At 42.4% G+C, this 114,845-nt stretch overlaps 1 protein-coding gene and 1 long non-coding RNA gene across 6 annotated transcripts; one reads left to right on the forward strand and one right to left on the reverse strand.

The window, feature by feature from the left end:
- Positions 1-335: 335 nt before the first annotated feature.
- PALS2 (protein associated with LIN7 2, MAGUK p55 family member) lies at positions 336-52,032 on the reverse strand. Of its 5 annotated transcripts, none has more exons than XM_072153764.1 (12): positions 51,978-52,032; positions 30,855-30,973; positions 20,875-21,027; positions 19,389-19,538; positions 17,190-17,417; positions 16,816-16,947; positions 13,182-13,281; positions 11,236-11,304; positions 8,555-8,716; positions 6,354-6,556; positions 3,387-3,515; positions 336-892 (listed from the first exon to the last, which is right to left on the reverse strand). In XM_072153764.1, the coding sequence occupies exons 2-12, from the start codon at positions 30,969-30,971 to the stop codon at positions 716-718; spliced, it is 1,620 nt and encodes a 539-aa protein (XP_072009865.1). In that variant the 5' UTR covers positions 30,972-30,973; positions 51,978-52,032; the 3' UTR covers positions 336-715. The 5 variants fall into 5 exon arrangements, with proteins under 5 accessions (XP_072009865.1, XP_072009867.1, XP_072009866.1 ...); XM_072153766.1 differs by having other exon boundaries at positions 30,873-30,973; positions 51,978-52,015; XM_072153765.1 differs by lacking the exon at positions 51,978-52,032 and adding an exon at positions 51,731-51,969 and having other exon boundaries at positions 30,873-30,973.
- LOC140133505 (uncharacterized) lies at positions 51,993-107,502 on the forward strand. The gene is made up of 4 exons (XR_011855915.1): positions 51,993-52,152; positions 68,132-68,212; positions 106,905-107,044; positions 107,191-107,502. It is a non-coding gene; the product is annotated as an uncharacterized lncRNA (long non-coding RNA).
- The last annotated feature ends 7,343 nt before the right edge of the window (positions 107,503-114,845 follow it).

Here is a 114,845-nt window from a genome sequence, read left to right on the forward strand (position 1 = left end):
CAGGGTTACTTCTGTATATAGGATAAGGTGGCAGGATATACAAATAACAACCACACTACATTCACCTCCCTCCGATTTTTCTTTGTGTACAGAGGGTCAGCATAACATTTCATGAAAACGAGGGGTCACACTTTTTTTGGGCCTATATACAAAAAACCCATAATTCCAGACAATCCCTTTAATAAACAAGTGATCGGTATTGCAGTCTACAGCACATGGCAGATGTTCACACTTCCAGCCACAATGACATATAGTGCCCTTAAGTTTCTCCTTGGAGAAGTGATCTCCTAACAGATCTCAAGTTCAGTTTTATCAAACAACGTAGACTTACAAAATTATTTCAAGTATCCTTTATATCACAGTGAAAAATGTAAGACCAAATGTTAATGACAAACTTTTTTTTTTGGATGAAAAAGGCAAAATGTACCACATGGGAAACAAAACAAAAAAAAACACAAAATGCTTGAACGCATTTCCTTCATGTATAGTGAATAGAAAGATTATCTTTAAAAAGTTATAAAAATTAAAATAAATTACATATTTAAGTACACTTTCCCTTGAAGGGTTATATAAAAATTCAGAACAGTGTACGATCCTTTAAATCCTTCTTAGGGAACATACGGCGCACGTGTGGAAGTCGCCATCTCCGTTTCCAAGTTCGATCTGTTTGAGTGTCTTTAATATTAGTTAATAAAATATTAACTTAAGAAAACAGTCAGTAAACCCAACTAATGGGGACCCACTGCGGCTCCGACCTCAACTTCTCCACAGCCGCCTGGAGCTTCTCAAAGGCTTTGTCCAAGTTATCATTTACAATAGTCAGGTCAAAGTAATGGTTGTAGGCCCTCATAATCCGAGCGCTCTCATCAACCGTCTTCTTCAGATCCGTGTCCTACAAGCAGGAATGAAAAGAAAGTTCAGTCTTTCTTGTGGCTCTAAAATGGGAAATTCTAAGTCACTGAGCTTTGTATTCATTAAAACAGGAGAAAAATATAAAAGGTGATTTCTTTTCAGGTTACAATCAATTTTACATCATAACATAATGCAAGTCTCTAAACTTTATCCAATCATTCTGTTCTATAGAAGGGCTAGGGGGCATTTGGGTGGCGCTGGAATAAAATGGACTCCCACTCCACAAACATAATAAATTATTTTAAAAAAATTATGAAATTTCCTAGAAATGTCTGTTTAATTTCTGATCTAATGTTTTAGGTCAGGGGTGAACAAAATAGGGCAAACAAATAACACACTTGTGCTCTAAATGATAGGTGAACATCGGTCTGCTTTTTACAAGGCTCTCAATCCTTGCAACATTGTAACATTTTTCAATAGATCCAAGAGACCGACAGTGTATATCAATCCATTTTTATATAGTTTCATAATTTAAACAAGACATAAAAGGCATCAGTACCATCACCAAACTTCGGAGTGCGTTGCCAAAGTCCATAGAAAACCGACCGAGACAACGAACGTCCGGTGTGTCGTGACGTTTCGGAGGGGGAACCTCCTTCAGACCATATATAAAAATGGATATATATATATAAAAATGGATTGATATACACTGTTGGTCTCTTGGATCTATTGAAAAGTGAACAAAATAGGTTCAAGACACATAATGTCATACTGCTCAACTTTAAGGGGATAACGCTGGCGGAGGCCCCCCAGAGCAGCCCAAAACGCTGGCGGAGGCCCCCCAGAGCAGCCCATAATTGGGAGACACCAGAGTATAAACCTCCTAATACTGGAGACTACTATTACTGGCTGGCTAACATGAAATAACAGGTTATTCATTGGCTAAATACTTCACAGAGGCGATAGGTAAATAAAGCCTAGAGAAAACCAAAGGTAAGGGAAGATTCAGAGCAGCAATTATTTGGTTAAAACAAATTGGAGATCCAAGAGCAAATAAGAACACTGCCAGTAGTCATGGCTGTAGCCCCAGTGACTACACAGATAACATCTCTCATAGTACAATATTCTCTGAACACATCCTCCATCAAGATTAGGTTTTACACAGAGAGTGGAGAAGAAAGCCGCAGCGGCCGTGCGCTTCACTGGCTCCGTTTAAAAAGACCCAACTGTGAAAATAAATCTGCAAGAAACAGGAAACATGTTCCAATTTTCTATGCTCCAAAAGAGAGAACCGACAAAAGATCCGGCGGAACAAAACCTTCAAGCCTGCAACTGCCTCGCTGCACATATCAATCAATGAAGAACGCACATAATGGCAAAAATACAAACTGATCGGCACAGGTAAGTATTTAGGAAAACCATTGACCTACAGTAGATCCAACTTGTAACAGAACAGAAAGGAGCACGGCCGCCTGCTCCATTAATCTCGGGGAGCCACAAGGGATCACATCGGACCCCTAGTTCTGGTCACTGATACCCCTGCTGATCGTCAAGTTAGGCCCTACCCACAGGATAAGAGCTAACTCCTTTTGTGGGAAAACCCCTTTAATGTCATGTGCCTTTTTTGGGTGCAAAATACCAGAGAAAAATAAGCCAGTCTGGTGGGGACTTAAGAAAAGTTATCAAATATGTACGTGCACAACTGGTATTACCGTGGCACAGCTTTGTGGCCCTAGTGTTAAATGGTCACACGGGTAGATATATATATCATATGAACATTTCCAAAACCAAATGATAATATGAAATGATGTGAAGCTGTAAAACCATCAATCAGTGGGTAACGTCCAGATTGGCAGAGCAGCGCTCAAGGCTCCTAATCTGTGTTCAATTAGAAACCTTAATTAAGTGTCTACTTGTTAATAGGCAGCAAATGAACAATTACAGCAGCCGGCTTATTTAGACGGTGTGCGCTTTATGGCATTTGCGTTCAATTACATTTCTTAACCACTTGCCACCAGACAGCAAAATGCCCAGCAATGGGGAGGAGAAGCCGGATATGAAGAAGCACTCATGGGCACTGTGGGCATCGGCACTTACTGAAGTGTGTAGCACATCATCTGTAGTCAGGAGCAAACACTGGATTTATATGCTGGAAAATAAACTAACTTGTGCTCAATCAGTGTGCATTTATCTTGCTCTTGCTAAGGCTAGAAGTATGTAGTAGGGGGGGGGGGGGCAGGGGCAGCCCTGTAACTGAATGGACAGCCCTCCATGTAAAAGTATGCTAAAGTAAACCCGTCACCAGGAATGTCATTTTTAGCTCATGACAGGTTCAAATAGCCTATGCTATACCGATTTGAAAGGCTATTGGATGCTGTCATATTCCTGGTGACAGGTTCTTTTTAAGATATTAAGATTTTTAAATGGCAACTCGAAAACCACAGCAAGGGCAAACATGGACCCATAATACAGGAGATTTTTATTTTTTACATTAATACATAAGAAGGCACAAACCCATCCTCCCCTGTACTTACAGTGAGCAGTTTTGTAGTAATCCCAGCATCTACAACAGCTTTATGCATGGCACGCAACGTATCTAGCTCTGGAGCAGCGATGAATACTACATATGGCATGAACTCGGAGGTCCTTAGCACTTTTAAAGCCTGTGAAGAAAACACAAGTGATGAGGATTAAAGATTACACAACTACGGTAAGTAAAGTATTACTATAATGATGACAGATAAAGCTACCTATATTAAATGGATGCAGAATATCTAAAACCATCAGTGAGTTAGTGCGGTGACAGGTTTGCTTTAAGTTGGAATAGTTAAAGTCCTATTACAGCAACACTGGAACAAATTTAAAGGGGGTCCGAAGTACCTCCAACTGACCCCTCTGCTGACTGGGATGAGCGGACCAGCCGGTCGTGCATGTCCGGGCTGCCCCGTTCATCTCTCTGCTCCTGACGTAGATTGCAGAGTATGCTGCTCGGCAATATTCGTAAGTTTCATAGAGATAAATGGGGCAGCCTGGCCGTGTGCAACCAGCTGGTCCGCTTATCTCATGGAGCAAAGTGGGGTCCGAGGGAGGTGCATCGGACCCCCTGTTCTTACGTTTTGTAGAAAAACCCCTTTAGGATGCAGACAAAATTATATAGAATTAATTTGGCTGGGGTTTTGTTTACAGAACATTCCAAGAAAAAACAAAAAACCTTTTTGTAATCCAAATTGCCTACATCCCCTCCTGCATCACTTTACAACAAAATTCTGTAGCAAATTTGCACCAAAAATGCTTTGTGCCACATTTATCAAGAGTATAAGATTTTTGCTGTTTTCCAACGGGAGGTGCAAAGTAAAACCATCTTATACTGCAGACTGATCACCAGATAAATGCGGTGCAGCAGAAGACTGTCTGGTGCATAGTGCAGAAGACTACACAGTCTATAAGACACTATAATTCTGCCCCTGTGAGTACAACCTTCCTAAAAGGAGGATGATACTTATGACATTCATACAGAAATTTCCTCATATTGTAGTTCACTGACATCTACCTAGGACACGTCTGTGTCCCGATACATAAATAAGTCCTTGCTTTTAATTGTTTTTCTGTAGAACAAGTTGAACTGTCAGGATGGTAAATGAGGTCCATTGGCAGAGAAAATTCAATTAACTTCTAGACAATTTCCTAATAATAAGTAAAACCATAAAGTTTAAAGGGATTTTTCCCTAGGCACAACTATTAACGACCTGAAAGTCTGGATGGAGGCAGAAGACATCAGCGCGGTCTTATCGCAGGCTCATCTTTCATTCAAATCTTGGGGATGGGGCCACCATGCGATTGATATCACATCCGCACTCATCACCTATTTTCGACCATTAGGTTATTAATTACTCCCTGGAGCAGCTTCAGCCATTACGAATAAGGCTGGCAGTACACACTAGATGACTGACATGACTCTCTCAGATACATGAACAATCGGCTTGACCAGTCTCCTCCCCACTGGTTCAGCAGCCAAATCACAGCTATACCTGCCCGCCCTTACAGCCTTTAGCGCTGTAATAGGTTTATATGGACACTTGCATGTTGTAGCCATGTGGACACATTCATGCGGCAGCCAGACACTGGACTAGGATATGCACATCACAAGACTACAGTGATGTCAGATGCAGGGGTGAACAACTATGCAGAGAGTTGAGACTCTCGCCTCAGGCAGCACCACCTGCAGCAAGATGGGGGGGGGGGGGCAGCATCAGAGGTGCGGTAACTTACTACAAAGCAAAACTTTTTGTCAGCATGGGTGTGAGACACTGTATGCAGAACCAACGGACTAAAAAAAAAAAACCCAAACCAAATCTATTACTAGAGGATGAGGTGGAGGGGGCGGCCATCTATTGCTAGTCTAAGGGAGCAGCAAGTTTAGGTACACCCCTGGCCCGATGTAGTTAGAAAACTCACTGCTTCTACCATGTAAACCAATCCTGGTGCTGGACCAGTATGTGTGACTTTATGTGTTATATTACAATGCTGCCTGCAACACTAGTGAGGATAACTGTTAATTCTTTTGTTTCTGAAAATGTTTGGAGAGGCATTTACCACTTATCGAGTGATGGCACATGTCTAGAACTTTTTTGGGGACTTTACGATCTGGAGAATGAAGAAACTGCAGCAGCAGCAGAACTGTACGGAGTAGTGATTTGTAGTGTCAAGGGTCAGGTATAGGAGGTCAGAAAGTCACTGCATAAGAGAGGAACCATAATGCCTTCATTCCCACTCACCATAATCTGAATTCATATCCTAGCGATGAGAATAATAGCTTTCAATAAATCCAGTGTGAGTGTACGAGAAATAACAATGTTGAAATATTTATTTTCTAGCAGTTTCCCTGTAATTTGCAGATGTCAGAGCTGTTGGATAGAGGCCTAGCTGCTGCGACTTACTCACCGCCCCCTCTGCATGGGGCTTCTGTGTAATCTGTCAATTTAGAGTAAAAGGCACATAATAAAAATTATTAAAAGCTAAAGTAATGCTGCATTCACACACACATGTATGGGGGATGTATATACGGCCGACGTATATACAGCAGATATACGTCCCCCATACACTTCTATGGGCTCACGGCATCGTATGGGAGTGGTACGGCACAGCACCCGTGCGGCACTTTACCGCTCCGTAGCCCGGGAAAATATAGGACATGTATTACGGCGCCGTGGCCCGTATGTTCCTATAGAGGGGCGGGGGTGAGCTGCGATCACCTCCTCCTCTCCCCGCGCGCCTCCATGTGCCCGGCGTGCTACTGTGCGGGGGGCCACAGCAGTGTGCATGTAGCCTTAGTGTTGAAGAAAAACACTTCGCTGCAAAATGATATATTACATTGTTTCTTAATTTTCTTGTACGTGCGAGTTATGAAAATTTGTAGAAAAGTTAGTGACTATTGAAGCTAAAAATAGGTTAAGCTTCCAGCCAAGAACCAATAGGGAACCTGCAAGCAAATGACATATTACCTGAGGATTTACATCTAATATACAAGTCCGTCCTGCCATAACTACTTCATGAATAGAGTCTATTTTGGTGCCATACAGATTTCCTTCATACTCTCCATGTTCCAGGTATCGGCCACCTTTCACATCACCCTCCATTTCAGACCGGGATACGAATCTGTACGCATGTCCATCTTTTTCATCTTCTCTTGGCTTGCGAGAAGTGACTGTAGAAGATCCAAAAAAAAAAAAAAAAAAAAAAAAAAAAAAAGGGATTTACATTTGAGATGTTTTTCAAAAAGAGAATGATTCACTGGTTCTATTTTATGATTAAAAATAAAGCAGGGAAACCTCATGTCTCTTAGGAGCTCCATCCCCTTCACTGTATTCTAACAGGCTGTAAGACAAGTGGCTAGATCAATACCCTCCTACTTATGTGTTGTGCCTGCAATATCTCATAATGTAGTTAAAGTGAACCTGTCTGCAGGTTGTGGGATACTGTGGACCCCAAACCAGCTACAGCATGGAAGGGCTCCAATAACAACCCACCAGAGCCCTTCTAACTCCTGAGACTAATTTTAAAACTTGAATTTAGAAAAGGCCATGGATAACAAATAAAAGAAGATTACCACAGTCACGGTGCCTGGATCTATGAGTAAGTGTCCCTGGTTTATCATGATGGATTTCCATTAAAGGAAAAGTAGTAATTTAAAGGAAACCTACCATTTCAAATGGTAGGTGTAAGCTGTAAACACCGAGGACCAGCTCAGGGTGAGCTGGTGCCGGTGCTTAGTTTCGTTAGTGTTATAAACCGCGGTATCGCGGTTTTAACACTTTTTAAACTTTATAGCAGAAACTGCTTCGGCGCTGCGCACGCCCACATAGGAAATGCCGCAGGTGTTGCGCGCACACGGTCGCGCGCAGCGCCAAAGCAGCTTCTGCTATAAAGTTTAAAAAGTGTTAAAACCGCGATACCGCGGTTTATAACACTAACAAAACTAAGCACCGGCACCAGCTCACCCTGAGCTGGTGCTCGGTGTTTACAGCTTACACCGACCATTTGAAATGGTAGGTTTCCTTTAAGGTTTATCAGTAAAAAAGGCTAAAACAAGAATCTGGTAGGGTTCTACCTATTGTGGCCAATAAGTGAGCGGAAATCACAAGTCTAAGAAACGAAAAGTATAAAACACTAGTAGAAAGATTGGTCACTACAGTTTTGAAGAGGTTACAAGTTACTACTGGGAGGAGAGTGTATATAGAGAAACAATCCCAATCTCTGATATAACAACCGCATTGTGATGGGAGAGAAGCAATGAGAAATTAAGATATACAGGACAACTTTTACCCCTACTAGAAATTTTTGACCACATTTACAGCTGAGCACTTCCGATTCCTTTATTAAAAGGAATACAGTCACCAGATTTTACCCCACTAAAGTTTCAGCCCCCTCCGGTATTAGGGTTTGAAATGTTCTTTTAAGAATACCCTCTTGTGTTAAATCTCACCCTTTTAACTGTAAAAAAACAAAGTTATGTGAATTTTGCTTGAGATGAGTCAAGTTTAGAGGCTACAGGGGGAGTATCACTTCAGATGCCACTATCTTTTGCATATAGAAACATGTTATTTTAAAGACAAGAATGTCATCTTTTAGATTACATCAGGCTTGTGGTTCTGTTGTTTACAGAACTGGAGTTACGGTCAGACATAGGAAGGTTATGTCTATAACACTGTCTCCAATTTAGTAGCTCTCTGAACCACAAGCCTAATATGCATCTTAAAAACAAGTTTTTTTTTCTTTTTAAAATTACAGCAAAAAGCATGTTTCTAGATACTATAAATACTAATCAGGCATGTGGTTCAGAGTGCTACAGAACTGGAGACACAGACAGTTAAAGATATAATGGGGGAGATTTATCAGAATTAACAGAGCAGAACTGTTCTAGTTGCCAATAGCAAACAATCATAGCTCGGCTTTCATTTTCTGATCTCCCCTGAACTGCCTATGTCAGACTATACCGCCAGTTCTGTGGCCACAGAACCAAAAGCCCAATGTAATCTAAACGGGGAGATTCTTGTCTTTAAAATAACATGTTTCTAGGTGCTACTGGCCTGAGGATGGGGGCATCTGAAGTTAAACTTACCCTGCAGCCTTTAAAAATATCTCATCCGAGATAAAATATGTGATAGACGATAAAGCACTAGCATGAGAAAACACTAGGTCTTACAAGGAACGGTGGTCCCAAAGTGGGTGGGATTCAGGACAATCAAACGGTTCTTCAAACTTCTTCTGCCAACTCCCTGTGCTCCAATTAAAACAAGGGTCTTCCTTTGAAAAGGGGGCATACGTGCTACCTCTTCATAGATTTGAATCTCATGCCGGTCAAATTCTAAAAATAATAATAATAATAATAATAATAATTAAAAAATTACAAAATAAATCCTTTTCATCCAACCAGTATTACAGGAAAACTTTTTTCCCCCCAGGCTATGAGATTTCCAAGTGTTAAGAAAAGCTGAAGAGTATAAATATATCTTTATATACATAATATTAAACCATAAAGTATTTTCATATTTAGCAATTGTTGTGTATTAATGTAGAAGCTGGCCCTGCATTAAAGGAAACCTGTCACCCCTGAAATGGCACATGAGCCATATATACTACCTTATACATGACTGTACATTGCTTCTAGTGCAATTACCCAAGTGGGACTTGTTATTTCATTCACCTGGTGTAGCAGCTATCCAGTCATGAGGCGGGAAGCACAGTTAGGCCCCTTCTACAATTGCGTTTTCTGCGCGTGCTTTTGACGTGCAGAACTTGCATTGCACTCTGACCCATTGTAATCAATGGGCTTTTTCGGACTTGCATTTTTTTTCATGCACACACGCACTTTTTTTTAACGTGCGTTTAAATCTCGGCATGCTTTACTTTTGCAAGTCACGCGCGTGAAAAACGCACCATACAAGTCTATGGAGATGCATCAAAAATGCATTGCACACTGAGACACATGCAAGTACAATGCAAGTGCAATGCGTTTTTCACACATCAATTGCCATAGAAAAGATAGAGCTCAGTCCTGAGTCCTTTTCATGCACGTTAAAAACGCATTGAAATTGCACTGAAAATGCGCGTGAAAAACTGAGACACTGAACAAACTCTGACTGAAAACTGATTGCACTCTGATGAGAAATGTGCGTTTTTCACTGACCAAACCCTGATCGCACCCTGATCAAACTCTGACGTGATCTGCAACGCAAGTGTGAAAGAGGCCTCACCCAGTCAAGCTCCTCCCCTCCTCCCAAAGTTTTCAGAGGATACCATTATGTTGGGGTGAGGGGAAGAGTGGCAGCCTCAAGCTGAGCAGAGGAGGCAGCGGAGTTTGACTGGGTAACACCAGGTGAATGAAATAAGTCCCACACAGGGTAATCAACCTAGAAGGGATGTACAGTCATGTATAAGGTAGTATGTATGGCTTATGTGCCTTTTCAGAAGTGCCAGGTTTCCTTTAGTTTGACTGGGTAACTGAGCTCCCTCACCTCCTTGCCTGGACAGCTGCTACACCAGGGGATGAATAAAAGTTTTTTCATCAAACATCCCACACAGGGTAACCACACTAGAAATTATGGGACACATGCACAGCCATGCATTAGGTACTATATTTGGCTTGTGTGCCTCATCATAGGTGACAGGTTCCCTTGAAGCTTCGGCATTCTGGTTACACTTCCCTTGCAACCATTTATAAATAGACATTTGGAACAAATTTAGTTTAATTTTTTCCCAAGCATCTTGGAAACAGTTTATAAGACAAGTGAAACTATATTTTCAGAAACTGCAAACACCTGCATGATTATGGAACGATGGGGAATTTGTTACTCCTATTTTCTTGTACGGGTTCAAATTTTTTTGATTTTTTTTTCAGAATTGTGAAAAAAGACCTGAGACACCAGAAGGACATTGGAGCTGCCCCAGGGGGAGTGGCCAACATCAGCAACAGGAGCGGATGGACAAAGCTCCCGGCACAAGTGTAGCTGCCATTGAAAATTGGCAGGGGCAACATAGATAATGGTGAGCTATAAAGCTATGGGCCAAAAGGAGGGGAACAAGATAACAGAGTGTATGAAATACAAAGGATAGGGCATGAGCTAAGAGGGGAGACAGAGAGATGTCAAGTCCAGATTTAATCTTTAGGCATAATTGCCAAGCTCTAGTATACGGCATAAGTAAAAAGAGAACATAAGGGAGGATCACAGTGAGGGAGTGACACAAGAGTGTAGGGGACACACATTGTTTCCATGCCTCCATCTATAAGAGAACCTTAAAAAAAAAAAAAAAAAGTGGTTCACATATTCTGTGCCGGACATTTCACAGAAAACTTGTTGTTCGCACATTTCCTTGTGAGACGCAGAGATTCCTTCTGCTCCCACACTACTCCCTCTGAGCGCTGTATAAAAACACCTCTGCTCTTCCTGATGCCCAGAAGATTGTGGGCATTTTCCTAACAAACTAAAATTATAAGATTAGAAAGGTCATTCTGACATCCATGCAGCACTTGGCATGTAGGATTTTTGGGTTGCATAGTCTTCATCACAGACAATCACAAGCAAATACAGCAGAGCTCAGGGGTCCATTCACCCGGCTGTCGGGTAAGTGGAACATTGGTCCTGGATTCCTAAAGGCAGTTACTACATTTCTATTTTCTCCCTGGAGATTTTTGTATAGTCCTACAGATATTCTGAAGTATAAGAACAACAATGTACAAGAAGATATTACAATAGAATAATAATGTACACATAGCACAATACAAACACCTCACCTACATATACTTATAAAGAAGGAAGTCTGACTGATCCTTTATGTATTTGCCATAACCACGACAGTTGTGAGACTATTCAGCAAGAATATTACCTGCGTTTTTTGTAGTCAGATACATCATCTTTTTCTTTTTTTTGCTTGTGATTGTACCACAGAATGGACCTGTAGTGGAGTAGACAAAGAAAACCGTTATCTTAAAGGGCTGGTCCTGTTAAGAAAGCCCTTTTGGGACATCAATGGTATAGGCATAAATGATTGCCTCAATCTAGCGGGTGGAGGTCCCCTGTTCCCCATCTTATTCCTGTAGTGAAAGGATCAGCGTCTGCACATCCAGAGCTTCACATTTAATGGTTCAGAGGTTTTGCAAAGTCTCCTCTTCCCTTAATGTGGGCATAAGACGGGAATCAGGGTTCCCCTATGCCAGTGATGGTCATGACCCCATGGTCAGTAAAGATCATTGCTTGCTTTTGGGGAACGGTCCTGCCATGTATTATCCAAGCAACGTACTGTTTTTAAAGGGCAACATATCATTTTTGTACCCCCCGTTATGGTATTCTACAAAACCTTTTAATTGAACATATTCAGTACTTTAAAGTCTTTATGTGACACATTAATAGAGGCAACAAGTCATACAGCAAGGATCCCACATACTGAATAACAAAAGAGGCACTTTCTGAAGCTTTTCACAGCATGCAGCAGGAAAACTAAAAGATTTGGATGCTTGATCTAAACAGCGGAGCACATTATAATCACACAGATGTTATTCTCAGATGTGAGCTCTATGTTTAACCAAACAAGAATGCTAAAATATTAACCTGGTGTATTCCAATACAGGCGTCACCCGAGAGAGCAAGGACAGCTATGACATTACAATACCTTTATGGAGACAAGACCTGAGACTTGCCCCACAGGCCGTACAAAGCCCTGTGTTACCTTGTGCATGGAAATTAATTTTAAGCAGCCGTTTTAGCTGAGGAACTACTGTGGATCTTAGACAATTGACTTGGATACAGCCATGTATTGACCGCAGAAGTTATCCAATGCTCACCCTACTGTTTCCAAACCGATTTTTACCAACTGGAAATTTTATTAGACCCCCTGCACTCCAACGTCGTTTTTGTCCAAGTGCTACCCATTTATTCAACAGAGATGCATTTCTGTGGGCTCACACTCTCTACTTGTCCCTGTGCAGGGTCTACTCCAGGTTTCAGTAGGCCCCTTGGCGACAGTGCCTCAGTGGGCCCTTATGCTTGGCATTAAAAATTCTGAAACTAAAAAACAGTCTCCTGTTCCCTAAAATATTCCCTAGTTTATCATCCCAAACAGCCCCCTCACCACTATGGATTCCTTATGTACAGCCTTATTCGGCTCCCCAGCTGCTCTGGGCCGTGGCCATGTGTGTGAACAGACCGCTGAGCTGCAAAATTCAGAGCAGGTCCTATTCCTGGTAATCCAGTCTTTTCTATACCGTCATCAGCAAACCAAACACCGATAACCCAAGGCTCCCATTAAGCATTGCAAGTATGAAATTAACTTGGCTTTAAACTACGGATTTATTTAGGTGTTCTCCGATCAGTAACTATACAGGATAATAAGAGAGGCTGTCTCTATTAATAATAGCACTATACCAATGAGGCACCTACATGTCCTTGCTGGTTGCATTATACATACAATACTGAACCAGGGAGAGCAAGGTTACATCACCTAATAAGACAAAAGAGAATATCCCAGAAGGACAAGTTTCATTGTGTGGTTCATTTTGTAATAATTACCTAAAAAGATTAAAAAAGGGAAGACGCTACAAGTTTTCCTTTTAAACGGAGTGACATTTAATATTTAGATGTGCAAAATGTGAGTTTCCCCCTTGGCAGCCGCCGGCTACCAATTCTACACGTCTGACAGGGGCTGGCATTTACATAATAGATGACATATAAAGCCCTTAACACTATTATTTTTCATGTATAACGGCATTGCCTGCAATCTATGCGGAGTATGTGACCTATACATACTAAATCCCATCTCTTTTAGTGCTGCGATACCTGTTCCATCCCAGTCTCTCCTCACAAACGCTTTCCGCTTTTCCTCCAGAAACTGGCTGGGAATGAGTCCTGCGCTTCCACCTTCTTTCACATGACTCGCCTGTAATAAAAAGTGAATAAAACATGAAGTACCCGGCACGTACAATATATTGCCAATCAATACACTGGGCGTCAGGAAACAAAGGCAAGGCCTTATCTAGCGGATACAAGAGGTTTATTCTCACATCCAAAACACACAGATCTGCAGACGCACCCTTCATTCATGTATATAACATGAAGCATAGCCAACACAAGGGAAGGCCAGACTTTCTGCTCTAATAGTGATGGGATGTTTCTCAAATTAACTAAAGGCCATAAAAAAATCTGTTTGGAGAAAAGTAAAGACCCCCCCTACCCGACAAAAAGTGCATCCAGAACCAATTGTTGAGAATGTGGCTTAAATCTTTCCCCCTACATATGATATTGGTGAAAGGGGGAATTGTGTAGGGAATTCTTTCACTTTTGTTCCTCTAGGTCAGGGGTGCACAATCTTTCGGGCCAAGGGCCATATTGTCATGCCACTATCCTTTATGGGGACGCACTATTAACAAAAACCCTAGATGCGCCAAAAAAACATAGTACAGAGTAAATACCGCCTGGAAATCACCTGCATAATACTACATTTATATAATAAGTAACTTAGACCTGATATTTATGATGGTGGAAATTGTCTGAACCCATGCAGCAGGTAACTGAGACCCCAGTACTGTGTCCTGCCTGAAGCCGTCCAGGTATTCATACTTACATAATTTTCACTTCAGGCAGCAAAAAGGCAAGAAAAAAAAAAAAACAGCTCTGCCCCCCCCACGGGCACCTAGCCCCCCCCCAGGTCATATCTCTCCCCTACCCCCTGCTGCACCCCCAGTTGTAGTTCACCCCCCCCCCCCAGTTGTAGTTCCTCACTGTGAGCAGCCTTATTCCTCTGTACAGCAGGGAAAATCCCGCAGCACTGTGCTTCCTGCACACTTTTTTTTTAATTTATTTTCCGTGAATCACAGCATAAAAGGGAATAACATTGAGGCCCTGCTTCTGCACAAGAAGCTGCAGGCAGCAGAACGGGGGCTGCAACCTGAGGGTGGGCGGGCCGCATGCTGGTCTAGGGGAGCCAGAACGAAGCAGGGAGTCGGGAGGAAAAGTTGTGAAGCAAGAGTTCAACTGCCATTGAAGGTAAAGAGCCAGATCGCGGGTGTGGCCAATTACGGTTTTTTCATTGAATTTGAAAACGCTACAGAACGGCCTGAGTCACGGCTCGGCCCAATCACATAGAGAGTTGTCAATGAAACACATGCTATTGGTAACCAGCACCCGGTGCTTTGAATGCTCCTGTTCCCATGTTGCAATAGGGCAAATTTGAAACACAATGTGTTAACGCCGACATACAGACATGTAGAATAAAACACATTATTGTTCTCTCATACGTTGCCATTTCCATTTCCAGGTAAAAATAGAAGTTGATTGGGGAAAAGGCTCAGTGCACAATAACCATCCACAAGCTACATATGATGTTACTGAGCTTCTTACGTGAGGTCTGTTTCTTGGGCATAGCGGGAGACTTAATAAGGGACATGGTGTTTTTTGACGAGGACAAAGAACATTGGAACAAGGTATAAAAAAAAGCAAGAAAACAAAAAAAACAAGGAATTGACAAGAGGCAGGGAGGTGGGGGAATTGCTGATAAGTGAAAACACATCTGCCACTAGAATAGCTACAGTAACATCTTTCTTGCAAAGAGCTGTAATTGTTGTATTGATCAAGGAGGGGGAAAAAAAAAATCAAGGATTTCTCTGCAGAAAACATGAAAGGAAACAAAAACATATAGCTAAACTTCCACTCTAATGTGTGGGGATTCATTAACCCGCTAAACACACCGCTGGCTAATCTAGATTTATACATCCGATAATATGTCCAGTACTGACTAATATCCGGCCTACAGATCAGACCTGGTGATGGGAGGAGAGGATTCCCTGCACAACTACTGTCATTTATACAGCCGCCTGTGCGACCTACACGTATACAACCTGCGCCTACAGATTATTACCAATCTTACCCAATGTATATAGGCACATTTCACCATCTTGTGAATCAGAAGGCTTGAGATTATTGTAAATCATTACTTAAAACTATGGGCCTTAAAGAGGACCTGTCACCCAATTTATCGGCACTAGGAGCTGCTTACTAAAGTAAGCAGCTCCTAGTGCTTGATCAAACGCCTGCGGCGGGGTATAATGTAATTGTCGGACAGCTCGCAAAGCTGTCCGACATATTCATTAGGGGGCGGGGTTGGAGTGTGGCTAGGCGCTGCTTCTTCCCCAGACCGCCCCCTCATGAATACATCGGACAGCTTTGCGAGCTGTCCGATGATTACATTGTACTCCGCCACAGTGTTTGATAGCGTTACCGGAAGTTTCCGGTAACGCTATCACTCACACTGCGGCGTTTGTTCAAGCACTAGGAGCTGCTTACTTTAGTAAGCAGCTCCTGGTGCCGAAAATTTAGCTGACAAGTCCTCTTTAAAGAGTTAGCCACTGGAGGGTCATGTGATCCTAGCTGTCCATGACCAACCTACCTTCCAGGACCTTTTAATTTAGATTTCAAGAAAGCAGTACAGAACATTTAACCAGAAAAATATATAAAAAGAAAAATCAAAGTGATGAAAAGGTCGTACAGTCCTAAAAATAATATCATTGAAAACTTCATCAAAAGTCTCAAAAAAATGACACCACCCACAGCTCCTTCACCAAAGTATGAAAAAGTTATTAGCGACAGAATTTTAAAATTTTTGTAAATGTATGAAAACAAAACCTATACAAATTTGCTATCCCTGTAATCGTACCAAACCAAAGTATAAAGTAGACATGTCATTTGGGGTGCACAGTAAAAGCTGTAAAATCCAAGCCGAAAAGAAAAACAGCGCAAATGCTGTTTTTCACCATTTTCACTGGAATTTTATTCCCACTTCCCAGTACACAGCATGGAATATTCAATACCATCAGTATGAAGTGTAATTTGTTATGCAGAAAACAAGCCATCACAGAGCTCTTTACGTGTAAAAATTAAAAAGTTATAGATTTTTGAAGGTGGGGAGTGAAAAATGGAAATGAAAAAAACCAACAAGGGCCTGGTCCTTAACCGGTTAATAGATTTATATTGGTACATGACCCAATAACCCTCCATTTACATATTACAAAAAAAACCATGAAGTAAAGCCAATCCCTTTAAGTGTCCAGAATTTGGCAATCAAAACAATACCAGGTTTCCAGGTCTCTGTAGGGCAGCGATGCTGAACCTTTTGTAGACCAAGTCCCCATACTGCCACCCACAAGGCACTAATTCATCGCAGAGAGCCAACACCACAATTCAAGAAGTAACTTATTGTAGTCTTCTTGCTCTGTGATGTACCACTGCTTTCACCAGTCCAAGGACAACAATATAAATTTGGATTGCCATTGAAGCTTCCTTGAGCAGGAAGAAATCATAGGGCCCTGAGCAGGAGCTCCATTGGCTACAATGATAACCCGACTCTCTCCAAACCTTCTTTCTCTGGAAATATAAAAAAATTCAAGCTGCAAGTCACAAGATAATATTAGCCACCTACCTGCCACCAGTTTGGGTCCTCCCGGTTAACAATATGTAGAATTTCTCCTTTGGAAAATTTTAATCCAGCTTCTTTGCAGGGAATCAAATTATCATTAAATGGGTTGTAATCAAAATGACACTTCACATAAACCTATGAAGAAAACACGGTGTTAAAATAACGGAATACTGAACCACCAAAATAAATATTCTTTCATTATATGAAAGAAACAAACTGGCTACATAAGTATCCAGCTGATCCAGGCAGAAGAAGAAAGTTTTGTACAATACGAGTGACCCCATTAGGAAATTGCACTTTCCCTGGTAAACTTTCTAATTTGTGGCCAACCCCATTAAGTGGGATCTGTCACAGCATCAGCAGCAGGCAACACATACCTGCTGAGGGGTTACTGCATCTTTATAACTCGGAAGTATCTTCAGCGTAACACTACCGCTAATACTCTTCAGCAACTCTTGCAGTTCCTTTGGATTGTTTCCCACGTCATGTCCATTCACTTCCTTAATGATGTCGCCCACATGGAGCAGACCTTGGCGATCGATCATGCCACCATGGAGAATTCGGGCAATAACTAAATTACTATTTTCTACTTTAAACGTCACGCCCTGTAGAAACATTAAAAAAAAAAAGAAGCTCATACTTTATTATTATAACCAATATTCATAGTGACACCTCAAAATGGTACTGGCTGCTCAATGGGAAGCCATGTTCCCATTAATACAGCAGCAGAATTCTGTTCCAAGGAACCGTAATACACTAATAAATGAGCATCTACATCCCGCATACTGCATCATGATCCCATAGCAAAAGGAAGGTCAGGCACAGATTTTGCAGCAGATTTCTATGGGAAAGATTTCTTCATGCGCCCATTTCTTTGAAATTGTATAAGTATAATATAACTATAAAGCTCCTACAAAAAAACAAATATGCAAAAAAGACATGTGTGTCATTAAATGGGTTTTCGGAGAGCAGTTTTCCCTCCCATAGTTGTATAGGTTTGCAGCTCGGTTCCCATTAGTGAATAATATCCGATCGGTGAAGGTCTGCCTCTTGACATCCATTGCCAGCCAGGGCTGCTGTTATGAGAAGACTGATGTAACCAAAGTATTGCTGTAATCTGTAGCATGTTCACCTTACCATTGAAGCTTTGTCATATTTGGTTGCTTCAACCAGCAGATTGATTGGGTCATGGAGAGTAAGACTAGCACCAATCAGATATAGTCTATCCCAACAGGGTCATCAATGTTTTCATCCAAGAAAATCTGCTAAATGTTACCACCGTTAACGTATAATACAAGCCCAAAGTGCGCCAAATATCAACACAAATGAATTAAGGGTATTTGAAGGTCTTTTAGAGGTCTTTAAACTACAAAGGTGAGCAGAAGGGCCCCCTACTTGGTGGTGGTACAGTATCTAAAGCAAGCCATGTCAAATCATTAAAAGAAATTAGACTGAATACAGTAAAGAAAAAAAGAAATTAGACTGCTTCTCACCTCACATATTTTAAAACATCAGTCTGCTCTCACAATTGCGCTGAATGACAAAATTAGAATCATGTGGCACCCCCCCCCCAAAAAAAAAGGCTGAAGGGGGACCAACATTTCAGTGGTCCCCATAGAATTCAGAAAAATGAATTTGGTATCATAGAAAGGTTATATTATCTATTAGATCTCATAAGGGTTGTGGTTCAGCAAGAACAGATCCAAAGATACACACATTTAACCCCTTATTGCCGTGTGACGTAAGAGTACATCACACAATGACTGTCGCTGTATGGAGAGGGCTCACGGGCCATACAAGGTGGGCATGTACTAGCACAGATCGCGGGCATTAACCCCTCGATCGCCGCCAGCAAAGCTGTCAGCATCGCCATATTGGCATGGATTGTCGCTCTCCGAAATTCAACACAAAGTGATCAAAAAGGCCCTGCAGTCCTTAAAATGAGAGCATTGGGGAAAAAAAAATAAAAATGACACCACACACCGCTCCATACCAAAGAATAAAGTAGACATGTCATTTGGGGCACACAGTGAAATCCGTAAAATCTAAGCCGACAAGAAAATGGCAGAAATGCATTTTTTCACCAATTTCACAGCTTTTGGAATTTTTCTTCCTGCTTCCCAGTACACAGCATGGAATATTAAATATAATCACTATGAAGTGCAATTTGTTACACAGAAAACAAGCCATCACAGAGCTCTTTACAAATGTAAAACTTTTTTATTTTTCCAAGTAAAGGTGGGGAGTGAAAAAATGGAAATGCAAAAACGAAAAAAAGAGCCTGGTCGTTAAGGGGTTAAATAGCTTGCGTTTCTGACATTGTAAAAAAAAAAAAAAAAAAAAAAAATCATAGGTAAAAGAAAGTTCACATAAAAAAGGGAATTCTTGAAAGGATATTTCATGCCCAACCGGAGGATGCTGGTAGCATAGTGAGGTAAAAGCTGGTGATAGGGTCCCTTTAACTGTACATGCCCCCCATTTACTGAACTACACACAGTTCACTTTAGTAACGGTAGCACCAATGTTGTGCGGTCCAACTTCTATCTTACGGTCTTCATATATAACAGGTGACTTACCAAAGGTTCTCCTGCTCTTTTGTGAATGCCAACCATGCGAATGGCATCGACTGGCGCAATTTGATTATTCAAAGCATTATTGATTTCTGGACTTGAAGGGGGAGAGTCATAGCATTTTGATGCAACTATGTCATGGGCTTCTAAAAGACTCTGAAAGAAAAAACAAAAAAAATCTCATCAGCAATGGTATGTGTTTAAAATATTCTGCTTAAATTCACACTGCACCCATATGTCTTGTTTAAACAGGACCTAAGACTTTGAAGGGAATACGTTTCTACAGCCTATACTGGCTAGAAGGTTGACAATTTATAGGTGTCTACGGATTATCTCTGTTCCCTGTGAATTCCCAATGCCCTCAGCCTCAGAAACCAAATAAAATCTGTGAGGACACTACTCATTAAATGTTTAATTTCCCTGCAGTGCTACAGCGGGGAAAATGACGGATTTCATAGCTTCTTATCGAAATCAATGTACTGTCTGTGTGCCGGCTCCTCCGGGGATAGAGAAGGACTGCAACTGAGCAAAACGGAATAGTAAGGATAGCTCTATAATATCTATAGAGTGTGCTCAATTAAAATAATATATATATATATATATATATATATATATATATATATATATTTTATTTATACATATTGTACATCACCTAAAGTTGCTGCAATACTGAAACACTTTCTTTTGTATTGTAATTAGGTGTCACTGCACCAAGTCCGAATTTAATTCATGAGTGTTAATTATTGGTTAAGTGAAAGCTTTCTCTAAGCATTTGCGTTACAATATAATTGTGTGTTATAACTTACCTTGCATTACGACAGAATCCTCTGTGTAGTCCCAGGGGTTGGGCTTTGGTTTGGATGCATTTCAAAAAACACATGACTTGTCTGTGCTGCAGACTCCTCAGCTCTCAGCCCCCACCTTTGTTCTCCTGTACAGCTCCTCCCTCCCCCACTGATGTCAGCTCACCAGGCTGTGAGCTCTGTGAAGGATCAGGAATGAGGATATTTACAGGAGCACAAAGGTGGGGGCTGAGAGCTGAGGAGTCTGCAGCACAGACAAGTCACATGTTTTTTTAAATGCATCCAAACCAAAGCCTAACCCTTGGGACTGCACAGAGGATTATGTCAGGGTGCAAGGCAAGTGGTCTTTAGTGAAAATGAGGTCCCTCGTGAAAGGTTCCCTTTAATGCATCCTGCTACTTGCTCTATGCAGCGGGAAGGGTGATGAGTAAATGACTATATACCCGACCCCGTACAGCTATTGTGACCAAAAAAAAAATCAATAAAAAAATTAATGACCATTAAAGTGGAAAACTGGTGCGGAGATAAGGGGTGTAAAGATCCTTTTATTTACTGATATTATCGATGTTCGAAACATTAGTTGAAAAAGTTAGTAACCACTTAAGATAGTTGCAAGCATTTTCCACCAAAAACTCAGCATCATATATAGTGCAAGATATTGTGTGTCCAATAAATCTGATAACACTTACCTGGAAATGGGGCTCCTTAAGAATGCCAACAAGCTCTTCGACATTTTTATCTTGATTTGCTAATGGACCAATGTCTTCGAGAATTTCGTGCAAGAGTTCAAGATTATTGTCGCTAACCGCTTCGAGCTTTGTGTCTTCTAGACGTTCGTGCGCCTGCAACGTAACGGCAGAATAAATTACAGTGACAAGTTGATTAAAGACTAAACAGAGAACACAGCGAGGTAATAAAGCATTAGCATACATATCGTAGGATGGAATGTATCAGGATGTACCAACCGTACAAGACCAGAATGAGCAGCCCTAATCACTGGCCTGGGAGAGCAGATATTCTACTGGGAAGTCTGATTGATGAAGAGGGAAAGGAAACACAACAAACCACTTTAATACATTACTGATCCAGTGTAGATCATCCAGCATACAAGCACTTACACCCTACTGTACAGTAGCCCTGGTGTAGCAGATATGTAGACATACGTATCGCCTGGCTTTAGCAGTCACAGCACCACAGGTCTGCCATCTTTATACACTTAATAGGCCACCTTTTAGACCTATATTCTCTAAAATTCCCAAAGGTACCAATGAAAACATCATCAATACAAAGCCCTCACCAAGTAGTAAAACACCAAAACTAAATATATTTGGTATTGCTGTAATTTCATCTTCCCAAAGAAAAACTTTGCTTTCCAAAGACACCCGACTTACAGACAACCCCTAGTTACAGACAGACCCCTCTGACCTCTGGTGAAGCTCTCTGAATGCTTTACTATAGTCCCAGGCTGCAATGATCAGCTGTAAGGAGTCTGTGATGAAGCTTTACTGATAACTCTTGTTCCCATAACAGCATAAAATGTTGAAAAAAAAAAAAATTTGTCCGGAGCTAAAACTAACTTGCATACAAATTTTACTTGCATACAAACCTAAAGAACCTATCCCGTATGTAACCTCGGAACTGAATGTACTTTGCCCTAATACAAGACAGCTGGGTATTCAAGGTCTAAGATCAAATAAGTCTATTAGGGACATTTTTTATTTTTTGAATTAAAGAAAATCTAGCATCAGAGTCAAGCAAGATAAACCAGGGACACTTACTCATAGATCCAGGCACTGTGACTGGGGTAATCTTCTTTTATGTGTTATACATGGCCTCCTACCTCCTACCTCCTAAGATAGTGGTGGCGAACCTATGGCACGGGTGCCAGAGGTGGCACTCTGAGCCATTTCTGTGGGCACTCAGACCATAGCCCAGGACAGTTCATCAAATAGGACCAAATCTACCAAGTCCCAGGCAACTTAAGAGATGCTGCTCTCAGTGCTATTTTAAAGCTGAGGAGCGCTATTTAAGGCTGTTAGGAACTGCGGGAAAAGTGAGAAGGTGATGACAGAACTGCAGTATCTTTGGAGGTCATCCTGCTGGACCAACCATTTTTCCTCTACAGAGACCCTGGAGAGAAGCTACAACGACAGTCTGAATTTGCCCTCCTCCTTTCAACTGCATTGGTTGCCTTGGGGGGGGGGGGGGGGGATGCAATTGAAAGATGTGGATTAACAGGTAGCAATAAGTTACTGCTTAAACTGTCATGTTGGCACTTCACGGGAAATAAGTGGATTTTGGTTGTAGTTTGGGCACTCGGTCTCCAAAAGGTTCGCCATCACTGTTCTAAGATAAACTTTTACAATTCTACTAATGAACCAGAAGGTTCCATATGCAGCTTCACAGCGTGCAAGAGCACTCCACCACCTCCCACTATAGGAGATTACAGCAGACAGGGGCACACGTAATCGTCTGTGAAGATGCAGCAGGGAGGGGCTTTGGAAACATCCCCCAGAGCCCTCCTGACTCATTAGCATAATTATAAATTTGATTTTAGAAGGGAGGCGGCCATGGATATCAAATTAAAAAGATTAGAATAGTTACAGTGCCTGAATCTGAGTAATTGTACCTGGCTCATCAGGCAGATTTCTGTAAAAAAAAATTATCATACTGGGTGTTACTACATCTTCTGTATGTGTAGGACAATATTCAGTGTCTATGGTAAAAAAAATAAAAAATAAAAAACAACCAACCTTAAAATGTAGTTTTCACCCAAAAGTAAACACTTTTTTAAATGATCAAAAAACGTAAAATTTGAGACATTCTTTACGCATTTCTTTAGCAAATATATTACAATGTCACTTTCTCATGTGCTCTTCCACATTTGCAAGGAGTGTGCACTTCTTTGCCAATGAAAATCTAAATCACACCCTTGGTATAACAACTTCATAAAACCACAAAATGTGCAGCAACCATACTGTAAAATTACAATGTCTGACTACCATTTCTCTAATTTACTTTCTTTGGTAAAAAAAAAAAAAGGTACCATATATATACTCGAGTATAAGCTGACCCGAGTATAAGCCAATACCCCTAATTTCAACACAAAAAAACAGGAAAACCTATTGACTAAAGTATAAGCCGAGGGTGGGAAATGCATTGGTCACTGCCCCCAGTAGTATACAGCCTGCCCAGCCCCCAGTAGTATACAGCCTGCCCAGCCCCCAGTAGTATACAGCCTGCCCAGCCCCCAGTAGTATACAGCCTGCCCAGCCCCCAGTAGTATACAGCCTGCCCAGCCCCCAGTAGTATACAGCCTGCCCAGCCCCCAGTAGTATACAGCCTGCCCAGCCCCCAGTAGTATACAGCCTGCCCAGCCCCCAGTAGTAGGAAAAAAAAATAACACTGCACTCACCTTTCCAATGTCCCCCGTAGGTTCTCTTCCATCTCCGATGCCGCCTCAGGTTCTTTGGTCCTCTTCGGGTCTTCGCGCTCGGCCAGCACACAGAATGATGTCAGCAGTTGCCGACGTCATTGTTTGTGAGCCGCCGGCATCCCGAGGGGACCCGAAGAGGAGCGGAAATTCCCGAAGAGGAGCCGAAGGACCCGAGCCGGCACCGGAGCATCAAAATAAGCGTAGGACCTATGGGATGACATCGGAAAGGCGAGTTTTTACTTTATTTTTTTTTTTTGACATCGAGTATAAGCCGAGTTAGGGCTTTTGAGCACAAATTTTGTGCTGAAAAACTCGGCTTATACTCAAGTATATACTCAAGTATAATCTGCAGCCCCCCAATTTAGGGTTCATAAAACATTATCAAATTCTATACAATGGTGTCTTTAAAAATAATTAAACTCAACCAATACAAATAAGACCCTACAAAAAACCAAACAGCTACAATGATTGAAGATGTAAAAAAGGTTATAGCTTATGACCTCAAGGATTTTGATTGGCCGTCTGAGCAGCCCTCTTCTATTACCATCAGCACGTGAATGGCCCTTACAGGGGCGAGAAAAAAAAAAAAAAAAAAAAAAAAAAAAGGAGCACGGGTCCATTTTTTTTCCCAAAATTATGGACTAATGGACCAAATAAGTGATTTTTACAGTAGACTAGAAATCAGTCTTTACATCTTTTCAAGCAGTTGCCATAGAGTAATACAGCAGAGGTCTATATAGTATATGGCTACAAAAACTGTACATAGTTTTGTAGGAAAAGGTATCAGTAAACCTTCTACACTATGAAGTCAGGAGGGCTCTATTGCTCTCCATAAATCGTATGAATGAAGTGTTATCATTGATGGAACTGCTCACATGTCATATCAGCCAGAAATAAAAATATATACGAAGATATCTAATGAATGTTTTCACACAAAAATAAATTATTCAGCTTAGCTCCGTCTGCTCTATCACAGGCTGCATGCAGAAAGGGCACTATATACAATCTGCTGATCTCCTCTTACTCCATCACATGCTGCCTGTAGGTAGTACACTATGTACAATCTGCTCAGTCCCTCCTGCTCTATAACATAATGCCTGTAGGATAGGACACTTTATACAATCGACTCAGCACCTCCTGCTCTATAACAGGCTGCATTGTTATGATGACAGGTTCCCTTCTAAATGTACTATAAAATGGTGCTATTGAAAGCTGCAATGAGAGGTTAAAGGACACCTGTCATCAGGTCTCAGTCATTATTTCTGTCACCACTACCTGTTGGAGCAGCTCACAAGGATCCCATCCCAGCCTTTACCTAGTCAATTCATACATTAATTATAAAATCATCTTTTCTTTATTATGTAAATGAGGCTGGTCACATGGTCAGTGATGTCACTCCAGTTCCCCCTCCCCTCTCCCTGTTAATGTCTGTGTGTAATGTATAGTAAATCATTGCTTGCGTCTGTGCTTTATCTGCTGACATGCTCTCCCTCTCCCCAAGACCCATGTTTGAGACACAGACATCAGCTACACAAGTACCTGACATGTTCTGCTATAACATGGCTGCCTGGAGCTGTTGTATCTCTCCTATACACACACAGTCTGCAGGGGGTTCCAGCACCAGGAAGCACATCATTATACAGCCTCACACCATTATACAGGCCGTCAGTCATGTGTATAGGAGTATCTCATACACACAGGCTGCAGGGGGCGCCTGCACCAGGAAGCACATGGAGGAGCCATTACATCATTATACCTCACACCATTATACAGGCTGTTAGTCATGCACTGGGGGTGTAGCTGTGCCTCCCACTCATGAATAAGCTTGAATATGATAATGACTCATTGGACATCTCACAGGTCATTTGCATACAGCTTCAGGACCTCATTGCTTAAGTTTACAGGCATGTAGAGGGACAATGACCGGAGGCAATGCTTTCTAATGGCAGTTTATGAAAATATATTGAGTTTAGGGGGTTAATTTGCCTGCCAGGTTCTCTTTAACCTTTTCAAGACATCTCTTATGCCTCAATGCACAGTGCAGAGTTATAGCTCATAGATTGCCAAAATTTGACGCCAAAAATATCTTCCACAACATAGCCTAAAAGATGCACTAAAGAAAAACAAGCCAGTGTATGCTTCGCTCCCATACATGGCACACTACCTTGCCTCACTTGCTTTACTTGTGATGTGCAAAGCAGAGCAAAGAAAGGAATATAAAAATAGATTAGCCCTATGAATTATTCCATGATTACTTTAGTTCAGGAAATAGAGACTGAAGGGGTCTCTATAACCGCACAGGAAGTAGGTACTCAAGTTATAGAGAAGAAGGGCAAAAACACGGGAACGAGTACAGAACACTTGGATAATTGTATGGTCACGTACAATGTAAAGAGGAGCCGCAGGTCACTTTACAAGCCTGTAAACTACTATTTCACACTCCAGTCCTGCTTCCTCTGCCAATAGAAATCAGAACATGAATAAAACTCAATTATCCTTGATGGAAAATTGTCTCTCTGTAAAATGAAATCAAACGCTATTGTATGTCCTTAGTATCATAGTGTCAAATTAACTGTGGGTCACATGCATGATGTTCTCAAAAATGGGCTGCTGATAGAATATCTGCTCAAAGAAAAGAAAACATAAGCAGCCGAAAGGAACAGTGTTTGAATGAGGCGCAGTTCACACTTGCATTCGGCAGGTTCCGTTACGCTTTCTGTTATTAAAAGGTGGCAGAACTAGCAGAAGCCACGGACAGAGGTGCAATGGACAGTATATTTAAGTCTATGCGAAATGAGAGGTGATCAGTAGACCTTCAATAGCGTAGACCTTCTCAAAACGCAGACGCAGGTGTGAACAGGGTCTTACCTGGATTTCTGAGCGGAATGTGAATAAAACACAGTCTTGTTATTCAAAACGCATTTATAGGCTTATTCCCCTGTAACTTTTTCTTGCCTGGTATCCGACGTCCTTCCTGCCTGAAAGTTTGTTTTTGAGTCCAGTGGCAAAAGGTTCTGCAGCCAATCACTGGCCTCAGCAGTCACAGGAGCAGAATACTTTTAAGGCCAGTGAGTGACTGTACTGGGCCATAGGGACACTCCAGGACTGCAGGAATGGAGAGCAATGCGGCACATTTCTAAAAAAGTCTAGTGGCCAGGCCTGAAATACATGAACCCCCTCACAAATGCCATATGGTTACATATGTTGTACTGGCACATGCCCCGCGCAGGTAGCAAGTATATACACGTCAAGACAGTGTCCCATTTTAACCAGTTCTATCTCTTGTGGCACCTAGAAACACAAATCACCCCTTTAATATAATTTTAGGATTGTGCTTCTAGGTGAAAAAGAACCAAAGATATCAACTGTTCGAGTTGCTGTAAAAAAATTTTTTAACACAACTTTCAATTCCCCACTGTAAATTTATCAGAAGATATATCCGGATCTTTATCAGTTACCTAGAAACACAATCCTAACACAATATTCAAAAGGAGATTCTCCTCTGTTTCTATATATATATATACACACACACACACACAGACACACGCAAATACATGTAAATTGGATTAGATTTATTGAGAAGTGGCCACCCCCTTTAAAGTTTCACAAGTCTGAAAAAAAAATTGTTATGATCTGTAAAGTGGTTCTAAAGATCACCATTTAACCCCTTAACGCTGAAGCCACTTTTCACCTTCCTGACACGGCCCATTTTTCCAAATCTGCCCTGTGTCACTATAAGTGGTTATAACTTCGGAACGCTTTAACATATACAAGTGATTTTAAAATAGTTTTCTCGTGACACATCGTACTTCAGGTTATTTGAAAAAATTTGGTGGTGTGTTTTGCATTTATTTATGAGAAAATCAGATGTTTGGTGAAAATTTGGAAAAATTTTTGATTTTGGAACTTCAAAATGTTCTACTTTTTCCATACAGTCATAACCGCAAAAAAACGTAATAACTAACATTCACTAAATGTCTAATTTATGTGGACATGGTTTTTTAGGCATACTCTTATTTTTGTAGGATGTTATGGGCCTTTGAACGGTGCGATTTTTCACATTTTCATAAAAAACGCAAAATCCTGCTATTGAGGGACCTGCAGGTTTCAAATCACTTTGAGAGACCTAAAAAAAAAAAAAACCCCCATTAATTACTCCATTATAGAAACTACACCCCTCAACGTACGTGAAACAACTTTTATGAAGTTTGTTAACCCTTTAATTGTTTTACAGGGGTGAAAACAAAATCGGATGCAATTTTGAAAGTAAAATTTTTTTGGCTAAATTAATATGTTTTTCAAAAAATGTACAAATTCTCAGTGGATAAAATACCAAAACGCTCCACAAAATTTGATACCCAATCTCTTCCGTGTATAACAATACCCCATATGTGGTGGTAACCTGCTGTATGGGCACACGCCAGGGCATCGAAGGGAAGCTGCACCATTCAGAGCAGATTATGCATTGTCACTTTTTATTGGCTATACAATCTTTATTTTTTTGGCAATTTGGACATATAAGGGCTTATTTTCTGCGACATGAGATGCACTTTACAAACTTCATTTTAGTTGGTCATTAGCTTATTGATCAGATTTTATTAACTCTTGAATGTATGGGTGAAAAGAAAATTGTCAATTTTGGTTTACTTTCTTTTCGTATTTTTTGGGGGTCGTACACCGTACACTAAAAATATTATATTATCTTCATTCTATAGGTGATCACGATTAGGGTGATACCTCATTTATTTTTACAATTTTACTGGATAAAAACTAATATAGAGGAAATCTCATTTGTTTTTGCATCGCCATCTTTTCGGAGACGTAACTTTAATATTTTTTGGTTGACAGAGCTAGTTTAGGGCTTATTTTTTACGTGTTGAGTTGTTCTTTTCAGTGGTACCATTTTTGCGCACATAACTTTTTTTGATCACTTTTTAGAACATTTTTGTGTAGAGATTTTATGAAAAATTTACATTTTTGCTGTGTTTTTCGGGTTTTGTTTTTACGGCGTTCACCGAGCGGGCCCAATAATGTTTGAGTTATTGTACGGATTGTTACGGACGCGGCGATACCAAATATGTGGGGGGGTTTTGGCGATTGTGTTTTTTTCACTTTATTGCATGTATATAGGGAATATTTGTGTTTAGGGGACTCTAACTTTATTTAATTAATTATTTTTATTAAAAAAATTATTTTATGTAATGTTTTTAACATTTTTATTAACTTTTACAGGTTAGCTTGAGCAAGTGATCCACTGATCACTTGTTCAAGCTCTTCTTCACATTACACAGTGTAATACAGATGTATTACACTGTGTAATGTAACACACTGAGCATGCTGCAGCCAGGTCCTGTCAGAAGGCAGGGACCCGGCTACAGGAAGGAGGATCGCGCAGCCCCGGGCACCGGCAGTCCCGGGGCTGCGATCGGAGCAGCGGACCCCCCCCCAGTAAGCGCCGCCGGGGGGGTCTGATTCTTCTGAAATGCCCCTTGCACGCCGCGGGCAGCGCGACCGCGGCGTGTCAGGGGTTAACACCCGCGATCGGAGAAATCTCCGATCGCGGGTGTTAGAGGCAGGTGTCGGTTATAATATATAGCTGACACCTGTAGCTTCTGGCGCCGGCTCCGTTCAGGAGCCGGTGCCAGAAGCATGACGTAATAGTACTGCATTTTGCGGGAACGCAGCTCCCGCGATGCAGTACTATTACGTCAAATGTCGGGAAGGGGTTAAAGAAGAGCAAAACCAAACTACAAAACTTGGCACCAGTGACCCTCGATTAAAAAATAAACATGTGGGCTGCTTTGATATTTAATAACGGCAATGGGGATGGAACCTGTTGAACGGAGGTGTGAATTTAGTGGCAGACTATTCAACTGCGGCTAATTCACTCTCGTCTGTACCTGTCCTCAGAGGTGTTAGTTTTACATGAAATAAAGGCATGTAGAGCCTGGTTACGAAGAAATCTATTCTTCAAAAAGAAAGCTCATCATGAACCAAGACAACAAGTCATATATGGAACACTGTAAGAACAGTTTTGAAAAAACAAATCAATTTAAAATTCCCTGCTGGCCAAACACACCTCTGCTACATCCTTTCCCTCTCATTACACAGAACTTCCACATCCCAAGTGCCAGTTTGCAGAAACTTCTTCCAGGCCCTGGTCCAAACCTAGACCTATGACCTATCAGTGGCAGCATGAATGGGTTTAAGGACCTTACAGTAATGCAAGAAGCATGTGATCAGTCACGCGTTTCTTGAACAATTGAAAGGTCCTTATCCTCCTTCATGCTGCAGATAATACGGATGTCAGCACAAGCAGTGAGAGGGAGTGGTGCAGAGGCTCTGCTCTCTAAGAGAGCATGTGAAATTCTTTATCAGAGACAGCCCCGATCCCCAGAACAGTGTTTAGAAAGTGCTCTATCCCTCCTGAATTCTGGCTATGAGATGCAGGCAGGATTTTTTTTTTTTTAGGTCATCATCAGGGGCGTAACTACAGGGGTAACAGCCATGGCAGCGGCTATGGGGCCTGCAGTGTCAGGGGGCCCCAGCCTCTGGGGTTTTGTCTGCGTTATACTGTATATATTATTGTATGTATGTGTGTGAGCTCATTTGCTGTATGTGTGTGCATATGTGATGTGTATATGATGCATAGCTTTATAAGAGAGATTATATATCTGGTGTGTATATATTGTGTTTGATTGTACATTACATGCATGAGTAAACAATTATGTATATTTTTAAAGGGGTAAGTGAAGCCCCATTCAGCAGTCTGCCATAGGGCCCAGCCTCTCCCTAGTTACGCCCCTGGTCATCATTGCTACCAGTGTAGAATGTATCAATCTCCAAACAATTTCCTTCCATCACCACTTAGGGATGTGGTTAATTCTCTAGAAAAACACTCCACCACACACATTACCTGCAGTATAGTAAGGATAGGAAACAAAAAACCTTGATAAATTGGTGACCAGCACCATGGTCTCCTGCAGATCAGAACAATGGGGGGGACTCAATGCTCCAGCAAGTATCACAGCCCCTTTGGGACTCCCATAGTCTTGGGGATACTCCCCTACTGACCACAAACAATCTATCCATATAATCTGATCACAGAAAGAAGGTGAACAACTTTTCCACATTCTATTACAACACAATCAATTTCGGTAAACGTCTCTACTGCTAAATGACACGTGACGGCATCTCCGGTACCTTGATAACATTCCAAACCATAAAAAATACCTTAGCCAGAGATCTTACAATAGGGTTTTCCATAATTCCCTTTAAGAAAATAATATCGATTTCTTCGGCCCCTGTTGAGGAGGGAAGGTCCGTTAACTTCTCCAGGACTTGCTGCATCGCTGGAAGGAAAAAACAAGGGTTTTATTAGATAGAGTTTTATTAGAATTTGTACAACAGCAGCTGCTAAATGTATTTACAAGGCCATAAAACTGCACGTGCCATCTGATGTCTCTTAAAATTATTAAAATTATCAGCAAATTGTCCCTAAGTAAGCAAACAGGACAAGCACAATTTACGCAAACGTTGCTTTATGCAGTATCATTCAAAGCAGCAGACATCCCTTGTGCGGCACTGCAGCAGGTTTTTAGTGGAACAACTTACTTCAACGTTACCTCATGTACTACACCATCCGGTATTTAGACGCAGATGGAGCCATCAAGAAACCGCACAAACATGTCCCTTATCAAGCGGACATACAATCCACTGCTATGGCAGCAGCTTGGAGACCCAAAGATGTCCTCAACCGTACATGTGCTGGGCAAAAAGCATGCGTTCTGACACATCCGAAACGCCACATGTGAACGCACCCATACAGATGTAAGTACAAGACAATTTCACAATAATTTGGACATGACTTTTTAATGCGGTGTATCACAATGTACAGAAAACATGAGACAATGGAATGAATGTAAGTGAAAGAGATGAGCTAATAGTTGCATCTGGCTGCTACATGTGGAAAGTAATAGAGAGTTCAAAGTCAATGATCACCAAATCTAAAATACGAAAGTACATCGTCCAAATGCATAGCATTAAAAATACATTATCCTCATAAGTCCGGCATTCAAAATCCGCTCAAAAGCTTAACCATGTCAATCACCTGCTGCTTCCATACCGCCCTCCAGATATGGTTTATCCCTCATTAAAACGTTACTACATTCACATGACACCAGAACAAATCAGAAATGTTCACATCTCCTATATAGAATATGTGGCACATTACAAATCCTTGAGGGCTACAAAGAAGTAGGAGCAGATTAAATATAACATGGCTGCAGACAGGCTGACTGTAATAGGTTAAAAAGGAGACACATCGGTTTGCATGGGAACTGTATGCGAAACAGTGTTAATGCCTTTAAAGAGAACCCGTCAGGCAAATTAAACCCTAAAACTAAATATATTTTTATAAACTGCCATTAGAAAGCATGGCCCATATCCCTTAGTTGTCCCTCTACATGCCTGTAAACTCAACCAAAGGTAATAAAGTTGTATGCAAATACCAATGAAATGATGAGAGAGACCAATGAATCATTATCATATTCTGCTGTCCAGCTAATTCATGAGTGGGAGGCACAGCCACACCCCCAGTGCTTGACTGACAGCCTGTGTAATGGTGTGACACTCCGGGTGCTAGCTCTCTGCAGCCTGTGTGCATTCAACTGCTCCAGGATGCAGCCATGTCTATAGCAGAACATGTCAGGTACTTGTGTAGCTGATGTCTGAGTCTCTGTGTATTAGAAGGATGCAGCAGGTCAGCAGATAAAGCACAGACACTAGCAATGCTTTACTATACATTACACAGAGACATGAGCAGGGGGAGGAGAGGGGAGGGGGAACAGGGGTGACATCACTTCTCCATGTGACCGGCCTCATTTACACAAGAAAAGATGATTTTAGAATGATTAATGTACGAGTTGACTAGATAAAGGCTGGGATGGGATCCTTGTGAGCTGCTTCAAAAGGCAGTTGTGGCAGAATTAGTTACAGAGACCTGATTACGGGAGTCCTTTAATTCTTCAAACATTAGCATATCAGGGCTTCAGCTTCTTCACGGCTACCACACAGCTGTATATGCCCTGTATGCACATGCCCCGTTCAGATAGCACGCATAATCAAGTCAAGACAATGTCCAGTAAGGGTAATGTCACACACTGCCTTTTTAAGCCGTTTTTAAATAGTGTGTTTTCAGATCTTAAAAAACGCACGTTTTTTACAATCTGAAAACGTACTATTTAAAAACGGCCGAAAAACGCCATGTGTGACATCACCCTAAATAAAAAATATAACTTTTAAAAGGGCACATCTAAACCCCCACACCGAAGGTCCTACCCGATATTCTGTAATGAGTTTCTCATGTGAATTATAAAAGTGACAACCTCCCACTCACCCCCCCCCCCCCCACCACTGGCGGGTGTTCCTGAGCCGTCCTGGGTCAGGCTGCAGCACCCCCTTCCTCCTCAGAGCTCTTAAAAACACACAAGGTGTGCATGGGGCGTATTTTACCCCTTAAAAACCAGGCCCATTTTCGTCTTTGGTTTCCATTGTTCAATCCTCACCTTCAAAAATCCATAACTTTTTATTTCTTCATGTAATGAGCTGTGTTAGGGCTTATTTTGTGCTTAACAAATAGCAGTTCATAGTGACAGTATTAAATGTTCCATGCCTTGTACTGGGAAGCAGTAAAAAAAAAAAAAAAAATTCCATGCAATGAAATTGGTGAAAAAAATGCATTTACACTGTGCGCCCCAAATGACACGTCTCCTTTATTCTTTGGGTCCGGAGGTCGCACTAACATTTTTCCAGAAGGGTAATAATACTCCTCTCACAATTTTTGAGGAGTATTTTTAACCCAGGAGTACGAAATTTTCACTAATAAATGTACAACTCCTAGCGTATATATATTAGTGTTATAAGACGTCTATTAATACAAGGAAAAAGTTACAGCTCCTGTTTTCTGTGCTCAAAAGGGTTTTCCCTTTTTCCCTAATTCAAGTTAGGCCCTATACACAGGATAGGGTCTAATTTGAATTCTTGGGAAAACCCCTTGCGTTTTAGCAAATGCAATGGAAACAGAATGTTATATCAACATGTGATCAAGGTTGAAGCCTTTGGAAAGCGTCAAAAACTAATCAAAAAACGCAATGCATCGTGTGAACGCACCAAAACGCATCAAATAGCAATTACATTGCTGTCAACATTGTGTTAACAAAACACATGCATCAATACAATGTATGCGTTTTGTAAACAAAATGTTGACAATGTAATTAGGCAAATCTCGTCTCAGCTGTTGTGATGCGTTTGAAAACGTAGGTAATAACCTCACCCTTAGGCTGCATTCACATTACTGTATGGGGGACGTATATACGGCCGACATACGTCCCCCATACACTTCTATGGGCTTGCGGCGCCCTACGGGAGCGGTACCGTGCGGCACCATACCGCTCCGTAGCCCGGGAAAAGATAGGACATTTATTGAAATATTAATATTTTTCAAAATTACAAAAAAGTGGCATTTTCGACTTTGTGGGCTATTTTCTGTTGCAGGGTTAAACGCCGAGAATAATCATATTTTGATAGATCGGACATTTTGGGACGCGTCAATACCTAACCCGTTTATGATTTTTACTGTTATATTTATATCAGTTCTAGGGAAAGGGGGCGCTTTGAATTTTTATGCTTTTATTTACTTTTTCCTTGTTTTATTTTTACACATTTTTCAGACTCCCTAGGGTGCTTTAACCCTAGGTTGTCTGATTGATCCTACCATGTACTTCCATACTACAGTATATACTACCAGTGCAGGAACAGCCCACAAAGGTAGAGTTACAGAAGGTTGTATATAGATAATGGAGGGGATTTCACACAATGGAGGGGGATTTATTAGGGCGTGGACACAAGTTTCTGGCACACAAGCCTTGAAATAATCGCAATTCCTTGTGCACCGACAGGAATTGTGGTTATTTTTCCCTTACACCTTCACAGTGATCGGAAGTGGAGTGCAGTGTGTGAATGCGGCCTGAGGGTATATGGACATCAGCGCAGGGATGTTCTCCACTCAGGTCCACCTGAAGGCCAGAACCGCTAACAAATACCAGCTGTTCCCGTATTGCATGGACGCTCATTCATCTGAATGGTCAATATACAATGTTTACCATAACCCGTCACTGCAGTGGCAGGTATATGGACAATGTCGAATATGTTTAGGAAAAATCAGCAACTTGCCAGAGGAGGCCACCAAGATGGCTTCCAAAAAATGTATCCACCATTCAGACACCATATAACATCCAAGCGAGTCATACATCAGTTTTATTGTCATGATTTTTGGGGGGAAAACTGACCAGAACGGTTTATATGGGGTCTGCACAGGCAGGGGGAACGTACTCATCCACTCATGTGGCTCCTGCAGGCATTTTCTACTCACATTCGACACCAATGTTAAAACACCATAAAGTAAAGTCCTCTAGGCCTTCATTTATTTCAGTTCAGTGAATGTTTAAATCCTGAGCCTAGCAGAACAAGTCCAGTCTTATCAACTCTAATGCTGAGGACTGATCCAGTCCATATTTGAGCCCAGATTGCAGAAACCTTTGCAGAGGCCCCACAGCCCAATGGTATGATAGTGCCACTGCAGCAGAACCAGATACAAGGTACTTTTGGATGGCTTTGGTTTATTGTCAAAAGTTCACTGTGGAGGACATTGTGCAGTAACTCACTCCCATTTGTCCCCAGCGCAAGAGAGAATAACTGTTCTGTAATTGCTCCATTAATTGATATTAGGGTCCTCTCCAGTCTCCAATATATACTGAATGTTATATTCCAGGTGTAGTCTGACACGAGGGAGGCATTTCGAGTAAATCACGGGTTCGCATCTCTTTTTATACACCACGACTCCTTGCTTGCCTTTGTAGCGGCTACGTGACCGACTTGTTACCATGAAGTGCTTCTTGCGTTCAGTTATTCCTACTCTTATTCCATTTAGCGTATGTGCAGTAATAGTTATGTTGTGTCTAAGTGCTTACTTGACATTTATTATTATAAAAGGAAACTTTTAGCGCTTATAAATACTAGACTGGAGGGGACCCGACAACCAGCAATTGCCAGAATAGAAGACTCGGGTCCTCTCATCCTTCAGCTAGGAGATCATAGTTAAGAGGCACAACTGAGAAATCCAGCATAAAACCAGCAGAGCACAGGACACACACATCAGGGACTTTCTGTAATATCTCACTGAAAGATAAACAGGGAGCCTTCTACAGCCAGTATAAACTGTCCAGGACTGCCGGCCACACGACTAAACAGGGGCTTTACCTGCCAGCACGGTACTGACAGGAGAAAACAGAATCAAGGCTACAGGTTATGTACAAGATAGGTTCTGTAGGTTTGTTCTCAAGTTGAATTTGTATGCAAGTTGGAACTGTATATTTTATAACCCCAGATAGAATTCTTTTGGTCTTCTGACAATTGGATTTTTAAAAAATGTTGGATTGCCATGGATTGACAAATCTTAAAAGAGGACCTTTCACCACCCCAGACTTTCCAAACTGAACAAACCATAAAGCAGGCTCTAGCATCCCGATTCTGGGGCACTTGGAATTTTCCTTCTAGCCCCCTCCGTTCTAGAGATTTGACCCCCGGGATCTGACGATTCCGAGGTCTGTATGGTCAGAAAGGAAGAGCTGCAGCACGGGTGTAGGGGGGGGGGGGGGGAGTATGCTAAAATCTTCTGACACCATCCAATCAGCGTCGGATGGTGTTAGATAAGAGACTCCTTTGTACTGGGGTGAGCGAGCGCCAAGCAGCGGCATCATGTGTCTGCAGTGCCAGGTGCGCTTTAGATTGGAACACAGCGTGATCCGACGCTGATTGGATGGTGTCAGAAGATTTTAGCATAATCACACCCCCCCCCCCTCCCACCCATGCTGCAGCCCCTCCTTTCCCGCCATAAGTAAATTTGTATAACCCCTTTAACACAAAGAACATGACAGCAATGAATGAAAAACTATTTGATAGAACTTATGTTTTTATTAAAGACACCTTGGTTCCTAATCTGAACAGTTTTTCACGGGTCACTAAAATGAGTATATTTACCATATGCTGGTGCTCCAGTCTCCTAATCTATTCAACAAGGCACGAGCGCCAGAGTACAAATCTACGTCAGCCCCTACCTGGCAGTGATTAGCGCTATTATCGAGTGATCAAAGATGTGAATGTTAAAAATCTATTTTTGTTCTGCTTACTAAAATCTGTACAAACACGTCTTCTGTACCCATAAAACATCAATGAAAGTGAGAACTTCTTGCAGAAAACTCAAAGTTATGGCTTTCAGATGATGGCCATATTGTTTTCACAATTAAAATAAATAAATTCCCCCTAGTGCGGATTCATGGTCTCTGAGATTAAAGAGAACCTGTCACATTTTTCCCCAAATACAGCTAGCAACAGGTTCCCATAGATTCCTATTAACAGACACCCTTCTTTAACCCCTTACTGATGTGTGATGTATTTGTACGTCACACATTGGCTGTGGGTGTATGGAGAGGACTCACAGGCTGAGCCATCTCCTTACAAGGTAGGTGTTTGCTGTACATTGCAGAAAACACTCACTGGTAACATCTTCTATCGGTGCTAGCACTGATTGTGGCTGTTAACCCTTTGATTGCCGTCAGTGCATGGGCACAGTCATCTTGGCTGAGATTTACAGTCATTCGGGTCATTTTAAGGACCAAAACTCTATTTGTTTAAAAATAAAACAAACAAACAAACAAAAAAAAATCATAAACATGTTAGGTAGCATCCCGAAATGTGAATCAAAAATATAATAACGTTTATTCAGGTGTTAAACCCTGTAAATAGAAAATAGCGCACAAATGACCGAAAGGACACTTCTCCGACATTTTGCATAATATAAAAAATTTACTAAAAAAGTAATCAAAAAGTCGTACTGTCCCCAAAGAAAACATAAGCTCATCCCGCAAAATAATTATACTTCACATAGCGCTGTACAATGAAGCATGAAAAAGTTATAAGCGTCAAAAGACTTTTTTGCATAGAAGGTTTTAAGTTTTTTTAAAAATGTATAAAGATTTAGAAATGTATGTAAAACACAATAAAACCTTTATAAATTTAGTATCCCCGTGGTTGTACCAACCCAAAGAATGTCATGTCATTTGGGGAGCACAGTGAAATCTGTAAAAACAGACCGCAAGAAAATGGGGCAAACACTTTTTTTTTTACACTATACACATCACTCCTCTCCATGCCTTATGCCTCCTTACCGTTCTGCACTTCCTGTCATGTGACGAGTGTGATGTCATCTAAGGTCCTTTAGCCAGTAACCTTAACATCTACCTCATGTATGTCTGATCACATGAAATCACTGTATGCCTCCATGGACTTCTAGTAGTTGTAAATTGTAATAATAGTTATAGTGATAGCAGTTAAAGAATAAAAAGGAAAATTCACCCTAGGCTTTTTTCCTTTTGTTTTTTTATATTCCTTGATGAAGCACTAGCTTCCATTTTTTTATTTCTAAAATGATGCATGAGTTTTATCTATTATCACTATTAACTATTACAATTTACAACTACTATTTTAAATAAGATTATCATTAGTTTTATTATTTTATTGTGATTATCATTCTATCTATAGCTTGGTCTGACGAAGGGTACACACCCAAAATGCATTTCCACTGGATGTTTGGATTATTTCTTGTTATCAATAAGAGTTGATATATTTACCTAATCAGTCTTCTGTCAAACAAGTCTCTAATGATCTCCTTATTGCCAAATCCAAAGGGGACTATTCGCTCCTTATTCTTCTAGGATCTATTGGCAGCCTTCGATACTGTGGACCACCGGCTCCTCCTCAGCATGCTCCGCTCCATTGGCCTAAAGTACACTGCACTCTGTTGGTTTTCTTCCCATCTCTCTGACCGCACTTTCAGTGTCTCCTTTTCTTGATCTTTCTCTTCTCCTCTTCCTCTGTGTCGGGTTCCTCAGGGCTCAGTCCTAGGTCTTCTTCTCTTCTCCCTCTATACTCCCCCCATTGGACACACCATCAGCAGATTTGGTTTCCAGCATCATCTCTATGCTGATGACACCCAGCTATATACTTCTGCAAGTAACCTCACCCCTGCCTTAAACCAGAACACTAGGGAAGGTCTCTCTGCTGTCTCATCATGTCCTCTCTCTTCTTGAAACTTAATCTTTCTAAGACTGAACTTCTTGTCTTTCCACCATCTACTAACTTACCTAACCCTGAACTCTCCATCTCGGTCTGTGGGATCACTATAGCACCGAGGCAGCAGGCCCGCTGTTTTGGGGTTGTGCTGGACCCTGACTTCTCCTTTGCACCGTATATTCAATCTCTTCTTCACTCTTGCCGGATGCATCTCAGAAACATCTCCAGAATCCGACGGTTTCTGACAATTGAAACTTCTAAAATGCTAATTGTTGTAATTATTCACTCTCGACTAGACTACTGTAACTCCCTACTAATTGGTCTTCCACTCACTAAACTCTCTCCACTCCAATCTATACTAAAAGGCAGCAGCCAGGCTTGTCTTTCAGACAAATCTCTACACAGATGCCTCCAGTTTGTACCAATCACTGCACTGGTTTGCCTGTCTTCCTCGGTATTCACTTTAAAATAATAACCCTCATCCACAAAGCTCTGCATAATGCTGCACCTCCCTATCTCCCAACTCTCATCTCAGTCTATCACCCTTTCCGTGTTCTTCGATCTGCCAGTGATATTAGATGAATCTCTACCTTAATTCAAACTACTCATGCACGTCTCCAGGACTTCTTCCGAGTCGCTCCAATTCTCTGGAATGCCCTTCCCCGGGCTCTCAGATTAATACCTACCCTCCAAATCTCATTAGGCAACAGCATAAAACGTCAACTCTCCCTTTACTAATCCATCCAATGTACTATCTGTTATTAGGCAAACATCAGATATATACCAAGTTCCAGGCTTTTCTGCGGTCACTTTAACCTTGAACCCTGTATATAAGATGGTGGCTGATGGCTGGTTCAAGCAGTAGAATTTTTATTTATTAAATTCTATATTGTTCCCTTATAAAAGATGGCTGGACCATTATACAACCGCTTGTGTCACCCCCTCATCCTCATAGACCATAAGCTCTTGTGAGCAGGGCCCTCACTCCTATTGTTCCATATGACTGTTTGTTCTGTATAATGTAATATTATACACTTTCTACTATTCACCTGGACCCAGTTTCTAAATGTTATGACGCGAGGTGCCATCCTCCTGTTGTGGTTTTTTGGTTTGTTTCTTTATCTAGTAAAATTTAAAATGCAGGACTCCATTATCACTGGACTCACCTCAGGTGAGTTGCATTTAAGTTTCCAAACAGATTCTTTTAACATTGTGGCTATGAAAAGGAACCATTTAGGGATAAGGGCAATGTTTTTTAATCACAGTTTTCAATTAAATTACAATTGCCCAACTCTGCACTAAGCAAAAATAAGCAATTCTCTAATATACTGTAATGAGCCATCTGCAGCTAGCAGAGGCTTTACCTTGTCCCCCAAAGCTGATCTTCATTTGTCATGCTTCCTGGTAACCATATAGAACAGCTAGAGAGGACAGGAGGCTTGTTGAGAGGAATAGCAGTACAGGCGGTCCTCTACTTAAGAACACTCGACTTACATACGACCCATAGTTACAAACGGACCTCTGGATATTGGTAATTTATTGTACTTTAGTCCTAGGCTACAATGATCAGCTGAAACAGTTATCAAATGTGTCTGTAATGAAACTTTAGTGTTAATATTGATTCTTATGACAACCCAACATTTTTAAAATCCAATTGTCACACAGACCAAAAAAGTTCTGGCTGGGGTTAGAATGATAACAGTTTCGACTTACATACAAACTCAACTTAAGAACAAACCTACAGTCCCTATATTGTATGTAACCCGGGGACTGCCTGTATCTGAATCTGATTTTTGGAATTGTTATCAAAGGCTCTCTCCAGCTGTGCTTTTTTTGTCAGTAACTTTACAGTTCTGCTTTAAGCAATGACAACTTCCCTGTAAAGAGAACCCATCAGGCAAAATAACCCCTAAAACTAAATATATTTTCATAAACTGCCATTAGAAAGCATTGCCTCTATTTCTTCATTGTCTATGTACATGCCTGTAAACTAAAGCTATCAGGTACTAAAGCTTTATGCAACCTGAGAGATGTCCAATGAATCATTATCATAGTCTGCTCTCCAGCATATTCATGAGTGGGAGGGGCAGCCACTCCCCCCAGTGCTTGACTGACAGCCTGATTCTGGTGGGGCAGCATGTCTGTATAGCAGATCACAGCATGTCAGCAGATAAAGCACAGAAACTAGCAATGCTTTACTATACATTACACACAGACATGAGAAGGGGAGGGGAGGGGTAACAAGGGTGACATCACTGTCCCTCTCCATGGGACCAGCCTCATTTAAATAAAGAAAAGATTTTATAATGATTTATGTACGAGTTGACTAGATAAAGGCTGGGATAGGATCCTTGTGAGCTGCTCCAACAGGTAGAGGTGGCAGAATTAGTTAGAGACCTGATGACGGGTGTCCTTTAACTATGTAGAACTGAACTACAGTACACCGTTTTCCTAACTCCCAAAGAAGTGAATCATCTCTGTTTGGTCTTTTTTTTCTGTTATCTTCAGACAAATCTAGGAGGAGTAGGTGAACACACAGAAGAGGTAAAATGTCCAGTGACTACACAGAGTTAAGGTATAAAGGAAAGCACCTGTTCTGTGTGTATGACCACTCCTGGTTTTTGCTTAAAATAAATGAAGGAAATAACCGCCGACCTGAAGGGGATGTGAACCGGAGTCTTATAGAAACTGTTAAACTGCTATTCACCTCTATGGGATTTCCAAAAACAGAATCTCACTCCTATATGGTTTATGAAAAATTCTGTCAGTCAGCGGAGATATGGGGAGCTGCAGCAAAGCCCAATTTTTAAAGACAGGCATATTTATGGCACATCCTTCAGAACATGGATGAAAGTCATGTAGTCAGAGATCGCGATAACGCCTCTACAAGCGTCTATGACGCTTGTAGAGGCTGATTTACCCCTCCAAAAAACCTCCAAGCGTATAAATACACTTGGTGGTTATCTGCCTGCTGTGTGCTTGGCTGCCGGCGCTTGCTGCCCAGGATCTCAGCTCACGCCCGCAACACTCGGCAACACCCACAATATAGTGCTGCCCCCTCCTCTCCTGCCGAGCTATTTTGCGGCTCCGATGGAAAGTCATGTGACCGGAGCACAGGTCACATGACGTTCTACATCGGCCGCGGGCTGAAGCATTGAGTAGCTCCGCCCATCCCCCCCATGGCCGTGTGCGACCGTGCACACAGAGCTATGAACAAGATTGGGCTGTCTATATGACAGACCAATTTTGTAGCCAGAGCAGCCCCTGTATACGGTGACAGGCTGCAGGGAAGGCGCTATATGCATCCTCCCTGCATGACATGTATACAGATCACTGATAACAGTGATCCAATAGACTGTTACCATTAGGTCACTGTTATCTGTGATCTATATATAAGTTAAGCAGGGAACACATGTGACCTTGTAAAAAAAAATGTAATTAAAAAACCCAAAAAATGACAGTAAAAGTAAAAATTAAACAGTTTAAAAAAAGCGTTATGCCCCCAATCCCCCCCCCCCCCCCAAAAAAAAATTTGAATAAGTTTAGCGGTGTCAGGCATCAGCCAGGTCTATGGGGGAGGGGGTGCGGGTGGTGGTGGTGAGTCTGGGGCCAGCGTCAGCCCTGGCCCACTCTGTGGGTGGTGGTGGTGAGTCTGGGGCCAGCGTCAGCCCTGGCCCACTCTGTGGGTGGTGGTGGTGAGTCTGGGGCCAGCGTCAGCCCTGGCCCACTCTGTGGGTGGTGGTGGTGAGTCTGGGGCCAGCGTCAGCCCTGGCCCACTCTGTGGGTGGTGGTGGTGAGTCTGGGGCCAGCGTCAGCCCTGGCCCACTCTGTGGGTGGTGGTGGTGAGTCTGGGGCCAGCGTCAGCCCTGGCCCACTCTGTGGGTGGTGGTGGTGAGTCTGGGGCCAGCGTCAGCCCTGGCCCACTCTGTGGGTGGTGGTGGTGAGTCTGGGGCCAGCGTCAGCCCTGGCCCACTCTGTGGGTGGTGGTGGTGAGTCTGGGGCCAGCGTCAGCCCTGGCCCACTCTGTGGGTGGTGGTGGTGAGTCTGGGGCCAGCGTCAGCCCTGGCCCACTCTGTGGGTGGTGGTGGTGAGTCTGGGGCCAGCGTCAGCCCTGGCCCACTCTGTGGGTGGTGGTGGTGAGTCTGGGGCCAGCGTCAGCCCTGGCCCACTCTGTGGGTGTTGGTGGTGAGTCTGGGGCCAGCGTCAGCCCTGGCCCACTCTGTGGGTGGTGGTGGTGAGTCTGGGGCCAGCGTCAGCCCTGGCCCACTCTGTGGGTGGTGGTGGTGAGTCTGGGGCCAGCGTCAGCCCTGGCCCACTCTGTGGGTGGTGGTGGTGAGTCTGGGGCCAGCGTCAGCCCTGGCCCACTCTGTGGGTGGTGGTGGTGAGTCTGGGGCCAGCGTCAGCCCTGGCCCACTCTGTGGGTGGTGGTGGTGAGTCTGGGGCCAGCGTCAGCCCTGGCCCACTCTGTGGGTGGTGGTGGTGAGTCTGGGGCCAGCGTCAGCCCTGGCCCACTCTGTGGGTGGTGGTGGTGAGTCTGGGGCCAGCGTCAGCCCTGGCCCACTCTGTGGGTGGTGGTGGTGAGTCTGGGGCCAGCGTCAGCCCTGGCCCACTCTGTGGGTGGTGGTGGTGAGTCTGGGGCCAGCGTCAGCCCTGGCCCACTCTGTGGGTGGTGGTGGTGAGTCTGGGGCCAGCGTCAGCCCTGGCCCACTCTGTGGGTGGTGGGGTCTTGGGCCGGCGTCGGCTCTGGCCCTCTCTGTGGGTGGGGTCTGGGGCTCAGTGTCAGCGCAGGGCCGCTCTTTGGGTGGTGGTGGGGGGTCTGGGGCCAGCGTCAGCCCTGGCACGCTCTGTGGGTGGAGGGTTATTGGGCCGGCGTCAGCTCTGGCCCGCTCTGTGGGTGATGGTAGGGGTCTGGGGCTCAACGTCAGGCCTGGCCCACTCTGTGGGTGAAGGTGGGGGTCTGGGGCCAGCGTAAGCTCTGGCCCACTTTATGGGTGGAGGGGCGTCAGCTCTGGCACTCTCTGTGGGTGGGGTCTGGGGCGCAGCGTCAGCCTTGGGCAACTCTGTGGGTGGTTGGTGGTCTGGGGCCGGCGTCGGACCCAAATACAGGCGGTCCCCTACTTAAGGACACCTGACTTACAGACAACTCAGTTACAGACAGACCCCTCTGCCCTCTGGTGAAGTTTTCGGAATGCTTTACTATAGTTCCAGATTGCAATGATCAGCTGTAAGGTGTCTGTAATGAAGCTTTATTGATAATCCTTGGTCCCAATTACAGCAAAAAATGTTTAAACTCCAATTGTCACTGTGGCCAAATTTTTTTTTGTCTGGATCTACAATTATAAAATATACAGTTTCGACTTACATACAAATTCATCTTAAGAACAAACCTCCAGACCCTATCTTGTACGTAACCTGGGGACTGCCTGTAGTACTATAATTGTCCCAAGAAGCTACAAAAACATGGGCTGTAACAAATTTTCTTCTATAAATAGACAACTATAATAATAATAATCTTTATTTATATAGCGCCATCATATTCCTTGCGCTTTACAAATCATAGGGGACATATACAAATAAAATAAGACAGTACAGGGTAAAAACAGTCATATGGAACAAAAGTCTATTAACACTATATACACGACTAGGAGTTATATATTTGTATTACTGAAAATTTCATACTCCTCCTCGGCTGAGATTACTCCTCAAAAATGGTGAGAGGAGTATTATTACCCTTATGGAAAAATGTTAGTGCGTCCTCTGCATGTAGTAATTCCTGTAACATAGGGCAAGAGAATGTCAAATAATAAGGAGTTTGTTAAAATTCTTTTGTACCGAGAAAAGCGGAAATGTTTTGACTAAAATACACACATACTGTAAAATGATCGGAGGTGTACATGAAGCACACTAAGGTGTGCCAGGCTTGAAAAGATGCCAATTGGACCAGTGCATCTGCCTTTTAAGAGGATCTTGAAAGGGTTCAGTATAATCCTTGCACGGGATGCAGCTGTAAATCCATCCTCAAGCATTTTATAACATAATCCACAGAAGGAAAAATGAAAATGGATTTTCCTTCTGCTTATATAAAAGGAGTATAAATTATAATAAAAGCCACCTGGTACCAAACCCCTTTCAGTGGGTCAAGTCAAGGACCACAATTCACAGTCACAACCACAACAATTCTTTATTTTAATAAACGTAATTTGCAAAAATAATACCTGAAACTAAAGCTTCCAACAAATTTATCACAAATTAGACAAATAAACTTTAAACTGTTGGGGTTCTGACTTTGGGGACACCAGTGGCAAAATTGCATTCTTTAATGGTTGCAGTACTGCGCCTCTGCCACTATATAATGAGTGGAGCTGTTCCACCTCCGATCACTTGCCTCTTGAAAGCAACCCTTATGAGCTGGTCCATGGGGTTGCTTCCTATGTATAGGTCAACAATAGATTTTCTGGAAAACCGTGTGTTTTATTTTCATAGTGCCGCGTGTGTAGAAGATGATAAACGTACATAAGAACTACAAATGTTGCCCAATTGTTTAGGGGATGAGCTGAATGATGTTAAAAAATATAAACAGCAACAGCAACAACAACAACTTTATAATAATAAATAATATATATACACGGTACATTTTAAAGAAGAGCTGCCATCACAATTTTATCCCTCTCACCAGTAATATCTAATGATAAAAGGCTTATAAGTCGGCCCCATATCACCTAAAATTATCTGCTATTGAGGTACCCGAAGGTCTCATTCACATGGCCGCACTGGGGGCAGTGATCTGGTTGCATGATTTATGACCAGATCCATGGCCCCTTTAGACCACGATTGCACCCGGTCATGGTGCAGTAAGCACATGGTGTATCACCGCACTGTGACCAAGTCAGTCACTCGTCTGCCTATGGAGGGAGAGGAGGTGAAGAGCACTCACCCCACCTCCTCCTCCAGACCCAGAGATGATCCTGGGGGGAACACATGGCTGTGGGAATGAGGCCTAACTTAACTACAGCCGTTTTTTCTGAAATACAGAGGAGTATAGAAGAGTCAAATTCTGAAGAGAAGAGTCACACTGTCTCCAGGCTGTCAGTGAACCACACCTCCTCCTTTTGATTGACAGCTCTAACTCTTCATATCTCACAAACCTCAAGTCCACTCGCTGTCGTCACCAGAATGCAAAATTTAGCAATGAGCACTGTGCCTCCATTTCACACACCTTGCGATGGGGAAACAAAAAGTTTGGGTAACAATTTTACTGTTGGGAGGTGGTAGATTTAAGCTTGGACGCCACTAAAGTCAGCTAGAGACATCCCTGGAAGTGTAGGGAGTGTTCAGAGACATGTCTGTAAAAGGGATGTTATTTGAAATATGCCCGATAATGTACTGGTTCATTAAAGTTTATTTCTGCTGACAGATTCCCTTTAAGACCCAAAGCAGTTGAACATATATTACAGAAATGACAGCAGCAATGGCAGCGATCCAGGGGAAATCTTTGTTCAGCCACCAGTTGGACACTGACAGGGCAGCGTTGGCCAATAACTGAGCTCACGCTGTAATTATGGTCCCCGGCTGAAAACAAATATGTTGTGATAATTGCTTTTCAAATTAAAAAAAAAAAAAGAAAAAAGAAAGAATCAGCCGTAGACATGTGACGCGGTATGACCATTTATACACGTGCCAGCGATTCATACTGTGCGAGCGACGGGATGTAAATGAGCTCACAATCACAACAATCCGCTTAATCGCCAAACTCGTATGCTGGATATGAAGAGCGCCCGTCACAAGGTCTGTACACTCAGGAACCTTCCCCTCAGTAACACACAACCCAATTTGGCTTATTTATGATGCTTGAAGAACCACCACTGACATGATGTACCCTCCAAGGCCCTGTTCACATATGTTCTACCAATGCACTGAGCATTACAGAACATCTGTCATCATTTTTTATGTTGGATTCGCTGCTAAAGAGAATTCCACTACATTAAGCCTCTTAGCGCTGCTCTGCTATTATTTAGTAAATTATAATTAGTCCACAGGGCGGAGCTCGCAGGATTTTGTCACTGGGGTGTTCAAGCCCTGGACTGCAGCGCAGCCTATTGAACATTGATGCTCCAAGGCATCAAAAAATGTAAAACCAGTTACAGTGCCCGCACGTGATATAGTACAGCTAATAAATACGCAATGGAAGGCTTTAAAACAGGTAATGGGATTGATGCTTTATATGCTCCTGTTAAAGAGGTGTCCAAGCAAAACATTTTGTAGGACTTTCAATATGGCCAGGAAATAAATAAGATAGGTGAGGGTATCTCATGGCACCCACTGATCAATTCAACGGGGGCCAAGCCTTCAGCAGCCGGCACGGCCGCTATACAACAGACGGAGCCATCTGCCATACAAATATAGCACTTTGGAAATATCACATATCAGTGGTGAATATGTATCAGTATTGATCAGACAGCTTTTCTGTTAAAAGGGTTTTCCCACCAAACAAGGAACTAACTTGCTGATCGGTGGGGGTCTCAGAGATGATACCACCACAGATCACGTAGAGAGGGAGTTCAAGGTATGGCCGTCTGCGCCACTCATCTCGGGGAGAGACTGTACCAACAGAGGTACCTCAGACACCATTCTTGTCATTTGTGGGGTTCCATCACTGAGATAAATACCGATTAGCAGGTTAGGCCCTAACTTGTGTGATGGGAAATCTAGCATCAAAATTTAGCATGGATAAACCAGGGACACTTACTCAAAGATCCACACACCTCGTCCGTTATTTGATAGTAATGGCCTCCTGCCTTCTAAAACAACTTAAAATTATGCTAATGAGCAAGAAAGGCTTTGGGGGTGTTACCTCCAGGCTGCAGCTTCACTGTGCAGAAGCACCCCTCTATGTGTGCTAAAGGAGCAGATGGAGAGGGAGACAGTCTGACACTGCAACATGGAGGGGCTCTGGCAACACCCCATAGCACTTCTGGCTAATAATTTTAAAAGTTTATTTGAGAAGGAAGGTGGGCATGGATAACAAATAAAAGAGGATTACCACAGGCAGGCATAGTGCCTGTATCTATAATTTAGTGTCACTGGTTCATCATACTTGATTTTGATTTGATTCGAGTAGATTTCCTTCAACAAGTAAACTTTTTTTCAACTGACTCCGACTAGCCCAGCAAGGAAGAAAATTAAAAAAATTGCTTTATGGTGGATAAAGGTGTATCGCTATGGCAGGTAGAGAGTGGAGTTTGAGTTCAAATCCCCGTCTGGGCAAAAAAATTATTTAATTGAACATAAGGTTCAAAATGTAGAAACACTGTATATAGAGGATTTCCCTGAGGATGTGGCTCCTGCTCTGCCGCTAACCCAACCATCTATACAAAAGGATTTCCTGACCGATGTCTCCTCTGAGGATTCCCCTGCAGAAATATACTAGGAGTCTGTACAACAGAAATCATTCAGTACCGAAAACGACAGAATCCCGGTATTGAACCATATAGAGTATTGCACAAGTATCAAGGTTTTGATGCATCATGCAAACCCTACTCACAATAGTAAGCAGATTCTGACTTCAATTTTTCAGGTGGATAATACATGTCAAAATATACAGTGTGAACTGGGCCTAAAAACCTGACTACTGAAGGGTCCAAATGGCTCATGCTCCCCCTAGTGGTGCACAGTTTTCAGCCAACATCCTATCGAATACTACAGAAATTAACAGAGGAGCAGCTGAGCATCACCACTATTCACACTTGCAGGCCTCTTAAGATCATCTGGCAGATCAGGAATACGTTTCTTAAATGGAAAAACTTACTACAAACACTACGCCATGTGCGTGTGGGACAATTCTCCTGTTCTGTTATAGAAACCTGACATACCTGCCACCTATAGCCGCCGTTAGCTCTCCAAAAATGGTGCAGGGCATTGAATAAAACAAATCCTTCCTAACATGCAGCCAACATTATAAACATCTTAAGTTGCTTTCCTTGATGTTCTTTTTAGATCTCAAATATTAAAACTGACAATAAAATGTATATTTCTTTTTTTTTTATTGGCCAGCATGTGAATTATTTTATAGTCCGTATCAGTGACGCAGGTTACATAAATTCAGATGCAGCATATTCCTGCAGCTCCTGTAGACTACTCACTGTAGTCACTATATCAGTAGTAAGGATTCTGAGAAGCAGCGACAATCAGCTCAATGTGCTCCATCAACAGGCAGATGCAGAGTAGGAGATAAGACAGGACAATGGACTCAAGTGTAAGACTGTGTCCACATCTGACATTTTCCATCATACTGCTAGAGCGCTGCACCTCTACACCAGTCACAGACCCACATCTGCTTCATTAAACCTCATTGAAATGGAATTACCTTAGAATAAGGAGACACCGAGCCGCCATTTACATGAAGACCATATTCGTCATAACATAGTGTGCGGCTATCCTCCACAAACACATCAGAATAAAAAAAAAGTTTCATTTAACAAAGGCTGTTACAGGCAAATACATAATTCATGCACATGCAAAACCAAGGATCTGATGGCTTCAGGCTCTTGGCCAATATATACAGATGTCTGTGTGTACTACTAAGGCTTATAAAAGCAATAAGTCCTGCAGCAATGGGCCCTCGCCCTGAAGAATGCTGCCTTAGTGTAGGTCCAAGCTAAATCCATCATCGCAGAGCGGAAATCAGCGTATCCCAAGATCCATACGGCTCCACCACATGACTGCGATTGTGGAAACGACATCACAGCTCAGAATAATAAACTATTGTATAAAATATTCAGGAAGAGTCAATGATATCAATAGCGACTAACTGGTGGGGCGGATAATATCCCTATACAGAGGGCACCATTACCACGGCCACATATACAGAGATGACCGTCCTATGGAAGACTATAGAGAACACCAACAGAGAAGATATAATCGTACTCCATAGAGACATGGAATAAATCCACCATCGTCCTCTCAGCCAGTATGTCCCCAATCATAGACAGAGCCTAACCTCAAGTGACACTTCCAGGGTTACAAGGGCAGCACTTTGGCAGATATCCAATCCATCTCTGTATGTCCCAATTCACAACTGGTTAGGGGAGGTAAACAGTTCACCTATTACTCTGGCAGCAAAGAGGCTAGAAGTGTCCAGTCACTGGGAACCATCAGGAGACCAAAGATCATTGATGCCGCCTCAGTTCTAATGCTTATGTGATCGGAGGAAATGATCATGAGACGGAGGTGCTTTAACTCTTTATGGGCATCAAACGGATCCTTAAATACATCAGCAGCTGCTCTGCACAGCCTTGGAGCACTGTTCCGCACCAAAGCCATCTAAAAGAGATGTGTAGGTAGCGCTGGAAGAAAACGTGCCCTGTAAGATGATAACTGCTCTCCTCCCATCATTGCAGAGTGTCCTAGCCCTTCCATGGAATTTTACAGATTCCGGACGGTATCTCATGACCGTGGCATGCTTCTAAGGAAATATTTGTATACAGCTCAGAATGAGTGTAAAAAAATAAAAAAAATAAAGTCTATTAATCCAACCCTGAAAGCCTTCCTCTGGTCACCAGCTAGTCTCCGCTTCCTCACCAACACACATGAAATACCTGTACAACCATTCAGTGACAGGAGAACTTAGGAAAAGCTGATGAGACTGGTAAGAGCAAAGGGAATATAATTGGTTTCTCTTTTTAACCCATTGTGAACCATATACAAATTACAGCTGTTAATACTGCAATTCTGTAACACTACTGTATTTGAGCACTTAGGCCCCCAAGGGTCCATGAAGTACAAAATAAAAAACAATAAGAAAACAAAAAGTATATTAATAAAAAGAAAAAAACCTAAACATTTACATAACACCGCCAAAAAAAACCAAAAAAAACACATAATGGAGAAGAAAATATATTTTTTTATCCATATAACAATTACCATAGTATTCCTGCTTTCAAAAGTGTTGCTCTTTGAAAATATAAAAATGATCATCCCATCGGATATGATTTGGGCACCTGCCACTGGACGGCAGGTGTGACTACCTTCAAGGGGTTGTCCCATGTTTAAATACCTACACGACAAAGGGATATATTTTGGGACCCCCTTACTAGAATCCATTCTTGTATGTTCTAGTTTGTATGGGTTTCCTCCAGGTCCTCTGGTTTCCTCCCACACTACAAAACATACTGGTAGGTTGATTAGATGTGAGCCCCATTGGGGACAGGGACTGATTTGGCAATCTCTGTGCAGCGCTGCGTAATGTGTGTGCGCTATATATATATATATTAGGCATAATTATTTATTATTTTCTCTAAGCGTTTTGCAGGTCCCCCTATGCTCAGGAGAGTAACAGAATAACCCTAACTCGCAATGTGCTAATCCATCAATTAGCAGATCAGGACCCCATCGTTCTTGTGTTCAGCAGGGGAGGGTCCCTGTAAGTAAGAGCCACCGATCAAGACATTACTTCCTATACAAGATAAGAAGTGAGGGGTCCATAAGTGCACATGCGGACCCCCAGCAGTACATACAGGGGATCACACAGTCTGCTCTCTCCAGTCCTGTCACACAATGACTACAGTCCATTCATCCCAGAGGAGGCCCCTCCAGGGATCATATAACGCCTGCACACACCATGGCTCTGTACAGGGAAAGGCACATATTTCCATTTGTATCTGGTGTCTCCCCATATATCATCATCGTCCCCCTCCTCCCCCCGGATAGGGGGCAGCACTGAGCCCCCTCCCCATGCGGGGCCATTCATACCCCGTGCAGCAGGTCATGGGGTAAGGACACTCCGGTGACAGCTCCTGTGTGTGCACAAGCACATGTCACGTATGGCAGAGCCCCGTTCACACACGCCGTCCTGGCTGCAGACAGCCCCGCACATGCCGCCTCCGGCCGGGACACAAATCACAGCGACATTGACCGGCACTTACCTCTCCCGGGCGCGCGGTCTGTCACAGCAGGACGAGGGGAGCGGAGGGTCAGCGCTGCGGCCGGGGTCCTGCCGTTATGTGGCGGGCAGTCAGGAGCTAATGAGCGCTCACATGTGACCCGCCAGCCGCCTTCTCCTCAACAACTCTCCTCCGTGAGCACAGCCGGCGTCAGCGATGCGGTGCACGAGCAGCCGCGCGGCCCCGGGGGCGAGCACGCGAAAGCGCGCGCACACACACTCACACACACCGTATTCCACCTCCCCTGACTGCACGTTCTGGCGACCGCACGCGGCGGCGGAGCTACGTCATTCACGATTCAATGAGCGCGGCCGCCTTGTCCCCGCCCACTTCCGCATGATTGACAGCTAATTACCGGCAACTCCGCGCGTTGCTGTGATCGTAGTATCATTACTGGCAAGCACGTATGTTATATTATATACCCGCCATGTCCCGGCTCACCTACACAATCGCTGAGGATTCATGTATTCATCTCCGTATTGGGATCTGGAGCCTTGGTTATGCAAATATGTTTAACCCCTTAAGGTCCCAGGGTTTTTCCGCTCATTTCTCGCTCTCCACCTTCAAAAATCCATAACTTTTTCATTTTTCTGTGTACAGAGCTGTGTGAGGGCTTATTTTGTGTGTAAAAAATTTTACTTTTGCGTCACATTATTTATTATTCCATGCCGTGTACTGGGAAGCTGGAAAAAAATTCCAAATGTGGAAAAATTGGAAAAAAAATCACATTCGCGTCACGTTCTTGTGGGCTCAGTTTTTACGACTTTCACCGTGCGCTCCAAATAACACTTCTATTTTATTCTTTCGTTCGGTACGATCGCGGTGATACCACATTTATATAGATTTTATTACGTTTTAACACATTTTCAACAATGCGAATGTGTACGAAAAAAGAAAAAAAATTCGCTATCTTCTGATGCTAGTAACGTTTTCATACTTTGGTGGACAGAGCTGTGTTATGTGTCATTTTTTGCGAAATGAGCCGACGTTTTCATTGCAACCATTTTGAGGTCTGTGCGAAATTTTGGTGACTTTTTAATTCCATTTTTTAAGTGACATAAAGAAGAACCACAGTAAACTATTTGATATCCCCACATTGACCCGTGCAATAAAATTAAAGGGGTTGCCAAGGATGTAAATTTATTAAATAATCTCAATTGGCCAAATACATTGTAGATTTGTAGATCAAATCATGCTCATTGGGGGAGATTTATCAGAAGTGACTGAAAGCAGAACTGTTCTAGTTGCCCATGGCAACCAATCAGAGCTCAGCTTTCAATAAAAGCTGAGCTGCGATTGGCTGCCATGAGCAACTAGAACAGTTTAACCGCAGACATTTCTTATAAAAACGACCCTAACCTGTTTTACCCTAGCGATCCAGTACTGTAACTTTGGCAGCGCTCCTGATCTCTTTTGTGCAGCGAGTGCCCAATGACTGATGATGGGTAATCTTCACTGGCATGACATTGAAAATAAAAAACAATGTAGTGTCACTTCATAGTGACGGTAATTAATATTCCATGCCCTGTACTGGGAAGCGGGAAAAAAAATCCAAATGCAGTGAAACGTGAGTTTGGTTTTTACGGCTTTCATTGTGCACACCAAATGACATGTGTTTTATAATCTCGGGGATACCAAATTTATATAGATTTTATAATGTTTTAATACATTTACAAAAAATTTTAAAAATTATTCACTTTTTCGATGCCACCATTCTGAGGATTGTATGGCCTTTCAATCTCTTTTTATTACATATGTTGCAACATTGTATATATTTTATATATATATATATATATATATATATATACATAAAGTGCCATTTTCAACTTTGGGCATTATTTTCCATTACGGGGCAAAACGCTGTGACGCTGTGAATAACTGCTATCATATTTTGATAGACTGGGCATTGGGGATGTGGTGATACTTAACATGTTTATGATTTTTACAGTTTATTTTATATCAGTTCTAGAAAACATACAGACACGAGGCTGTCATGGAGACAGATCGGCGCTCCTCGATGACGTCATGGGGACCAGCTATCTGAGCCAACATGGGCGCTGTCACTTTTTACCGGTCGAAGTGTTAACACCCGCAGTGTTACTGGTGGGTGTTTGCTGCACATTGTATGGAGAGGGCTCAGCCGTAAGTCCTTTCCATACATTCGCAGCAGATGTAAGGGGTTAAGAAGATTTGATTCTAGTCCATATCAAAACAGCCTGAACTGATGTTTGACCAATTGTTCTGGAAATTGGTACATAACCCCCTCTAGTCCTAAAAAAAAACCTCTTTCTTGCTTTTATTTTGCTCTATAAAATCCTCTTATCTCCTTTTGTTCATTTTTTAGGATTTTTTTTTCACATTTTTCCTCTCCACCATAGGATGAATGACGGATGCTATTTTGGAAGGTTCGTCCAAATCAGATCATAAAAAAGTTCCGATTCGATTTGGTGCTTGAAATATGGAACAATTGATTTGAATTGAAACTATTTGCTCAGCTTTGACAAGGAAAGATATCGCTATGTCCTTACCAATCTAAGCATCTGTAGTATAAAAAAAGGGTTGATAAATTAATGCAAAAACTAAAATGGTACTTTTTAATATTTTCACTGCTAAAAACCCTTTGCTTTTGTAATCTGTAATTCTCCTTTAAACTTGGAAGTTCACTCGGGCATTGAGGTTGGTAAATGGCGCACCAGCGATTATGTCTGCTAAGCCTGGACAGTAAAGCAGCTGGAGATGTAATGGGTAACAAACCTTTCAGTAGATGGACCTATTTATCCTGCCGCTATTAACTTCCACCATTTAGAATGAAATTCAATATATTGCCAACTTACCCGGCTGATTGAGACAGAAAAAGAAAAATTAGTAATAGTTTTGCAGGTGTAAAAGTACGAGTGATCTATGATTCTTTGTTCGTCCAATTTCCCATAGAGCCCGCTGCCTCAGGCACATGCAGATAAAGTGACTTGCCTACAAAGCTGACAAAATAATCAGCCTCGACTTTTTCTCTTTGCTTCAGAAACACTGTCATTATTTCCAGACTGCACCATTGCTTCTGGCTCCCGCAATAACTACAGAAGTCTGGCCCCTGTGGAAATAACCAGGGAGAAAATACGGGATTATTGATTAGGACTGTCTTGCTGATGGGCATGCCTATAGATCTGCACTGAAGAGACCCCACGTTTCTTCATAAAAATGTCTTATTTTCCATCATTTGGATTTCTCAGATCTATATTTTTATTTCACTGAATATTTTATTTGACAGTTTAAAGCACCTTTTTTTTGCATGTTCATATTAATCTTTTAAGGACACAGCAGATTTTTGTGTTACCGTTTTTATTTTACGTAGCCATATTTTTCACAATGTACAGGAAAGCTGGAAAAAATTCCTAATGCCGTGGAATTTACAAAAAGCTTCATTCTTTTACAGGCTTTCTTTTACAGTTTTCAAGATAATTCATCCCCTTTTTGGGTCACTACAAACACAACAATGCCAAAATCAATTATAGTTTTTTATTATGTTTTAAGAATTATTTTTGTATCTTGTTTCCCAGAACTTTTTTATGCTTCTATCCATGAAGCTTTGCAGGGCTAGCTCCTTTTTTGCAGGGCTAGCTATAGTTTTCATTGATATGATTTTGGCACATCTATGACCTATTGAACGCCTTTAAAGGAAATCTACGATCAAAATCAAGCATGATAAACCAGGAGCACTCACCTAAAAATTATGTTAATGAGCCAGAAGGTCTCTGGGGATGTAACCAGAACCCCTTCATGCTGTAGCCTCACAGGCTGTTACACTATGGAGGACCACTTTTTCTTTTTTCTTTTTAATGAATGAGGTCATGTGCAACACCGGGGCCTAGTCTTTTCTTGGTGGCCTGGAGGCAGCGGGGGCCCAGAATACCAGAGTGGCTGGCTAGTGCGGCCTTGAACACGCTGTGGTCACGGTGCTTGGTATGGGGACCGGAGGGCTGAACTACAGCCTGGCAGGTCTCCAGCAGGTGGTGTGTGCAAGAAATATGGAGGGAGAGGCTTTTGCAATGGTTTCTCCCTGGGGCAACCCCTGAGGTGTATGTAGGATGAGTCCCTGGGTGATGGATGGGGAAGCCCGTGGTGGTAAGCAACCTGATCCAATGATGAGACAGAGGCAACATTGTGCAAATCAACTTACAGTTCTTAATTGATCAGCAGGAAACGGCCAAATGATTAACAGCATATTCTTAAGCTGGAAGAGTCATGGGAGCCGGTCCACAGGAAGGTTACATGCAGCCTGGTAGTAGGTTTAGGCTGGGCTGGTACAGATAGAACCGAGTCCTGGTGGTGGAGTTGCAGTTCTGGGCTTAAGTCTCCGGACTTGCTCTGGGTGCTAGGCAGTCGGCCTGAGGCACTTGAAGTTCCTGGAATTAGGACAGTGTCTGTGGCAGACGGAGCTTGAGGTCTAGTTCTATATGCAAACTCTTATGCTCTGAACAGAGAGCCAGGACAGACCATGTGCTTCCGCCCAGCAGGGGTTTACATAATCACTGGTCAGGTGGAAGCACCACTCCAATCACCTTCCAGCTTGTATTACAGGAACATCATTGGACAATCACAATGTTAACTGTTGCCTTACCAGGCAGTAGCTACAGCTGCAATGACTCAATACACCAAGTTCTAGAAACATCCTAGAAAGATCATCAGTCACCCTAACAGCTCCTTACCTGGACAGGGCGCTATTCGCAACTACAAGCCTGCCCATGTAATGGCATGGGTGTTGCACATGGATGACAAATATAAAAAAAAATACTACAGTCGCTGTGCCTGGATCTTTGAATCTGATCTGTAAATGTCCCTGGTTAATCATGATGGACTTTGATGGTAGATTTCTTTTGTGGTTGTTGAAAACACATTTCCCAAAATGATAGCAATGAAAACATTTTTAAGATTGAATTGTAGGTCCGCTTTACATATGAGAAACTGGTTTCTTCTTTCATCCCACCACCCTGGGGAGTAGGCCCCTTCTCCCCTGCCCCCCTTCCCTTGTAGATCATCTTCCAGTATCTTCCATCCTCCATAACCCTTCTAAGTTTCAAGATAATGCTTCTTCTAAACTAATAAAGGGTTTACATTACTAAATATTTTTCCCTTTATTTTTTAACAACCTTATTGCATGTGTCTCCAGTCCCCTGTGCCTCCACCTGTGTGCGAAACTTAGTGTGTTATGCCACCCTGTTTTATTTAAAAATTTCAATAAAACTTACTACATTGCTCTGAAGAGGATCAGATTTAAGGCTTCTTTGCTTGAAAAGCACACCCAGGGCTCACTTGATTGACAGCTCCTTTTCAGGATCTTTTCCTTAGGGAAAGATGGGTGTGAGTTTGAGTCTTTTTTTGTACAGTTGTTGTTTGAGTGATTGTCGGCTGAATCAGTCAGCTGCTGGGGGCGAATCCATAACTCCTTTTTATTCTGCCCAGCTCCATCTGATGTTGCTGCTTATAGCAGCCTTTTTCTACATCTTGTGCTATTGCTATTATTTTATTGGTCTTTGAATCTGACCTCTATTAGTCTGGCCTCTGCTAGTCTGTGTATTCAACCATTCTCTCGCTAGTAAGATTCTGTGCATTGTCACCATCTTGAATGTTGTTCCTTAGTGCCTTATCTTTCCTTGTGTGAACACTGTCCTGTATGATTTCCTGTTACCTGCCCACTCCATCATCCAGCAGCTGCCAGACAGATTAAGTTTTCCCTCTCACCCTGCAGGATCTCCCAGGGTCCAATAGCAGGTTCCTGACGGCTTGTTCGCACTTATCAGGACGGCTTATCTGTTGTAGGCAGGGACATTGCAGTGTTAATTCGCCACCACTTAACCAGGGTGGACAGCTTGCGCCAAGCTTGTGCTTTTTGCTGGACAGGCTCCTGACAAAAATATTTTTGACACTAAACATAACAAAACTATATACGTGGGGTATCTCTGCGATTACACAAACTCAAAGAATAAAGTTGAACAAAGCGTTGAAGAAAATATGGATACTGCATTATTTTGAAGATTTTCTGCTTTCTCAGTACAGCTTTCTAAGGCAGTTCAGTTTATCCCGCAGTAAACAAACACCATGTAGATCTGCAAACAAAAAAATTTTAATTGTATTCAGCTTGGTGAACGCTGTGAAAAACGTAAACAACAAAAAAACAATTGACGGCATTCATAAAAGAATAAAGATTGTTTTCCTTCTCCAGAGCCCCACATTCAGATCTTTCCTTCATCTTAAAAGACTGAGTGGAGAATAGATTTCAGTTTGTGATGTGACAGGGCCTAAGGGAACGGCCCTTTCATTAGAATTCCGTGTCACATTTCAAGTAAGAGTAATCTATGACCCCTGCCAAAGGGATTTGATTGTGCTAAAGAGCCTTTTTATTCTGGAAATCATGTGATCATCTCACATATTGTAGGAAGATCATTCAAATTGGATTTCTTCATTAACATACTGGCCCAGATATATTATTGTGCCTGTGCCATGTTTTGTCTAAGTTTGCATCAAAAGTTACCAAAACTTTGGAGCTTACACATGTATATATAAAGTGGTTGTATTTTGTCAAACACTATAGAAAATACATTTCTATTTCGAATTTGAGCCTAAGGGGCGTGGTAGTTCTTAGTCCGAATTTGAGCCTGAGGGGCGTGGTAGTGCTTAGTTCGAATTTGAGCTTAAGGGACATGGTAGTGCTCAGTCCGAATGTGTGCCTAAAGGGCATGGTAGTGCTTAGTCCGAATTTGCACCTAAGGGACATGGTAGTGCTCAGTCCGAATGTGTGCCTAAAGGGCATGGTAGTGCTTAGTCCGAATTTGTGCCTAAAGGGCGTGGTAGTGCTTAGTCCGAATTTGCACCTAAGGGGTGTGGCAGTGATACATTTATTGCTGCACTTCACCAAAAAAAAGGTGCAACTGAGTCACATTCTGACAAAAGACCAGATTTACTAAGGTTGTGCGCCTGTAACGTCCGTGCCTGAACGTCGCTCTATCCGCAGTTGGCGGAATACATGGCGTTTATTTGTGTGTGAACTGTGGCTTATTCTTGTGGTTGGATTAACTGAGCCACACCCTAATCCTTGCATTTCTGTCCTGCCCAGCAAAGGTTACTAGCCTGATGGACAGTTCCCCAGTGTGCTGGAGGCGTGTCCGGGATCGGCCTAAAATACCTGCCCATTCCCATCATACCTTGCTGGTTATTTTGAGTCTTGTCTTCCCTGTGTTTCTAGTTCAGTTTTACCTGTCTCCGTTTGTCTGCCTGTATCTGTATATAACCTGCTTGATCTTGACCTGACCTGTGTATATCCCGCCTGTATCTGGATCTGACCTGTGATTATCTGCCTGAAGACCTGTATATATCTATTGTTTTGTCCCTGTCTCAGTCCTGTGTTTGTATTCTGTGCTCCAGTGTGAACACTGGTCTATTCCTGTATTCCGGTTACCTGTTCAGTCTTGTGTTGGTTTCTGTGCGCCAGTGTGAACACTGGTCTATACCTATATTTCCGTTACCTGTCCGCTCCACCATCCAGCAGCTGCCAGATGAAGTAAGTTTCCCGTTATGTTGTAGGGTCGCTCAGGGACTGTCAGTTAGGTTCCTGATAGTGGGTTCGCCCTTATCAGGGCGGTTTATCTGCTTTAGGCAGGGCCTTAGCCTGCAGGGACGTCGCAGGGTGAGTTTGCCACCACCTACCTAGTCTGACAGCTAGCGCCAAGCCTGGTTGTGGTTGCACGTTTGCTGGACGGGTGCTGACATAATAACCAGCCATACTTACACTATGGAGGCCATGGAAGCTGTTGTTAGTCAGGTACAGAGTCTGGCTCACATGGTTCAGAACCTGTCTGAATGTGTGCAGCAGCATGAACAGCGCCTCCCTTTGATTTCTGGTCAGACTGTGTATGAGCCTAAGGTACAGCTTTCTGATCTCTTCACTGGAGACATTTTTCCCTTCAGGGAGAGTTGCAAGCTGTATTTCCTCCTTAGGTCCCAGTCTTCTGGTAATGATGCCCAGAGGGTAGGCATCATGTCACATCTTCGTGGAAGCCTTCCTCCCGACCTCTATGGGAATGGTGAGGGTCCGGTGGCCCCTCATAAAAGGGGGCGTACTGTAACATCCGTGCCTGAACGTCGCTCTATCCGCAGTTGGCGGAATACATGGCGTTTATTTGTGTGTGAACTGTGGCTTATTCTTGTGTTTGGATTAACTGAGCCACACCCGGCTCCTTGCATTTTAGTCCTGCCCTGCAATGGTTACTAGCCTGATGGACAGTTCCCCCAGTGTGCTGCTGGAGGCGTGTCCGGATCGGCCTTAAATACCTGCCCATTCCCATCTTACCTGGCTGGTTATTTTGAGTCTTGTCTTCCCTGTGTTTCTAGTTCAGTTTTACCTGTCTCTGTTTGTCTGCCTGTATCTGTACCTGATCTGTATATTACCCGCTTGACCTGACCTGTATATAACCCATTTGATCTTGACCTGACCTGTGTATATCCCGCCTGTATCTGACCCGTGATTATTTGCCTGAAGACCTGTCTATATTTGTTGTTTTGTCCCTGTCTCAGTCCTGTGTTTGTGTTCTGTGCATCAGTGTGAACACTGGTCTATTCCTGTATTCCACTTACCTGTTCAGTTTTGTGTTGGTTTCTAGACCTAAAACTTTCTTCAAGTTTTTTTAAAATTAGTATTTTTTATTAGCACTGCAGCGTCTTCATGGCCAGTATGGTGGCACACATCGCTGTTATGGACCCATAGATACTGTTAGGCCCCTTCCACACTTGCGTTGCAGATCACGTCAGAGTTTGATCAGGGTGCGATCAGGGTTTGGTCAGTGAAAAACGCACATTTTGCATCAGAGTGCAATCAGTTTTCAGTCAGAGTTTGTTCAGTGTCTCAGTTTTTCACGCGTGTTTTTGATGCAATTTCAATGCGTTTTTCACGCACAGAAAATGCACGTGAAATGGACTCAGGACTGAGCTCTATCTTTTCTATGGCAATTGATGCGTGAAAAACGCATTGCACTTGCATTGCACTTGCAAGTGTCTCAGAGTGCAATGCGTTTTTGATGCATCTCCATAGACTTGTATGGCGCGTTTTTCACGCGCGTGCCTTGCAAAAGTAGAGCATGTCGAGATTTAAACGCACGTCAAAAAAAATGCAAGTCTGAAAAGACCCATTGGTTACAATGGGTCAGAGTGCAATGCAAGTTCTGCGCGTCAAAAGCACGCGCAGAAAACGCGCGTGAAAAACGCAAGTGCGGAAGGGGCCTTAGATGATACCTCTACGAGGCAATATATTCTTCCATCATAACTTGTACATGAGTACAGCTCATTTTCCGCTAGTAATTCACAAAATGACATCAGCTCTAGATTTCACAAGGATGGAAGTCCCTGCAGCTTTCCTCTCATGTAGCAGATAGATTTCATTCCCTCAGGACTCATCTTTTTTAACTTTAGATGGAAACTTGTCAAGCTGTGAGGGTGTAGAGGTACAGTTAACACTTCACGCCATATACCAGCTCCTGTAGAATGTGACATGTTTGGCTTTGTTCACAGTTGTTCCTTTCATTGAATGCTAATGATGGAAGCCTACAACATATGGGCATACCGTGGCATGTGCATGTGCCGCCTACTGCCTCACATTGTAAAATATAATAGATATTATTGCCAAACTGCCACTTATGTGGTGTAGGCTCTTTCATGTGAAAGGGGTTATATAGATACAGTGGAGCACGTTTACTAAGGACCATGCGCCAGTTTTCTGTTGGACTTTGCACGTTCCTTTTAGTGCAAACTGCTTACACAAGTATTTAAAATTGCTGCGCCTCATCTGTGTCGCACCAATCTTTTTGTGGCGCATCTGTGCTAGGCAGCATGAAACACCAATAAGGGGACCTTGCGTCAGATTTAACAAGTCCGACAGAATTGTGTTGCACGCTTCATGTTAAGGGTGAACCAAAAAAAAAAGTGGTTTAATCTGTCGGAGCTGTGCAGAAGGCACCAGATTCCTGAAGAATGTGCACCAAAAATCCTGAAATCTGGCGCCCTCTGCACTTTACACAGGCAAACTGCATTGAGTGCAGTTTGGACTGTTATAAGTAAATGTGCCCCAGTATGTTTCATGTATTTGCTGGGGGGATTTCCAAGAATGTATGCCAACCTTAGGGCTCAAACAAGGTGTGGCATAGCCTGGGAATGGATCATAGATGTTCATGGCAGATCCCAAATAATCTGTTAGTTGCTTATTCAAGAGATTCACTAATGAGCTAACATATATTGTATGTGCTATAGTTTGCAGCAGGTAAAAATCAACTTAGTTGGTTTCATCCAAATTGTTTATTTAGTTCATTTAGAAAAAGAATGTGAACTATGCTCAAAATTTCAAATTATGAGCAGTTTTTTTTAAAGTTTAAATGTACTTCTTTCTTTAAGTGCCTTCAAATAACATTCAGAGATGCCCTAAACGAGCAATTCAAATCTCGTGGTCACACATTTGCATGGCTCATTAGTATCAGAAAATAACCAGAGCTGGGGTTTATGATGAGATGTCCACTGGAAGTAAGCATAGAAGCTTTCTATAGAAAGAAAGAAAGCAGAGATCTAGAAAACCTTGAGGAAAGTATATTGGAAAATTGTATAACTTTTCATTATACAACCAATAACATCTATTTGCTGAAATCGGGACACCCCTTTAAGTGGAACTACCAAAGCCCTGACTTGAATCCAATTAAGTCAACCTGATAGGAGGCAGGAGAACAGGCAAAGTTGCCATACACTTGAGATACATATCTTCGACTAGCTTTCTCACCAAACATTTGAGTACTGCATGGCCAATCTAATAAAGTACATAGGTAAAGGAACAGTGGGCTGCTAAAGTATTCATACCCCTTAAACGTTTCCACTTTTTTAAACAAGAGTTTTGTTAGAGAATGTTAATGAACAAACAGCATCATAAAACACAATGGAACATACCAGATTAACCTAGCTACTAACCATTATAATCACAACCTTAAAGGTGCCCTGGATGCGGTGGCACCTCTCTCAGTCCGAACATTTCAACACAGTGGTCAGCAACCTTGGCCCACGCCCCTAACACGTTTCCTTCAGCAGTGCTCCAGGAGTGCCAAACGTCTATGGAGAAAATTGCCCCCCATCTCGCCAAACAGGTCTATTTCACTAATCTGATATCCACTCTCTCAAAAAAGCTCTTCGATACTTTTCATTCCCTATTAGGGCCAAACATTGGAGTCTGTTACAAACCTTGGGGCTGAAGATCTGGCCACCTACTTTAAAGATAAAATTGACTGCATTCGCCAGGCAATAAAATCCCAATCCACTAACTTAATGATTCCCCATCCCTCCGCTACTTCACCCTGTTTGCTCTCTTCCTTTAAAAAAGTCAGAGGAAAAAGTGTCCAGGTTCCTCTCCTCTGCTCGCCCCATTACCTACACTAGTGACCCCATCCCCTCACATCCAATGCAGTCCCTTTCCGCAGTGATCACTTCTCACTTTACTAAAATCTTCAACCTCTCTCTCTTCTGGTGTCTATCCCTCTTCATTCAAGAATGCTGTTGTCACCCCATAACTAAAGGAAGCTTCCATGAACCCATCCAGTGCTGCTAACTACCGATCAGTCTCTAATCTCCCTTTCATCCCCAAACTCCTGGAACGCCTGGTCTATTCTTGACTGACCCACTATCTCTCAGCTAACTCCCTCCTGTACTCCCTACAATTTGGTTTCCACTCTATGCACTTCACTGAAACCGCTCTTTCTAAAGTCTACAATGATCTTCTCACTGCTAAATACAATTAAGCATCTAATTCTTCTTGATCTCTTGGCAGCGTTTGATACTGTGGACCACCAGATCCTCCTCAGAATGCTTTGCTCCATTGGCCTGAAGGACACTGCACTCTCTTAGTTTACTTCCTATCTCTCTGACTGCACTTTTAGTGTCTACTTCTCTGGATCTTTCTCTTCTCCTCTTCCTCTTGGGGTTCCTCAGGGCTCAGCCGTAGGTCCTCTTCTCTTTTCTCTCTATACTGCTCCTATCGGAGCAGATTTGGTTTCCATTATCATCTCTATGCTGATAATACCCAGCTATATAAATCTGTATCACTACTACCTTACTGCAAAACACCAGTCTCTCTGACATCTCTAAAATCATGTCCTCTCTCTTCTTGAAACTTAATCCTTCCAAAACGGAACTTCTTGTCTTTCCACCTTCTACTAACTGACCTAACTCTCATCTCTAGTCTAGACTATTGTAACTCCCTACTAATCGGTCCTGCATTTACTAAACTCTCTCCTCTACAATCCATTCTCAATGCAGCAGCCAGGCTTGTCTTACAGACCAAACGCTACATGGATTCCTTCAGTCTGTCCCAGTCAATGCACTGGTTGCCCATCTCCTTCCGAATAGAAACGCATCAATTCTCTGTTACGTCCTACACCGGTCTATCAGACTAATACCCAACACCCAAAGCTTCAAAGCTCTTAAAACCCATTAATTTAGACAAACCTATCACACTTGCTAACTGCATGCAACTTTAACTCTTTATTAACCAATTTTGGGTACTCCCCCGTCTTATCTGAAAAATGTTTCTCTGCAGCCCCACTGACTTTGGACTTTGTATATTAGATGGCGGCTGATGGTTGGTTCAAGCAGCAGCACTTTTATTTATGAAATTATTTTTATTCCATTCCCTTCTAAAAATGCCTGGACCTTTATACAAGCTCTTATACCTCTTGTGTCATCCCCTCATCCTCATAGACTGTAAGCTCGTGTCACCCCCTCATCCTCAAAGACTGTAAGCTCTTGTGTCTTCCCCTCATCCTCATAGACTGTAAGCTCTTGTGTCACCCCCTCATCCTCATAGACTGTAAGCTCTTGTGTCACCCCCTCATCCTCATAGACTGTAAGCTCTTGTGTCACCCCCTCATCCTCATAGACTGTAAGCTCTTGTGTCACCCCCTCATCCTCATAGACTGTAAGCTCTTGTGTCACCCCTTCAACCTCATAGACTGTAAGCTCTTGTGTCACCCCCTCATCCTCATAGACTGTAAGCTCTTACAAGCAAGGCCCTCACTATTGTTTAATATGACTCTGTAATGTCTTAATTTTTTAAAATGTGTTCCCCAGAATCAGGGCCGCATCTGACATAAGGTGAGATGAAAATTCTGCCTCATGCGGCAGATGTGGAGCCCTGAAAGAGGCAGCAAAACAGCTGTGGGTGATTCGAGCACTCTTTGCTGCTCGCATTCTGTACTGCCAAATTACTATCACTGGTAGAGTGCAGCAGACGTGTTTGTCTGCACTGCTCCATGACATTGGGGGATGCAGGCGATGTGACGTCATCAAACACCACCTGCATCCTCCAGTGCCATAGAGACCCGAGAGGAGTGGAAAGGACCTCTGCGTGGGAGGAGGTAAGTAAAGGTTTTATTATTTTTAAACTGGCCACATTTTAAATAGAAAAAACATTTGTGGGGGGCTGCATATAATAAAATAAGGAAAGGGAGATAAAAGCTAGGGAGGGGGGGGGGGGGATAATGACTCACTATGGTACCCAGGGATAAAATGGGGGTACTGAGTATTTAAATGAATACTATATATAACTACTGTAAACTACTGTGGAGGTTCCATCTATGGGGTGTAGATTTTAATTATGGGGCGGCTGTATTTTGGGTTCTGTATATAAATTAATTGGGGGCTGTATATTAGTTCACTAGGGTGGTGTTTTTATATATTAGTTCATTAGGGTGACACTATTTATTTATTTGGGATAAGTCCTCTTACTGATAAAGCAAATAGTCACCTGTGAGGTACTAGATGTCACCAATGTCTGTAACACTGACTGCATCAGCCTGTGTAGTGTCAGGCACAGGGTGTCCATGATGTGTGGCGCTGTGTGAAGACATTATTAATAATGTTGAACATTAAGCAGATTTTAGATGCTTTTTAAAGATGTGGATGTAAATTTAATGGGCTGAATATAGGAGGAGATCAGGGCTTGGATTTTTTTTTAAGGGTAGCATTTCAGTTTTCGCCTCAGCCAGCAAGAAAGCTAGAATTGGCATGCCCAGAATCTGTAAAGCACTATGGAATTTGATGGCGCTATATAAATAAAGATTAATATTATTATTACTCACTGATGTTGCGGCACAGCGTATTGTAGGGTCAGGTTATAAAATAATATAGGCCAAGCTGAGGATCACAAAGAGCACTGTTCATTCCATCTTCCATAAATGGAAGGAGCATGGCACAAATCCTAACTTTTGAAGACGTGGCTGTCCAACAAAACTGACCGCCCAGATAATTTTTAACCCCTTACTATACAATTTTACTAGTTTTATTGCTGTTTTAGCTCTTATCACTCAGTGATGGTCAGTGTAAAATTTCAGAGTGCGGGCAGAGATTCTCTAAGCAGGCCCTTTATGATCCCTGTAGTTCTGTGAGCCAGGGGCAACTGAAATAGTGAACACCAGGACTGATAGACAAAAGTTCAGAAAAGAATTTAAGGGACACTATTAGCAGTCCTTTAGATGAGACTTCTCATATTCCCAAACTGAGACAAGGCTTTTTAGAGTGCGAAAAGGGGAATTGTGCAGGTGGTACTCTAACTGTAGTCAACCAAAGATGTAGTCTTCTTATCAAACATTCGTGTAGAAAAAAGAAAGAGTTGGCACTCACCATTGGAGATTAAAATGTTATTTTCTTTATTTATCGATCCTTAAAATACATACATGCGAACAGGGAGAGGGAAGGACACAGGTAGCTTAACAGAGTGATAGGGACGAGTCGTTTTGCGCTGTCTTAGGCTGGATTCATACTACTGTTGCCCGCCGTACCATAGCACGGCGGACACACGGCATGGGGCACGGTGCCGTATGCCGTGTAAAAATAGGACATGTCCTTTTTTTTCATGGGGTACGTAGCGGTACGGTGCCGCACGTGTGCTCCCGTGCTCTGGTTGGGCGCCGTGCGCCCATTGCCGTCAATGGGGGGCGTATATCGGCCGTACATATGTCGGCCGTATAAACGTCCCCCATGCGGCAGTGTGAATGAGGCCTTAGCTCTTCATCTTTCCACTGGAAGCCAGCGCAGCTGTGCCACAAGAAGGGTTGCGTGCGCCACATTCCCAATGCACACACTTATTAAATACCTGTGCAAGCCGTTTTAGCCCCGAAAGCACAGTCCGACAAAAGCGTGCAGCGTGACCCTTAGTACATGAGCTCCATTGTGTTGTTTTGTTATCCTGAGCACATTTAAGAAACTTTTCTTTGTGGGACTACCTCTTGAAAAGGAACCTGTTGGCAACTTTTACCCCACTAACCTAGCTGCTCCCTCAGGTCAGGTATTATATATGCTTTCTAGAATTCCCTATTTTATGTGAAATGTCGCCTGTTACATATAAAAAAATCTCCTCCAAAGTCATATGAAAATAAGCGTAAAATAGTTTTTGCCAGAGAAGAGCCAGTTTGGAGGGGGAACATCATTCCAGATGCCTATAGTTTAGATTCTTTAGCATCTAGAACAATGATCCTAGCATCTGATTAAATACGAGAATATTCTCTTTCAAACCTTCTCAGACTTGCGGTTCTGTAAGATACAGAACCAGAGATATGGGCAGGTAAATTTATAGTTGTCAAGCTTCATAAAGTTCCAATTCTAGCCTTTTTATTCAACTGCTGTATCTCTGGTCCTGTAGATCACAAAACCACAAGCCTGATACCATTTGAAAGAGGAGATTCTTATCTTTAAAATCAAATTTAGGTACTAGCAACTGTAGAGCTCAAGATATGGACATCAGAGTTGATGCCCCTCCTTCAGTCTCCAAACTAGACTCTTCTCTGAATTCACATAACAGAGGCAATTCTAGAAAGGACATTTCATACCTTACACAATGGAGTTGCTAGTTTAGTTAGAATCTGGTGACAGATCTGGGCGTTTAAGTCCCAAAATAGGCTGCTAACTAAGGCGTTAATGTACCTTTTGAAAAAGACCTTAAAAAAGCTGTATTAGTAATCAATGTAACAGTTTATATTACTCTCCATTTGGGTATCTATTTATGCTTCTGCTATTGGCCTTTACATTTTTATATCAATAGATAAATGTTATTTTCCATTGATATACAAATAGACTAAATCGATAAATTAGAATAATGTAAAATCAAGGTTTGACAATGACAAGAAATGCGGATGTGGATGGTAAGTGATGTGCAAGTAATGTTTATACCTTTTTACATTGAACATTTCAAGATACATCTAAAATTTATTTTTTGTTCTAATTCTCTACCTGCTATAAATGAATGACACACAATGCAGCCTAATGCTGTCCTGTCTCTAGGACTATAATAAATTACATGTTTTTTCTCAATTACAGACTAGGAGAGAATTACCATAAAATAAGTGATTGAAATTACTGGACACAAATGTGTTTTTCTCAGTTGCAATTACAGTTTGGGTAAGTAGCCATAATCACCCATTGACATGTCTGCACTTTATTTGCTTCAGCACAGGAGAATGGTATTTATTATATTGCTGATGTGTTTTTTTAAAAAGGGCACCTCTAAAAAAAAATATAAATGTGGCTAAAATAACAGAGAGCATCATGGACTGCACTGTACTGTAATGTACTGTGCCAAATGTTGATGTTGGATATAGTCCTCTGATCAGGGTAGTTTTCCTAAAAAAAGGCTTCAACATGTTAAAAGATTTAGGGGATGAGTTCTGAATCTTTTGCTTAGAGTCCCGAATGTGTTAAAAGAGATATAATAAAGATCTGCATCGGTAAATGCTGGCACAGCTGATTACTGCAGAGCACTAGAGTCTACGGCTCCCTGCTGGTTGCTCTCCTATCTGATCTGTACAGATTAAAGGGGTTGTCCAATTTCTTGTACAAGGCAAGGGTGGAGCTTCTAAAAATAATAAAAAAGCATATGCTCACCTCTTCCAGCTCTCTTGTTCTTCCGCGACTGCCGGGCCTCTGTATGTATGTTGAGGCCAGTAGTCCTGTATCAACCACTTGTGTGCCTGAAACTCATGTGATAGAATAGCCCTTCTTCAATTACAATTGGAATGTACAATTGGAACAACTATGTACTATTTCAATTGAACTTGAAGAAGGGTGTTTACCCTTTTGGAAATTAAAGCATTCTTCCTTAACCTGTAGCGCCGTACCAGCTATTTTCAAGGTTTTTAACCGAACCCACAACTATATTCCCCGATGTCCGATTCCATTATGAAGACGATGACGGAAAGCTGAAGGGCGGCTACCATTTTCTCATATTTGCTTTACGCTTCTAATATAGCCTTTTTAAGGTGAGCATGTTTCTTTCGGGGGAGTGTTATCTACCCAGTTATTACCCCTTGTTCACTATTTTTTTCCCCCTAATAATATTACACAAGGCGCCGTCCTCTTGTTATCTCCATTTTTTTTTCATTTTTAGTCCATGTGATCGTAGGAATTTTGTTTAGCTGATATGTGAAGAATTGTCTCTATAAAATTTGTTTGTTAATTAGTTATAATTAATATAATTAGTAAGTGTGTGTACAGCATCCAGAGAGCTTCACCAGAGGTCACAACGGGCAGAGGGGACCGTCTGTAACTAGGAGTTGTGTCGGGTGTCCTTAAGTAGGGCACCGCCTCTATATGAGTGTGTATCTGTGTGTGTGAGCATGAGTATATGTGTGTCTATGCAAATAATGGGCCTGTATATATATTTATATGGCAATGTGTGTATGAGCATGTGCATACATTAGCATGAGTGTGTCTGTAGCACAGGATTTGATGATAGGTTCCCTTTAAAGAATCAAATATTTATAGTTTCCCCACAATGAGAAATAGTCTTGTCTCCATTGTCTCACTGCGCATGCACTGCTTCAACCGGTCCTTACTTAGAGGTATGCAACTCACTATGGAGTCAGTGCCGGTGAGACCAGCAAAGGTCTAATGGGCTTCTGCAACCTGTCTTTAGTGAAAATGAGGTCCCTGGTGACAGGTCCCTTTAGAGGGGTTGCAGTACAAATATAATGTATGTTCAGTAGACGGATTAGAGGATAAGGTTTTACAACCCAGACAAATATTGAGCTTTCTAAAGAAATCCTATTTAAATTAATACAGTTTTCATACAACCGATGGTCCATAAAGACTGTGCTACAAAGGACTCCAGATTTTGTGATAAGCAGGGGTCCCAAATATCAGACACCAATATACAGTACAATACTCTACTAGTAAGTAGTTAAATTCAAAAATGTTCTTATTTAAATTTTTCAAGAATTTGTTTGGCCCCTTAGGGTTTCCTAGAGTGGAGTCATACAGCCTCTTGGGGCTGCCTCTGCACAAGATTTTTAAGAGGGAATAACTACAAATAATGCATCCCAATGAGGATAAGCTGTAAGAAATAAGAGGCATATGTCATTGGAATTCATAATGCGATACAGCAAGGTCCCTATGCTGTGGAACGACCCCTATTACATCTTCATACAAATCAAAACCAAACTATGGGCATCTTCTCAAGGTCTTACTTGTGCTTTTCCGAACCCAAATAGAAAATATCATGTGAGAAGAGAAAAGCAGAAAACAGAAGCAATTTTTTTATTATTATTTAAAAAGTAGTTTATAATATTTACTCAATACCAGATGCTTACCGTCTTTTAATATGGGGCGGTTTTCCTGCTCCATAGGAGCAGGAGACTTATATGTGGGACATAATGGGGCTCATTTACTAAGGGTTGCAGATCGCACTTACGCTTGTCGGACCTTCTGTCTTTTTCAGGGATTGCACGGCTTTGACAGGTATGTAGCCGTTGTCTGCGCTGGGAATTTGGCGCACATGATCGTTTTTTGGCGCAGCAGCTGCGCTGGCTTTCATGCGACACGATTTAACTTTCAAATTATGTTGCAAGTCCAAGCACTTACATGCAACCACTTAATAGAGGAGAACTTCGGCGGACCTTAGGAGGGAAGCGACACATGCAGGATATCGGGCGCACAATCTTAGGGAATCGCGGCAGAGTGCATGATGGTCAGACAATTCCCTCTCTGTGAACTCCTTCGGACAGAACAGGAAATAAAAGTGCCCCAATAAGTTAAAAACACACACATACAATATACCTGTATACTATAAATATATAAAAATACACATTAATACTTCCAAATAAAATGTAAAAAAATCTACCTTGACACTAAAAAGTTGCCATGATGATTATACATATACACGACCATAACAATATTAGGAGTTAACTGATAATGTTCATTTTGAGTCATTTGAAAATTAAAAAAATATGCTATAAATTACAAAAAAAGGCTTTTTTCCACTTCAACCTCAAATCAAACTAAAAATAAATAAAAAAATACTATAAAAATTGTTACTTTTTGAATAGGCCTATGTGCAATGAAAAAAGGGCAGCAAAAAATGTTTAAGGTAGCAGACAAAAAGTGAAATTATGGCTTTGAAACCATTGGGGCACCTTTACTTACCCGATCCCTACGCGATCCCCGATCTGGACTGTCTGACAAGGATGAACTCTGCCGCAATTCATGAAGATTGTGCGCTCGATATCCTGCATGTGTCGCTTCCCGATCAGGTCCGCTGGAGTTTACCTTCTTCTTCCCAGTGCATGTAAGTGCTTGGCTTGCCACAAATTTTTAAGTTAAACCCTGCGGTTTGTCCGAATCCCTCGGATCGCCTGACGGGTCGCCTCCCGAATTGTGTTGCATGAAATCCGATTGCGTGCGCAAAAAAACCCTTTTAAATCCATGGCGCAAAATGGAAATCGTCGGGATGTCCCATGAAAATGGGGTCCGCTGTGGCCCTTAGTATATGAGCCCTACTATGTCCGAAAATCTTCTAAAAATGCCATTTCAGGCTTCATCATTGAGGGGTTAAACTTTGTAATATACTATCCTGTGGATAGGGGACAACAATGAAAGTTGGTTAAACCCCTTTCAGTGCAGCTTCTCTCTGGATGAGCCAGCCAATACATTTTCCTCATTGTGTGTTTGCAGCAAATGTAAATTGGGTTAATATCAAAATAGTGAAAAAATAGAAATGCTTTTTATTCACATAACAGTCGGTACCAAGCATCCAGTAAACTCTGTAATAAATAGCAGCTTTGTGAACGCTACTGAGAAAATGATTCTTGTTTCTCTACTGACATTTAAGTAAAAGTCAAGTTCATGTGGAAGTGAAAGAATTTGTTTACAATGGACTTATTGATTTTCATTTGACTTTTTTCTGCAATTATTTCGCACCTGTTCATAATCTATAAATAATGAACAGCATAACATTATTCAGGCAAGTGAAGATCAAAAATTAGTTTTGCTTAGATTTTGCTTATTAGCGTTTGCTTCATGGATATTGTGTTTCATAGGATGAATGTGATCATTACATAATTTTTTTCTCCAGAATTATCTGTTTATTATATACAACATAAAATAAAGGTGAGATATCTATTAAAAGTGTCTTAAAGTGGAACTAGACATTAAACTTATACTTCAGTTCTTTGAACATGTTAAGGTTGGGGAGCTCCTGTGGAGGGAACAGTAATGGTGTCAGCACTGTGGCTCCCTATATTATTAGGACCAGTGGGGTTCCAGAGATCACTATTTATTAAAGGGAACCTGTATTATTGACATAATACAGCTGTTAGGTTCTGTAGTTTGAGTTCTGCTGGATGAGTACCACACTCAGATGTGTACTCTGCTGAGGGCTGAGTGGTTGACATCTTGCTTAGTCTCTGAAGCAGAGTTTGTCACAGGTTCCACCTCTAGACAAGGACAACCAAACCCATCAGTTTTGGAGCGGTGTCCAGGCACACCATTTTTAACCCATTGGTGACTTCATTCAGTGTCTTTTTGCACTGCTTATCTGTATGCAATCTGTGCTTCTGTTCTGTTTCTGACCCTTTGCTTGTACCTTTGACTATTCTTTGTCTTATTATTTTATACCTCTCGGTCATCTTGGTTTTGACTCCTTTTACCTGTCTGTATCTCTTGTTTATTTGTCTTTCTGTTCTGTGCATGATCCCAGATTAGGGTAAAGTCACCCAGTTGCAATATAGCACAAGGCTAGCAAGAAGTTAGGGACAGAAATAGCTTTCCATGTATAAACAAAAACATGGTTTGTTGTAAACCACCATAACACATGTTTCTATTGTTGTCCAGTGTGGTGCCAACACCCAGAAAACCAAGGGTGGGGAGTTCATTACTGAAGTCAAGCTCTCCCCACCTTGGAAAACATTCTCTTCTGTAATTGACAGTCCTGCATCAAGGCATCTCATCAGAAGGGGCATTCTGGGGTGGAGGTAGTTTGACTTCAATGAGAAACTCTCTGTCTCCATGACTTTTTACAATCAATTTACATTTCACTTCAAAGTTGATGTTCCAATTGATGCCATCATTAAAAAAAACATGATCAGGAAGGTGTTAAACCCCTTGACAACATACTAGTAGTAGTTTATTAGGTCGATTTCTGCTGAAATCTTCCCTTTAAGAGGTTTGTCATTACTTTACCATTTGGGACTACCCTTTATATTCAGCCCATGAAATATAAGATATATTTTATTCATATTTAGTTTTTCCTAGAAAGCAAATGTGTTTATGCCATGGTATATTTTAGTAAAACAACACCTACTTTGTTTATACAAGATATTTCTGAACATAGTATCTAAGCAACCATTCAGATTTCCCTATTACTACTGTCAGCATGGGTTCATGATTCAAAAGCTTCTCCTTTTTGATACCAGCACTACATCTACTAGTCATATGGCGCGGGTTCAGTTTTCTTTTGCTTTCATCTTTACATCTCTAGTTCCGTAGCTTTGAGTGTTATGCTGTTTTGTTTCAATAGCTTATTTTACATATCAACAGTATATGGATTTATACCAGTGCATATGCTGCTATTCATACCACGGTTTTTACACATGGACACATAGGGGGAGATTTATCTTATGCCGATGCTCTGTGCACCAGCACATGATAAATCTCTGCCATAACAGAAGATGAGGCTTAGAGATTCTGATGTATCTGCCGGCCACACTGCGTTGGTGGACAATAATACGCAGGGTCCGACCAGGCGTAGTTTTGGGTAAAAATATGCGAATATTCACCAGTTAAAGGATATCTACCATTTTCTTTGATGCGTTATGAACCAAACATACGCTGAGAATACTGTACATTGATGCAGAAACATATCTTGTTTAATCATTAAGTGGTTTTGCTAAAAAAAAAAAGTTACGCCGATGGCTGGCTTGGGGCTTCTCCTCTTTCCCTAATTATGCACTGCTCTAGAGAATGATGTGATCACTGTGTTGTCCCTGACAGGCAGAAGTAATCAATCGCTGCACCAACCCCCAGCTGCTGTGTATGAGTCATCCAGCTCAGGTTGATTAGTCCTGTCCACATTACTTCGTGTTATGTGTTTATGTACAACAGGCAGCATGAAACCCAGATTTCCCAAGCTACTGAATTTCATAATTGTTTTTTGAGCAAAACAAATTGGTTCAGGGATTAAATAAGATATGTTTCTGCATCAGAAATGATACGTTTTGTACATAAAAACAAATAGAAGGTTTCCTTTAATGTTCACAGGTTTTGGAAAATGCATAGGCAAAGGGCAGGAACAGCCTGTGCCTGCCAACTCCGCCGCCGGGCAGCTCCCCTTGACACCTCCTCTATTCCCACAAGGAGTAGAAGCACTGGCGTAGAGGCACTGATAAATCTCCCCTACAGTCCATTTGGAAAAACATAAACTACTTAAATCTGTGTCCCAGATTATTTGGACTTAAATGCCATTGTAGATAAGAGTCAGTCCATCTTTTTCACAGACTTTTGGGCTGCTCATAATATATAATTTTTGTACAGATGAACCCCATCACACCACTTTTTCACAGCAGTATTCTGGGCAATATTTTTCATCAATATGGGAAATCTAAAACCAGTACAGCATCCTACAGATGAATAGTATGTCAAGGAAGGTGGAGATCACACAAAGGCAAAAGCAGAACACCCTTTTAGAACAGATTACGTTGAATTACGTTTAGCATGCAAAATAATTATACAATATGCGTTATAGATGAATTTCTATTTTTTGCTTCCAAACACTAATGTCACCATTTTTTCAGTTTTTCCCATTTAGAGTTTCTTTTCTTTTTACAAAAAGTCTTTTCTAAAGCCAACAATTGAAATGAACATCCAAAAGTTATTTATTTGTTGCAGCTATTGCAATGAGCAGTCTTCCTTATCATTATAACATAGTATATGAGGTTGGTAAAAGACTTAGGTCCGTCAAATTCAACCTATAAGAATTGAACAAATGTTTTATGCCCATACCCTGTGATATTTTTTCTCTCCAGAAAGGCATCCAGGCCTCTCTTGAACATGTACATAGAGTCGGCCATAACAACCTCCTGCGGCAGAGAGTTCCACAGTCTCACTGCTCTTACAGTAAAGAACCTTTGTCTATGGTGATGGTAGAATCGCCTCTCCTCTAGGTGTAGAAGATTCCCCCTTGTTCTGGTCACAGGCTTAGGTATGAAAAGACATTTGTAGACATCCCTATACTTCACGTTTAGGTATTTGTACATTGTAATAAGGTCTCCCCTCAGTCTTTTTTCTAAGCTGAATAACCCCAAGTCTTGTAATCTGTCAGTGTATTCTAGTCCCCCCATTCCCCTAATAATCTTGGTTGCTCTCCTCTGCACTATATTTTGTTCCCTGTTCCAATTTTTCCGATCTTTAAAATTGATGGCCTATCTACAGACTAGGTGCTGGGAACAGCTGCACAACAAGGGTCTGATATTCAGACCCTTACCATTCTGTTTGATGATGTATCCTAATGGTGGAAATGGCCATTAACCCCTTAAGGACGCAGCCATTTTGTAGCTTAAGGCTCAGCCCGATTTTTTGGATTCTGACTTGCGTCTCTTTATACGGTTATAACTTTTGAACACTGTTACTTATCAAAGCGATTCTGAGATTGTTTTTTCCCCACATGTTGTACTTCATTTTAGTGGTAAATTTTGGCAGATAAGTTTTGCGTTTATTTACAAAAAAAAGAAAATATGATAAATTTTTGGAAAAATTTGCCATTTTCGAAATTCAAAATCATTGCGTTTTCAGGCAGATCGATTTACCACCTAAATAACTTGCTGAATAACATTTCCCATTTGTCTACTTTACATTTTCATAATTTCTGAAATGTTTGGATAATTTATTTTGATGTCACGCGGCTTGCAAATAGAATATCGCTTTTCCGGATTTTCAGAATTGACTATTTTGGGGATAAATACAGTTTTGAATGAAATTTTACATATTTAGCATCAAAACCCCCTATATAACCAACCCATTTTCAAATCTGCACCCCTCAAGCTATCAGAAACAGCTTTTACGAAGATTGTTAACCCCTTGAGATCTTCATAGTAATTGAATCAAAATGGAGGTGAAATTTAGAATGGTCATATTGTTCCCTTATACGTTCATTTAGCCCTAAAATTTACATATTTCCAAAAGATAAAAAGAGAAAACCCACCATAAAATTTGTTCTGCAATTTCTCCTGAGTACAGAGACCCCCCCACATGTGGCCGTGACTTGTTTTATGGGCGCACAGCGAGGCGCAGAAGGGAAGGAGGGCCCTGCAGCTGCCAGGATTTTAGTTTCCTCATTGGCCCCTTTTGAAGGCTATAAAATTTTCGCTTTTTCGTTATTGGGGCCATGTGATGCCATTTTGTTTGCGGGATGAGATGCTTTTTCCAGTGTTACCATTTTTGGGTTTGTATCACCTATTGTTGAAAATTTAGGAACTTTTTTTGAGGACATGAGTAGAAAAGCATCAATTCTGTACTGGATTTTTTACTTCTTTTTTTTTTTGGTGTTCACCGTATAGACTAATAATCATGTTATCTTTATTCTATGGGTTGATACGATTACGGGGATACCAGACATGAATATATTTTCTTACGTTTTACTAAATTTGTCAAACAAAACCCTAATTTGGGGAAAAATCTATCATTTATGTATTGCCGTCTTCCAAGTGGCATAACATTGTTACTTTTTTGGCTACGGAGCTGGTTGATGGCTTGTTTTTTGCGGGACATGTTGTACTTTGCACCAGTATCATGTCGGAGTACATATGGTTTTTTGATCACATTTTATAGCATTTTTTGTGGGATTGAAAAGGTAAAAATCATAATTTTTGGAGGGTTTATAACGTTTTTTTTTAATGGCGTGTATCGTGGGGATTCAATAATGATTTACTTTTATTCTACGGGTTGTTACGGACGCGGTGATACTATATATGTGGGGTTTGTGTTATGATTTAGACTTTTTTTTGAGTTATATGTCTCTTTATATGTTTTGGGGCTTTTGGGCATTTTTAGTGATTTATTACTTTATTTTTTTATTGAATAACTTTTTTTTTTTTACTTTTTCACTTTTATACCATGGGACATGAACAAGTAATCATCTGATTGCTTGTTCATGATAATATTCTGCAATACTCATGTATTGCAGAGTATTATCAGTGTCAGCCTATACACTTGCATAGGCTGGCACTGTGCCAGTAAGATGACGTCACAGACGCCAACTTACTGGCAGTTCTTGCAGGTAACTCTGGGGTCCAGATCGGACCCCAGAGTTACTATAGCAACGATCGGCGCCCCCCGAAAACGGTTCGGGGGGGGGGGGGGCGATCGTGGGGGAAAGAACCCCCAGCTGCATGTTGGATGCCGCGGTCGCGCTGACCGCGGCATTTAACGGGTTAAGCACCCGCGATCAGAGACAACTCCGATCGCGGGTGTTACACTGGGGTGCCGGCTATCAGTCACAGCCGGCACCCCGTGTTTCCCGATGCCGGTTCAGCTCAGATCTTGAGCCGAACCGGCATCAGCTCAGCGTCCGATATATCGGACGCTGAGCGCTAAGTCACTGCGCTCAGCGTCCGATATATCGGACGCTGAGCGTTAAGAGGTTAAAGGAATTCTACCATCAAAATCAAACATGATAAACCAAGGACACTTACTCGTAGGTCCAGGAAACTTGACTGTGGTAATCTTACTTGTTATCCTTGGACTTCTTCCTTCTAAAATCAACTAGAGCACCGCAGTGTTGCAGATTCGCAGGCTGTTACAATGCACAGAACGAGCAGGAAGTGCAGAGGGAGGGGAGACCTGCTCTGCTCAGTGTAGCAGCCTGTGGACCTACAGCACAGAGGGACTCTAAACACCAACCAGAGCCCTTCAAGTTCATTAGCATAATTTTAAAAGCTGATTTTAGAAGAAAGGAGGCTTTGGATAACCAACATAAGAACATTACCCCAGTCACAGTGCCCGGATCTATAAGCAAGTGTCCCCTGGTTAATCCATGCTTGATTTAGATTTCCCTTAATTGTCCAAGAGACGTCATGTAATTGAAGCTGTATATCTAATTACTAGGGATGGAATAATTACATACCTACAGAATCTTTCTGTGCTGATTCTCCAGATAAGCCTCCAGATTAGCTCTCAGGTGTTGCCATAAGAGTGAGTTAAATTTTTAAGACATTTTGTACCAGGAACATTTATATATGGAGTTCATCATTGTGTTGTTTTTACTTCTGCCACTGACAATTACTGAGCTGTGAAATTACTGCTCCATAATGACTCGCCCTAATATTCATTATAGCAAAGGAACAATCTTTCACTTACAATTACTCCTAGAGCAGTGATGGCTAACCTATGGCACTGGTGCCAGAGGTGGCACTCAGAGCCCTTTCTGTGGGCACTCAGGCCATCACCAGAGATGACTCCAGGTATATACTTGCAGTCCCAGACAGCCCAGGACTTTCTGTGCAAAGAGCTATTTTAAAGTGACAGCTCTACCTGGGACTATTTTCTGCTTTATTGGTGTCCTCAGGTGCTGGTATCAATGAAAACTGTGACAGAGAAGGGAGTATAAATCACAAATAAAATTTTTGTGTTGGCACTTTGCGATAAATAAGCGGGTCTTTGTTGTAGTTTGGGCACTCGGCCTCTAAAAGGTTTGCCATCACTGTCCTAGAGAGTCTTGGTGTTGTGATGGCACATTTTAACAGTACGCTCATAGAGAGTAGTGAATTCATCTTATAAAGCAGGGAGAATTGCAGACATTTGTAACTGTGGTGACAGCATAGCATACATGATACGTGATAACATACTCACTATCATTCTCTATCTGTGTTATTGTCCCAGGAATAAAGTTATCTTATACATAGTCTATCCTTTGTCTATCATTGTCTTATCCAGAGGGGCTCCGGGTTATGGATGAAGCTCATGTAAGAAATTAAACTCATTATGGAGATTGTGACTTTTTACTTTTCATAGAGTATGGGAAGCCCGTAGGCATATAGCCGTTGGGCTAGTGACTGCAGGCAGGGCTAGGGTCACCAGGAGTTCAGAGTTTTGTCCCCTGAAGTAAAGGGTTAAGGGGTTGGGGCTGTGGGCTACGTGACTGGGGGTAGGGTTAATGGTAGCCACACCAGGTGGGCTGGGGCTTAGGTTTTAAAAGGGGGCCGGTGTTTTTCGCTCACCCTCTTTTCCTGGAAGGACTTTCCCTGAAGAGATCATGGCCTCTGATGATGCGGTCCGGCAGCGCCTGCGTGAGGAAGGTTCAGCCTGGCTGGCCTCTTTGATAGCAGAGGCTCAGGCTGGGACATCGGCAACGCCTCCCGCTCCGGATGTGCAACGTTCTGGTAGGGTTTCGCGGCCGCCGCAGCGCCTGTCTCCGTTGGCGCAAGCGGCCGCGCATGATACCTCAGCAGGGGCCTCACCTCCTATTAATAGCTCCCGTTCGCCCGCTCATGCTGCCGGGAAAGTCCGGAGACACAATCCTCCTTCAGCTCTGCGACCGGAAGTCGCGGGGAGAAGAGAGGAGTCTCCGGAGTTTATCCCCCCTACACCGGTGTCGGCTGCGAGTGTCGCAGGCCGGCGCCGGCCGCCATCAGTTAGTGTGACCGCCGGGAGGCAAGGGATTAAAACCCCTGCTTCCCGCGTGGCTGGTTTTGGTCGCGTAGCAACCAGCACCGCGACAAGTGGTAGGATGTCCCGCGCTCCCGCTCCCCTGCAGTCTTCGGCCCTAGTCACTCCGCCAGGCATGGGGGCAGCTGGTTTATATCTGCCCACCCAGACCCCAGCCTCGGCCATTAATCCCCTGTCAGGCGTTCCGGGTGCTGGATATGCTAATCCCTTTCCTTCCTCCTCTGTAGGGGTTGCTGATCCTGAAGACGCCGCGTCTGATGAGGATTTTCTGCAAAGTGATTTGTCCCCGCTTGACCCCCATACCTTGGTGGTCCCTCCCCCTCTGGTGGCTCCTATGCTGGCTGGGAATCTGGGACCAGGTTACGTGCTGGCCCAGGGCCCGTCGCGGGCTCCGTCTGTTGCATCCAGAGCTGGCTCCAGTCGCAGCCGGCGCTCTGTTTCCTCCGGGCGCCGGGCGGCCTCTCGCTCGCGGTCTGTGAAAAGTAGACAACGCCATTCGCGGGCCAGCAGATCCTCGTCCAGGTCTGAGTCCCCCCGCTCGTCTCGCCGTGCCTCTTCTGATTCCTCCAGATCTTCATCGCCAAAACGCCGTCATGGTGGCGGCAGGTCTCATCATGGATCAACCAGCTCTCGCCGGTCAAGGAGGGATACGGTCCAGCCGGCTCCGGCGGCGGCGGCAGCAGCTCCAGGATCGGTGACGGGGATGCCTCAGCCTTCCACTGCGGTTGGTGAGTCCGCCTGCTTGCAGGCCTGGGGTGGGTCGGGTTCTGACTCTGCTATTCTGTCATCCATTAGATCAATTTTAGGGTCAAATGTGGGCACGGCTCCTGTCGCCCCGCAGTTGAACGTCCAGGGAAGACCTACGGCTGAAGCTTCCACATCTACGTTCAGCCCTGTGGTGCCCGACTTCAGGGATAACTATTTCTGTGGGGTTTCTCCCCTCGGCACTCGTCTGTCCGAGGACACTAAGTATAAGATTTATCGCAATGATTACGTTGATATATGGTCCTTGGTGTCCGTGGACTCGGTGACAGTCGATAAGGAGCGCCGTTTCGAACGTGGTGTGGAACGGAAGGCGAGGGTTGCAAAGACGTTTAATAATTGGATTCAGGCGTTTGCTGTGCTGGGTTGTGTAATCACTCAGAAAACGCCTGAAAAAGCCCCCCAACTTTTTGTCTACTTGGATATTATTTTTAGCACGTTTCGGTCTCACGGGGGCTCCGCTTGGTGGCAATATGATGAGGAGTTTCGGAGGCGGCTGGCGCAAAGGCCGGAAGTCAGGTGGGACTCCAAAGCCACTGATGTGTGGCTTCGATTGATGACTAATACGAAGCCCTTTCCGCCGGCCGCCTCCTCCTCCTCCTCTTTGTCCTCCACTTCGGCGGGATCCTTTGGGCCGGGGACGGCTCGAAGGTCGGGAACCTGCTGGATGTTTAATGATGGCCACTGCCGTTTTTATGGATCGTGTAAGTTCAGGCATGAGTGCTCCAACTGTGGTGGAGCCCACGCCTCCATCCGCTGTTCCCGACCGGCGCTGGTTTGCCTGCGAGCTCAGGGTGCCAGTAGAACAGAGGACACCGGTTCGCATCAAAAAGATGTTGCCTTGGTTAGAAATGTATCCCAAGAGAGCGGAAGCCGCGCTACTTAGGACAGGTTTTTTTTTTTGGTTTCTTTATTCCATTCTCCCCTAGCAACTTCCCAGTTTTTGCAAAAAATCTGAAGTCTGCTTTTGAGTTGCCTGATGTTGTACATAGTAAAATTGCTAAGGAAGTTGAGTTGAGGAGAATGGCTGGCCCTTTTCATTCGTTGCCCTTCCATAATTTGCGGGTCTCCCCCCTCGGGGTGGTACCCAAAAAGGAGCCGGGAAAATTCAGACTTATTCATCATTTATCGCACCCTCACGGGTCTTCGGTAAATGATGGTATTGGGAAGGATCTGGCGTCAGTGTCGTATGTATCTTTTGATAGGGCTATTGACTTGGTCCGCGCTGCAGGGCCAGGGGCATTATTAGCAAAGTCCGACATAGAATCTGCTTTCAGACTGCTGCCGGTTCATTCGGATTGTTTCCATTTATTGGGTTGCCAGCTGGACGGCAATTTTTAATACGATATGTGCCTTCCGATGGGTTGTTCCATCTCTTGTTATTATTTCGAGGTTTTTAGCACCTTCCTGGAATGGGTGGTTAGGCACGAAACGTCCTCCACGCTGGTAACCCATTATTTGGTTGATTTTCTTTTCGTAGGGCCCCAGGGCTCTGGCCGCTGCGCTTACTTGCTTGCTTCAATTCGCTATCTTGCGCAGCATTTTGGGATACCCCTTTCGGAGGAAAAGACTGAGGGTCCTTGCACAGTGCTGTCTTTTTTGGGTATTGAGATTGACTCCGTCGCCATGGAGTTTCGATTGCCGGCTGATAAGTACAATATCTCCTTTAAGGCGCGACATGTGCCAGGGGTAGATAATAGGGTAGCTGACGCTCTTTCACGCTTTCGTTGGCAGGTGTTCCAGTCGCTTTGCCCTTCGGCGGATGCCGAGGGGACCCCGTGCCCATATTCCCTATGGTCAACCCTGGAAGCCAGCTTCTGCTGTTGATACAGTCTTCTCTGGCCCCATCTACGTGGTCCGCACATGGTAAAGCATGGCGAGAGTGGTGCGAGGTAGCGGGGGTGGGGTTTGCGGTTGATGCGGGCTCCCGTTTAGAGATCACTTTGCGTTACCTAGAGGGGTTGAGGTCTCAGGGTTTGTCTGGGTTGGGGGCGCAGCGGCGTTTATCGGGTATCGCCTTTTTCTTTAAGTTACACAGTTGGACGGACGTAACGCGAACCTTTTTTATTAGACAGGTTATTAAAGGGTGGAAAAAGGAGGTGGTGCGTCGGGAAGCGCGTCGTCCTGTCTCTTATTCGGTTTTGGTGCGTTTCTTGCCCGTGTTGGAATGCGTATGTCGGGATCAGTTTGAGGTACATTTATTTCAGGCGGCTTTCGCGCTCGCCTTCTTTGGGGCTCTGCGAGTTTCCGAGTTGGTCCCTCCGAGTGCGTCTAGGCCGGGGGGGCTCATGTTTGAGGATGTTTCGGTATCAGCCGCGGGGTTACGGTTCCGCATACAGCGATCAAAAACTGATGTTTTCGGTCGCGGCTGTTGGGTGGCCTTGCGTCCTATCGGTGGTTTAGCTTGTCCGGTGGCGGCTGTGCAGAGGTTTTTGGCGGTAAGGGTCGGGTGATCTCAATTTCTGTTGCACGCAGATTGTTCCCCACTTACGCGTTTTCAATTTTCAGTAGTTTTTAAGAAAGCGCCTGTGGCTGTTGGTCTTCCCCCGGGTGATTTCGGCATGCACTCGTTCCGGATTGGCGCTACGACTACTGCAAGCGAGCTGGGCTTATCGGATGCTAATGTTCAGAGGATAGGGCGTTGGCGATCTGATTGTTTTGCTGGTTATATCCGCCCTGATTTGCTTATTAATTGATTTCTTCCTTCCTTTTAGATTACCGCCCTACAGTATGGATTCTGGGTCACTCCTTTATTTTCTGGGCTGAGCAGAGGGCGTTGCTGCGACCAGGCGGACGATCCCTCGGCTTCTACAACGCAGACGTTCGTTGGAGGGGAATCAAGGGTCTGCGCTGGTTGCAGGCGTTACCGGAGTTAGTTGATATCAGCCGTTACTCGGAAGCCCCTTCTATACTCGTACTGCACTTGGGGGGTAATGACCTTTGCTCTGTCCGCCTGGGTGAGTTAATCTCTTTGATCCAGTCGGATCTGGAGAGATTTTCCTCATTCTTTTCTAAATTTGTCCTAGTTTGGTCCGAGATCATCCCCAGGGCTATCTGGGAGGGTGCAAGAGATCCTGCAGGCGTTGAGAGGAGCAGGAGATTGTTGAACACAAAAGTTTCCCGTGGAGTGGGAGAGAGAGAGGTGGAGTGGTGGTTAGACACAGGGAGTTGGAGGGTGACAATCGGGGCCTATTACTGCCCGACGGGGTGCATTTAACTGATATAGGCCTGGATATCTTCCTGTCGGGGTTGCAGGACGGAATTGAGAGGGCATTATCCCTTATGTGTGGGGGTCGGAGGGACATGTAGGTGAACCTACATGAGGACCTACATGCCCTCCAAGGAGGCTGGCATTTCAGATGCCCCTTTAATTCTGGTAGTTAACCCTTGAGGTTATATGTTTTAAAGTTAAAAGTTGATACTCTACGAGTATATGTTATAATTCTGTAACAATTTAAATAAAAGCTGTGGCCGACTCCCTGATGTCACTCCACATTTTGGTTAAGTTAATTCTGTGTGTATGTGCCTTATTTAAGGGGACAAGATTTTTGGGGATTACGGGTACGTTTTTATGCATGCAGTCTGGGAAGCCCGTAGGCATATAGCCGTTGGGCTAGTGACTGCAGGCAGGGCTAGGGTCACCAGGAGTTCAGAGTTTTGTCCCCTGAAGTAAAGGGTTAAGGGGTTGGGGCCGTGGGCTACGTGACTGGGGGTAGGGTTAATGGTAGCCACACCAGGTGGGCTGGGGCTTAGGTTTTAAAAGGGGGCCGGTGTTTTTCGCTCACCCTCTTTTCCTGGAAGGACTTTCTTTCCCTCCCTCCCTATATATTTTGATGTAAAGTTACTGTAATGTCACAGCTGGCGGTGTGGTGGTTTGGGGTGAGGACCTACATGCCCTCCAAGGAGGCTGGCATTTCAGGTGCCCCTTTAATTCTGATAGTTAACCCTTGAGGTTATATGTTTTAAAGTTAAAAGTTGATACTCTACGAGTATATGTTATAATTCTGTAACAATTTAAATAAAAGCTGTGGCCGACTCCCTGATGTCACTCCACATTTTGGTTAAGTTAATTCTGTGTGTATGTGCCTTATTTAAGGGGACAAGATTTTTGGGGATTACGGGTACGATTTTATGCATGCAGTCTTAAGATTTAAAGGCCATGCGTGCTCTGCTGGGGATTCTGGGAAGAAAATATCAAAAAAACAGGGTGAGATCAGCAAAACTTTGCTGTCGTGCTACCTTAATCCTATTACGATCTGAGGTGCGGGGGCTTTATGAAGAGGGCTCAAGGGCTGAGCCCTCTTCATACAGTAGGTGGGGTGTGCAACATTTGGAAGCAAACACCCACCGCTAACACCCGCTATCGCTCCTAGCACCAATCAGGGGTATTAGTCCTTCCGATGCCGCTGGCAGATCCACTGGCTGTATCTAAAAGATAGCTTTGCGTGGGTGCCGCCATCTTTGTTTCCCGGAATGTCATTGGGGAGCGACGATTGGTTGCCATGACAGCCAGTGGCACATTGTAATGAATACTGTGTAAAAATGCCATATACTCCAATACAGTAGTACAGCAGTATATGGTTGGAACAATCAGCACATCTAGGGTTGAAGTACCCTAGAGCAGTGATGGCGAACATTTTAGAGGTCGAGTGCCTAAACTGCAACCCAAAACCTGCATGTTTTTTGCAAAGTGCCAAAACAGCAATTCAAGCAGTTACTTTGTAGTACCACAGCTTTCAATGGGCCTGAGGACACCAATATCTTTGTCAGAAGGAGAGAAAATTTGGATTGTCACTGGAGCTTCCGTTGACAGCCCCCTAAACAAGAAGATTCAGGGGTGACACGGAAGGGGCTCCAAAGATAACCAGACCCTGTCCATACCACCTCTCTCTTCCTGCAGTCTCAGGTAGACCAGGATGCTCCACATTAAAATAATGCTAAACATGGCAAGTCCTGAGACTGCAGGAGGATCCCTGTCTGGCAAACTCTGCCATGATGCAACAGCCTAAGTGGCCACTGAGAGGGCTCTGAGTGCCACCTTTGGCACCCGTGCCATAGGTTCGCCACCACTGCCCTAGAGGGTCTGAAAAAAAGTAAAAAACGTAATAAACAGTAAAAATCCCAAACAGATCAGGTATCACTGCATCTCATAATGCCCGATCTATCAAAATATAAAAATGGTTATTGCAGGTGGTGAACCCCATAACGGAAAATAGCGCCCAAACGTGACTTTTACACCATTTTACATCACATAAAAAATGTAATAAAACGTAATCAGAAGGTCATACAGTCCTCAATGTGGTAGCAATGAAAACTCATTTCGCAAAAAGCTCATTTCACAAAAGATGACACCTCACAAAGCTTTGTACACCGCTGTATGAAAAAGTTATTAGCATCAGAAGATGGCAACATTTTTTTTTCTCACTCATTTGTTTAATTTTTGAAAACGTATCAAACACACAACACAATAACACCTATATAAATCTGGTATCACCATGATCGTACCGCACCAAAGAATAAAGCAGAGGTGTTATTTGGAGCGCACAGTGAAAGTCGTAAAAATTGAGCGCACAAAGAAGTGATTTCACCACATTTGGAATTTTTTACCAGCTTCCCAGTACACGTCACTGAAAAGTAAAATTTGTTACGCAGAAAATAAACTCTCACACAGCGCTGTACATGGAAAAAGTTATGAATTTTTAAAGGTAGAGAGCAAAAAATGAACGAAAAAACGCAGCGTCTTAAGTGGTTAAAGGAAATCATCACTAAAATAAGCTAAAATGAAACTACACATACTCACCTACTGTCCTTTTCTCCGGGATCTCAGCTCTTGTCTTCTTTAAAAAAAAAGTAGCCCAGGGCTTGATGTCAGTCACTCCAGGCTGTAAATTATTCACGCCTCCTGCTTGACGTCACCTCATGCTGGGAGAGGGAGGTGACATCACGTGAGAGGCGGGAATTCATGGCGCCTGCATGATAGATACCTCCCTCTCCTATGTTGGAAAGTCCCACTGCTTTTTCTACCTCTTTTTTTTTCAGTGATTATATGTAGTTTTATTTTAGTAATAAATTTTCTTTAAAAGGCAGCTCACTATACATCAAGTGTGGGGTAATAGCCAAATCAGTAAGTATTTTCCAAAAGCAATAGATTCCCACCTGTAGGCAGCACTGTTTCAAATGATTGTGTGTTCATTCCCAGCAATTATCTAGTGTAAATTATCCTTTAACCCTTTGTGCCTATGCTCTTTTTCATTTTTGCACTGACTTGGCAGAACAATAGATAAAGCTAGTTAGATAAATAGCTGGAATTTTTATCTGTAGCTCACATTCCCAACTATGCGTGGCATTTATTAAGACTGGTGTTTTAAATGCCAAAATTCCCCCCAAGTCCCAGATCTACTAAGAGGTTCTAGCCTCCTAGTAAACGTGGAAGCGATTTCTGCAAGAATGTACCTGTGTAGTCCAGGTCTGATGTGGAGAAGATTTCAATTATAGTCTCGTCCAGTTTCCCATTGGAGACTATAACACTGTAATTTATTGCCTATATGCCTTAAAAATATTTAAAAAAAACTGAAGGAGGCCTACAGGTACCAATTCATAAAAATGATTTGTTTGGTCTTGGCCTTTGAGGGAATGCTGTGGTTGATGCATAGGGCTTGTTATATAGTGATAACGCTTCCTATGTGTAGGTGTATTTTTAGTAATGAATGATCATATACTTGCATAACATCTCCTTGTCAGTCCATGGCTGCTGTTCCTCACTGCAACAAGTTGCTGTAATGGCTAAATGCGTGACCTGGTGGATGAAGATAGCAGGACTTGGGTTTGATAAGAAAAAGCTTGCAAGTGAAAAGAGCAAAACTAAAAAGAGAACAAAAAAAAAAAAAAAACTAAAAATAAAAGGTACCTGCTCCCTGCATTTTGTTCACATAGAATTATAGAAACACAAGAAAAGCTCGAAAGAGATAGAAATTCGGCAACGCTTCAGTAGAGGGTGTAAACGTAGCCACCACATTTTGGCACTCAGCATACTGAAGATTACCATGCACTGAATCTCATTGTAATTTTTCTCGTATCCCTCTGCGTGATTTCTTGGCAAGAGTCGCTGGATTATGCCTTTGGCTCTTAAATGAATTTAAATGTGTTGTCTTCTATACTGCCCTTAGATGCTCTCCTAAGCACTTTTCTACCCAAAACATAACACACTTCCTAAATTAATAAATATTTTATTGCTTTTTAAAAGATAATAATATTTTTTTTCACTTGTGCAATTTTTCCATCTTTCTAGTCTCTTATAGCACAAAGTTTTAAGCACGTTGTTACAATCTCCGATCTAACACCATGTCGCTTGTCACTTCAATTAGCTTCTCATCGGCTGATGACAGTCTGTATCTGTCTGATCATGTACTGTTAATAACAAAGTCACAGTTTGTTGCCAGTCGCTAAGAAGCTCCTTCAAAGGAGACAATCATTATGGCAGTAAATCCTGTTTCGCAAAACTGTCAGCTACAAGGAAAAAGAAAATACCAATATTACAATAACATCATTAATTGACCATAGTGGTTGCTCTGTTCTAACTTCTTTCTGTGACACTTTTTTTGTGCCTTTTTAAAAATGTTTTCAACTTTTTCTCCCACCCAACAAAGTTCAGAATGAGCATGTATTTCCGGGGAGACCTCTGCTTTTATTTAACTCTGACCAAGAGGAGATTTGAACTTGACAAAATGATTTTTTTTTATATAATACTACTACTATACTATATATATACTATATATACTTTGCTCCTGTTCCTTCATGACCACTACTCCAGATCACGTGCTGTAGAAACTGTTCCAATTAAACCTTTAAAGATATAGGGGCATATTTACTTACCCGGTCCTGTGCGATCCCCGATCCGGAATGTCCGCTGGAATGCACATCTGCTGCGATTCAAGAAGATCGTGCGCCCCATTTCCTGCTTGTGTCGCTTCCCCGATCAGGTCCGCCAGAGTTCACCTTCTTCTTCCCAGTGCATGTAAGTGCTTGCCTTGCGACACAAATTTAAATGTTAAATCCCGTGCTTAGTCCGAATCCGTCAGATCATCCGGCGGCTTGCCCCCCCATTTCTGTTGCGTGAAAGCTGGCGCCAATGCGCCAAAATCCGTTCATGTGCGATGCAATCCCCAAAAAGTTGGGAAACCCGAAGAAAATGCAGCCTTGGGACCCTTAGTAAATAAGCCCCATTGAGATTTTTCAGGACTTAAAGGGGTTTTCCGACCCTTTAAAAAAAAAAATAGCAGACGGTCTGGGGAGGTAAGTTTGAAAAAAAGGAAGCTGTAGCCTGTTCCTGCTAGTTTTTTTAAAAGAGTTGGACAACCCCTTTAAAATGGGTTTCCCTCTAATCCCCCCAACCACAGAATAGGGAAAAGTATCAAACTGCTAGGGTTTGAGTGCTGGTGATCCCCAACAATATCAATAACAGGGTATGTAAACAGTGCCTTAAAGGGTTTGTCCACTTTAAGCACATTAAATCAAATAATTCATATTGTTTGTGTAATGAAAAGTTATTACATTTTACAATATACTTTCTGTATCAATTCCTCATGGTTTTCTAGATCTCTGCTTGTTGTCATTCTATAGGAAGCTTCATTGTCTACTTCCTGAAGATAAACACTGTTCCTTTTTCATGTAATGTCATACGGGTGCAGGGCTCATTAGTATCACACATCTCTGATCACTCTCTGTGTCATAACGAGCCATGCACCTGTGTGACGTCACATGACCATGGACCGGTGCTTATCTGCGGGAAGTAAATGATGAAGTTTCCTGTTGCATGACAGATAGCACACACATTTTGGAGACATTTTGGAGACCGTGAAAAATTGATACATAAAGTAAATTGGAAAATTTTATGGCTTTCCATTACACAAACAATATAAATTATTTGCTGGGAGGTTCATAAAGTGGACAACCCCTTTAATGTACATGTGTAATTACCACTGCACTCAGATCTGAACTCAGCTTTAACTTTAGGACCCTTGCTCTTGTGATTGATGGTAATCTGTATTTCTGTGACATTTCAGAAAACCTAGAAAACACACAACTTGTCCTCGTAGATGCAGTATAACCTAGTAGGATGTGAATGTTAGTGTGGAGACCCACAGAGTCTTTGGCACCCACAGCAAATAGCCCATATCCTGTTGCCAAATTTAGATTTCCTTTTATTTTCAAAGCTCCAACCTATAAGGTTTTTATTAATGGAATGAAAAGAAGGTTATATTTCAGTTTTCCATTACTTCCCTCTACTTTACCCTTTTCTCCTTGTGTGACAAATGTTACTGTAATTTAGTGGCGCGCACTAGATCTAAAGCATAAAAAGTAACTTCTGCATGTACTTTTATTACAAGTTTATTACCATTTTTTCATTTTCATTTGGAGATTGCAGAAGAAAGCTAGAATGTACCTTTATTGTAAGTGAATCATATACAGAGTTACGTACAAGATAGGTTCCATAGGTTTGTTCTTAAGTTGAATTTGAATGTATATTTTATAATTGTAGCTCCAAATAAAAATTTCTTTTGCCCCAGTCACAATTGTAGTTTCAAAATTTTTTGCTGTAATTGGACCAACAATTATCAATAAAGCTTCATTACAGACACCTTACAGCTGATTATTGTAGTCTTGGACTATAGTAACATCCAGAGAGCTTCACCAGGGGTCACAGTGTTCAGTGGGGTCCGTCTTTAACTAGGGGTCATCTGTAATTCGGGTGTTCTTAAAGAGGACCTGTCACCGTGGAAAACCCACAGAGCAAATGTGCCCCCCATAATCCTCCCCCCAGCCCCTTTCTTCCAAGCCGTTTTTTTTTTAAATTTATGTGCAGTAAATGGATTTAAAACGATCCGACCCCTTACCAAATAAGAGGTCGGATCGTGTATCTGGCGTGCTGGCAGTTGGCGGTATTCATTAGGGGGCGTGTCGACACACCTCCAGCACGCCCCCGCCAGCGGACACATTGTAGCACGCCCCCGCCAGCGGACACATTGTAGAAGAAGCTGGCAGCATCGCATCGCACCGGCATTGTGAGTCAACCAGGTTGCGGCCGCAGCCGCTGTTAGTGCGGTGCCGGCTTCTTGTACAATGTGTCCGCTGGCGGGGGCCTGCTGGGGCACGCCCCCTAATGAATAACGCCGACTGCCAGCACGCCAGATACACGATCCGACCTCTTATTTGGTAAGAGGTCGGATCGTTTTAAATCCATTTACTGCACATAAATATAAAAAAAAAAACAGCTAGGGAGAAAGGGGCTGGGGGGAGGATTATGGGGGGCACATTTGCTCTGTGGGTTTTCCGCGGTGACAGGTCCTCTTTAAGTAGGGGCCCGTCTGTATCAGGGTATGACGATTTCTCACAGTTTACCTCTATACGTCGTGACTTACATACTGGTCGACGTTACAATATCTTGTTAAACTTCAAATGCAATTCTTTCTTTTTTGATCTTTTGTAGTCTTATTACTCTTCATTACTTTTGACAGTAATTAATGGTGAGGTTCTTATTTATATAGGCTTTTTCATTACCTTTTTGTGATTGATAGGATGTTGGGGTTTATTAGGTTGGTTTACAGTACATGAGCTTATTTTTAATTTCTGGTTTCAAGTCCACTGAGTTCTTGTTTTTTTTTATTAGAAACTGAAATGAGTCTTTGCAGTGGAGAGGAAAAACCATTCTCAAAGGAAAGTTTTCCTTTTACCTACCGCTGGCAATCATATCTCATATTTAGTTAAAATTGGAATGGGAATACAGAGCTTAAATATGAATATAAGCAGGCTCTGACTGCCCCACAGGTGAACAGGTGGATCCACCAGTGGGCCCCTGAGTTAGGTGGGTCCCCAGGCCTTGCATAAGTGGTGTTGGACAAGTAACCCTCTCTGTGATTTGTACATATATTTAGAATAGAGCATCTCAACTATCCTATGTATTTATGAGATATATTAATAGATTATGTAACATACTTATAGCTGTGGTGGGCTCCTAGATCAGATTTTACTGGTGGGCCCTGGGTACCCCTGTCATACACTGAATATAAGGGTCACGGTTATCAGCCTTTATCTCACTAAACCAGTGATGGCGAATCTTTTAGCGACCAAGTGTCCTAACTACAACTAAAATCTATTTATTTATTGTAAAGTGGCAACATGACAGCAAGAGTGCCCACTGATAGGGCTCTGATCGCTACCTCTAGCACCTGCACTGCACTGCGGTCGCGTCAGGTAAGGGTATTGAGTATCCTTTCTAGAATTCCCTCTTTTATGTGAAATCTTGCCTGTTTACCTATAAAAAATTTCCTCTGAAGTCAAATGCAAATAGCTGTGAAGAGTCATATTTGCCTGAGGTTATTAATTTTCAGAGGTAAAGAGGAAACATCACTTCAGACACCCCTATCTTTGTTTTATATAATACCTAGAGCCATGATTGGTATTAGATTAAATATATGAATTTCATCTTTCAGTTCACATCAAGTTGTTAGACTTACACCCCGGTCCTTTTCTTAAAGCAGCAACCACATTCTCGTCCTTCTGCCAATGCACCCACCACAGTGTCCGCTCAGCAACAGTTACTGGGGGCAAGAGGACTTTGTTATTAGAGCTACAAATGTCACAAAGTTATATATTTTTCTAGAAGTGAAATACATTTATGCACATCTTTTTTACAAATTTTGATACACTGGGACATACTGGGCTTGCATGCGACACAAATTGAGGGGCGTGGACGTCGGACAACCCGACTGATTCGGACAAACCACGGAATTTAAAAAGCAAATTGTGTCGCAAAATCAGCACTCACATGCAGTGGGAAGAAGAAGGTGAACTCCGGTGGACCTCAACGGGGAGAAGCGACACATGCAGGAAATTGGATGCACGATCTTAGTGAATCGCGGCAGACCCGAATCCTCGTCGGACAATGCACGGCGGGGATCGCGACGGGACAGGTAAGTAAATGTGCTCCATTGGGGGAAATGTATCAATCTGTCTATGCCAGAAAATGCGTAATTTGCTGTGTGCTACTTTTATTGAAGGTTTTAGACAATTTTTAGGCTGTTTTCTGACTCCTCCAAAAAAGGGGTGTGTCCTTGATAACTAGGAAGCGTGACCAGACAAAAAATACTCAGTGCACAAGAAAATTCAATATTGTGGTGCTGCAAACAAGACCAACAAATAGGAGGTGCAAAGCACAACTCCCCAGTCTTATACTGCACCGATTATCATCCAGCATCAGACACATTGAGGGAGATGTATTAATGTGTTGGTCTTCAGACCATTGCAGAGTAGAAGTAGACAGATCTCTGCCTCGCCAGATTAATCCCTGTGTTTGATGCTGGATGATTAATCTGGTGCAGTATAAAACGGGGGAGTTGTACTTTGCACCTCCTAGTAGTTGGTCTAGTTTGCTGCACCACAATATTGAAATTTTCTGGCACACGGACAGAATTGTCTGGCGCACTGGCTATTTTCTGTCCGGTCACATCCCCTCGTTGCTGAGAACCTTTTTGGGGGAGTTGGAAAACAGCAAAAAATTGCCAAAAACTTTCAGTAAATGAGTACATGGCATTTCAGTTGTAAATGACTCCAGTTTTCTGGAGTAGACAGATTGATAAATTTCCACCAATGATTAATCTGGTGCAGCAGAGAACTGTCTAATTCTACTCTGCACTTATCTAAAGAACGACACATTCATACATCTCTCCCTCTACATTCAAAAACTTGTCCATCACTGTTTTTCAGTAGATACTTACAGCCCAAGATATGGAGAGGGCTCTGGTCGGTAAGCCAAATCCTTGACTCATCAACTCGGTCGCCCACTCTGGTACTCACTCCCACATACATGGGGCATGTTTTAGTCATACATTTACTGTAGTGATAAGACTTTTTATCCCCATTATAATATAATCACCAAGCTATTTAGGTAGAACATAAAGTATTTTTAATGGAGTACAATTTTAGAACTCAAAAAACTTTAATGAATTGTAATTATGCAAAACACTATGCAGATAGTTAAAAAATAATAGTTTTTAACAAAAATGCACTGAATGACGTTTGTTGAGTGAGACTGTGGAATTGTTCTAAAAAGTAGAAATAATATTCAGCATTTATTTAGCATTTATTATATATTGTTGGAGTCAGTCTATTTTATTTCGACTCCAAGTCCATGACTCCAGTTCAGAGTCAATCTGAGTAGACTATTCTCCTTTAGCCTCTAAACTTGACTCATCTCAGGAAAATATGCAGGGCCAGATTAGGGCCGGCCCCCACCACTTTGCCCTTTTTGTGGGCAATTGCGATCACCGGAAATGCCCACTATATTTGCGTAGCTGATAGACTTGTGTCTATGGCACAGCAAGGGAACGATACTCTCCCTGCTCTGCCATAGACGCGGAGCACACAGGACACCGGCGTCCTGGCACTGGTGGCGCAGTGTGTGTGTGTGACATTACACAGTTCCCCCGCCTGTGCCAGGACACTGTCATCCCGAAGGAAGATGAGGTCAGCTTGGAAGGTGAGTATAATTTTATTATTTTACAGGGGGCTGTGTATCTATCAATGTATTCTGGGGGTGGCTGTATATATATCTATGTATTTCTCAGGAAGGGGGGCATTAGGGGCCATACATACCTATGTATTCCTAGGAGGGGGCTCTGTATATATCTATGTATTCCTGGGAGCGGGTTTTGTATATATCTAGGTATACCTGGGAGGGGGTTCTATATAAACCTATGTATTCCGGGGGAGGGTGCTGTATATATCTATGTATTTCTGGGGGGGCTCTGCATATATCTATGCATTATTAGGGGGCTATGTATATATCAACGGGGGTCTGTGTATAATATATATATTATTAGGGGGACCGCACATATATCTATGCATTATTGGGGGCTGTGTATATGTCTATGCACTATTGGGGGGCTGTGTATATATCTATGTGTTACGGGGGGAGGCTGTGTATATATGTGTTACTGGTGGTGGTGCTTGGTATATAAATGTGTTACTGGGGGTGGTGCTGTGTATGTATGTGTTACTGGGGGTAGCGCTTGACCCTTAACCCGACCCAGCAAATATGACTATTTTCTGCTAATTTTCACATGACTTTGGAGATTTTTTCACCGCTTAACGCCGAGGCCCTTTTTCAATTTAGCATTTTTATTTTTCACTCCCCACTCCCCAAATCTATAACTTTTTTATTTTTTCATATAAAGAGCTGTGTGAGGGCTTATTTTTGGCGTAACAAATTGCACTTCATAGTGACAGTATATAATATCCTATTCCGTGTGCTGGGACACGGGCAAAAAATCTGAATGCATTGAAATTGGTAAAAAAAAGTAATTTGCATCAATTTTACGGCTTTCACTGTGCACCCCAAATGACATGTCTACTTTATTCTTTGGGTCGGTATGATCACAGAGATAACAAATTTGTATAGGTTGTTTTCATACATTTACAAGAATTAAAACCTGTACTAAAATTTTTTCTTTTATTTTGCTATCTTCTGGCGCTAATAACGTTTTCATACTTTGGTGTTCGGAGCTGTGGGTGTGGTCATATTTTGCGACTTTTGATGCCGTTTTCAATGTTTCTATTTTTAGGACTGTTCGGCCTTTTGATCATCTTTTATTGAATTTTGTAATATATTTTTCAAAATTGCAAAAAAGTGCAGTTTTTGACTTTAGGAGCCATTTTCTGTTAAACGCAGTGAAAAACTGTTATTATATTTTGATAGATCAGGCATTTTCGGATCTGGGTCGGCACAGGGTGTTCCTGTCCCTTGCCAGCACACTCTCTAAAGCCTGCGAACAGTCACTGCTGAATGTTTTCAGGTTTTTGTGCAAAGCTACACCGGGTTGGCCCTGGCGGGACAGCCGCCCAACCACATGGTCCTATTTTTATTCTGTATATGAATTATTCCCATAGGTGTTCACTAGCCTATAACTTTTGCCCATCAATGTGTTAAAATGGCTCTAATTCTTGCTCTATATTTTAATCTGCTGTGCACATGAGGCTTTATGCTAATTTTATATAAAAAAAAACAAAAAACAAAATGGAAATCAGTAGTATAGCAGATGTAATGTTACTTATCTTGATTATGGTAATGGGAAACTACTGGAAATTGTTTAGCAATTTACATATATTTAGTTACTCAATTATCTGAGCTGCTGACTCTTGCCAACAACAACTGCATGATGTACTGCAAAGCAGAGATACGTAAAACAAACAAGGAACACATTCAGAGAAAATAGTTACATGTAGTCCTAAATGTGTCCTGGGCCGATTCTGTATTGTATGAAATGCCATTCATAACACTTCCACATATCGGAGCCATCTGTTTTGTAAAAAGACAAATGTTGCGCTAATGGCCATAGTAAGGGTACAGTCATCTTAAGTGTTCAGCTGAGGAATTTGTGTTCTGCCAATACCAATGGGAACATTAACATAGCTCGGCTTAGGACAGCTTAAGAGAAATAGAATTAAACCCCAGTTACTATAACAAGTGACATGACTATCAATTCAAATTTCACATTTTTGCTTGTTACGCTGGTGCGACGTGAAGCGTTTAGGAAATGTCCAGTCATTATTGACATTTAGGTTATCACAGATATGAGTAACATCTAATTTCACAGCAATTCGAGTTCAGCTGAATCAAGGATCTACACGCGCCAGTGAATAAATATCCTTAGAGAGGTTTTCCAGCCTGGAAAGAAATTGTTGCAGCTGCTTATTACATATCATAGTTAATAGGCATCTATTTACCTTCAAATCCCCAGACCTTACAGCACAGACAGTCCTGTATTCCCAAACTGGTCTCTGTTATGTTATACCAACATACAACACAATATTAACCAGCATATACTGTACAGCATGTGCCCACTGATACTGGAGATGGTGCACAGTGGTACCAGCTGGAGTGGTAAATGGACTAAAAAAAGTCTAAAAGATTCAAGGAGTTTTCCCACTAAAAAGTCAGCTCCATAAAGATGAATGGAGAAGAACCGACATGCGCAGCAGTCTGCTCCAGTCATCTCGGGGAGCGACGAGGAGTCTGACTGAGGTACCTTGGTCCCCATCAGACCCCTCGTTCTCGTGATCTGTGGGGGTCTCATCTGTGGATAGGGCCTTACTTGTTTGGTGGAAAAACCCCTTTAAGGAGAACCTTTAAAGGAAATCTACCAGTAGGAATCTACCTACAGAAGTTGATCCCATGGTGCACAAGCAGGCGGATCTGCAGGGCTACTGGGAGCGTTTAACCCCTTCAAGACGTAGCCAGTTTATAGCTTAAGCCTCAGTCCCATTTTTTTTGTCGCTTTATATAGTTAGAACTTTCGAACACTTTTACTTATCAAAGCAATTTTTATTTCGTCACATGCTATGCTTCATTTTAGTGGTAAATTTTGGCTGATAAGTTTCATCTTGAAAATGGCTGGATAACATTTCCCAAATGTCTGCTGATGCATATGCTGACAAACTGCCTGTAAGGTCCCGTATGTAACAGGACATCACAGGCATTTACTATAGACAGCCCTGAGACTAAACTCAGACCCCAGGGAAGCTATAACAACTGTGGGGGGTGCTGGTCGAGCATGCGATATCCCTGCATCCATTTAAATGCTGCAGTCGTGCTGCCCACGGCATTTACAGGGATAACACCCGCGATCGGTGCTGACTCGGAACGCTGGTATTAATAGGGGATGTCAACGGTAGATTACCACTGATGCCCATGATTCCTGATGTTCCTGAATTGGCATCGGCTCAGCGCCGTACTAGTGAGGAGTTAATAGCTTTTGGCCCCAGAACTCACCATTACACACCATAGAACGTTACACCCCCCCAGAAGCCTCTGTAGGCAATTTCCATAAAAATAAAATACCGGTAATGTTTTTTTAAAATACTGGGGAAATTAAAAAACTGTTTATTTATGATGCAGCCATGAAGAATCTACTAAGTGATCTACTTCACTAAGTAGATACCCTATTGTAGATTTCCTTCATGGCGATTTTGGACACATAACCACCCAAAGGTTGTTATAGATGGGTGGTTTAGTATGCCAAATTTTAATACAGTATTTTTGAGCTATCATATTAAAATTACATGGCCCCAGAAGCCTCTGCATGTAATTTTAAAAAATATTATTTTATTTTTTTGCAAATACTAGGGAGATAAAAAAACGTGATCGACTTCATTAACCCCTTAACGACTTGGCCTTTTTTAGTTTTTTCACTTCCATTTTTCACACCCCACCTTCAAAAATCTATAACTTTTTTATTTTTCCACATAAAGAGCTCTGTGATGGCTTATTTTCTGCGTAACAAATTGCACTTCATAGTGACGGTATTTAATATTCCATGGCGCGTACTGGGAAGCGGGAAAAAAATTCCAAATGCAGTGAAAATGGTGAAAAAACACATTTGCGACGTTTTCTTGTGGGCTTGGATTTTACAGCTTTCACTGTGTGCCCCAAATGACAGGTCTACTTTATTCTTTGGGTTGCTACGATCACAGGGATACCACATTTGTACAGGTTTTATAATGTTTTCATACATTTAAAAAAATTAAAACCTCCTGTACAAAAATTTTTTTTTTGATTTTGCCATCTTCTGGCGCTAATAACTTTTTCATACTTTGGTGTACGGAGCTGTGGGTGGTGTCATTTTTTGCGACTTTTGATGGCGTTTTCATTGCTATCATTGTTAGGACTGTGCTACCTTTTGATCACTTTTTATTAATTTTTTTATATTTTCCAAAATGGCAAAAAAATGTCATTTTTGACTTTGGACGCTATTTTCTGTTACGGGGTTAAACGCAGTGAAAAACCGTTATTATATTTTGATAGATCGGACATTTTCGGATGCGGTGATACCTAATGTGTTTATGATTTTTACTGTTTATTAATATTAATATCAGTTCTAGGGAAAGGGGGGTGATTTGAATTTTTAGGTTTTTTTAATATAATTTTTTTTTTTTAAACTTTTTTTTACTTTTACTTTAACTATTTTTCAGACTCCCTAGGGTACTTTAACCCTAGGTTGTCTGATCGATCCTACCATATACTGCCATACTGCAATATGGCAGTATATGGGGATTTTACTCCTCATTCATTACAATGTGCTGATAGCACATTGTAATGAATGGGTTAAAACTAGACAGCTTCGGGCCTTCGTGAGGCCCGATGCTGTCATGGCAACGGATCACCGCTCCCCGTGACGTCATGGGCGCCGCCATCTTTTTGAAGCCTCCGGCAGCATTGCCGGCGGCGATCGCGGAGAAAGCACCCGCGATCGATCGCTAGCAATATGCAGCAAAGACTTACCGGCTATGGAGAGGGCTCGGCCCGCGAGCCCTCTCCATGCACCGGGACCCGGCGCGCGCCGTACTAGTACGGCACGCGTCGGGAAGGGGTTAAAGAGAACCCGTCATGCAAAATAACCCCCCTAAACTAAATATATTTTCATAAACTGTCATTAGAGAGCATTGTCTCTATCCCTACATTGTCCCTCTACATGCCTGTAAACCTAAGCAATGAGGTCCTAAAGCTGTATGCAAATGACCTGTGAAATGTCCAATGAAGCATTAGCATTAGCTGTCCACTCTATTCATGAGTGGGAGGCACAGCCACACCCCCAGTGCATGACTGACAGCCTGTATAATGATGTGAGGCTGTATAATGATGTGCTTCCTGGTGCTGGTGGCCACACCCCCTGCAGCCTGTGTGTGCATGTGTGTGTGTTTAGGAGAGATACAGCAGCTCCAGGCAGCCATGTTACAGCAGAACATGTCAGATTCATGTGTAGCTGATGTCTGTGTCTCTCACCTGTATATTAGGAGGATGCAGCACACACACTAGCCATGCTTTACTATACATTACACACAGACATGAGCAGGGGGAGGAGAGGGGAGGGGTAACAGGGGTGACATCACTGCCTCTGACCATGTGACCAGCCTCAATTACATGATAAAGAAAAGATGATTTTACAATGATTAATGTATGAAATGACTAGATAAAGGCTGGGATGGGATCCTTGTGAGCTGCTCCAACAGGTAGAGGTGACAGGACAAGTGACACAGACCTGATGACAGGTGTCCTTTAAGTAGATTCCCAATGGTAGATTTACTTTAAAGGGAACCTGTCATTGCGATTTGGGACACTGAACCACCAACAGGTCCTTACTAACCTGTGGTTTAGTGTCCAAAATTGCAATACTGTATAGTATATTTAAACTATATATATCAAATGGATGTTTCATATGTGGTGGACAGTGAGGTCAATGGTGTTTTGAGGGTTATACATATTTAGTAGCGCAGTGATGTTATCCAGGTGACATTATACTGTGACTGTGGTAGTAATACTGGCCCAAGGTGGAGATCTACATGGAGCTGAAGACATCTGGTAATGAATTTGGCAGTATTGGCTTGGAGAAGTCATGATGAAGTCCTCTTCCTGATGAGAAGGTCGTCATCTATATGTTACTATTTGCCACTAATGTCTGTGTCACTGACTGACCTACCAGCGTCAGACTGTGTAGTGTCACTCACAGATTTCCTGTAAGGTTCTGGGGATTTTATCAATTGTTGTAAATAAGAATAATTAATTTATTTATATAGCGCACACAGTTTCCACAGCGCTGCACAGAGATTGCCAAATCAGTCCCTGTCCCCAATGGGACTCACAATTTAATCAACCTACCAGTATGTTTTGGAGTGTGGGAGGAAACGGGAGGACCCGGAAGTTTTCAGTATTTTCTGCTGAATGCGTGGGCACTTTTTTAAAGATTTATCTATATATTTGATGCCTATATATAGCAGGATCATGGGTAGGCTGAGAGGTGGGGGTGCATTTAAATGTTTAGCCTCAGGCAGCAAGAAAGCTGATTAACAGTAGAAGTGACTACTATCTATCTAACGAAAGTACCTCCTCTCGGTCTGCTCGTCTCATGCTCCCTCCCTGATAAGATTAGTTTTAATCAGAAATTTCTGCTGAATACCATCTTGCTAGCAAGAGAGGATCTCACAGGTGACCTATAACTTTTAAACCCTATTTAGAGGGGAAGTGGAGGACTGGAAACCACAGACTGAGTCTACAAAGAGTAAAATCTGTAAGGAAAGCACATAATGTCCAGAAACAATCTTACTCTTGTACATATATTTGGCAACTGATTTATTCAATGTTTGTTAAAAGGTGAGGGACGCTTTAAAAGTAGCAGATTAAAATAAATGAACAAGTCTGGTTTGTTGCATCTTTCTCTTACACATTCCTGCGCCTTTTAACACTAAATACACAGGGTAATTGTAACCATCACTCTTTCCCTTGCTATATTGGGGGAGCTCGGGGTTAGGAATCATCAATCATTGTCATTTTGCAGGCAGTATCTTATTAGTTATAGTCAAAGCCAAGCAAATCTGACAGTTTTAATGGAGGTTTAACAGTTTGCTACATGAGTCAACCGTAAATAGGTGATTAATAATGTTAATAGAAACATACTTCAGAAGTTTCTTCCTTCTAAACTCTCAAAGCTAATGACTTTTACAAGTTGCTTTTAAGTGATTTGGCAATTCAAGGCCAAAGAAACAGTGTTACATAATTGACAAGTTTACACCTTTACTGCATTTCATTCTCCATGACAGTGAAAGCATAGTTTTTACTTTGGGTATTACCCTTATGTGAAATATGGACTAAAATATAAAGGATATTCTTATAAAGATATGAGTAATTTTTTTTCCAGTTGGACCACATATTAGGCCAGAGTCACAAAAACTCACAAAAATTCAACTGCATGGTTTTCTTGAAGCTGACATTTTTAGTATTGTGTTTTTACAATGGTTTAATGAGCTCTCCAATTTATGGTTGCAGCATGTACATTTTATAAGATCTCACTAACCATGCAATCACTGTATAATGATGTGGTCTAGCAACCCCATTGGTCTAGCAACCCCATTGTCTGTCTACCACTTGTGAACCAATCTTTTAAAGTTTAACTGTAAAGTATAAAAACGTTTGCCTAACTCGGGACAAAGCAAAAATAAGCATTTCTCTAATTTACTATAATTAGCTATCTTCAGTTGTTTAGCAGCTAACAGAGGTTTTACCTTGCCCTCCCGGCTAATCTCCCTTTGCCATGCTTTATGGTTGTCATACGAAATCACATAGTACAGCTGTAGATGACAGTAGGGCCTGTAGTGATGCCACAAGACTTCACATGCTTCAGGTTAACAGGAGGCTTGTTGAGAATGGCTGTAAAGCTTGTAGTGATGCCACAAGACTTCACATGCCTCAGGTCAACAGGAGGCTTGTTGAGAAGGGCTGTAGACAGGGCCGGCTCCAGGTTTTAGTGGGCCCCTGGGCGACAGAGCTCTAGTGGGCCCCTTTATGGGCCGCCCTCCAGTAGTCACACTGCCCCCCCTCCCCTGCATGGACACACTGCCCCCCCATCCCCGTGTACACATCCCCCCTCCTGTATACACACTGCCCCCCTCCCCCTGTATACACACTGCTCCTCTCCCCCTGTATACACACTGCCCCCCTCCTGTATACACACTGCCCCCCTCCTCCTGTATACACACTGCCCCCCCCTCCTGTATACACACTGCCCCCCTCCTCCTGTATACACACTGCCTCCCCTCCTCCTGTATACACACTGCCCTCCCTCCTCCTGTATAGACACTGCCCCCCTCCTCGTGTATACACACTGCCCCCCTCCTCCTCCTGTATTCACACTGCCCCCCTCCTCCTCCTGTATACACACTGCCCTTCCTCCCCCTGTATACACACTGCCCCCTCCTCCTCCTGTATACACACTGCCTCCCCTCCTCCTGTATACACACTGCCCTCCCTCCTCCTGTATAGACACTGCCCCCCTCCTCGTGTATACACACTGCCCCCCTCCTCCTCCTGTATTCACACTGCCCCCCTCCTCCTCCTGTATACACACTGCCCTCCCTCCCCCTGTATACACACTGCCACCCCCTGTATACACACTGCCCCCTCCTCCTCCTGTATACACACTGCCCCCCTCCTCCTGTATACACACTGCCCTCCTTCTCCTGTATACACACTGCCCCCCCTGTATACACACTGCCCCCCTATTCTTGTATACACACTGCCCCCCTCCTCCTCCTGTATACACACTGCCCCCCTCCTGTATACACACTGCCCCCCTCCTGTATACACACTGCCCCCTCTTCCTGTATACACACTGCCCCCCCTATATACACACTGTCCCCCTCCCCTCCTCCTGTATACACACTGCCCCCCGTCTCCTCCTGTATACACACTGCCCCCGCCTCCTCCTGTATACACACTGCCCCCCTCCTCCTGTATACGCACTGCTCCCCCTCTTCCTTTATACACACTGCCCCCCTCCTCCTCCTGTATACACACTGCCCCCCCTATTCCTTTATACACACTGCCCCCCTCCTCCTGTATACACACTGCCCCCTCCTCCTCCTGTATACACAATGCCCCCCCTCCTGTATACGCACTGCTCCCCCTCTTCCTTCATACACACTGCCCACCCTCTTCCTTTATACACACTGCCCCCCTCCTCCTCCTGTATACACACTGCCCCCCCTCCTCCTGTATACACTCTGCCCTCCCTCCCCCTATATACACACTGCCCCCTCCCTCTTCCTGTATATTCCCTGGCCCCTGTAAGTCTCCCCCTCACCTCACTGATGCAGGTCTCTCTGTGTGGTCACTGCTTTCTCCGGCAGGTCATGTGACCATAACGTCATCACAGGTCCTTAAACCTCCGATGCTGCAGCTCCTGCTGGCGCCGGGCCTGGCTGTAGAGCTTGTAGTGATGCCACAAGACTTCACATGCTTCAGGTCGGCCAATTACAAACAAGCTGTACTGCATCATTTTAAAGTACTTAGTGTGATGCAAAAGACCTTCAGTAATGTCACAAGCATGTGACTCATCACATTCTTCAGATCGGCCAATTACAAACATGCTGTCCTGTTTTGGATTTATTGCTCTGAGCTGATGTCACAACCAGGAAGTGCCCATCCACATCAGGAATAGCTAAATATAATGTTAAATATACCAGATATATTTAAGGCTTGGAAGAAGCCAGCAGCATGACTGGTATCATTGGAATTGTTAACAAAGGTTCTCTCCAGCTGTGCTAAAAGTATGTTTCATCAGTTACAGTTTTACAGCTTTAACTTATTACCTATTCATAACATGAGTGTCTGAGTATTGGGAATCCAACAGCAAGGACCCTTGTTTATAACAAGAACAAATCACCTCTCCAGTAGTCTAGCATCATCTACCTGTGAGACGTTTTGTTCCAACACCCTCTGCTCTGACTGTGTGTCTCTTAAAAAGCCAGTGAGCTCTATGGACATGATATGTTTGCGTTACCATTGGGTATTAACCCCCCCCCCCCCCCCTTTCTCAATGCTTTGGTACCAAAACTTAGTGTCCTCTGTCTTTCTATCTGCCAGCCATTTCTGTTGATGAAAACTCAAGGTAGGGTCATAATCCTTGGGATTTCCCTAAGGAAAAGTTATTATCCAATTTAGAGTGGTTAAGGTTAAGACTCTGCTACCTAGTTTAGACCTAAGCCAAATGGTCCATATCTCCTTTTGGCCATGTTATAAGAGAAGTAAAACAACACCTGAAATTTTTGTCAGTGGTGGGGGCCAACAGTATGGACTTTACCCTAAAAGCCTGATGTATCTCTCTTCCTCTATATATATGGAGGGGTGTACATCTCATCCAGATGGTCAGATGAGTGAGATGAAAGAAACCCTGATATGCTTAATTACTAATAAAAACTCATTTAACTGTACATTTACTAAGTATTGTGTATTGGGCCATATTTTTAGGCAATGGCAGGTAGGTTGGTAGTTGGACTTGCCATTTCCATCTCCTCCAGTCCACGAAAATCCTGAGTAATCTCAGGTGTCAGGAACTTACCTTGCTTGGAAAGCCACTAGAACAGTTGCTTTTGATGTTTACTGCTTAACTGTCCAATCAATATTGTGGTTCCCAAAGAATCCTTTAAATTGGTCTACCATTTCTACCATTCTTATTCACTAACTTAAATCTGGGATTGCTCATATTAGGCTCTGGTTAAGTATCTGATGGCTTATAACAAATCGAACAATGATCATTAATACTAAACTAAATACTTGGAGGGATAATATGTCACTTGTCCTTTTTGCCAATGTATCCTGCATTTAGCACTACCTAACGTAATCAGCTTTGAGGAGGTTTTAGGTGAAGTTTTGTTAATTTAACAGGTGAAAGACATTTGTGGAACAGGTTTCCCTTCAAAGTCAAAGTCACCCATTCAGTTCACCTGTTAAGTTAACAAAACTACAACTAAAACCACCTCAAGTATAAAAAACGATTCCAAAAACACCAGGAGAAAACTCGGAGGAGCCACTGAACCGGCACACTCCCAAAATAGCAATTAGTTCACACGTTCAAAAAAGTTCAGTGCTCAACTCTTCTAAATAATAGTACAGGCTCAGTAGGTCATCTCACCACCTTCCCTTGGTTAGAAATTGAGGATCTCCTAGGTCACTTGCTTCCTTCTCCGCTCCTTAGACGCCGAAAATCAGTGCACTCAGGTATCACTCCTGTGCCCGTATTGCACCGTTATTCCGCTTATCTTTTGACGTAGGAATAACGGTGCAATACGGGCACGGGAGTGATACCGGAGTGCACTGATTTTCGGCGTCTAAGGAGCGGAGAAGGAAGCAAGTGACCTAGGAGATCCTCAATTTCTAACCAAGGGAAGGTGGTGAGATGACCTACTGAGCCTGTACTATTATTTAGAAGAGTTGAGCACCAAACTTTTTTGAACGTGTAAAACCACCTCAAAGCTGATTGTGATGCAGTTATAACTACAACATGTGACCGCAACCTCACATGTCATATACAGATTTTAGATTACACTAAATCTATCAAGTGATCATCTACAGTCTGGAATTCTATGATGCAACTGCCCAAATAACACACCTTTATATCTCCTGTCATTCTATCTTTGTATGCCTTTTTCCAATGCAAATACAAGCAGGTTGATGGATGAAGGAAAGAAAAATGATGCTGCAAGGTCAAAGAGGTTCAAATACTCAGGAAAAAAACATTCCTCTGAATACACCCATAAGGTCATGTTACTAAAAAGAGATAGAAGAAGGGCTCTTTTCTTGGATACTAATTATGTTCATTAACTAAGACACATTTTCAAGCAGCAACTGGTGTTGCCAGAGAAAACACAACATTTGCAGTCAGTGTTTAGCATTGAAGAGATGACAATGAAAATTATAGTGTTTTCCTGTATTAAGCAGATATTTCCTTTTTAGTAAGTGTAAAGACGTGGATGCAGTACACTGGAAAAATTAAAATAACTTGCAATGTAGTATATATTTTTTTTATTAGTCCTAAGTGATCAAAAGCAAAACTATTATTATTTTGTGGACTTATGATAATCATAATGTGTCTTCTCGGAGAGCCTAAGAGCTCATGCACACGGAAGTAAGAAAACTGCCGTATGTACGGGCAGAATTCGTTACCATTCATTCCAATGAGCAATACGGTTATTCATTGAATGGCTGTATTTGTCAACGTACCGAACCGTAACGTAAGTGAGCCATATAAAAATATAGAGCATATCCTATTTACTCATGTTTTTGCATCAGTGTGCCCTATTGAAGTCTATGGGAAGATATAAAATACGGGTGTCGTACGTGGTAGCCACCGTATGCTGCCGTATATACGTTTTGTATCTAGGGAGGACTGTCCTGGGGGACAGAAGAAGACATCATGTGCAACACCCATGCCAATGTGCAGGCAGGGGAGTGTTGCGAATAAGCACCTTTTCTGTGTATCTCCCCAGCGTGTGAGCCTGCACAACCCACCTCAGGGATTATACAGTCTTATAGAGGTAATTAGCAGTGGTAGACCCTGCCTGTACAGCAAGGGTTAACAGGGTATGTGTTTTGATTTATTGTTATCCAATGATATTCTTCCATGTGAACTCGAGTGTAATTGGAGAGTGAGGCGCTTGGTGAGTGTAATTGTCCCACAATATCACTATCAATTCCCCTGCAGCCATGTGCATCATCTTAGTAGCCCGCGGCCATGTGCATACCCCACCTCTGCGGACATGTGCATACCCCAACTCTGCGGACATGTCCATTGCCTGATCCCTACAGCCATGTGCATCGTCTTTGTGGCCCGCAGGCATATGCACTTCCCACCCCTGTGGACATGTGCATCGTCATAGGACCCCGCAGCCATGTGCATATCCCACCCCTGTGGACATGTGCAATTTATGCCCTCTCCCTAGGGCCATGTGTATTGTATGATCGCTGCAAACATGTGCATTAAGCTTGGCCCCCTTTTTTTTCATTATTTGTCTTTTTTAGTAAAAATGATCACAAAATGCTGTGTCTCAACACGAGACCAATACAAACACAGAAAGTCGGAGAAAGGTTCGAAGTGGCAGTGGCAAATCTGTATACACCAGTTACCTATGGTTCTTGGATGCAGTGATGGCTGTTGGAGAGTAAGTTTTTTTTGTTTGTTTTGGATAAAAGCTTGACTATAAAAAGATTTGTACCATCTGGTCTCCTAAGAAGCTTGTGCATGTATGCTGTTTTGATGTTTTACGCTAAAATGTTTACATTAAATTGTTTCTCTTTCTTTCCATAGAACTACTGATAACTTCTACTACCAAACCCTGGAGTGTGAAGCGGAGCAATCATTTCAGGAGCAGAGGCAGGATCTTCACCTACACCACCACCAAGCAATTGAGGCTTTGTCGGGAGGATTCTCCCGAGGATATCTTTATAAGTTCCATGGTTCAAGACCTCAAGGATGTGCCAGAAGATGACACGAAGAACTGCAGGACAGCCCTGCTTGCGATCATGCAAATTTTCAAAAATTTTACCCCACAAAATTGAGGTTTCCCTTTTTCTGGGCAGACACCATGGACATGGGCAGACACCATGGACCTACTCCCTCCAAGCCCTCCATCATGTATGGAAAGAATGTATGTTTTGATCATTTTTGTCATAAATTCTGTTAAAAAAATTTAATGGCTTTAGTGTTTTCTTCCTCTGTAAAAATGTTTATATTTTTTTTCAATGGACCTCCCCCACTATGTTGAAGGATTGTAAACCTACAATAATTGAGCTGGAGTTCACCAAAAGTGTATTGTCCGACGATAATGCACTAAGATGCCTGATATCTTGAATGTGTCGCTTCCCTGCTCAGGTTCCACAGAGTTCACCATCTTTTTAGTGGTGCATGTAAGTGCTTGGGCTTGCGACACAATTTGAAAGTTAAATCCCACGCTCAGTCCGAATCAGTGGGATCGTCCCCTAAATTGTGTCGCATGGAAGCCACCGCAGCTGCGACACAAAAGGGTTGCGTGCACCAAAATCCCAACGCACACACTTGTTAAACAGCTGTGCAAGCCCTGAAATCTCTGAAAAAAGTGCATGGTCCGATGAAAATGAGCAGTGCAACCCTAAGTAAATGAGCCCCACTGTTGTGTGCCCCCTGTGCCAGGGTCAGTTTTTTTTCAAGTGGATTGTGCTAGAGGGTGAAAACACTCAATTTCAATGTGCTTGGTTTATATTCCTTCTCCCTGGTGGTAGATGTTCACTGGCTGCTAATTCTTCATTCCTCTCTCTCCCACTTCACTCCGCCCCAGTGCCGTTGGCCATTAGAAGGGACCGCCATTTAAAAAAAAAATAAAGGATATCTACCACCAGGTTGAAAGACTGTATCCAAATGAGCCTGAGGAGCTCCGGGCTCCTTCAACACCTATGGAGCCCCTCAGGCTCATTTGCATACAGTCTTTTATCCTGGTGGTAGATGCACAAGCGCGCCCTAGGCGGCAGGGACCGGAGGAGCCGTCACTGGAACATGGAGAGGTAAATGAGGCAGCAGCTAGCATGGTGGGGCACACGGAGGCACACCGGTGGGCCTGTGACTCGAGACATGGATCGCAGGGGCACCCATGACATTGTGTACCCATGACACTGTGTACCAGCCGGTGAGAATTTTAAGACTGGCATTTAAAACGCCAGTTTTAGCAAATTCCCTCCAATGTTCCCATTGCCATGAAAATTGGTCTACGATGTTATGTACCAAAAATACATATTACCTAAGAATTACAAAGTAACTAACAAATTACAAAATAAAAATAATTTATATAGGTTTCTATAATTGTTGTGTATTTTGTATTTGGTAGGGCCAGAATAGGTTGAAAAACACCAAGGGTACATTCACACAGCTGGATGCCCGCCCGGTGCTGTGCCATGGAGAGGAGGAGGAGGTGACCCCCTCCATAGAGAAAAGCGCTGCATGGCCACACACATGGGGAAAGATAGAGCATGTGTGGCACTGTACTGCAGCTGGGCCGCCATTTCTGTTTATGGGGACATTTATGCAAATTTGTGGCCGCATATACACCCCCCCCCCCACCTGGGTAACAGGTGGGATATGTCTCCTTAAGAAGACCACCTTTGAAGACTTATGAACTTTATATGCAATGCTAGCTACAAGAATTATGGAGGAAATATGCAAATAAGCTTTCTTGTATGTGAAAAGGAATTTTTTTTTCTTTAGTGCAACCTTATAGTAGGCAACTCCCAATATATCATTGCCTGACCTTTAAGAAGCCTTGCTATATGTTGATTTGAGATTAACCCACAGCAACCCCTTCTGAAGACACCTGCTGTTGTGGAGTTAGTTGCTTCTCATCAGTGTTATCAAAGGTAGTCTTCACCTAATACCTAGTCAAACTGCTAGCTAATCTTACCGGCACATCCATTTCCACTCCATCATCAACCTCATCTTTCATCTCTCTTCTTTATTTGGTTTTAAATAACTACACTTAGTTCATTTTGGTTTGATGTTATTTAATTCTGCCTTAGAGTATACACAGTTTTACTGTTTTAAGGCTTTTCTTGCTGTCCATGGCCAAAGACTCCCAAATCATTCCTGGAGTTGCCCTTCTCAACACTTAATATACTGTTAAAATACAGAATCCCTGGTCATGTCTAAGGTTCATAAAGATGAAAGGGAAATCCAGCTCACCTCCTAGAGTGATAGAGAATCCGGCACGGGCCACCCGTCTGCGTGGGTATATTAATCCAATCAAGAAAGAAAGCAGGGTCCAGCCTGGTTCCAAACTCCAATAACTTCTTTGTTCAATGCATAAGTAGCCATAAAAGTTTCCACTCAGAGGGACGTTTCAAGCCTACGCGTTTCGGACAGTAGACCTGTCCTTAGTCATGGCTAACACTTGATGTCACACACATCCAATTTATAATGGAAGAACACTCCCCTACTTTTACCGTACCTCCCCTCACCCCTACGTCATTTCCTATCCCGCTCCAAAATAGCTGAAATATACAAATACCATGCCAGCACTGTATGTAACAAACAAGGAGGATCATAAGAAGAATAATCATAAGACAAAATACGACACATAGGCACATATCCATAAACAATTGTTGATCTTGTATGTTGTGACCTTTTCACTAGTAGCAGTCCTGACATGGCAACATCCATAGGAGATCCCGCGGGGTCACGTGATACCGGTTCCATGTTTATCTTTCAAATGGCCGGCAACGTGTGCGTCCAAGTAGCGTACTGTATACCAGAGGTCCCCAACCTTTTTTGCACCAGGGACAGGCTTTAAGCTAGACCAGTTTTCCATGGCCCGGTGGGGTGGGGGCGGGGCTTTGGTCATATGGGGTGGGGTTATGGAGGGGTGGAGCTTAGTGCATACTTATCATATAATTATGACATTTATAATGAGAATGTGATTCAACTTACCATAGGTTCAGAATGAGTGGGAGCACCAGGCTTGTTTCCCTGAATCAGTGGGAGCACTGGGCTTGTTTTCCTGCACCCACCCGCCCCACCACGTCCTGCATAATGTTCTCTGCCGGGAGCTGCGAGCTGTGACGGCTATGGCAGAAAACATAAATCCACACAGAACGAGCTCTGACCAGACGCAGGGCCGCGGAGCTAGCTGTCCGCGGACCGGCGGTTGGGGACCTCTGCAGTGTATACAAATGCCTGTTGCTAAGCAACGTATAAGGTTCATTACCCTGGAGAGGGTGAACAATTACCATTGTCTGTTGTCTTGTATTGTTAGTTGTATGGTTTCCAAGAGTCATTCCAATGAATGAATTTGAATTAAACTCTTCCATGATGGATTAAAGCCTTAACTGTCTGCCATCCTAAGGTCCCTGTCCTCAACCAGCAGTACGGGTCCATATCTATGTACCTGGTGGTAAAGTTCTTACCAGACCTAAAAACTGAGAAGGTGTTTTATATAGAACTCTAGACAGAAGTTAATCTGTTGCCCATTTTTTTTCCAATTAGTTCTTTCAATTTAATGTTGTTTATATTTGTTACATTTCTTTAAATTGACTTTGATTGGCTTTAATTTTGTCTTCGTTCCGATTTAACAAAATAGGAAATTATCTTTTATAAAGTTAAAGTTAAAGGGAGCCTGTCATCAGGGGCCCTTTTTCTGGCTCTCCCATGTTCCCATAGAAAATAGTGTACACATTGCCAAAAAGTTTTTATAGTAAAAATGGCTTTTTTCCGAAAAAAGATAAGTTAGATAAAAGTTTACCTATATGTATGCAGAGCCAATGAGGAGTGTGGCAGACATTTTTAACGTTCTCAGGGTAGGAACGAGAGGAGGAGGAGATATTGGGGATATGGGAGTTTTTTTTAAATTTGAAATCAATGATGATGGAGTGGTTTCCCTGGGAGGGGGAAATTGCTCCTCACTGGCCACTCCCATGGGACACAAGATACTGTTCTGCATACAGAAAGGTAAACTTTCATCTAACTTTTCTTTTTTTCAGAAAAAAAGACAGTTTTACTATAAAAAACTCTTTGGCATTCTCTATGGGGACTTGGAGGAGCCAGAAAAAGGGCTCCCGATGACAGGTTCCCTTTAAGTTAACTGTAAACAAATAAAATGCCTGCTTTTTTTCCTTACAGGCAATAGAGAATATTGAAATGTACAATATTTGGCATATTTAATGATTTTGCCATCTAAGCTATCCATCTGTACATTGTGGTGTTTTAATGTTTCTCCATTGTAGAGAAAGTAAAGCTAATGCAGGGCTGTGTAGCATGAAGTGTTCCTGGCGTATAATTACCATACCTTTTATCCAATTTGTCCTGGAAAAAGCAGATCAGAACAGGTTCTGTTATTCTGATTCAATAACTGGTCCCATTATGTTTTTCAATTGGTCCACACTACTTTTTAGAGCTACAATTATGCCACACGTGTTTGCCTTGGGATTTTGATTTCTATAAAACGCACTTAATAAAATTACAATCATAATGTTTTCCTTAGTGCAGACATATACAGTACAGTACCCTGTAGCCAATCCATATCCTTATTTAGATAGCATACAAGTATTATCAAAAAATGTTTTTTTATTTTTATTTCTTTTGTTCTGTGCCATTTCAAAGTATATACTTACTGGGCATTAATTTATTTAACATTTTTTCATTACTTTTTTTTACTATACAGGGAGTTCCTAGGGTTATGTACAAGATAGGTTCTTTAGGTTTGTTCTTAAAGGAAACCTACCACTTGTAGTGGCAGGTTTCCGATGGCAATATCGGGCACCAGCTCAAGGTGAGCTGGTGCCGGAGCTTATTTTAGTTAGTGTTTTAAACCGCGGTATCGCGGTTTAAAACACTTTTTAAACGTTATAGCCGGCGCAGGCAGGTACGCGCTCGGCGCTTACCGTGCGCGCGGCTACATAGGAAGTGAATGAGAGCCGCGTGCACGGTAAGCGCCGAGCGCGTACCTGCCTGTGCCGGCTATAACGTTTAAAAAGTGTTTTAAACCGCGATACCGCGGTTTAAAACACTAGCTAAAATAAGCTCCGGCACCAGCTCACCCTGAGCTGGTGCCCGGTATTTTCATCAGAAACCTGCCACTACAAGTGGTAGGTTTCCTTTAAGTTGAATTTGTATGTCAGTTGGAACTGTATATTTTCTAATTGTAAATTGTAGACAAAATAGTTTCTTGTCCCAGTGACAACTGGATTTTAATTTTTTTTTTCTGTAATGGGATTATCAATAAAGCTTTACTGCAGACACTTTACAGCTGATCAATGCAGCCTGGGACTATAGTAAAGCATCCAGAGAGCTTCACCAGAGGGCAGAGAGGTCCGTCTGTAACTAGGGCTCGTCTGTAAGTCGAGGACCACCGGTATTATATATTGCACTTGCATTTTTTTGCTGTAAAGAAAATATATATTGTATGTTTAATACCAGTCTCTATCCTTAATGGATTTCACAATCTAATCTATTTAACACTTAATGACCAATTTCATAGGACACTGATTACCTAGACAGTATATTTTAAGATTGTAGGAAATTGGAGAACCTGAATGCAGATTAGGGAGACACATGAACAATGTTAAAACTGCATTCAATTTTCATTGGGTGGATTGAATCCTAGGATGAAAACCATCATTCAGATTTTTTTAGCACTATGGAATCTGATTGCGCTATATAAATAGATTATTATACTGATATTTTTTTTTTATTTTTCAGCAGCAGTAATAATCCCTTTAATTGTACTAATCTGTGGTTAGAACCATTTCCCCCTATTTCTAAAAACTTCAGGTAATAGGTTTATCAGTTATTGGTTTCTGCAGTGATAAAATGTTTCCAGTTATAGTGCATAAATATGTTTTTCCTCCTTACATATAAATAGAAGTTTAGGGTCCTGCTTAATAATATTTTATTTTATTTTAATAATATTTTATCTCTACTGTAGAATATATCATACAAATATTGTTGATTATTTTACGATTTGAGGTTTATTCCCCCAGGCAGAAAGTTTAAATCTGGAGTTTGTGTCTTCATGGCAAGTCCTCAGTGATTGTATGGAAATTTCTCTTGGACCCATAGGGGCAGATTTATCAAGCAGTCTGAAAGTCAGAATATTTCCAGTTGCCCATGGCAACCAATCACAGCTCCCCTTTAAAATATTCATGTGCACTGGTGAAATGAAAGTTGATCTGTGATTGGTTGCCATGGGCAACTGGAAATATTCTGACTTTCAGACTGCTTGATAAATCTGCCCCATAATGTCAGGAGCAGGACAATGAAGCTCCTGCTCTTGTATAGAATAGCGAATGTGAACAGAGTTAAACAGTATGGTATCTATTTTATTGCATCTCTTCGTTTGTGCCTATTCTATACCACTGGCACATCGATAAGGTGATTACATAAGCGGACGGATCAATGTCTTCTGCAGGATAGTCACATTCATTGCAGGCTTCTGTTTATATGCTATTCACACCCGTACAGAGGTGTTTGAAGAGATTAACTGGTGATGATTGAAAACAGGATAATAAGACCTAAGTGATGTTCAACCAGGTTACACCCTGTATGTCAACAATGAATTATAATATTTCCCCACAAAAAAATTCTTGTTAGTTTTGTAGGAAAATATTTGTTATTTCAGGGAAAATATTTGGCTAAGGTCAAATGTTCCAGTAACATAAAATGATGTTTCCGTGTTTGTGCTGTTCCAAGAGTAAGTGTATAAGAAGGGACCAGCATGAATATTGTCTACTCACTGTGCAACATTGTAGTACTTTCTTCTTCCCTTCCATTCTGCAAATATAGATTATGTATTACAGGCATGATCTTTTCTGTTCCTCTATAGCTATTCTGGGTAATAGGCCCCTCTGATATACTGTCATGAGTAAAGGATAAAAAATATAGTTTTACATTACACAGTACATAATAGAAATAATTAAATCTTGTATTCAAAGTAAACAAGAAAAAAAACACAATGGGGAATGTATCACGACTGGGCACATGCGTAAGTCACGATACTCCACCCGTCGAGATATAATGCGCTCAATGTACCAAGGAGTGTCGACCTGGAGTAGGATTGTGCTATAACCTGCGCCAAGAGAGCAGCCTATTGTTAGTACTGCCCCTGCCTGGCTCACTCCCTAACCCTCAATTCCCCTTCCTCGTCCTCTTGTCATTGAATTGTGAGGGTGGGGGGAAGGGGTTACATTTTTTGATAGCTGGGGGAAAACTAATATACAAGCCATGATAAATTCCCCCAGTGTGTTCCACCAAGTCAATGTTTATTTAGCTTCAGTGAAGTTAATATAGAATTGTAATGTTTGAAATACTAAGTAAGCTTCATGAATTAGGAGCTTCTAGGAACAACTTTAGCAGCAGTAACTTGAAGTAATTATTTTTTGGAGGATGACCATGTGAATCTCTCAAATCAGTTTGAAAAAAAATATCCTACACATCTTTACAATGTTAAT

This window comes from Engystomops pustulosus, chromosome 5, assembly GCF_040894005.1.
Source record: "Engystomops pustulosus chromosome 5, aEngPut4.maternal, whole genome shotgun sequence".
NCBI classification, from domain to species: domain Eukaryota; kingdom Metazoa; phylum Chordata; class Amphibia; order Anura; family Leptodactylidae; genus Engystomops; species Engystomops pustulosus.

Excerpts from the sequence above, each read along its gene's own strand:
- PALS2 (XM_072153764.1), bottom strand. The coding sequence starts at position 30,971 with ATGCAGCAAGTCCTGGAGAAGTTAACGGACCTTCCCTCCTCAACAGGG. Across the intron at positions 21,028-30,854 it reads TTGTAAGATCTCTGGCTAAG|GCGCACGAACGTCTAGAAGA; the intron begins GTATTTTTTATG and ends GTTACGTTGCAG. Across the intron at positions 19,539-20,874 it reads TTAAGGAGCCCCATTTCCAG|AGTCTTTTAGAAGCCCATGA; the intron begins GTAAGTGTTATC and ends TTTTTCTTTCAG.